The 144,179-nt window shown below is 39.6% G+C and overlaps 4 protein-coding genes across 12 annotated transcripts; 2 read left to right on the plus strand and 2 right to left on the minus strand.

Annotated features, from left to right (window-relative positions):
* Positions 1-7,823: 7,823 nt before the first annotated feature.
* eny2 (ENY2 transcription and export complex 2 subunit) lies at positions 7,824-11,240 on the minus strand. Of its 3 annotated transcripts, none has more exons than XM_008431938.3 (5): positions 10,988-11,240; positions 10,774-10,851; positions 10,583-10,653; positions 8,467-8,541; positions 7,824-8,141 (listed from the first exon to the last, which is right to left on the minus strand). In XM_008431938.3, the coding sequence occupies exons 2-5, from the start codon at positions 10,839-10,841 to the stop codon at positions 8,068-8,070; spliced, it is 288 nt and encodes a 95-aa protein (XP_008430160.1). In that variant the 5' UTR covers positions 10,842-10,851; positions 10,988-11,240; the 3' UTR covers positions 7,824-8,067. The 3 variants fall into 3 exon arrangements, with proteins under 3 accessions (XP_008430160.1, XP_081453468.1, XP_008430159.1); XM_081597342.1 differs by having other exon boundaries at positions 10,973-11,240; XM_008431937.3 differs by having other exon boundaries at positions 11,002-11,236.
* Positions 11,002-18,183, minus strand: ebag9 (estrogen receptor binding site associated antigen 9). Of its 2 annotated transcripts, none has more exons than XM_008431936.3 (7): positions 18,031-18,183; positions 17,450-17,544; positions 15,744-15,825; positions 15,469-15,624; positions 15,182-15,292; positions 14,112-14,203; positions 11,002-13,902 (listed from the first exon to the last, which is right to left on the minus strand). In XM_008431936.3, the coding sequence occupies exons 2-7, from the start codon at positions 17,530-17,532 to the stop codon at positions 13,785-13,787; spliced, it is 642 nt and encodes a 213-aa protein (XP_008430158.1). In that variant the 5' UTR covers positions 17,533-17,544; positions 18,031-18,183; the 3' UTR covers positions 11,002-13,784. The 2 variants fall into 2 exon arrangements, with proteins under 2 accessions (XP_008430158.1, XP_008430157.1); XM_008431935.3 differs by having other exon boundaries at positions 17,824-18,142.
* Positions 18,184-18,791: 608 nt separating this feature from the next.
* ttk (ttk protein kinase) lies at positions 18,792-27,523 on the plus strand. Of its 4 annotated transcripts, none has more exons than XM_008431934.2 (25): positions 18,792-18,944; positions 19,457-19,544; positions 19,638-19,860; positions 20,113-20,219; positions 20,296-20,436; positions 21,228-21,342; positions 21,421-21,502; positions 21,592-21,698; positions 21,801-21,888; positions 21,981-22,086; positions 22,200-22,422; positions 23,231-23,337; positions 23,448-23,591; positions 23,666-23,817; positions 23,965-24,110; positions 24,237-24,363; positions 24,494-24,586; positions 25,228-25,385; positions 25,516-25,667; positions 25,758-25,882; positions 25,981-26,055; positions 26,146-26,322; positions 26,919-27,015; positions 27,098-27,183; positions 27,260-27,523. In XM_008431934.2, exons 2-25 carry the CDS (start codon positions 19,457-19,459, stop codon positions 27,326-27,328), a joined length of 2,988 nt encoding a protein of 995 aa, XP_008430156.1. In that variant the 5' UTR covers positions 18,792-18,944; the 3' UTR covers positions 27,329-27,523. The 4 variants fall into 4 exon arrangements, with proteins under 4 accessions (XP_008430156.1, XP_008430153.1, XP_008430154.1 ...); XM_008431931.2 differs by having other exon boundaries at positions 18,793-18,944; positions 23,663-23,817; XM_008431932.2 differs by having other exon boundaries at positions 18,815-19,035; positions 23,663-23,817.
* Positions 27,524-28,356: 833 nt separating this feature from the next.
* On the plus strand, positions 28,357-114,471 carry bckdhb (branched chain keto acid dehydrogenase E1 subunit beta). Of its 3 annotated transcripts, none has more exons than XM_081616879.1 (11): positions 28,357-28,577; positions 29,436-29,513; positions 31,021-31,089; positions 35,413-35,546; positions 38,904-39,059; positions 41,324-41,432; positions 46,966-47,063; positions 48,104-48,214; positions 69,391-69,477; positions 78,281-78,432; positions 107,783-114,471. In XM_081616879.1, the coding sequence occupies exons 1-10, from the start codon at positions 28,397-28,399 to the stop codon at positions 78,419-78,421; spliced, it is 1,164 nt and encodes a 387-aa protein (XP_081473005.1). In that variant the 5' UTR covers positions 28,357-28,396; the 3' UTR covers positions 78,422-78,432; positions 107,783-114,471. The 3 variants fall into 3 exon arrangements, with proteins under 3 accessions (XP_081473005.1, XP_008430152.1, XP_008430151.1); XM_008431930.3 differs by lacking the exon at positions 107,783-114,471 and adding an exon at positions 79,504-80,315; XM_008431929.3 differs by lacking the exon at positions 107,783-114,471 and adding an exon at positions 81,380-81,833 and having other exon boundaries at positions 28,358-28,577.
* Positions 114,472-144,179: the final 29,708 nt, after the last annotated feature.

Below are 144,179 nucleotides of genomic sequence, written 5' to 3' on the forward strand. Positions count from 1 at the left end.
CGAGTATCAGCACACGACTCAGGGGAGACAAGAGAGAAGAAGCAGGCTGTAAATCCATTGGAGTCCACTGATAGCGCCTGTTTGCGCAGTCACCGCCGCTTCCTTTGATCAAATGGCTCGGGGAGCGGGGGGTCGTGTGGCGCTGCCGAAGGTCAGCTATATATTACACTCCTAAAAGTGATTACTGAAATTCTTAAGTGAAACCATTCTGCTGCCAGGGTGTGCTCTAATCCCCTGCAGCGTTGTCTGGGCCGGGGCTGGGGCCTCTCCGAGAATCTGTGCACCCGGCGCTGATCCGTCCCCCACCACCACCACCCCACTTTTTCCTCAACTTGTGTTTTTTATCATCAGGGCAGGCCTGAAAAGAGCCCCCACATGGAAACATGGCCTATCCAGTTGCAATATCAACTGCTGGGGCTCAGGGTGGAGGCAGACGGAGCAGAAGGTAGTGTGTCAGGAAACAGAAATGTGCACACACTTCAAAGGCAGGAGCAGCAAATTAAGGGTTAGGCATTGGACACGACAGTAAGTGGCCTTTACATCAGGAGCAGGGTAAACAATGTCTGGATTGTATTTCGTTTTTTTTTTTTTCCTCTGCGTTGTAGTGCAGAGACCCCCCGGCTCTCCCTCTGCACCCTGACTGTGCTGTAGGTAGAGCTGGAGGTTTCTTTCATTCTTTCTAATCAGGAAACAACTTTCATCAATTTGAGCCAAGCTGCATTGCATTTTGTGTGTGTGTGTCTGTGTGTGTGTGTGTGCGCAGTAGCGTTCTTGCATGAACGGTACGCTGCATGAGCCCCGCCCCCTTTTCTGCCCTTTTGGCTTCACAATTACAATAAAGCTTTCAAAAGTCTCAGGACAGATTTGTCAAGTTCAGCTCTAAACAGTCCAAGTATTTTTAGATTTTGAACAGGAAATAACCACATGTGCTCTCAACTCCTTAAAATATGTGAAATTGCCATTTTAATTTAGTGCTAAGTAGGAATCTTTAAATCAAATACAAACTTCACTTTTTATGGCAATGTAGGGTTCAATGTTTCAATGTACATAAGGTGTCTGCACGTTTAAACAACATAAATGTAAGACTTTTTAAAATAATTAACAATGAAATTTAAGCAAAATCTTGTACAGCAATAGTGTACAAAAAAAATCACAGATTTCATATAATATTGTCAAGCATTTTAGCTTTTTAGCACAGAATGAATGCAGCATCATTCAGAAGTGAGCCAGTACAAACGTCATCCAGCCAATAGACTGTAAAATTACACTTCATACATGATCGACGCAAAGAAGCTAGCCAAGTTAGCGACTGCTGCTGCGACTGATATTATGTTTGTGAATGACTCAAATGCTGACCGAAAAGTCCCATGGGAAAAAAGCTACCTGTATCATAAACTAGTCCTTCCACGACAAAATGTAAGTCCTGTGATTAAGACCAACTTACATTTATTAAATGAATTCAAGACATTTTAAGGACCCACGGCGCATTGGTATACGCTGTAATAAAACACCTTTTGGGCAGCAACCGACATATTTTGGAATTTTTAAAAAAAGTTAGTGCTGCCCTCTATTGGAACGACGCCCTGGTAGGTGAGCCACACAGCCCCTATCAAAACTAGTAGCTTGTTCGTGTACGGGGATGTGTGTGTGTGTGTGTGTGTAAATGAATGGAAAATCTGACACATATATTCAGAATAAACATTTATGAGCATGTCTTAAAGCCTCTGTAAAAATTCCGCTATTTATGACCAGTAGCTAATCCCAACCACAACATCACACCGTATCAAATAAGTTTCAGCAACGTATCAAACAGAAGTGCTGCTTTTAAGTGTCACGCAAACAAATGTGTGTGTGCGTGCACCGTTTTTTGCTGCAGCAGCACGGCAGCTGAGCCAGTCTGCCTGATCTAAACGATTATGTGAAGTCATGGTCTATGAAACTTTATACACATTTGCTGATGATTACCTAAGATTGCTTTGTGTTAACTTTGTCAGACTTGCTCTTAGGTCATGGATAAAAAAAAAAAACAAAGAAAAAAACCACAGAGATGATGTGTTTCTCCTTATTTATTATTTGCACTGGGCTACCGAGTGGGGAAAAAAACGAGGGTGGGAGGGTTGGTGCGAGAGTGGCACACTGGTGCGTCGATGCCAGGAATAACAGCGAGAAAGCTGCTCCTCCACCTCATTAGGGTGTAGAAAACTGTTCCCAGGAGACACAACAGAATGCAACTGCGCTAAAAACTTTTCGCACTGCAGGACGCTTGCAGCTCAATCTTTCTGTTTCCAGAATTTTTTCTTTTCCCCACTCCTTTGCATCAAAATGACAACGTAAAAAGGTCTAATGGCTGCTAGCATGCAGGTTTCAAAGGGGTTGTAGCTCTGAGGTAAAACTCTAATAAATCCAAGTGAGAGAATTTAAGAGAACTTTATTGAGCATGGTATTCACCCGTGTTCAGAGGAAAGAAACCAGGCAGTAACTGGAGAACGCGTACAAGCGGTCCTGCATGTGGCCATAATAAAATAGTACAGGACCTATTTCGCATTGCAGTGGAAATCTAGTTTTGCATTACTTTATTGATTCAGAGGTTATCAAAGAAGACTTGTAAATTCTCCTGCAAGTTGGTTTTATTTTTTTTCCCCTAACAATCCAAAGCACAAATTAGCAAATTATTGTTATGTCACATGTTGTCACCTGCCACCAATCAGAAGTGTTTTGCTGTCAACAAAAAACTAAAATTAACATGACTATCAAATCTCATTACAATCTATGTTTACTTAAGTTTTTATTAGAAAGAAGTTAGCACTGTTGTCTGACGGCATATTAGGGTCATTGTAGAAAGAGTTTCCAAAGTCGGAAGTCCAAATTTTCTTAGATTAATCTCAAACTTTTGGAGTTTTGTTTCTCTCAAGAATTGACTTGAAACCCAGAATTTTCCCATTTTCTTCTAGAAAATCTCTGAGATTAATCTCAAATTTTCTGAGATTTTTCTAGCAAATTTTCAACTTTTCAAGCTCAGAAATATTTTTTCTAAAAAAAATTTAAGATTAATTTCAAAATTCTGATTTTCTATTTTCAATCTGGACTCCTACAGGAAGTTTGCACGTTCGCCCTGGGTACTCCAGCTTCCTGCTACAGTCTAAAAGCACAGGCTTTAGGTTCCTTGGTTAAGTAATTATTCATTTCTGCCATTTGTTTGAGAACTGAAGGCGATGTCAGTAATTAATTTTCATCAGCTTTATTAATAAATTAATTTACTATGCAACAATAAAAAAACTACTCAAAACTTAATGGGTTTTCAGTTATACTCTTTTTCTTTTTACTTTATTCTGACTGGACCGAGGTGAAACACCATATGTATGTGATCAAAACTTTCTCAAGGGCACACTAAAAATAGCCAGTTTTCATTTATATAAAACAAGTATGAAAAACAAAGTTTTACATCACCTGCTGTTTAGTTTTGTATTTTTTTTGTTATTACCAGCAAATTCCTAATCAGTAATGAAACCTAATGTTGGCCATTATGTCTGAGCAAATCAGTTTTGGTGTTTTTGGTTTCATCATGCCTCAGGATACGTCTCCAAAAATTCAGGTCTTTCTCCCCCACTGCTTTTGAAAACTGCCTTTAAATTCCTTTTTATGTATTGATCATAAATTTTGCTGTCCAAAAATGATTGTGAGAAGTGAAAGTTCATTTATGACTACGCTGAGGTCATTTTTCATCAAATGTTTTAATCCAGTCCTGTTGGTTCCGAGTCGGATTGGTCCATATTTCATCCATAAGTCTTTTATGAAATAATTTCTAGCATCCATCTTACTCTATGTGCAGCAAATATGCTGTTGTGAACGTGATCTTTACTTGTTTTTCTTTATGTTAAGAACTGTTGATTCAGTGTTTCATTCCTACAAGTCTAACCCTGCAAGCAGGTGCACTGTTATTCTATTTGGGGCAATGAGAGGATAACCTCATCATTTCCCAAAATTTCCTCACAGTATGAGCGCGTTTCTACCATCTGTGTCCAACCGGCTCTGCCGTTTCTCCGCATTTGTACAGTACGGGAGGTGTTTATGATCTTTGGATGCCGGCGGTCTCACTAGAGACACGACCGTAGAGCTGCTTTAGGACTCGGCGCGCAAGGACCGCACATTTTGGCTTTTTCGCCTATTGACACAGCTGCTATCTCGCTGCACTTTCGAGGGTGGGGGAACCAATGTGTGCACACTTCCCTACATGCAGACAAGCACGCGTGGAAACATCTGTAGCATGGCCTTTTTTTTTTCCCTTTAAATGTCATCAAGTGCTCTGCAGACACAAGTTTACTTTTTTTTTTTAGCAAGTCTTGCAAAAGCTATGAAATTTTTCCGTATTATAGATTTCAATACAATGACAGAGCACATCTTCCCTTAAGGTTTTGACAGATTTTCGCCAGTCTTCACCCTTCTCCCGAAGTCCAGATGTATGGAGAATCCAGGAGATTGTCGTCACATTGGTAGAAAATAGTTCAGCTTCTTCAGCAACTTCCATGACCAGTTTCATTCTCATCTTTTCATCAGTTCTGGAGAAATGTGATATTCCCGTTGTTCCATACTTTCCCCCATTATTGGTAACTTGTGTACCCTTCTCGCAACTAATAAACCTTTGTAACCTGTCTGGAAACTACAACTTTAGCTACAGGATGCAGAAAAGCAAATGTCAATGAAAACTTACAGAGGAAGCAGACCTTTATCAAGTTATTTTGTTTTAGGACTGATGACAGGTGTGAAAACTCAAGAAATGTAAATATTGAAATTGATTCAAAAGGTGCTTCGACAAAGTATTAGTTTTTATGTCGTTTTCCTTTAAAAAAAGTTATACCTCTATAAAAATGTACTTATCACTATATACTGTATTTTACCTGTGTTCCATTTCACAGGTGAAATAGAACCTTTACCTGCTAACAAAAGTCACAAAATGCATCAAATAAAACTAAAATAAACCAATTAAGCATATATGACACTGCTGTAATAGCTACTGCACACCATAAATGGTTTATTTTAACTATGCCAAACAGACCAGGGATTATTTGATCATTTATTGCAAGAGGACGCAATATTCATTGCCAGGTAACGAAACCGAAACCTTACATTTGAACAGGGATGTGTGCAATTTTGAGAGCCACTCTACAGTTTTATACCATAAGGCAGAATTACATCTGCCTTATGGTGTGTCTGTTGTTTTTAGGAGTTTACTGTAATCAGGTTCATAATATATATATACTGTTGTTTTTACAGCAACTTGATGTCAAAATGTTTAGAGTACATATGTGATTTTTAAGGTAATTTTCCGTAAACGGTTAACGGTTCGGTACTGTTAAGTGACGGTTGCCAAAACCTTATACCGTTATGTCTCGTGTACTTTGGCCATATTTACTGCAGTAACATTCTAGCAACTACCTCTGCTGGTATTTTACCTTAAATTATACTTTTTTTCTTACATTGTAGTGTGGCTGGGTTTAGACATTAAATAGGTTTGGGGGTAAAGGTGAGAACTTGCTTAGATTTAAGAAAAGAAGACGGCTCGCCTTAAAATATATCGCAAATCAAATTTCACTTTCTTGAGACTCTGAAATGGAACGGACAAAAAACAACCTTTTTGCTAAAACACAAATTTACCTGAGTACTCTTGTGACATTTTGTTCCTAAATGTCAGCTCCTGCTTCTCTGAAACCTCTTCTTGCTTCCTGCAAGATGTACCACTACATCTTACCTCAAATATTTTCCTTTCGTTTGTTTTACTTTTTTTTTTTTCTTCTTTTAACTTGCCTGACTTTTTTATGATGTGGAGAGTAATCTGGTTATTGTACAGCTCCACAGCTGAGCCGAGCGGGTCCCGGATGATTGAGAAAAGCTGAGAACACAGAGTGAGAACGTAAATACAAATCTCTATAATAATATATTGCGTCACCCGTAACTCTATCCGGTGTTGGTATGCGGCGTAGTTCAGAGTGCAGAGCCCGCTTTATAAGGGGCGCCCAGGGGAGATCCGCTGATAACATGGGAATTGATGTAGGCCATTAAAGAAACGCGTGTGCAGGGGATGGAGGGGAATGTTACACTTGGCCTCCGCTACAGAACTGTACATCAGCATGTTGTCACCTAGGCTGATGTCACAGCAGGTCCTTCGGCTATGAAAACACTCCCTGAGCTTTGTGTGGGTGACCGACGCACAGCTTCTACTCGCTAATGTGAAAAATTATGCCAAGAGGTACACTTTTTTTTTTTTTTTCCTTGGGTTTGCAATGAAATGAAATTGACTTACAATTAGGTCATGCTTGTGCAACTACAGCGCCTAACAAAAAAGTATTGATGCCCCTTGAAAGTTACAGCCACAGACTTTATTGTATTTTGATGGGGATTTATGTGACGGACCCAAACAAAGATGTTTTTAAAGGGGTAACATCAACTTTTTTTTTTAGCTTTACAGCATGTTAAAATGTTATTGCCCTCATCAAAAACATACTTGGAGAGTTGTCTTGATTCTTTCATGCACGTTTGAGAAATCATGTAGTCTCCCGTGGCAACCATTCAGCTATGCGAAACGCCTGGGTGGATCTAGCTCCGCATTGAAGACGCAGTTTCCAAGCTTCTGCCTCACTCGGCTCCTTCAGACTAGCCAGCAGACAATTAGCACCTGGTGGAACCGCTCATCTGCTGAGCTCATTATAGAGGCTACTTCTCAGTGCAATGATGGCAAAAATGTTGTGTTAACAGAGTGATGTTGGGAAGACTTTCTGGAGGCGGAGTTTCAGAAACAGGAGTTTTTAAAGGGACAGAGGCCCAATTTCAATTCAATAAATTACAAAGTCAAATTACTTTTAAGTTATATTTTATATATACAGCATTTTTATAAGAACTGGTGGTAAAATAGTTACTTGACTGTGCTTTAAAATGGCAGTATATGACTGGAAAATACACACTACTGCCTCTTATTGTGAAATGCAGTCAATACTTTGTAAAACCGCCCGCAACTGCTGCGGGTCTTAGGTGGTATGTCAAAGTTTTATGGCTTTCTTTCAAAGCAAGAGTGTGAGACCCTTTTATATTTAAGAATTAACACCATCTACAGAACATTTCCAACTAAAATCTGACTACTTTGCTTCTTTCACTGAAGTATTTCATGTTTAGTTTAATATTGAGCATGTAAAACCGACTAAAATCACAACGCAAATCGGTTTTTGCTTTTCATTTCAAAATCTATATTTATGGCCAAGCCAGTATGTTCAACTTTTCAATTTTGGCCCACGTGGCAGACGGGGTTTGGACACCACAGGGTTCTACCCGAAGAGCGGAGACGATTCCAGTATCCAAGTTGCTTGAGGTCCTGTTTGGAGTTTCAAACTCATAGAGAATCAGAGATTATTTGTACTGCTGTGGTTTCTCTTCTCCAAAGTCACTACGGCTGACACCCAGAGGGTTGTGAAAGCTTGATGCTTCCCCTTGCTGACAACTGTTATGGAGATGCCGATTTTATCTTCCAGCACGACTTTGGCACCTGCTCACTGTCAAAAGCACTAAAACCGGATTTAATAAGCAGAGTGTCACCATCTTCAATTATCCAGCAAGCTGGCCTGCCCTAATCTTTAGCTATTTAATGTACATCTGAAAACATTTCTAATTTAGTTCCATCCCTAAATCTACAGAACTACAGCAAAGACCCTAATTAAATGTAGCAGAGTAGCTTCCTTAAGAGACTAATGGATGATGAGCATTAATCAATTTCTTCCCTGAAATTAATTTCTGTATTGTGCTTTGTTTTTTATACATATATGGGAAAAAAATGCATGTTTAATAAATTGACCCCTTTATTCAAGCAGCACATTTCATACACGAGTAGACACGACATCTGATTGGTATAAAACATGAATCAGTTGATCAGTGGATCAATACAAACACATTTATCAGAGCAGATGTCGGAGATGTTAAGAATTTATAAGCAATTCTGAAAAATATTTCAGAATTCCATTAAATCCTTAAAAAAAACAACACAAAAGCTAACATCTTTATGAGAATAATATTGGCAAATGTTGACTATGAGGCGTGCTGTGTCAAAAAGGCTCGGATTCTCTGTAGGAGCTCCTTCTTAACGCTGTCTGGCACCAAGGCTGCAATAAAGACACATTGATGAGTCGCTTTCCTGCAACATTTACTCTTTTTCACTGGGAAATATGATCACAAACTCTTTTATGAAGCCCTACAACATTATTATACATACACATACATCTGTTTTCTTTCTGGTATGCTTCTGTTCTGAAGGGTGCATGTGCATTGGGATCAAAGGTGTGGAATGTGCTGTATTCAACTGGATCTGAGTTTCTTTTTTTTTAATATTTAGCAACTGCCTTATTTTTTAAATTATCTTATTTATGATGACAAATTGTATAATCACTGTTTTCTGAGACTGTAGTGTCGATTTGTTATTTGAGTTACCTCTTCCTTTAGGGGTGACCTCTACAACAAGGTCCTCCACCGTCACGTGCTCCAGACCTTTTTGTTTGATGACGTCTGCAGGAGGAATACAACACGGTTAGACTGTCGTGTCAGAAGAAATTAAACGTAAGGATCAAGTTTAAAGCTAACTTTATTGACAAATCAAAACAAACAAAAAAAAACTAAACCCCAAACTGTTAACCTCTAAAGGAGGTCCCAAAGATATCAGCCACTACCTTAGAGTGTAAATGACCAAGTGTGTTTATTGAAAGCATTAAGACTGTCAAGTGTTCAATAACTAATGTCTTTTATTAATTGTCTTAATATAAAGTGGTACTAAAACCCAAGAAAGCCTCTCGGTTATTTTATGGGTCGCTGCAGAGGGCGCTGTGGCTTACGTCCACAACTTGCTCTCAAAGCACCACAGACTGGTGTGTAGTACAGACAGATATTCTAATAGTTCTTACCAGAAACTATCACTGCACTACAACTTAAAGGCTTTTAGCCTCAAACCAAACTCTGACCCATTGGTTGGACATGATCTTCAAATGTTAACTCTCCATTTTGTTAAATATTTTGTTGAACTGAACAGAATAAGTGACCGTCTGCATTTCAGGAGAGTTTCATTTGGCAGTGGTGCTCCGAGAGCAAAATAACATTTATAGAAGTAACGGCGCCCTCTGGATTCAAGATTTGACTCCTGCAGAATTCAGTGCAACATCTGTTGAGTCTATTCAACTGAGCGGGTTGGAGATGCAGAGTTCTCCGATCCTCTCAACCTATTCACCTTCATCCTCATCATCTCTGACCTTGTTTTACTCTCTTCTTACAGTCTGCCATTAAGCTGCACAACCTTTATTTCCATCTCTGCCCTCTTCACTGTCGGCCATATTGATAAACCCAAACTAAAACATTAAAAATAAAGTCAACATTTTTCCCCAGCTCTGCTTTAACTTCCCTTACAGGCTCTATCCTTATCTGACAAAATGATTCAGGTAAGCTTTAAGTAACGTGGGTTTGGGTGACAATCTGTGAATTGTTCTCATTTATGCCAACAGGTATTCAAAACATCTAGGCTTTACATAACCCCTTTAAAGTGAATTCTGCATGTACAGACTTTAGCTCAAATATAGGACTTTAATCCAACGGTTTCCTTAACCCTGCCTGTTTCAAGTCTGATAACTGGAAATATTCCAAATTTTGGGTAGTTCAAGTTAAAGAAAAGTATAAATATGCAGTGTTAGCTGTTCAAAAAAATATTCAAGCCTGCATGAGCTGTTATGACAGCAGTTTTAAGTTTTTACGTTTTCCAGTGACATTTGATGGATTTATTGTGTTAAAAAGATTTTCTGTTGACACAGTGACAGAAATTGTGTCAACAGAATCTATGAACTCTGATAATGACTTTAATAAAAGTGACAGTGCTGGGATTTCCAGAACTTAAACATCAAATATATTTGCACTCTTGAAAACAGTCACATTGCACAAAAAACATTTTGAAAAGCAACACAAGAACTGTAAAATGTAACAGTTTCTAGAATCCAACTTTGTTAGCTTTTAGGATTTTAGTGTGGACAGTTTTTTCTCTATTATTCATAGAATAAGAAACAAAACACAAGGAAAAAAGTTTTCTAACTGGCTATAAGCCACAGTTTGGTTTAAGAAAGTGTCATATTACATTATATCTAGTTTATTTTGGTTTCACTGTATGCATTTAGTGACATTTATTTAAAGGCAAAGGGGACCAGAATTTTGGATATCTGAACTACCTTATACAATCGTTTTAAAACAAGACCAAATAAACTGCACCTGCTGAACTGAAACAAGTCTGCAAAGACTTCAGCAGAGTAATGATTAGTTGAAATTAAAATCACTCAACGACACCGATGTGTCTACAACCTCGTAGATACATGAGTTGGTTCATATGTTAATGAACAAAATGAAAAATTAACTCAAGGTGAGTTTGAGTATTGTGTCATCTAAATTCTGCTGACCCTTTTTGCATCTCTAAGCAAGCAAAAAAAATTGAGAAACATTAAAGTATCTCTTCTTAGTAAACCTAACCTTGTTCCCTCATGTACCAGCTGCCATATTGTTTCTGGAAAAGTGTTTTTACCTTTGCATTGAGCCTTCATTTGGTCCTTCCACCCACACTCTGTGAGCTTAGCTCTCAGCAGCTCCTTCAGTCTGTCAGCCAGATAAACAGAGAGGAGAGGAGGTGAATTTTATACAGAAAAAAAGCCTTCAAGTTGACATTTTAGTTGAAACATATTCAATAATACCCCTACAGTATTAAATCCTACCCACCGATCTCTTTCTCCTGTCTCCGTTAGCTTCTGGTTTATTGATGCCTTCAGTCTGGCTTCTTTATTCATTGTGTTTGTTCTGGGAGGAGAAACAAAAGCAAGCACACGTTAGTTAACTCTTAAAGACTCAAAAATGAAAACAGCGAACAATATACACCACCGGCTGAAGCAACAGTAACATTACTATCAAGAAAACACACTGGGTTAAACTTAACCGAGCTTCACTCACGGTGAGATTCCACTTCTCGCGAGATTCGGCAGCCTGGCTGCATCAAAAAGTGAAAATACGACGACCTTTAACGGGGCTAAATAAAAAAAAAAAGAAAACAGAAGCAACGTAGCCCTAAAAATCCCAACCACCGAGACTCACGAAGCAAAGTGGCTATCTCATTAACAGCTTAGCACCAAGACATTAAAGCTTTCACAAAGGATCCCCTAGGACGGTGGAGCGCGGTCACAGCAGCTGAAATTCCGCAAACTTCCGGTGCAAGGCGGAAACACGTCATGTGTACGATGGGACTGGACTTAACCCTTTAATCCATGAATGGCTATTACCTTTCAGTAGTTAGCTGTACAGTATGTCTTTAGCCAGTGGGTCAATGAATATTTCTACAAAAATAAACAAAAAACATGACAATAAAGAAAAGTAAATAAAAGCTATAACTGAAGTTGATGGTGTAAAATAAGTAGTGAATACATTTCTTTCAGTAAATATATTTCTATTCCTGATGACATGACATTCACATCATATATCAGTAGCAATGCAAAAATTCAAGGCAAATTAATCCATACATTTGAAAAGTTTAATTACTTCCTTGGCACACTTAACAAAATAAAACAATTAATTACACAAACCAAAGTTTCAAAGCCTTTATTTCTGTTTATGGTCTTCCGCTTACGGCTAAAACATTACTTTTAAGATTTGATTACATTAGACTGATGAAAATAAACATACAGAAAATAAAATACAGAAATATGGGCTTAATAAAAAGTGTGCTACATCTGCTTAAGTCATTTAACTAATGCATATTCTAATTTAGTGAATAGAACTATTCTGATTACCTAAAAAAAATAATTTAGGATTATCATTAGCTGTAAGTCATTATCACACAGATAAACACTTCAAATGTGTGTTTGTGTAATGAACCAATATTCAAGTTTTGTTCATGTAATCTAGTTCAGTTGTTTGTGAAGCTGAACTTAGGCAATGTGCTGGTTTCAGGTGCTTATAAAACAATTTGTACATTTTGTATATGTTGATGACAGATATTTACAGGTGTTTTTTTTTCTTTAGTAGGAAAACAATAAGATTCGGTCTTTGAACAATTTAAATCTCATCCCAACCCCATTTTATTGGAGACAGTCTTATTAGTCTATTTTTGTTTTTTTATTTCAGTTGGGATCCTAATAAAAAGCATGAACCTTCACATTAAAGTAAATTCTAAACCATTTGGTGATGGCCCATTAATAGTTCAGAAAATGTTCCTCCAAAAACAATGCAAACATATGAATCAATGCTTTTATTAAAAAAAAAAAAAAAGGAAAACAAAATTTCGTACACCATATTTTCAACCTGTCAGATCTGAACAGGGTTTTTCGTCAACTCATTTTTTCAGAGCAAGACTTTGTTTATGCTCAACCACCAAATTTTTTAACATGAAGTCATACAGAGAAAAAGAGTGAAAGAAGAACAGAAACGGAAATAATTTTTTTTCTGGGGGAAAAAAAATATTTGCAAATCAAACAAAAAAAAAATCTAGATGCTATATCTCTTGATGAAACCCCATAGGGAAACAAATTAACTACGCAAACCTTTTCCAACCAATGAACACCAGTTTCACCATGTTAGTTCTTAAAACTGCCCACCATCGCTCATTCGTTAAGGTTAAAAAACAGTCACATTTTCACTCAATCACCTCATAAATAATAAAGTAGAACATCCTGCCATTTGCAAAGCTTTTGTAACATTGCCAATAAAAATTTGCCGTCTTTGACTTGCTTCTATGGAGGTTTTAAAACGCTCAACTTCATCGTCATGCATATATATATATTAGATTCTTCACCCGGTTAGGTTTTCATAACAGAAATTATATTCTAGGCGATGATCAGGAATTCTTTCTTATGGAAACACATTAAATCTGCACTTAAATCCTCTTTGTGGGTGAAACGATTGATTCTATCGCCTTGGTGATCCATATTTTATAAAAAGAATGTTTATCAATCATATCCAAAGCAATATTTCCTCCAACAACACACACACACAAAAATAGAAACAAAAGTCCACCAATCTCTAGATAATCACCTTTGACAAAATGTCTAGGAATGAATGGTAAACCAGCATCCATGAGGTTGCCATAGGAACCCACAGCCATCATTCATAGTTTGACTTGATCATTACATCGATCTTCATCCACAAGTGTAAAAGCTCCAGTTTTCATTTGAATGCAGATTTCCAGTGTAGTGATGGCTTCAGATCAGAGTGACAAAAATAAAGCCATGATCATTAGGAAATAAAATAAATGTACAGACTCTGAAAGACATAAATATTTAAAAAAAAACATTAGCAAAGCAAAGAATGCCACTGATTTACAGTGATGCAAGTTATAAATTACACTCTTTTTTCCCTGTGAGGCCATAACATTTTTATGAACTTTTTTTTTTTAAAGTTGCAGATAAGTTTCATTTACAAAATGCTTCTGGGACAGAACAATCAAATTAAGTACTACCAACCAGATTAAGTCACAATCTAATTATTTTTTATTTTAATACTTCATTGTGTAATCTCCTCTGGGGACCGATGGGTTTTTACAGTGCAGCCGCTGTAAAAACGATCCCAAACTGAAATGGCTGCTGGTAAAAACGGGTGGAGGAGGACAGTTTGTAAACAGATAAAGTAGTGACTGATGGTAATCCACGTGGAAGGAACTTTAAAGACTGTTTTAATGATAGATTTGAAGTCTGTGCCCGAACCCCGGCGCCCCCGTCGGCTCGAAACGGAGCATTTCCAAAATGTTACGAGAGCTTGACTGCGATCTTTTGCTCCTTCTTCAGCATTCTCTGAGCCTCTTTCTCCATTTTCTTCTTCTGCTGCTCCATGAAGCGCTTCTCCCTCTCAGCCATCTTTTGTTGCCTGGTGGAAAGAGACAGAAGCAAAATGAGAACCGTCTTGTTCCTTGAACCATTCAGATGGTGCCAACTATTTAAATGTGTACATATATAGAATATCTAGGATAACAAACTTGTGCTCCATTTTATGTTTTTCCTCAGCTTCCATGTAATTGAAAAAACTCAAATCGTTACGGCGGATGGAAGCGGCAGAGAGTCTAGCAGAACTTTTACCTGAGCACTTCCTCTGCCTCCCAGGCAGCGTCGGACTCGTCCTCCCAGGCGTTTGTGTCTTCATGCCAGTTTTCCATTTCGCCCAGTTCAGCCTGAGAAAACAAACGGATTCAAAATCAGTTTGCAGCTTTGCCTTTTTTTTAAAGAGCCAAAACTTATTATTTTGGCCACTGGGGAACTTTGGTTTAAACTCTTAGTGTTTGGTTAAAATGGTTTCTTAGCATGCCTGCGCCATCACTAAGGAGAGTTTACAGTTTTAATTCCGTCTCTCATTAAATCACTGATGTTTTCTCCATTACATGGACATTGAAAATGCAAATATAATATTGGATTATAAATTAATTTATTGATTAAATCACATTTTTTGTTTTCAAAGATTGAGTTTTTGGAGAAAAAAAAAATGGGTGTTTTTCTTTTTATTTCACCAGTGCACTCCATGGTTCAGAGTGATGTCATCACTCACAAAGCCGCCATCTTGTTTGACAAGTCTGGTTTCTATCTGCTTATTTGGACTTTAGAATTCAGCTCAACTCCACGAGGAAACATAAGGGTCAGGCTAAGATTTTTTTTTTTTAAGAGGATAAAGCTATGTTACAAGAATACAATCAAAATAGTAAAAGAATTAAGTCTTAATATTATCAGAATAAAGTCGTAATAATAGGAGAATGGAGTAATCATTTTATGAGAACTCAAAAACAAAAGGAAATTAATTAAAATGAATATTTTCTTGCAATTTTAAAATGCTCTAGTATTTATTCTGCTGATGTTATGATTATATTCTTTTAGTTAAAGAAATTATTCTTGCACCCAGCCTTTAATACAGCGAAGTACAACTCAGAAGGGATGACTGAAATAAAAGCCACTATTTAATTAATTTATTTTTTAATAAAATCAGAAATGGTATGAAAAAAAAGTAAAAAAAAATTTTTATTTTTAAGCTATATCGTCCAGGCCGAACACAGGATTTTAATTTTATTTTTACTGCTTAGCAACACATCAAACAAAAACTTGAACAAGTGAAAACGAAAGAGTCTACAGAACATCTTGAAGGAAGCCGAGGCGTTTCTCACAGAGGGCGGACTGAAGCTCATCATGTCCTGGGAGGCTGCCAGCCGGCTGGAGAATCCTGCTGACCCGTCAGGAACCAGGTAGTTCAACGGCTCGCGCTTTTTCAGCACGATCTGGACCAGAGATAAAAGAGCAGAGCAGCCAGACATATGATCACGGTTAAAGCTGTCTGTATTTTTCTTCAATGATACAAAGTTTCAGCCAAGTCTATTTTTCAACTCTTCGTTTGAATAAAAAAAAAAAAAAAGAAAGATAAACAAAGTTTGTCTGCTCTGAAGCCGCTCTGTACCTTCTGCGTCTTCCTGATGGTGGGAGCCATGTCTTTGAAATAATCCGGCTCTTCGTCGGCATCGTTGGGCGGAGGGGACACGTTTCCATTTCCACCTTCGATCTTAATACTCGTCGGAGCTTCTTCATCCCAGGAGCTCCACTCTTCGATTTCTGGCTGTTTTGACCACAAAGGGAAAATTTTTTTTGAGTACATTAAATCTTATTTTCTTTTTTACCCAAATTCTGAATTCCAGCCTTATACTTTTAGGGAACGTGAGTGACGCAGCTACTCGCCTGTTTTGGTAAAGAAGAAGAAAAGTCGACCGTCGTTGGGAGAGTTATCTGATCACCGCTGAGCTTGCGGCCCCTTCCGCTCCTGTGTCACAATCAAATGATTCAAATCAATTTTATGAAGCCACAAAGCAGACAAGACTAAACATAATTAGTTTACTGTAATGCACAAAGAAGATTCCACCAAACAGAACTTTAAGTTCTACTTTTATTTATTTATTTTTTAGAAATAAACTCAAGTCCGGTCAAATTGAACGGAGACGAGGTGTTTTCAACTTTGGCATATTGAAGCCTGGACTTTGACTGGGCAATTCTCAACTGGGACGAAGCTTTGAACTTGTAGTTGTAGTTTTATGTGTAAGGTTGATGTCTTCTGCAGTCTCTAGAAGTAAAGTGGCACAACAAGCTTTTGTCTCTGCAGCTCCTCCAGCGTTAGCGTAAGCAGCTTTCTTTGCGTTATACTTTTTCTTTTCCCCTTGTCCCTTTTTTTTTTTTTTCCTGATTTGGGTTGTAATGTAATTATATGTCATCAGTGAGATTATGTAGTATAAAGTCTAGAAGAAAAACATGTCTGGTTGAATCAAAGTAAGCAAGAAGCTACATCCACAGATTTAAATTAGCTGCAAACTATAAAGCACGTTTCTGCTGCACAGAACAAATATTTCTGGTTTGTACCGCTGGTTGAGAAGTTAAACTGAATCTAGAGGCGTTTGGACTTTAATCCTCCTTCACATGTTTGTTTCTTGCTCTACTTTTGCTTCACTGTGTTAAATGCTAAAACAGGTTTTGTTTTCCTAACTTCCACAGTGAAATCTGATCTATTCCACCCTTGGTCTTCACTGTAACCCGACCAACTCTTCCCAGCACTGCTGAACTTAAACTGGTACGACAAGTAAGCCAAGTTTACAGAGAGTCCTGGATTTATCCATGATATGTTAAACAGTAAAAGGCTTTAAACGTAGCATGTGATGTTTATGGGATAGATCATTAGATGTTGATAAACAGTCATAGAAAAGGCATAGAAATTCAACGGGGATATTTGAATTAAGTGAATACAGAAATTTATTATCCAAGATCACAATAAGCCAATTATTTTTAAAGCAGTAACTCAGAATCGGTCGCTCTGAGAGTTTGGCAATGCATCAATAAAATGTCCTACATTAAAATTTGTGAACATTGATTACTCTGAAGTGACGGGTCTGTATCCCATTAAACTACTGTGCAAAACGTGTGGAAGGAAACCCAAAGCATTTCACCCAAGTCAAACAGTTCAAAGTTAATAACAGCAAATACTGAGGGAATGCATGTAAACCTCTGATTTAGAAGACGTTAATACACCACTGATTTTTTTTTTTGTCTCCTGTTAGCAAATAAAAACTATTTTGGTGGTTGTAACTGACCTCAAACTAGAAATGTTTGGTCTGATTTAGCTTCAGATAGTGAGGGAAATATGTCTTTTCATTCTGGTTTAAGGTAGATGGACCTTGTTACGATGCAGTAGAAGCAGAGATAGGAATACAATTGAGAAACAGGGGCAAGACAAAAAAATTAAAATCGATAGAGATTGAGTTATTTTACAAAGAATTGGAACCGATATTAATTATTTTTTAAAATAATTTGTAAAAAATAAATAAATAATGATCACTAGAGCAACAATAACAGGTCAAAAGCCTTTTCAAATCACAGCATGGAGAACTACTGGTGCTTACCTGCATATCAGCCTTTTAAAAAAGGACAGCAAACTGGCTAAACATGTGCAAATCTTGAACATACGGAACTGAGTGATGGCCATGATGAATTTGAGCTGGAGGAAAAAAGAAAAGACAGCAATATTGAGTAATAATGCAATCGACCAGATCCGATAAAAAACAAACAAACAGGACGGGCAGGAATGAGAACCAAACCCCAACTTCATCAGCAGACATGAGAGAATCTATGACACTAGGATGCAGCTCCTCTGCGTTCATGTTTCTGAGTATTAGGCTAATGATGAGTTAAACACAGTCTTTCAGCGATCTTAATGCAAATGCCGTTTGTCCTCGGGTTATGGTCTGCCCGTCTTTCTATGCATATGTATACTCACCTAGAAGGACGTATGCGGGGTGAATGATTTCTTCTTGTGACTCGGAAGACACAAGTTCATTTATTTCCTAACCGTTGCTTGCTAGCTTAGCCCACTGAGAAACATTGTATTTTTGAAACCTTTAAAAGTTATTCTCAAACGAGACATTGGCACTGAGGAATAATATTGTTGTCACAACATAGACATATACGTGACAGTTTCCCATACCACTCATTTATCGTGAAAAAACTCCTAAATTCGTGGCGTCGCTTGTCTCCTTCCCATGGCTGCCATATTGGAAGTGGGAGGAGCTGAATCCATGTTGCGTTTAGGTGCTGTTGGGAAAACGAGAACGAGACTGATAATTCTACATATTGATTTACGATGCGACGTAGTAAGCCAAAATATCAGTATTTATTTTTATTTCACCCACCATTATTATACAAATTATAATATTTGCGACTCTAAATGGGTCTTCTTTACCTGGACTGAGAGCCAAGATTTCTATTATAAAGGTTGCAGATTCCTTTACACAAATTATAGATAAATATCCTAAAAAGATTGTTTCGTTCCTCAAATGCTTTTTTAAGAATTGACTTTCGCAAATGAGTCAGGTCCAGTTAAGTTGTTTCACTTTAACTTTCAGGAATAATGAAATATATATATATATATATATATATATATTTCGTCTTTTTTATTGGTTAGTTGTAACTTTTTACATCTTGCGATATAATTCCTACTACCAAAAACATGTTGGTTGACACTAATTTCAGTTTTTAACAGTATTTTTATATACTAAAATGGCTTGCCATACTTGATGACAGCGTTTGATGCTTCGAAAGAGAGCACACGAAAAAGGAAAAATATCTCCACTTGCTCTTAAAAAACAAAATAATATTCTAAGTCAAATTAACCATAGTTATTAATGTGGCGAAAACACTTAGCAAATATTTAATATCCACGTATTTGTACGTATCATCCGCAAACGAGTACGTCATTTAGGAATGAGCCAATCGGTACACATCTTAAACGGAAGTGGCATATTTGAAATTGTTAGTTGGGTGTTTTTCGTTTCGCTGTGCATCACATCTTGTGAAAAGTTGAGTGTTAGTGACTGCAATATTTAGGGAAACATAAACAAGGTGATGCTATTTTTCAGCTAGCTGCGTAATATTGTAAATTATACAAAATGCTTCTGTATTTCTTAATTTGAGATTACTCGGTGCATGCAGGGTAAGCAATGCTAAGCTATTCACCGCTAACAACATTGCCGTTTGTCAGCAAACATAGTCCGGCATATGCCGCCAACACGAAAGTCTGTATTTTTAAAGAACGAAATATGTTTAGAATAATTATGTAACGAGTGTTTCGATGTTTCTCGGTATTTGTTCATATCAGGAGTTTGGGGGGAAAATTGTGCATTTCTTTGTTGCTTAGCTTTGCTGTTGTTCCTGACGTTGGTCAGCCAAATTACTTAGTTGCTTAGGTGTTTATTTTTCAAACAGGCGTAACAAAAGTTTTTGTCACAGCAGTAAAGTCTTGAAGAGGGCAAATTTCTGTTGCATAAAATTCTAATTTTGTCACAGTTTGATTTCATTTGATTTGACTGAAAAAGCTTTTGTTCAGGATGTGCTTGTCGGTTTCTCACTTTCAGATGGAAGAAGAGGAACACACAGACAGAAAGCAGCAGCTCGCCAGGCTTTTTCAAAGGTTCAGCAACATAAAAAAGTATTTCAATGAAGGTAACGAATGTGCTGCTGCTTAACGAACAAGCCGGTTCATCCTTCCTGTGTTAAGTCTTTTTGACGTTGTAAATCCCCCTCCTCTCCTTCCAGATGACACAGACCACATCAACCAGGTCATCGACTCAAACTCGCCCGAATCTTGCCTGTCCTACCTGACGGACCTGGAGAAGAAAAGGGATCTCCTGCTGGACCAGAACCACCTCACCAGGCTCATAGATTTTTATACCAGAGTGTTTTCCAATATGCCACTGGGGAAGCACTGTCATAACGAAAGCTATGCCAGGATGTTGGTCCGATTTGCGGAGCTGAAAGCGTGAGTAGATGTCGAACTTCAAGCAGTTTGGAAAAAGCATTGTAATTTCTTCGAGTTTTTCATCTTTTACTTTGCAACCCCTAATGGGAATATTTTCTTTCACTTCACAATGTTGATCTTTCCAAATAAGTACATTGAAAATTGTGATTGTTGACAAGCTGATAAAAAGTTTAGGCACTGTGTCTGATGGTCTAAAATAATAAATTCTGGATAGAATTAACTTGCTTTTTTTCACTGTTTTCCTCCTGCTAGTCTTCAAGACGTCGACGAGGCAGAGGCCAACTTCAAAGTGGCGACAGCTCACAGCCAGAGCTTTGCGTTTGTCCACATTGCGCATGCACAGTTTGAGCACTCCCAAGGTACAGGACTGTTTTTAGCTCCTGATGGCATCTGGGTGAGTGTGTTAAGTGTTTACCGTGTGTGTGTTGTTGCCAGGAAACTTCAAAAGAGCCATTCAGATACTGCAGAACGCTCTGGAGGTGGACGCCAAACCAAAAGAACCTCTGGTGGCTGCGCTGCAGAGCATGCAGGCCGGGAGAACGATGATCTGCCTGGAGGACAAGGAGAACTTCCCATGTGAGCACTTGTTTTTTTTTATACTCAGCCGTTTACAAGTCACTAATACTGGGGGTGCAGCGATGAATCGGCCCAGATTTTAGTCACTTTGGGTGTTCTGTCCATCTTGTCTACCTTCATAGAGTCACATTTGCACATGCGCAGTCAACAATAAATGCCCCACATTTAGCAACTTTGTCGCTTTATTTAGCAGTTTTTCAAACAATAAACAAAAAAAACAAAAAAATCGGTATCAGCCAAAGACTGAAATGGAAAGGTCAGATTTTTATTTTTATTTTTTTAAAGATTGGCGATCGACCACAAAACTGCAATCGGTGCACTTTATAGCTGGAATAAAAAACAAAATCTCGGTTTTTTTGTTTTCCATACTTGTTCTAATCTCCACTTTATTTTTCATTTTGTTTTCTTAAAAAAACGAAATGTTGGATGACAAAACATTTTCAAAAATGGCGTTTATTTCCCTTCTGTGAGTTGGGGAGCTGAGTACAAGGGCCAGGCTGAGAATTTTTGCTTAATCACGAGAATAATTGTCGTAATATTGGTAGAATAAAGTCGCAATTTTACTAGAAAAACGTCACTATGGAAACCCGAGTGCACTGGTGAAAAAAATCCAGATTTTTTTATTATATTTTTTTTATTTATTTATCTCCCCCCCCCAAAAAAAAAAAAAATTTTAAATCTTCAAAAACCAAAAATGTGTGTCATCTACCAGCCCTGGTGCATCCCTCATTTCTTATCTTACTAAATTAGATTCAGCTTATGGTATCTACATGTTGTCTTTGTGATTTCAGCATTATCCAATAGAACTATACAGGATTCTGTCAAAAAAGACTCTGAATACCCGAAGCCCGGCAGAATGTCAGATGGAACCGGCGACTTGCAGCTCTCCAGTATTTTTGGCGTGGGGTAAGAACGAAGCAGATTCTTAAATTTGCACAGTTTTGTTGAGGAGGAACGCTTTATTTATTAATTTATTTTCTTCAGGACGGAGGCACCACCTGGGGTTTCGGACGACCCGTTTCCTGGCTGGAGGACGGGATCCCATCGGAAAAGAGCAGTTGGCTTGGTGGGCTTCAGCCTGTGGGATAAAACAAATAACTAAACAGTTCTTGGAATTTTCACTTTTTTTTTTGTTTTTGTTTTTTTTGTTAATAGCCAGGGAGAGTACCTGTAGTGCCATTTTCGATTCCAGAAAATGATGACGACATCCACAAGAAAGTCCCAAAATCGAGCAGTATGTCTGTTACTAGGGGTTTGTCCAGGTTTGTATTCTCCCTGCTTCACTCTGATGCCCCTAACTTAATTCAAATGCAAACTAATTGTGTATTTTATGTTTGTTTTTTTGTTTTTTTATTTGCTCTTAGACAAACATCTGGTTCAAACGGGACCTCGGGATTTGGAGTGTCCTCCTCGAGGAAAAGCGTAGAAGGCCGAGACGTCGTCAGGGATCAGGTGAGAACATAGAAACTTGCTGGCAACGCTCTTTTGTGCTTCGGTGCGAAGGTGATTTTTTTTTTTCCCCAATATCCAATTCAACGTGTTAGAAGCCATCAGTTCTCAGTCCGGATCACGGCCAGTGGGAGGAGCAGGTAGACTCCACCGCGACGCTCCTCCAAACAAACTGCGCCAAAGGATCATCCAAAATGGAGGGTAAAACCTGCTGAGTCACGTTCTGACCTGCAGCGTGCTGAACGGAGCGATCAGTGGAGATTAAAGTTCCGTTTGTTGTCTTTTTCTTCTTCTTATCATTATTTCCTCTGCAGATGTGACTTTTAATTTCGAACAAGTTGTCAATTCCAACTCTCCCGAGTCGTGTTGGACGTACCTGATGAACCTGGAGAAAAGAGGAAACCCTCACACAGACATCAGCCTGCTCAACAAGCTCAAAGACTGCTACTCCAAAGTCTTCAGCAGGCTGCCGATCAGACAGTACAGCAAAAACACCAGCTACGCCAGAATACTGGTCAGATACTCAGAACTGAAGGGGTGAGTCTTACTCGAGACATTCTGGGGGATCCTGTGAATGTATAAAGTGTCAAATTTTCATTGGCTCTCTAAATATCAAAGATACACCAATCAGATTTCTATTGATTCTGATTGTTGTGCACAATCTCTTTTCTATATGAACCGCAGAGTTCTCGATTTAAAGTTGCGCTTCTGAATCCATCAAATGGAGATGATCTAAAATGCACTGCATTCACAACCTTTTCACAGCATTGCTGGTTAAAGCCACAGTGTGTTTTATTAAGGCTGTATGGTCAATGAAATGACCTGTGGTTACCTTGATTCTATATTTTTGACTCAGTTAGAGTCTTCTGGTAAATTTAGATAAAGGAATTGATTGTTCTTGGATGTTAAATAATACAAACTCTCGTTTTTCTTTTTGTTAAATCCCTTTTCTGCCTTTTTTGTCTTTTTTTGTTTTTTCCTCCGTTTGGTTTTTCTTATTTTTTTCTGTTGCTGCTTTCTCTTTTTTGCTTTATTTTTATCTTTCTTGGTTTCTTCTTTTGGACCTTTGTTTTCTGCCTTTTTTTATTTTGCTTCTGTCTTTAATTTTTTCCTCTTGTTTCTGTTTTGATTTTTTTTCTTTCTTTTTTATTACTACTTTTTTGCATTGTCTTTTTCTTCTTTTGTTTGTCTCTTTTCCTTTTCCATTTTGTTTCTTTCTATTTCTTTCTTTCTGTCATTTCTTTAGAATTTTTTCTTTTTTCAACAGTGGATTCTGGTCTGTTTCTTTCGCCAGCTGTTATAACAGCTGTCTGCTGAATATCACCATTTGTTTTCCGCTCTGTAGGATTGAAGATCCAGATGAAGCTCAAGATCACTTCATAGTTGCGAGATCCAACTGCAAAGGCTTTGCGTTTGTCCACATTGCACATGCCCAGTTTGAGGTTTCTCAAGGTGATCTTTCATTTTGTGAAATGAGTTCTTCGTTCTCTTCATGTTTGACCAGGTTACCAAGGTAACTTTGTGGATTTTTTTAATTTATTTTTTTTTAACATTTTTTTTAGGTAACCTGGTCAAAGCAACTTCAATTCTGCACAAAGCTCTGGCGTTAAATGCCAAACCGGCAGAGCTTCTGGAGACGGCCATGCGGAACCTGAAATTGGGAGAGAAACAGCTGGTTCCCCCCATGGAGGACGACCCACCTACAGGTAAGGATCAGTCTCAAGCGGAGTGCTGCTGCTGATTTTTCTGTCTCCTGAATCTGTAAACGTCCGTGTAGCAGGAAGCGGGTCCCCCTGTGGAGGGAAGCAGAAACTGCAGCTTCCTGCTCGGATCCTTGCGAGCCAGTCGGTGGAACGGCCTAAACCTGCCAGCAAAGAACCGGATGCAGAGTGGAAGATTCCCAGTCTGCTCACCCGGCAAGTTTCTCCAGAGGTATTAGCTATTTTTTATGTTTTGTTTTTTTTTGCAAATACCTGATATAGAATTGTTTTCAATATCGGGGCCGATACAGATATCGATATCGGATCGATGCATCTCTACTATTAAGTCATTTTATGCTTCACTTCATTTATTCCTCAGAATAAACGGACCACGCCTCCGGACCCCAGACCCGTTCCCCGTCTGGTGGAGTCTTACCCCACTCCGTCCATCCAGCTGCCGTCCAAACTGAACCCACAAGCTGCCTACCAGACGCCCAACGGCTACAGGAACCCACATCCCAGCAGGTAGGTGCTTAATTCGCTCACATCCAGGATCTGAATCGTTTCAGCCTCGTAAACTTTTAAAGGAGTTGGTCTGGTTGTGTTTTCCCGCCCTCGAATGGACGATTTTCACAAGTCGTTTCTCCTCAGCTTCATCACCCCCGTCGTAAAGCGAGACCCCGAGGCGTCGTCCTCTGCAGCAGCGCCTCACAGAGCCGGAGTCGTGCAGCAGGCCCGCACGCCTCTGAGCCACGCAGCTGGTTTCCACACTCCACAGGTGCAGCACGGTTACCGCCGGTTACAGATCATTCAACCTGTTCACTGGATATGTTGTTTACCTCTCAGACGAGAAATCCCTTGGAAATAAAACAGGAATCCAATTGGAACTTATTTGTTTTTCATTGAAGGTCTCCTTCAGTTCTTTTTCAAACGAGTCCATCACAATAAAGGGGAAGCAGTTCTTCATCCTCAAGATGATTGGACGAGGCGGCTCCAGCAAGGTAAAGCATCACAGATGGCAACAAAAAACCACTTCAAACTAAAGTTGTTCTGCTCTGACTCAGGATGCGCCGATAAACCAGCCGACGGATAATTGGCTTGTAAAACCGATTAATTTGGGCATAAATACGTCAATTGTAACTTTTTAAAATTTATTCATGGATCTCTGATTTTCTATGTAGTTTCTTTTTTTCCCTCCTAAGATTTTTCAGACAAGCAAAAATTTGAGTTGCTCGCTGATATCTTTGTTGGAGGCGGTTACTCTAGCTCACTACCAATATACCTTTGCTAGCTAGCTAACTTGTTTTGCTAATTTATCATCAGCGGCTCACTTCTGTTCCAACACATACAATGCTATGTTCATTCTGGCACTATGCAGGATAAACCACTAAACGGGCCTCAAAAATGTTAGTTTTGATCTGCTGAGTGGCTGAAGCTCACCTGAAAACCAAGAGCTAATAGTAGCTCTGACCTGAGAGCAGCATTTAGTGAGACATAAACTCTGATGGACATTGACGATGGACTTGATAAGCCTCACATTTACACTGATGGAACCTTTTGTTTTAAAGATTGTTGATAGACCAGAAAACTGCGATTGGTGCACTCCTAACTCTTGTTTTTTTTTTTTTTTTTTTTTTTGCAGGTTTATCAGGTCCTCGATCACAAAAAGCAGCTGTTTGCAGTGAAATATGTGAACCTGGAGGAGGCCGACGCTCAAACGATAGAAAGTTACAAAAATGAAATTGAGCATCTGAACCACTTACAGCAGTACAGCGACCAAATCATAAAGCTGTACGACTAGTGAGTGTATGACTCGTCTAGAATCAGTGTGTCGATGAATCGTAGTGGAGTGTGTGGTCAAATCCAACCGCCTTTAGCTTGTTTGGCAGAGATTTTGATGATTCCACATGTTTATTTTTATTTTGTGCAGTGAAATAACCAACAGCTACATCTACATGCTGATGGAATGCGGCAACTTGGATCTGAACACCTGGTTGCGAAACCGCAAAACCGTCAACCCGCTTGAGAGGAAGTTCTACTGGAAGAACATGCTGGAGGCCGTCCATACCATCCACAAACATGGTTCTTGTCGTCTCCAGCTGCTTCCGTCATATTTTCTGCGTCCTTCTCTTAAAAATGCAAAATTGTGACATTTTTATGTTCACTCTGCAGGTATCATCCACAGCGACTTGAAGCCGGCAAATTTTGTCATAGTCAACGCGTCGCTGAAGCTGATCGACTTCGGCATCGCCAACAGAATCCAGCCCGACGTAACGAGCATCATGAAAGATTCCCAGGTAGGTTGTATTTATTTTAGGTTTGATTTTAATTGAGTTGTCTGATTATTTATGGTTTATATATATATATTTTTTTTTAATGTGTGTTTTAATTCCAGGTTGGAACGCTGAACTACATGCCTCCTGAGGCCATTAAGGATACGTCATCTCAGCCGGGAAAGGCGCGATCCAAGGTATTCATCTAAACCTGGCTGATGTAACCTGTGAAATAAGACTCGTATAAAGAATCTCAATATAATAATAATAATAATGGTGTTGTACAGATCAGCCCTAAAGGAGACGTTTGGTCCCTGGGATGCATCCTCTACTACATGACCTATGGAAAGACTCCTTTCCAGAGCATCACAAACCAGATCGCCAAGCTGCAGGCCATCATTGATCCGTCTCATAAGATTGAGTTTCCTGGCATCGCAGAGAAGGATTTGCTGGATGTTTTGAAAGTGAGGCTTTTTTTTTTTTTTTTAATGTAATGTATGCAAATAAATTTAGTTTACCTATTTGAATAATTGCACAGCTTGAAATCAAGTTAAGCTGCTTAGAAAACATCTGACTGAGGTTGGGATTGGTGGCATTTATGAGTTATTAGGTAAGTAAACTTTATGTACATATAGAGGTCAAACTAGAAAGTGCTTTAAAATGAATAACAAAGCTTGTCGCTCAGAGCACAAAGCATAGAATTAGACTGGATAGATCTGCCCTTTGGTTTGGGCACATTGTCACTGATATCTGATCCAAAAATTGCTTTCATATTAGGACCGATACACATATTGGATTGGTGCGTCTCTAATTTTTAATTAAGCTAAGATGGTAATTTATGGGAATTTATCACATTTTCACAAAATCTTAAATGAAAATATCTCCACGTGTGTCTTGTTGTTTCTTTCTTTAAATGGAGGAGGCACTGGATAATAATAATTCCCTTTATTATTCCCAAATAAAAGGGAATTGTAGTTCTATCTCTGCCACGTCTGTTCTCAAGTCCTAAGCTAGCAGGTTAAGTTTGTAATGGATGCCATGTTTTCTCTTGTTTCATCAGAGGTGCTTGGTGCGAAACCCAAGAGAGAGAATCTCCATTGCAGAGCTGCTGGAGCATCAGTACCTCCAACTGAAACCACAATCCTCTCCTGAACCAGGTACGCAAGAGCCAAGTAAGCCCTCACTGGTGCCCAGTGATCAACTTTTGAGGCTAAACTGTGATTCTTTTTGTTCCGTCAGAGCGTCCTTCAGACAATGACCTGAAGAGGATCCTAACTGACCTGGCAGCCCTCCAGTCTCCAAACAGTATCATCCGAGCAGCTAATGTAGGACTTTTATTGTGTGTGTAACATCTTCTAGATCCCGCCCAACATTAAACTCCAACTTTATTGTTTCTTACAGAATTTAGCAAAGATGTGCAGCAGCGGCAGGAAGCTGGATGTCACAGAATGCGCAAAGTCATCGTCCTAACAATCATGAAGCTTTTCTCCTGTCTTCATTTATTTTCTGTTTTTGTTGACTGATTTATTCAGACCCCTTTGTGGCCACTATAGATGTGTCTTACTGTAAGTCTAAACTAGCATACATGTATTTTTCTTTTCATTTTAACAGAACTAATTGCAATCTTATATAGCTTAGAAAAATAAACACACTTTGTTCCAATGAGTTGCTTGTTTTTTTTTTTTTGCAACGGCTGAAAGCAGAATCATGAAACACATTAAATAACTTTCTCCCTGAATTACAAACAGGACTAACCACATATGAAAGCATGCAGTGTAAAGATAGAGTGAAGGGTATTTACAACTGGATGCAGATGAAAATTAAACTGACTAGAATTGGTAATCTTTGTTTTATAGCAAATAAGACCTTCATTATTTGTATATATTGCATAAATAATGCCAGGGAAAAGTTTTCTTAACACTTAAGTTTTCATAACCACAAAGTACTGAAATGCATAATGGTGATGTGGAACTATGCCACAGGACTGGCAGCTGTAGGAAAAGATGAACAATTTAGACCCCATTGGTCTAGCAAATACAAAGACAATTTCTGAACCATTTTATTTGTTAAAAAAAAGGGAAATCCCAATGTCTGCAGAGCTAAGCTAATATAGTTTGACAGAAAAAAAAGTGAAAGTATTTTAAAATATGTTTATGATAATAAATCACGGCTTTTTTTCTCATGGATTCTTTATCTTTGTCCCCCAGTTTGTGGGGTTTTTTTTTTGCAAAATCTGACACCGCCTCCTTTTTAGACCAATCACGAGCAGCCTCCGCTCACAGAGAGAGAGTTCTCACTCTGCAGTGTTATCCAGAATTCCGCATTAAGTTTCTTTCTGATGGAATTAGTGCACTAGATTTTTTTTTAATAAAACATTTTTTTCCTTCTTCATAAGCTGACTGTTTGCTTACTAATATCCTTAGTGAGTTGATAGCATAACTCCTGATTCACCACACAAAGTGAAGGCGCCTTCTTTGCATTAGACGATCTTCGTACTTCGATTCATCTTGCCCTTCCTGTTATCTGATAATAACAGCGATGGCGGCTGCTGCAAGGCTATTTATCCGAGGTGCCCACTCACCACTTGCTATCTCTGGTGTTGGCATTGGGAGGCAGAACTCTTTATTGAAACTGTCGGCAGGTTGCAGCTCTCGTTTAAAAACGCAAAGACATGCCGCTCACTTCACCTTCCAGCCCGACCCCCCTACGACGGAATATGGTGAGTTTCTGGGCTAACTGGTTAGCATTAGCCTCGTTCAGTGTTTGTAATGAGTGAGAAAATAATTGGTTTCTTATGAAAGCTTCTATATGTAAACAATTTAACTGAGGAAAATGCTAGCAGGTGTTTAATGAATTCCAGCACAGCTAAAAGCTGGAAACTAATCAGACTTGTTTTGCCTACATCAGAACAGCCCAGTTTCAAAATAAAAGTACTCTGCTCAAAAAAATAAAGGGAACACTTAAACAACACAATATAACTCCAAGTAAATCAAACTTCTGTGAAATCAAACTGTCCACTTAGGAAGCAACACTGATTGACCCGACGAAGGTCCCCGTTGTCAATCAGTGTTGCTTCCTAAGTGGACAGTTTGATTTCACAGAAGTTTGATTTACTTGGAGTTATATTGTGTTGTTTAAGTGTTCCCTTTATTTTTTTTGAGCAGTGTATATTTCTGCTCTCAATGAGGGACATCTTCATCAGTTGCTTGCAGACTTGCGGAAGCATCGCTGGAAATTAATGTTTTACAACTTTAAGGTTCTTAGTTTTTGGTCATTAGTTAACATTCCCAACTTTCTCAGTAACCGATTTTTGTAGAGTAAAAGAGGTTCTTTTTTGGAGATTCAATTTAACGATCCATGTCAGGTTATGTTAACTTAAGAACTACTTTATAGTTTGCAACTTAATGGCTAAAACAAACAACAAACAAGACCCAATTCCTGTCGTGTTTCATGTCTATTTATGTTCAATGTAGTCAAATTCCTACTGTTTCTGTATTGAAGAATGTTGGTTGGAGTTGATTAGCATGTGGATGTTTTGAACACTAACTGCATGTTTAATTTCGCTTCCTGTGGTTAGGTGACACACAGAAGATGAACTTGTTCCAGTCCATTACAAGTGCCTTGGACAACACGCTTGCTAGTGATCCGACAGCAGGTGAGGAGACCCGCAGTTTACCTGTTGAAATCCTCCTTTTTGTAGGAGATGCTAATCAGACGATCTGCACAAAACGTTCACGTCAAAGTAGTGCTGAAGCCGTTTTTAGCAAACAAATGTTTCTGTTTTGGAAATTGTACGACTTTAGAGATCGTGCTGTTAAAGATTACTATGCATAGATCAGACACGTTTTACTTCTTAGTATGTAGCTTTATTACATTTATTTATTTATTTTTTTTTGCACTACAGTTTTGACAGTTTTATTTAACTGTATTTGCAATGGTTAGGTCCAAAGAATAGGGTTTTCATACTTTATCTCTTTGCATTAAAATCCAGGATGCACTGATTAACTTTTTTCACTACTGATACCGATACAGATATCTGAGGTGCACCGTCAGTCGATACCGATCCGATACAGAAGAGCAGTGCTGAATTGACTTGACAAAGTTTCTTTATTTAAAAAAGACATAAATGTACTGAATTACTAATGTAGGTGCTAACTCTGCACCAGTAAGGCACACTTAAATGCACCAATAGCTTCACAAGCTTGATCAATTGATCAAATGTGTGTAAACAACATAACTTTAATTTGTTCAGTCTGTGCAATTAGGAGTATAACGGCAAATGTAAAATAATGAACTGGAACTGACAAAAACTGCTACAAACCTTTTATGTGGTTCAAAAAGTGTAATAAGGAATTCTAAATATAATGTAAAATAAATAATAAAGTATGACATCGTTCAGCGTACAAAGCATGGAATAAGAATTCATAGCTCTGCCCCAATGCTTAATATTTTTCTAATATCGGGACTGATACAGATATTAATATCGGATCGATGCATCTGTAATCAAAATGGCCTCAGTTGTAGGGAAAATGCTGCTTTAAAAGCAGTTCTCTAAATGTAGAAATTCAAGTTGAGAAGTTTGGTTACAACATGGATGTCTTTGCAACATCCAGGAGTTTTCTCGCTTCTGAGGAACCACAGAATCATATTACTCATTGTTGCCGCTAGGTTGGTTTGTGTGGACATTGAAGGTGTTGATTTGTTTACCATCGATGGCATTGGACTTTCTCAGAGATTTAACTGAAAAAAAGAAATGCTTTTTAAATCATCCTTCAAAAAAAATCTATTACAGTTTGTTTGTGTAGATACAATCAAACATTTTTAAATATACCTTTAAACTATATATATATATATAAGAAATTCTGAATTTTACACATTTAAATGTTTTTTAAAATGTAAAATTCTATAAAAATCAAGAGATTTTGGTTCAAGAAGTGTTGTGTTTAAATACTTGATTAATTCTAATATAAATAAAGCTCTCACACTTCTGAAAATTAGAAAATGTTACTAGATTTGTTGATGTAGGAGGTTTTCCGACTGCTTTTTGAGGATTTCCTGTTGAGACATGAACTTTTCTATTTAATCTATGTTCTCTTTTGCTTATCAGCAAACATACTTTGAAATATCGAACCTCCTGACTCTTGCATGTTGTGTTTCTGCAGTCATCTTCGGGGAAGACGTTGCCTTTGGAGGAGTATTCCGATGCACAGTTGGCCTGAGAGACAAATACGGTAAGACGCTCAGCCTGCTGTCTGTGTCGTATATCTGTACCACTAGATGGCAGCAGAGCACAGAACAAAAATCTTAACCCCTCGCTTCATATGCTGGTCAGATTATCAGTGTGCACCTGAGGGACCAGAAGGATCCATCTGCACGTTCTGCACGTGTGTTGCAGCAGGGGAGCCTTTCACACTCGTTACAATAAACTGATGCAGCAGAACAAGTCGCCTTGCGTTTTAGACTTACAAATAGCCTCAATAGGATCTACCTGGAAATGTCTTATTTAGACATTCTAGTGACTGAAAATTAGGGATGAACTTGAAACTTTATTATGTTTTGCATGTTTTTTGATACAATAGTGATAATATGATGATGATTTATTTTGTAATTATTGAGAAAGGGGCAGGTTTTTATGAGGTTTTTCTTCCTCCTGCTTCTTTTCACTCATGTAGATGAATTGTTACAAGACGATGTTTTTGTACGTCTCGATGTGTTTTGTTGAGTGAATAAACCTACTGAATGACTGATGAAAATGTGTTTAAAGTGTCAGCCTTTTCGGCTTCCAGTCAGTCCATGTAAAACGCTGAATACAGTGGAAACCTGATGGAAATAAATGCTGCTGTGTGAATCAAACTAAGCTGTTTTCACAAAGGTTGTGTCAACGTTAGAAGTAGCAACTGTGCTACAAAAAAAGCATCAAATTATTTTATTCACACGTTTTGAAATGCAAATGCAGTATTTATCAAAGATCAAGAGAAACCCGCAGAGAATAAATGCAAAGAAAAACAGCAAATGCACTCGACAGAAATTCAAAAATAACCCCAACTTTCACGCAACCTGGATACAAACTTGGTTACTAGCAGTTACTATTTGTAGCTATAAGTGCAAAGTATTAATGAATCTGGCACTAACGGGGGCAAATGAGCATTTGTACGTTTTTGTATTGCACTTAATTACCACGGATTTGCGAGCAGATGGCGGCAACCTGTAATTACAGTCGAGGGCGGTTTGGGTCAGCAGGGATATCTTTGGCCTTTCTTGTGATTCTGGTTCTGTACAGCTGGGGCAGCTCTATAAGACTTATCCCTATAATTTTGCTGCACATCTTTGCAATGCTGTTTAAGTCTGTGTTTATGTTTTAGGCTGAGGGAGTCAAACCAACAAATAAGACTGATTCAATAAAAATGATGGAATCCAACCAACGACGGCCACAGAGCTCAAACAGCAGGAGTAATAATTCCAAATACAATCAGTCAGAATGTATTAATATGTAGACATAGTCACAATTTTAAAACAATCTATCTTTAATTATAATGGGCTGTAATTGACCTGTAACAGAATTTCCGTTTTCTTTTATAATATTTATTTTTTTGCAAACTTGTCATTGTGTAAAATTATTTCTTTATGGTAAACTCTAATAACCATAAACAAAACCGTCAGCAGTATCCACGTTAAGTTCTGATTCTCATTTACTTAAAACAAATGTCGCGTAGTAACAAGTAAGTCTCATAAGTTTCCTATAGTAAATACACATTGAAAAAAACTAACAAAAAACCTGTTAAATCAAATGAAGCATAATTTGAAGAATATAACGTAAGTAGTGTGATTATGTCATTGTTAGGGATGCTTCATACATCATTTATTGTTATAATAAATGACCAACATTTATTATGTTGGTCATAATAAAAAAAAACAGACTTTCGATAAAATGTTCTGGAGCTAGGATCAGGTGGTTTATTGGCCGTGAAATGTGTTTTTTTTTTTTTTTTCTTTCTCAAAACTGCAATAGAAACAACTTCTATCACATCACCCGAGTCACATGATCAACAACCGGATGTTGTCACTGGCACAAATCATGAAGAAGTCGACAGGAAGTAGATGGAGGATGATGGCGCGGCATGTTATTAATGTGAACAAGTTTATTCACGTGTGATTTTAATTCCAATTCTTATTTAATGGAAATACTGCAGTTGTGAACTTTTTTTATTTTTTTTTATTTTTTTTATGTTTAGCAGAATATTGACAAAGTTTTGAACACATTTGTAATGGAAACACATCTAGTGATGGTGATGCAGCGTAGGATCGTGAGGTATTAACCTGAAGCAGAATTGATGTCAGTGGTATTGTTGTTCACAGTAGTCGGTGTTAAAAAGGTGGTGAAATGTACATCATTTTGGTAAATATCGACTGTAAAGCAATATTAATATCGAACATCAATATTGGCCCAAATTTTCAAATCAGTGCATCGCGAGTTATTAGTTTTATTCTTTTGTTGTTTTTGTTTTTATAATTGATTTCTAGGCACCTTCTATTGAACAGTAGTTCCCTCCTGGATTTTGCACTTGTTTGACAGACTATAAGTTGACTTCAAGTTAGGCTGAGGCAACAGTGTAGTAGAAGTAAGAAATACTGCCACCTGCAGGTGGGAGTGTGCAGTCACTTAGACCCAATGTTTTGTAATAAACTCACAATTATGCATTATCATGAAAAAAAAATGCTATGATGCCAGAGCGTTATTTAACTCTGGCATTTAAATGATTTGCGCCACTTAAATGCAAGATGCGCCATAATTTTGATAAAGAATCACGTCACTAATCAGCAAATCTGCATTACTTAGACATTTTAGAGAAAAAAAATCCTTCAGATTCCTGGTTTTGTTAATTTATTAATGGTGTTTAAGTGGCAGGGTTTGTGGCATCATGTCTTAGACTGTTTTTAACTTCATCTCCACCAACAGATGTAAGGACTCTTTGATTAGTTTATGTTTTTTCCTTTGAAAACGTCTTAAAGGCATAGACGGAAACCCACTGGGCCCGAGTGTCTCAGTCCGGAACCTCAGTTGCCAACATTTCTATTGATGTAGTTTTCCTTATTTTTAAATAGATGCCATTTTGGTTTGAAAATCTGGTTGGTGTGGTCGCCTGTGGTTCTGTAATCTAAATAAATATTTCCACATTACACGACAAAGACAATCAAACTGGTCTGGGTTGAATTCAGGACTTAAAAAAAAAAAAACAGCTGAGTGAGTCAGGAAATGGTGCCACCGAAGTGGTTATTTGGGGGGAGGCAGCGCGGAGGGGGAAAAAAAAGTCACTACTATGGTTTTCCTGGTTTAAACCCTTTTTTTTTTTAATTTCATGAACGGCTTTAAAAGCCAGAAGTCTCGCATCCTGCCAAATGTAGCCGGCCTGCCTTTTGTTTTTATTGACGTCAGAAGTGCTGACCTTTCGGAGAGGGATCATTATTTTCCATCTCAACCTTGTGTACAGTGACGAGCACAAAGCTGTTTTTATCCCTCTCGCCACAGAAAGGGATGATGCGCACACACCTCGACCACCTGCAGCGATTACACAGAGCAGAGGTTAATACAGGCCGCGCGCGATATGAATGGCTTTTCACAAGAGCGGCGCGCTGGCCTCGTGATCCGGCTCTGCAGCAGCTGGCCGCTCGCCGGGGCCACCTCTGAGTACCGTCTCCCTGAGAACAACAACAACACGTCCACCGAGTCCTCTGTTGTTTGGACAGTTCAGCATGAATTCACCATGTCGTGGTTACGGCTAATTAAATAACTTTCGGTTCGCTAATGTGTTTAGCCGACCCTTCTCCCAAAATAAACCTTAAAAAAAAAAACGTGTAAGTTGCTTGAACTTTCACACGAAGCCGCTTGTTTGGGTCCGACTCGAGGCTGTAAGTTTTTTTGATAACTTTTGATTTACGGCTCATTCCTCTGAAGGATTTGTGGCGCTGCGGCTGCTCGCTGACTTTTATGAGCTCAGAGGGCACCTAAGGGCAGAATTTCTCTGCTCAGCAGCTCGCTTCCCAGCACAACAGAAAAAAGGCCTGGCAAATACACAAAGATGACAAAAATAACACTAGCAACCCAAATTTAGTTTCCCCACTCTTGTGGTTCTTTTTCAGATTATAGGGTGGAGAGTGGAAATATGTTTTTTTTTTTTTCTTTTTCTGTTTTTCCTCCATGGGGGTTGCGTGAGTATAATGCTGGATTGGATGAATGCAGTTAAGGGAGCCTCATCAGTGTGCTTCTTCATTGATGCTTTTCTTTTTTAGGACCACATAATATAATGGCAAAGGAGGTGGATTGTAAAAGCTAATCAGTATAAATCAATTATGTCTTCCTTGGGTTACTATTTGTTCCACATGTGCCTAATCGTGGTCGTTCCACATGAATAAATGCATCTATATACTCATTCAGCAGTCTAGACTCAACACAGCTTCAGCAAGGATGCTTTCTACAAAATATTAGCTCCTCTTCCTTACTGATTTGTCCCCATCAATGAAAATTTTTTCGTTTTCTCTCCTGGTTCTGCTCCCAGGTAAGGACAGAGTCTTCAACACTCCTCTTTGCGAGCAGGGGATTGTGGGATTTGGCATCGGTGCAGCTGCTGCCGGTGCCACAGCCATTGCTGAGATCCAGTTTGCCGACTACATCTTTCCAGCATTTGACCAGGTGAGACACTTTACCTGTGCACTGACAAGATCTGCAGACAGTGTTTATGATACTGTTGTTCTGAATAGTATGTTTCTGCACAGTGCAGGATGTGCCTGGACACAGTGGCTTTTGAAAGTATTGACAACGCCTTTGACTTTTTCACATCTTGTCACGTAATAAATGTAAACTTCAGTGTGAGGATTTACTATGACAGAACACAGGCAACAGTTTCAGTCTCTAGATAGGCAAAGCTGGTATAGATATACCTCAAATGGCATTCAGCTGTAATTACAGTGAGTGTTGACTCCTCCCACCTTGTTTAATATGCAAGCCCCCTGAGTATTGAGTTGGGAGTGGCGGGTAGACACATACTCATGGAATGTTTCAGATTATATTCACTAGAAATTGTGAAAACCTTGCACCATTTTCTATCTACTTAACTATTATGCACTGTCCATCACTGAAGTCTCACTGAATTATGTCAAAGGGGCAGTATTATGTGCTTTCTAGCCACATAGAATCATTTTATAGAACAATCAAGTAACTATGTTGCCTTCAGTTGTTACGAAAATCCTCTGTATATCTAATATGATTCACAGGAAATTTGACTTCGTAATTTAACGCCTTGAAATTGGGACTCTGTCTCTTTAAGAAACTCTTCCTCTCTCTGAAACTCTGCCTCCAAGAAGTCTTTACAGCCCTCCTCTATTAACCCTTAAACAACGTTTTTACCAGCGTTGAACCGAGTAGCTCCTAAAATGTGCTCAGCAGATACACAGTTCCACCAGGTGTTTGCTAATTACTGCTGGCTAGTCTGAAGGAGCTGAGTGGGGGCAGTTGTGGGGATGGGGTGCTCTGTGGGGTGGAAGCTCAGCTTGAAGACTGCAGCTCTGAGGAGCTTCGTCCTCGTAGGCGGGGCTAGGTCCACCCAGGCATTTTGCACAGCTGAATGGTTGCCATGGGAGATAAAAATATTTCCCAATCATGCATGAAAAAATCAAAGCAATACTCCAGTGTGTTTTTGATGAGGGAATAACGTTATAATAGGATGGAAAGCTCAAAATGGTCAATTTTACATAATTCTGCTCCTTTAAAGCCAATTTAACTCGAGGCATGTCCTGGAAAGTTGGGTTTATTTCCTGAATATTGTGCTGTGTGAATTAACATCTCACATACGCTCGTTCTACAGAGTATGTGAGATTATAATGTGTTCTATAATGACTCTATCTCTGAGTTTGCACTAAACTGGTACCACCACCAGCCAGTCGCAGACATTAATAAACAAATCAGTTGAATTTAGGAAAACACAAGAAAACTAATTGGATATCGAAATCAACCCAAATTTTCATGTCACTGCATCCCTAATTAGTCGTGAAATAGATTCTGGTCAGACTTCAGCATTTCATCCCCCGTGGCAGACTGCTGGAACAGAATAGATGTGCTTCAGTGTTTGTATGTCCAGAGCAACACTGCACCGTCTGAGAAGTCCAATCCAAGTAAAGGCAGAACTACAAGCAACCACCCATTGCTCAATTTCTGAAATTTGAGGGTTACTTTATCAGTTCAGCTTGTAATCTATGTTTGAACTAATATTTATGTTTTTTTTGTACTGCAGTAAGAAGCACAAAAAAATCATTTATAAAAGCAGTATTTTCTGCACATGGCCTCCTGTTTTTCTCATGAAGATTAATACGACATTGATGGCTAGCGCATGATGAGAGCAGGTTTTACCTCGCACGTACGTCATTCTGTCTAATCCTGTCCTTCACATGATGAATGTAATTCCTCTCCTTTGTCAAGGCAACATAAAGCAGAATATATGATAATGTAAGCTTTTTTACAGAATATGTCTCCTGTTTGGTGCATCAAGAAGATTGAGGAAGAAAAAAAACTAGCAACCGACAGCGAGTGGTTCTGTTTTCCTTCTGTGTTCCTCCTTAAAAAGATACAGGCAACTAGACCTTAGAGATGCATGAAACTCAAAGTAGTATCCCACCTGAGTTTCAAAGAGAAAAGCTCGAGCAACTGTTTGGAGGATGCCCAGCATGAGAAACTCTAGCCATAAGCGTTGGGCTCAAAGAGCTTGTAAAACGAATAAAGTGGTTTTTCAGTGCCTTTGATAGCAAAGAGAATGCCTCGGCTCATGAAATTAGACTCTCTGTCTTCTGGTGTGGTCTTTAGCCACCTCTCGCATACTGAGACTGTTAAAACCTAGCAGCCCAGTATCACAGATCCCTGGATGATTACCTGAAACTCCACGTTTAGTTTCTTTCAGGTATCCACTCCTCACAGATAATCTCACAGATGATCATTTTATCAATTTTTATATTTTTTTTGTTTACAGTTTGTCTTTTTGTCATTCCCAGAACAATACATATATATACAACATATCATCACCAAACAAAATAAATTATAGGTTACACTTTATTTGCATAAAGTGTGCATAAGACTGACATGACACTGTCATAAACATGACATAACAGCTGTTATGAAGATGATGGTGTTTTCATGAATGTTTGACTGTTGTCATGAAGTATCATTTGGTAGATAATGACACTTTTAATGCAAAGTTGCACTGAAAGTTGCATTAAAAGTGTCAGCTATGCATAGTTTGGTAAATAATAACAGTTTTAATGCAAAATTGTAAAATGCAAAATTGCATTAAAACTTGTGTTTTAAAATGGTCAACTTTGCATTACGTGTCATTATTTACCGAATGACATTTCATGACAACAGTTACAAACACTGATGGAGACTCCTTTATGACAGTGTCATGTTAGCCTTATGCAAAGTGTTACCAAATTGGTACTCTACCACAACTCAACATTTCAGTTGTCTAATAAGCTGAAAATGTCCGAACACTGAATACTTTTACGTCTTACTTGACAGACATGCTTGCAGATCTCTCTACACTAACTAAAGTTTAGGAAAGTTGAGCATTGCGTTTTGAGCTGTAAGAAACCTCAGCGTTTTTGGCATTGAACCTCGCCCAAAATGAACTTCTTGCATTCTATATATTTTGGTGAAGCTCACATAAAATTCCTCTGGTTTTCTTGCTGTCACACTTCCCAGCCCATGTGTGGCAACAACGACAGCTCTGCACATGTGCAAACACTTCACCTCGCAGCTCACGACAGTGGGTGAAATGCAGAGTCAAGAAGAAACATGAGACCATCCACGGAAAGAGTCGGCTTGTCTTAAAGTTGTAGATATTAATATGACACGTCCTGGGTATTGTTTTAGAGAACGGTGAAAATTCTGCCAATGTCTGAACGACAAAAAGGAACTTCTTTTACAGGTTTCCCTGTCGGGTCACATCACTGAAGATCAACAGTCACTGTGAATTGACATAAACTTGATTTATTGTCTTTGCAGATTGTGAATGAAGCTGCTAAGTACCGCTACCGTTCAGGGAACCTGTTTGACTGCGGGAACCTCACCATCCGGGCCCCATGGGGTTGTGTCGGCCACGGATCCTTGTACCACTCCCAAAGCCCCGAAGCCTTTTTTGCCCACTGCCCTGGTATTAAAGTGAGTCCTACACATTTTAAAAGTAAAATGAAAGGTGAAATATTTTTAGATATGTAGAGTGTAGCTATACACTCTACATATCTGTGAATTAGATGGAGTCCTCTTTAAACAATATCCTGGGTTTGAAATGGGTGCATTGGATCAGGAAAGAGGTTGCCTAAATGTTGTTAACTTTTCCCAGAAAGGAGATGATCAAGCAGGTTTAGGTCAAAATTGCATCACCCTTAAAGAAAATAAGTGAAAGTTATTTCTTCATTTGATTAGAGCTCCACAATCTGTTGAACCACAGTGGTCCTCACAATTTCAATGTGCACAAAATCACAATTGCAAATACTGCTTTGATACAATATTTCTTTGAAAGATGTATTTCATGCGCTCTGCAATTTGACTTGGTGTTTTAACCAGTTGGGTAGTTTCTCTGCCATTGATAAAGCTGCTAATGATTTTAGTGACTGAAATGTTCAGGGAGAACAAAATTTTGTTTTTCTTTTTCTATTGTCATGAAACAAGAGTGAGGAAAACATGGTTTAATCTCACTTGATATTGAATTGGAACGCATGTTTTCCTCATATCAAGAAATGTAATCATTCTGTTTTACCCAACATGTTTCCTCTTCCTAAAAAGAATATTAACATTTTGTTGCGACCCAGTGAAAGTCCTGACTTGTAAAGATTAGGATAACGGCAACCTCATCACCCAAGATAAATCACCATTGTATAAGTTATAAGTAATATTTTAGTGCTGTAACATTAATATAGAATTTTCCATTGAAGACTAAGGAGAATAGAAATATATATTTTGTCATAAAATGCAAGAAAAATCTGATTTATTTTCAGAGTTATCTAAATCACCAATTTTAAATGAATATTTGCAAGAGGTATACATAATTTTGCCCTTAGATGTCATTACAGTCCATTATGCCATGGTTTTATACTTTCACATGCAGTAGCGGTGAGAAAATCTCTGTGACATCCTGAAATTTGTAAGAAAAAACTCAAATGACTTGCCTTAATCTATCTATCCCACTTCCCTGCCTCAACTTATTAAAAGGATTTGAAGTGAACAAGGACTGATGGTGGAGAGCACAATGATTTCCATTCAGTTTCAACTGAGGAAAATCGGCAAAGAGAATGGATTATACAATTTAGCTGTTAACTGAGCGTGACAGACATGCTGTTTCTCTACAAAAAGGTCACACAGCCTGAATGCTGATCCTTGTGCACACTGTCATTACTGGTTCCGCCATTTGACACAAAGCCTCTCAAGAATAAATTAGTTTTCCCTTCTGTTTTCATTACGGGGCTCTCTATCTGAACCCGACCTCTTAATTGTTGGAGAGAAGAAACAAGGTGATAAACGTTTAACTTCAGGATAAGGCGACGGCTTATTTGGGAGTTTATGAATGTTTTACGATGCTATAGTTAAATAGAGAGTTAGGAGTTTTTGAATCGGGGTTTTTGAGAAACTTGTGTCTAATAACTAATTTGACTAATAACTTAAACATTGGAAACCCTCACTGAGACTGCAGTTTATGATCAGTTTATTGTTTGCCAACTGCGCTAATGATGCTAATATTAGAAGCTGATGGCAGTTTACGGTGTGAAACTGAATAATACTGTTCTTGTTGAGAACAATATTATTATTATAATTATAATTATTATTGTTGTTATTATATATAACATTTGTAAAAATCTTCTTGAGCTTTGCAATGGCAACATGTTTCTCTCACCCAGTGTGACGTTGCCTCTGGTCTCAATGTAACATATTGCAGATTATAGAAAGTCTTCAGTATAGCTAGTAGGATGAAAGTTTAACTCTCTAAGACCTGAGAGTTAATTTTAGTTTTTTTTCTCTCTTAAATAAGTTGAAAATAACTGAATTAGTTTGAATAGATGTTGTATAAAACTACACAACTACATTTCCAGGTGTGAAATTATTTTTTTTTAAACCTGCAGAGTTTTACTCGTAGATTTTCAGCATCAAAGAGAAAAACAACTCTCCAACTTTGAACTGTTTTTGAACAAATAATGTAGTTTGACGTAAAAAGATGTTATGGCTAAAACGATAAAAGTTTCAAGTTATGCAAAAAGTAGAAAAACAATGTTGTTGCTGTTGAGAGTTTTGAAAGAAATCAATATCAGGAGGTCAGAGCTCTGGTCGCTTCTTCAGTGATTTGTACATTAGTGGAGGTTTAAAATAAGTAATTGAACCAAAAAAAAAAAAAAAGTTTTAGGATTTAATTTGATTTGTCGTGTGTTCCTCAGGTTGTAATACCTCGCGGTCCACTTCAGGCCAAAGGGCTGCTGCTTTCATGCATTGCTGACAACAACCCATGTTTATTCTTTGAGCCCAAGATTCTGTACAGAGCAGCAGGTAAGCCTGTTTAAATGTCATTTACAGGAAATGCGTTTTGGTTGCTCTTTTATCACTTTGCTTTAAAGGTGGCTGCTCACAAAGTAGCCAAGATCCTATCACAGCAGAATAACAGAGACTTCCACTGCTTTGACATGATTTTCTTTTAATAACTTCTCATTGTCTTCTCATTTGTTGGGATCTCTGGGAATGTAAAAAGCTATCTCCGAGTCATATATTGCAACAATAAACCCTTGCTTGTTTTTAGCGGATGGAAAAACTGCTGCCATGGTTACATAATAATTGCCTGATATGCATAAATTAGGGGAGCAAAATGAGCTTCATTATTATAATTAAAGTCCCTCTTTGAAAGGTGTTATGTAAGATTGTGGAGTAAATATGCAAAGCACATCTGGTTGTTTGGGACAATGAGGTTGTGATGTTTAGTAAAAAGGAAAAAAATGAAAGATTTTGAAAATGGGGTTCAAACAAATAGAGACCACAACAAATTTATAGATTTATTTGGGCACATTTTTGCATTTATTTTTCAAACCAGACTGACAAGAACCCGGGCAGGCACGCAGGCGGATCGGGTTGCGTTATTGTCTGCCTATTCTTCTGACATTAGTCGGTGCTTGGTGTTCAGCCCAAAAGGCCAGCTGGTCACACTCGTCCTCGTCATTCGGATGTCTGTGTTTAGGCAGATGGAAACTAGAGGAAAAAACAAAATGACAAAACAGAACTGAAAATGTGTTGCCATTTCCTACAGTTTGTTTGTGGGATGATTAGAAGGGAGGCAGATAATTGTTATTGTACATGATGACAGGAGAGGGGACATATGAAGGTAATTTGTATGGAGGTGACAATGTCATACTCGGACGATTTAGCAGGCAGGAAATGTTTTCCCTCATTCCACTGGTGTGTAGTTCAGGCTGCTACAGGATATGTAACAGAACATCAATATTCACGCGCAGTTCTTACAGTTCTCATTGTTGATGCCCTTAATATTTTTGCAAGTGTGGATTTATCTTTGAATTTTGAAAGTGTTGTGGGATTTTGTAGAGCGCCAGTAAGCAGCCTCACCTCACCGACTGATGCGGGGAACCAGGGCAGCCGGGAGCAGGTGTCTTGAGTTATTGACAGTGGCTTTATTTGCATCATTTCTCATTTGAGTGCAATATCTGTTTTGGGAGTAGAAAACGTAGTACAGCAAGAATAATGTGTTGCCTTTCTTTTCCACAGAGTGCTGCAAATTTTATTGCATTTCTGTACATTTGTGACAAGATACCTGTCAAATAAGCTTCACGTTCTGGAATCGATGATTTCCAGACCTGAAATATTTGCATCGTGTTATCAAGAAACGTGTTAAATAGTGGCTCAGTTCTTTTGTGAATAGTCATGTAAATGTTAGTTGAAGAAGGTAAAATGTTTAGGAAGACATTTATTAGTTATTATTCCCGGCCATACACAGACAATAATATTCTGAAATTATATATCTCTGTTAAATTTTTCAGCTACAGAAAACATAACAAACTTCATTACCAGCATCTTTGAATAGAGGTTGTTGATTTCAAACTAAAAAAAATGTGACCTTATTCATAATCAGTCCAGTAACTACAGCTAAATCCTTCATAGAGATCTACTGCATCTTTGTCTGCTACAGCTTATAGATATTGTGATGTTTCTGAAGAAATTTAAAAAGAGCCTGCCAATGTGTTTGTATTGGTCAGACTCGTACACACACTCATGCTGAGTAAGGTTCCCAAGTTTAAGTGTCAAAAGCTTAAAACATCAAATAGTTTGTCTGTATTTGTTGCATGTCATGAAAATGTCCAGGATTAGCTAAAATGCTAGGGCTAGCTAAAATGCTGTCAGCAGCGTATGAGGGATCTTTACATTGAATTACTCAATTTGGTACACAAAAAAAACCCAACAGCGCATAAGCTAAATTCTGCTAAGATGCTAAGGTTAGCTAAAACGCTATCAGTAGCATGTGGGCTGGCATAAGCATATTGACTTACTCCACTCAGTATAAATTTCACATTTATATCAATATTAGCTAATTTGATCTTGAATGCTAACATTAACATGAGGGCTATCACTAGCATATTAACCTTCAGTGACTCACTCCATCTAGTATGTAAATGGTGTATAACGTAAAATTAGTTGAAGTTTAGGAAATCTTTGATGTATAATAATAATTTTTTATTGATTTGTCTCACCCACTGCTCTTCTGTTTTAAAAATTTCAATGCATTTCGTAATTAGTGTTGTTTTGTAGGAGTTGAGGGGAAGACATGACACCTCTGGCATCTGGTCAAAATGTGTAATAGACATTTTCACATTTTCCTCTAAATATATTTACTTTAGTTTAATATAGATTGCATATGGAACGGCAATGTTGTTTCTCCTTTAGTCGTGAGGACTCTGGATGTAGAAGAAAGCCTTATGTGTTCATCATAAATGGTCTAAACCAGTGTTTTTCAACCATTTTTGAGTCAAGGTACACTGTTTTAATTGAAAAAATCCCGAGGCACACCACCAACTAAAAATGGAAATAAAGATACTCTGTAGCCGCCTATATATAGTCATTCTTATCAAAGTCTGAATAGGAATCAAATAAACACTAAAATGTATTTTTATCACATTTTACATTTCTTATTTCAAATTGCACTTAACATGTCCACTTCAAAAATACACCTGAACAGCCACAACACTGTGGTGTTAAATTTAAAGAAGTTGTAGAAAACGTCAAACTGTTTTACAAACTAATCCACAAGCATCTTATAGCCAGAATACAGAAAATAATTCTTATTCTGAAAGAAGCAATAATATTTGGGAAACAATTCACTTCATATTCACTGTTACAATATGAAGAGTTGCATTTACAAAATGTCAATATCTGTATATTTTACCCACCTGGTGTGAAACCTGTGCATGTTTGGATGAAAACAGCTGATTTACTGGCAGAAATTGAAGAAAGACAAAGCTCTTCCTCAACAGCTCCCAGTCTATCTCTGGTTTTAGTTTTTATAGTAACCAGGCTTGAGAAGCTCACTTCACACAGACATGTTGTGGGAAATGGACTCATGTTCTTTCTAACTACTGCTGAGCTTCACTGTCTTTTCCATCACTGTCATCAGTCTTTCTAGATTCAGTGCTCTCACCGCTACCTGTAACATTCATGCATCACTAATTCTCTTGTTTTAATGTAAAATGCTCCGTACCTACTGCCATCTAGTGGTGAGAAAATTACATGATTACGCCGCTGCTACTACTACAGCAGATACTCGAAGATGGCATTATTTGCAGACAATTCATTTTCAAAAAATCTTTTAAAACCAATTACCGTATTTTTCGGACTATAGAGCGCACCATACTAGCACCCTCAATTAAAAAAAATAAAATAAAATAAAAACTGGAAGCTGCTCTCGGTTTTTTATTAGGACCCAGCAGAGGGCGGCGTTCTAATAAATCTGCTGGACGCAGCACTCCGTCTCCAAAGCCGAACCATGGTTTCGTTCACACCGAGCTTAAATGCAGCGGCTCTATTTCCCTCCTGTAGTGCCAGATCGACAGCCCTCGACTTAATAGCTGCATGATATGAGTTTGAAAACATTTCTCTGTCGTGCCTGCTGCTAGCATGTGCTTGTTCTAAATGAAAATTAGCCGTTCTTCTTTGATTTACAATTTTGACTTCTAATGATTCACTTCCTGCTAGAGAGCCCCCTGGTGGTTGAAGAAAAATCCACATAAAAGCCACAGCGGGCTACAATCCGCATGGTTCAAAGTTAAGGAAAAAAGTAGCAGCTGTTAGTCCGAAAAATACGGTACCGTAGTGAAATTGAATAATTTCCACGGCACACCTGACGATCACTCACGGCACACTAGTGTGCCGCGGAACAGTGGTTGAAAAACACTGGTCTAAACCTCACTCTTAGGCGCTTCTGAGTTCCCCAGAATGAGGGTGTAAGTTGTCATTAAGATAATAGAGTTATTACATTTAGTAATCCAGCTGGAAACATGAGCCAATGTATCTTGGTCAAGATGCATTGGAAAATAGACCTCTCCCGCCACATTTGATGCATATAAATACATCAAATGTGTCAGGGTTTTTTTGTTGTTTTTCTTTTTTCTTTTCATTTACGCAGAGCTTTTTATGTGTGTCAGACTGGCTTCATAGTTTCTCTGTTTTTCAAAGCAAATGCCAAACCAGATGTTTTTCTCTGGTTTTCTTAAACGGTGAACTTCCTTCTGTAGACCAATAGTGTCAAACTTATATTTTATTTCAGGCCAAATCAAGATCCTCAACGGGCCACTTGTGGCAGAATGTATTAAACTATTAAACTGCTATCTTTGCACTTCTTAACATTAAATAATGGTTAACATCTTTTCACATTGATGTAATGTGGCCCTACACAAATAAAATCTGATTTTGACTAGTAAAACTATATTTAAACACAGAACTGATGAATATCTTGACATTTTATTTGTGTGGCCCTCTTTTCTTTTTCTTTTTCTTTTTTGTCTAAAAGTCCTGTCTATTCATTCATCCACCCCTCCAAAAAATATGCTCCCTTCCATTGATCTGTTTTAATTTTTTTTCAAAACTCGATTGGGTTTTGCATATTTTACATCTGAATTCTTTATATTTTAACCCAGCAGGTCTTTGGGATTAGCCATTTCTTTTCTGTCACACCGCTTGGCAAATGATTTCAAAGCATAATGTAGCAAAGTTTCCACAAAGGTCACATATGCACTGCCTCTGTAGAGTATAATTAGTTTATTTGTCTCTTTGTGTTCCCTCTCCGTAACGTTTTTAAGTTTCAAATCATTAAAAATCCACCAAACACAGATTTTCTTTTATCACCAAGCTTTGGGGCCAGGATTATGATGTCAAATGGGCTTAATTTTAAGATTCATTAACGATGGTTTTTTTTAACAGCAAACCTTTAGGAAAGACATTTGTTCCCCCTTTTCTTTAAGGTCTCCAGGAGGTTTAGTTTGATTTAAACCATCCACTCACATGCACTCTGTGTTGGGTTTCGTTCAAAGACAGGCTGACCGCGAGGCTTTCCCTTTTGGACTGATACTTTGTTTTTCTGTGGCTCTCCTTTTCTTTACCTCATCCCATTAATGTGTTGCGGGAGGAAGATTAATCAGTTCTGGGCCCGGAGCTGGAAGCACATCTGATTGGATCATGTATTCGATTGTGCTCATAAAAGCTCACAGTCGTCTCTGGGAGAAGAGATTCTTGGAAAAAAAAAAAAATGGAAAAAAAATCTTCTGGATGCATTTGAAACCATCCACACAAAATGCAGAAGAGGAAGACTGTTTTTTTTTTTTTTTAATTGTGTTTGATGGTTTTATATTTCACCACTTTGTCAACTGGTCTATTATTTAGGGATACTGCTGGTTTAGGGTTCAAAGTATTTTGCATAAAAATCACAGGGTTACATAGTGGAATGATGAATGGGTGCTTTGAGCCACAGCCATATTGTCTTCTGCATGTGAGCTTGCATATAAAGTTTGTGTGTGTGTGTGTGTCTCCCCAGTGGAGCAGGTTCCAGTCGATTCCTACACCATCCCTCTCTCGCAAGCTGAGGTCCTACAGGAAGGAAGTGATCTCACGCTGGTTGCCTGGGGGACACAGGTACGTGGTGCGGCCAGCGACACCTCTCGAAGTGTGTCGCCTGAACATTTCAGGGTTTTAGTCTATTTTCGGTTATGTTTTCAAGTCCCATCTCCACTAAATGACATTTAATGCTTCAAAGAGAGGCTCGTAGTGGATTAACTTTAAGTCCATCACACATCCCCGTTGTCACAGCAAGGTTTCTCAGCCAGCAGCCTTAGATCGGGTTCACCACGGCATCCACAAAGCATCCAGGCTTTTCTTGGATCACGAGGTTTTAATGCTGTAGGTTCTGTCTTCTATTGTTGCCTTTCTTTTTACCTGAGAGATTTCATTTTTATAACAGGCCTGCAGCTCCCCAGGAATCATCTCCGTTTATATTTATTTATTTTTTTATTACGGCTAATCCCAAATGTAATGTCCCTGCACGGTGGCAGGAGGTCTCCATCGAAATCCGTATTTATTTTCAGGTGACTGCAGACAACAGGGTGAAGCAGAAGAAAGCAGGATTTAATTACTTTTTAAGACCATAAACAAAAACTAAGTCTGATTCGAGCCACAAATCTTTAAAAATGTGGGGAAAATAAGAAGAAAGCTTTTTAGGATTGTTTATACATCATACGGGTTCTTATCTTTTTAAACCATCTCTTATCTTGAGTTGAAGCTTATAACAAAACCACCAATTTTGAGTAAACTTGTGCAGGTCTGTGTCTTGGTTCTATGATATAATATTGATTTTCAAGTAATTCATTGATCTGAATGGGTAAGAGAACCGACCCATGAATTCACTGCCAGACGAGAGGCCGCTGTCTCCTTTTTCTGTGACATCAGAGAGGTCTGACTGGTCAGGTCTGCTTATACACAGTTAACAATAGTCACCAACTTTTCTTCTGTATTTAGCGACTTTTTTTTCTTCTGACAAATAAAAAAATCGAATCAGCAGATCACATTTCTTAGAGATTTTGAAAAAACTGCGATCGGTGCACCTCTACTTGTAGAGCTGTACTCTTGTATCTCTGGCCAAAGTGTAAACTGCAGTTAATGTTTTCCCTTTCATTCAGATCCACGTGATGAAGGAGGTTGCCAACATGGCTCAGGATAAACTGGGGGTTTCCTGTGAGGTCATCGATCTGAGGACCATCTTGCCCTGGGACACTGAAACCGTTTGCAAGGTAACTGCTGCTGCACCCGCTGTCACCAGCACAACAGTCGTGTGAGAAAACTAGGTTTCTTTTCGACAGCCTGTGTGTTTTTACCTGCCATATGTAGACACATTTATAATATGACATAAAAATGCAACGAACAATTAATAAGAGGTTTGTGCATTTTGATGGTTGTTCCAACTTGCATACCGAACCGTTTTGGAAATAATTGCCATAAAAAGAGATTCTTTCTCATTTTAATGGCTATTTGTGTACTAAATCATGGTGAGCCATACTGATGGTTTAAAGAGCGCTTTGGAAACATAAACTGCAAGACCTTCGATGTAGGAAATTGGTCATGAATATTCCCTCCTCTGTGCATTTGGACCACTGCTTTTAAACAACCATAGAATATATCACAGTTTGTCTAACCGCGTTGGCTTGTTTTACAGCTGAGTAACAACTTTTGATTAAATTTTGCCGTTTCTATTTTATTATCCAAGTTCAACACCCAGCTTAGTTTTTACAGTTACAGTGCAGGACGGAAGAGCGGGAGGAGGGAAGTGGCTGAAGGAGATGGTTAGTAGTGATGGTCGAGGGCAGGATTGAACCTGAATACTTAAAACCGAGCGTGATCATTGATCCACCGCTGATACTCTCCTTACAGTTGGTTTCAAAGTGAATATAGCCTCTTTTTTTTCTCCTATTTGAGTCCCATTAAAACAACTGCCATGAAATTGAATAGCTTGTTTATAAGCTTCGCAGCCCTAATGCCAGACTCGAAGCATATCAACGGTGTCATTCCTCCTCATTTCCTCGCACCAAAAGCCTGTTAAACATCTGCCAAACACAATACTCAAATTCACAAAGACGTGTCCTTCCGTTCATAAAGTCAGCACTGTTGCATTTAACTGCTGCGCTCATTCATTTGTGTTTCCTCCTTTTTTTGTTGGAGTGCCCCCATTAACGGCTGTTTCGCCTAGTTTTGTTTCCATCTGCCTCAAAATAAAAACAGCCTTTTGATTAGGCTTTTATGAAATTTCACTAAAAGGGCAGAAGCGTTTCTGGTTTAGTTAAAATTATCATGGGAGACTAATGTAAAGAGCCAGTTATTCTAAGCTTTTATCTCACTTAGTCAGAGGCTGAGCGCACAATATTCTGGATCAAAATAGATGGCGTAAGATTTGTCATCTGAGATATATCGGCTTTAATTCAAAACTAATTAAGTAACCAGATGTGTTTGATGCATGAGAGGAGATGAAGGAACAGTGTGTTACGGTGGACTTGTCCTCTTTGGTTACTTTCTTAACCCCTGCAGGAAATTTGTATCTCTTGGTGTTTCCTATAGCATGGAACATGCCAAGGTTTATGTATGATTTAGCACCGGGACTTAAATGCCTTAATTTTGATTAAATAATTCTATAAATATTTAACGTATTTAATAGCATTTTTCTTTTCACATACAAACATCCCGAGCCAGAACCTTTGTATTGTTTCTGATATCTGATCCAGATGCCGATCTGGTACACAATCGGCATCTGCAAACAACGATGGACGACAAAGCCTCTTCTCTCGGCCCTCTAAGGGTTAAATTTTTTGCTTCATAAAACCAATCTGATGAGATGCCTGGAAAGACTATTGTGCAAAAATGAGTTAGCCTATCAGCAAAACTATTCAAGGCTAAAGTAGCATCTCAATGCTAAGCGTAGTGCAGCAGCACAGACGTCCCCAATGCAAATGCTAGCGTCCACAGCTAAAAGAAAAAGAAGATATTTTGCTATTTTTAGTTGATTTAAGTTGTTCAACCATCAGATTGGTGCAAAGCACTATTGTATTCATTCAGCTTTTAAGTGTTTCAGTAATCGCTGATCATTCATGTAACTTTGAAAAAACTACTTCGGAAATGTAGACTGTGTACTCTAACATTTGCATTGGGTACGTCTGTATACACACACACACACACACACACACACACACAGTATTTTACACACAATTTTTAAGAAAAAAAAGTTGCTTCGCATCTTCAAATGTGAAAAATTCCATCTTTATTTTCTATCTCTTCAATCTTTGTAAAATGAATGACCTTTCCTTCTCGGTCTTCTGGTTGAGTCAGACAACTCGTATAACTCTTGACCTTTTTAGATTTTTTTTTTGTGTGGCTTTTTTTTTCTTTTCTTTTTTTTAGAATGCAACAACGAATAAGAATTGCCCAAAAAACTTCATTGCACCAAAATAGCAGTCTAAAACAAATCTCCCAGAAATTAAAACCCCCCTTTTAAATCCATAAAGCAAACCAAAAAAAAAAAAAAGGCTTAAGGTCCACTTCTCAGTAGCAATGAGACACAAATGGATGAAATGAGACGCAGGACCCTTCATGTCCTCAGTGACCCTGTGCAGTGCAGCCCTAACCACTGGGTGCTGCGGTGCCGCTCTGGGCTGGCAGGACTTCAGATGCCTGGGAAACGGCAGTAACTGCAGATGTTTTTTTTCTTCTTTGGAGTTTTTCCAGTGTATTACTGGTCTAGGTAGAAAGCAGTAGCACTTGATAATCCAGGTTGTTAGATTTGATGAGTGTGATGTGAATTCAAAGTGTAGAAGAATAAGAGCAGGTAACAGTAGGGAATGGAGAAGAATAGGAAGGTAAGGAAAAGGAAAGTTTTACTTATTTTTTCTGTTTCCTTACGGTCTTATTATTCTTCATCCTCTTCTCCTTCATTTTTCTATCTGCCACCAGATTTGAGATGAAAATCTGGCCAATCAGATCAGTTAGAAGAGTTACCGTCCCCAACTGACAAATACGCCCACTAAACACAAAGAGCGAGTGCAATTTTTCAGCAAGATGGTTGGACCGGGCGTGTTTTACCATTCACTGAGTTGTGTTCATGGGCATAAATGGGAATAAGATATGTGCTCTTTTGATAATTATGCAGTATTATGATTGCTTAAGACAAGTCTTAGGTTTTTCGGCAGGAATGTGATGCCATAGTACTACCACTACAAAAGAGTACCTTGCATTCTTTGAGACCCCCATGAGGCAAAGGCATTGTAGAGTAAATCCACCAAATTAACAAAATGGCTTTGCAAAGGCAAATTATCAATATGTCTCAACTTTCAAATCAAAGTGCAGATGTCGACCTGAACGAAATGCAGTGACAAAACCCTTACTTAAACTGTCTTAAAACTAGTTTACTCAAATATCAATTTATATAAAACAATATTGTAAGGAAGAGGAGGCCAAAATTCACCCACAAAGACGTTGGAGACAGAATGGTTCCTTTGAGTTAGAGCCGGATGACATGTTGATGATCTTCTAAAAGTAATATATCTTCTGTTTAAATCAATATGTTTGTTGTGGACGACAGTGTAAAAACTAGAGTTCAGATGAGACCGAAATTATGTTGGGTTTTTTTCAGTAACAACATGGAAGCTGGTCAGACTTGATGGGGAGATGGACCCAGGTAAATTTTGGAGGTTAGAAGGAGATTGACCCGTCAGAACCGTGACATTAAATATGCAGCCAGAGCTGCAGTGAAATGATTTAGATCCAATTCATCTGTTGGAACGTCCCAGTCAAAGTCTCAACCCAAATCCCGTTGAGAATCTGTTAAAATATTTATTTCCTTAAAATGCTGTCTCCATCCAACCTGATCGAGATTTAGCAATTGTGTGAAGACTTATGCAGTCATTTAATTTTCCTAGATGTGAAAGCCCGTCTCTGCTCCACACAAACGATTCAAATGACATCATTAGCTCCTGCATGCCATGAAATCCTGCAGAATCCTGTAAATCACCAATTTATTTATGTCAGGTAGAAGGGGAAAACATCTAAAACATACTTGACAATAGTCCCTGAAGACCAGGACCGAGAAACTCTTCGGTCCTGCAAAGCCTTGACTCAACGGACCGATTATAAATATTACTGTGTTGCAGTCCGTTCAAAGGAAGATTTAGTTCTGTTCTGCTGGGTAAATCCAAGGATATAAGAGATTCTGCTCTCTTTATTCCGTGACTGTAGGCCTGCCCTAAAGTAAACATGGCTCTTGATTGCACTGGGTTCCAGCTGCTGTGCACCAAATCATTATGTCGTCCATACTCACGAACAACGCACAGCACGTATAGTTGACAGTGGATCGCACTAAAGTGGGCTTCTCTTTGACAAACACTTTGTCGTCCAGGTGCTATTCTGGGGCTGGAAGCTGCAGTAACAAAACCAGTGTGTCAACTACTTAATTCAAAAGCTTGTGCACCTGGCGTTGAGCTCTTCCGGCATGCACACGTCTCTTTGAAGCTCACCTTCTTTTTCGCTCCTTATTAAACGGCTGTCAGATTCGGAGCGTGCAGAGACTGCGGGATGGTCTGCAGGCGCACATCTGGCTCCTGGCAGCCAATTAAAATTGTTCATGTCCTGTGAGTCACACTTACCTTGTGTATCTCTCAGACGAGGCTGTATGGTGAGTTGACTCGGATGGTAAACTGAGCGCTGTTTTTTTTTTTTTTTTTAATGTGCAGACGTATGAAGCAAATGGAGACTGATGTGTCTTGGAATAGGAGATCGTTAAGGATGCACTATGCAGGAACTCCCCTTTTTTTTTTTCCCTTCTCCCCCAGACCACCACCAGGTCCACATCCATCCAAGCATAATCAGCCGTCTGGTTGATAAAGTGCTTTATGGAGAGTATATGGTGTGAAAGTCCAGAAAACGATGTTTTATTTTCTCCCACTGTTTTGATTGTTCTAGTAAATGTAGTCAGTGAAGCCATTCTTAAAGTAGTAAAAGTGTCTGGTTTTGTTTTGCCAAACGCACCGCTGAGACGGAAAGGTCTAAAACGTCTTCCTGCCAGTCCAGGCGTTGCTGGACCACATGTGGAGCTGCGTAAAGACGCACTTCCTACATATGAGGTATTCCATTCCTCACCGAGCGGCTGGGCTGCTCTCCCCGGTTTAATGACTTTTATAGTTTTTCACGAGAGAACTTGAGTCATTATTTCCTCGCATTCTTACATGAACGCACATTTGCTTTACTTGTCTGGAGTAAGAAATATTTTCCGCAGCTAACCATTAATATGCTCATTTTTCAGAGTCCAGATCTGGTCGGCTAGGAAACTGAGTATCTTGCCGGAGCCAGTCATAATATAGTCATCAGTTCATTGCCTCTGATGGGAGGACGGTACTTCCCACAACTCTGCGCGCACACACACACACACAAACACATATATTCTGACGGGTACAAGCTCTTCCACCTGGGACTCCTTCAAAATTTCCACTAGTCTGAATATATCAAGCGTGTGCTCAGTCCATAAGAGGCTTCTCTGTTACGAAATTGCTATTGGTTCACTGATGTGGCCAAAATATAGTCCTGTGGTATTGTGGCAGAAATGTCTACAGAAGAACTTCAACATTCTCTGACACTTGATAACAAAGGGGAGAACAGATTCATGTGAAAGTTCTACACTTTGCTTCGTACAAAGAGTCTGCATCCTACGCTATTGAGAAACATGTGCTTTCTGAGGGCGTGGACTCTGTTAAAGTTCTAAACAACTGAATCAGATTTTAGCCAACCATTTCGATTTGGTTGTAGCGTGTGTAACTTTGTAGCTTAACGGAAATGATGTACACTGTAAACAACTCTGGGGGAAACTTGGCCACTACATCTTTGCCAGCAATAAAAAGTCTTAAACATTCCTCTTGCTCCAGCTTTTCATTTCTCTAATTGATAACTTTAATGTGGAAGCGTAGCCCACACGAACCGAACGGCTTCGTTCACTTCCTTTGCCATTGCCAAACTGCAGAAAATCAACATCATCATTCATATGTTCTTCTGTTCGCCCAGTTGAAATTCAACCGGACAAATCAAGCTCAATGGGAGAACTCCCAAACAGAGGACTGAAGGTAGATGAGAATTGAACAGAACTGCGTAGGAAGGCAGCTTCCAGGCTATATGAATGTTAAAGTGAACATTTTTGTTTCATTAATGAAGGCACAAATTAACTTTAGAAGACTTTTTTTTGGCAGTTGTTGGGTTTGTCCTGGATATACTTCAGAGTGGCTTTCCATTTCTTTTTTCTTTTCTTTTTTTTTTTGTTCTCCGTCAGTATTATTGGACTCGTCCAACTGTGATTCACTCTTAATAAAGTATAAAATTGAGGATGTGTTCCTTCCAAGCAAGTCTGCATTTGCCCACACGCTTGCAAGTCCAATCTCTTCGGATAAAACCTCTTCAGTCATTTTTGAGCCAAAGTCAGTTTCTGGCAGCACATAAGAAAATTCAATATATATTTTTAATTGAATATTGGTATTTTAAGCCTAAATTTCATGTAAACTATTTGTTTTCATCATTGCAATAACCATTAAAGATATCGCACCCAGTCTACCTCAAGCTGACTGGAGGGACTATTTAAGAGGCCAGAGGCTATGTCATACGCCACATTGCATGTTTGCATAAACAGCTTGAGTTCCCCGATCCATCAGAACTGTATTTGTCTGGCGTGGTCTATGAAAGCTTTCTCCAGCACGCTCTCTTTAAGAGACTGTGAAGTTCTGTCCCTCAGGAGAGGGATCTTGGCTTCCACCTCGGCTGGAGCCTCTGTGACAGCAGCACTGCTTGGATCTCGGCCCTCATTGTGATGCAACCTCTTTTGGATAAACCTGTTCAACCCGAGACGCACATGCAAAAGGGAGTCACTTAAGGACACAAGTGCTCCGACATCTTCAGTCTTCCCAAAAAAAAAAAAAAAAAAAAAAAAAAGCAATTATGGTTCTGCGTATTACCCAAAACAAAAGGCGTATTTTACTGGATGGTTAATGTAATTGGAGGAGATCCAGGGAGAGGCTAATGAGGAGGAATGCGGCTGAGCATCTGCTCTGGTTCTTGGAAGCGACGCAGGTTGTGATGTGTGCTCTGTGTACTCCCGAGGCTTTCGCCGATAAGACCGTCTTATCGTGGCCTCACTCCCCCACGGCTTTCTCTTCTAATGGTTTCAAGCTGTAATGTGCGTCCCGAGTCGGCCGGCGGCAGGTAAACATGGCGAACGGACGCAGCCGGGAGCCAGGCGGGGAGAAATACGGCACGGCTGTGTTTGTCAATCGCTCAGGTAGAAAGAAAACATGAACGCAAATGGACTCCAGCTCGGGGACGTGGGGGAGACGGGGGGGGGCGTGTTTTTGTTTGAGCGTCTAGTTCAGTGTGTTATCAGCTAGATGGCTCTGGTTGTTGTTGGCTTTTATGCCATCCACAATAATTACACAAAGGGAGTAATCTATCATTTGAGGTCGCCTTATACAGTGTGGAAATGTTATGAAGCTGCATTTTAAAGAGGTGTTATAATGAAAGTATATTGCTATGTACGCTGCAGCAAACCTGATTGTGGCTTTTTCACATGGAAATTGTTTTGTGATAATGGATGGAGAGGCTCTCAGATATAACATCAACATTTATTACCTGTAAATGGGGCTGGAGAAAAGAGGCTATCTTTAGAGAAAAAAAAACAATCAGCATGATTTTCAAACTTTTTTTTTTTCTTTTTTCCTTGTCTGAACATGTTTCAAAATGCATTCTACTATCTAAATGTTTGAGTGCTAGGATTAGTGTGGTTAAGTGGGTTCTTGGATTTGCTTAGATTTACTCGTATACATGAAAGGATAAGGCCACTTTCCGCAGAAAGTTATTCCACCTCATGCAGCAGCGACATTTTTATGGTTCACAATAAACATCAAGATGTTTGCTTCATTTAATGATGGAGCTTAACATTTTTTCCCCTTGTGTAAAACGTATCATTTTGAATATTAAAGTTGCAGATAGAAAGTAACAAACTCTGAGATAGACTGACTGGTATTAGAGGATCTATTTCCAGAATAAATTGTACAGCATAAAATGTCAGAGTTTTTTTCTTTATTTTGCCTATTCTTTTTTTTCTTTTTTTCTCACTACATCACAAATCTAAACGAATAGAGATGAAACAAAATGGGTGTGTTTTGACAAAAATATACAAGAAAGAAGTATTGCCTTGTGACCTGGAGGGCGAAAACGTTCATCCCCAATTCTTGCATGTGTGGAGGGTTTCCCAAACACTTATCATACATCATGTGTTTCATCTCACATAATTACCAAAATTACGACAAATGACACCACATACCAACATCTGTTGTCCAGACAAGCAGACACACAGACAGGCCATCTTCCTGATGCTGTGGCTCATACATTTATAGCTGACCCTTTTAAAATTTCTTGTAAAATCTCCATGTGAATCCATGTTTACCTTGCCGCACTGCCTGCTTTCAACAGCCTTTGAAACTTGCACATTTATTTGCTCCTCCTATTGACTTTGTTCCCTTGAACTGTAATTGCACTTCCGATGCTGATATCTGCTCTTGAAGCATGTCTGCTCCTGCTCTCCAGCATCAGATGCTGCTATCCCCCCGCAGTGAAGGTATGGAAACTGTTCACTTCTGTCAAATTGGAGAAAGTCGTGATCTCAACTCCAAGGCATCACTTTTCATTTGTAGTAATTTGACATGACCTTATTCTAACAGCACTTGGAGCCTCCTACGCTTGTTTCATTTCCATGAAACTTCCTGTAGAAATGATGACCTGTCCTTTTTCTTTTGCGTACTTTTTCCATTTAGAAATGTATGTCTAGGTCCTATTATGACAGAGCAGCTTATTAAGACTACCAACAGGTGACCTGCTAGCTCCACACTCTGGTTTGTTAGAGAACTAGTGAACACTTGTTTCCATTGTTTTGTGTTTCTCATAAGCAAAGTCAGTGAGAAATTAGATAAATTCTAGTATTATGATGTACATAAACACAGCTTTTATATCATGAAACCATTTTCCTAATGAGACAAAAACAAGATGAAGAGTCTTCAGTCATTTTAGAAATTAAGTTCGGAGTCAATAAGTTACTAAGTATGAAAAGTTTCCTGTGGTTTGCTCTTCCAAATGATTACACAAATTATTGAGATAATAATGTGAGCTTCAACTTTATCTCTTATTGGTGAATGCAATATTATACCACTGACTAATAATAATTTAAGTCACATTTATGGTAAAAGAAAAATTAAATGCATTGTTTGGTCTAAAAATACTGTAGAGGAAATATGTTTTCACATCTCATACAGAAAACTAAAAGAATCAGAAACTAAGAAGCTTACCTCTGGAAATAGAGCCATTTCAACCAAGTCATCTTAACTATGAATTTGTATTTCAGTTACCAATTTAAAACCCAGAATATTCTTTTAATTTCTGCTTTTATGTCCTGATGAGCAACAAAAGCAACTTAGACATTTTTTAGAACTCATCTTATTTACAGTGCAGCTATGTTTCAAAGATTCACTTCAGATCAACACACTGAAAATTTCATCTCATTTTCAGGACAGAAGCCAAGCAAGCCATACCAACCACATATGAATAATAATAATAATAATAACAACACTATGGAGTCCCGTAAATCAGACATCATCCAAATAACAGTTAAATCCCACATCTTATTTAAAAACACATGCTCTCACAACATTTCCCCCCACCAGCAGATTGAAAACCAATAATTGCGTGATTATGTTTACCCCGCTTGTTTTTTTTTTTGTGTTTTTCCAATCACTGCAATTTTCTAGTACTGTCTTTGAGAAAACACAAAACACTAATGTACGGTTTGCCTTCGCTGCTAGATTACTTGCATCGCCTCAATGCCCAGATCTGACACCCGGCTCCGCGGCAGGCAGATGCTAACCTTATGTGACTCTGCGGCCTGGAAGTGAGCTGCGGATTCAGGCTGCCAGCTGATGATTAGCACACAGACAGATCGTACTCATGCCTCCCCTTCAGCTGCTGGGCCTCGGGGGCCAATATCTGCTCCTTGGCTCACCGCAACACCCTCAGTATCTTTGGCCTGCCGTTACACATGCAAGCAGACTGGAAACAATCAAAGTAGAAAATAATGACACAGGCACAGCGGTCAGAGGTTTTGGGCACAAAAGTTCTTATTTATTCATCCCGAGTCTGTAATTTCAAAGTTAACACCGTGCCCCATGGACAAACCCAGCAGGACTTTTGTGGGGCTGGGGTGGGGGGCGGGAATGAGATGGGGGTTTCATATGGTATTTGTTAGCGTGTGTCATTATGCTGTCATGAGTACAGCGAGCTGTTAGGTAGTTAAATTGGTGGAAAATTACTCACTAGTTCAGAGATTTTGCTTCTAATTCTCTCCCTGGGCTTCCCTTGGAGTGCTGTAATACACACAGAAAAGAGACCTTCAGAAACAAAACCCATCAGCTCTGTTTATTCTAGTTCCATTGATTTTTAAAAAGACACAAGAAGCCCAACTGTGGCACATAAATAAAACAAACGTTGTATAGTAATCTTTCCACTTGTCATCTGCAGTCTCTCCACTTGTGTGTCTTTAGCTGATCGTCTTTCCATTCCTCATCTTGGCAGTGGCTTCGGCTCACATACCTCAGCTAGGCACTGGAGATTTCTTAAATTCTTCGCAGGTTCCCTCGTCTGTAAAATGTGGCCTTTAAATTTGGCGGCTCCACTGTAACAGAGTATTGAAAACTCATACACAATACAAGCTTGGATGAAAAATAGTGGATATTGGCCGTAGCTCAGGTGGTGACAGGCTTGCTATGCAGCCGACTATCAAACATTGGAGGTAATAATCCCTGGGTGGAGAGTAGGTGCAAAAACATAAACAAGGCAGGGGAAATAACACAATTTCTGCCCCTGTGTTCGCCTCTGCTCTTACATTCTGGCCTGTTGCAACATTGGAACCTGCTAATTACTGTAATAATTGTGATGGCAGTGAGAGCTTTAGATTTGCAGCCACCTTTCTAAAAGCAAGCCGCACTTTTAAATTGGACACTATCTCCTGATGGCTGGGTCGTATTTTATTTTTTTTCTTTTATTTTTTCCACTGTAGAAATAGTTTTGATGAGGAGCCTTGGCCTGAGGTATGGGCAGATTGAGATCATTGAGGTCAGCCTGTGCGCTGATAACACAACCCAATGGAAAACACTGACAGTCTGAAGTCACAAGGACAGACAGACAGACATTCTGGAGGTCTACTTGAATAGTACACTCCACCAGATGATGTGTTACTCAAGATTTTTTCCACATATTTTTTCCATAAAAAAGTGGGCCATAAATCATAGTCACTTCCACAAGTGGAAACCAAACTGAAAAATAATTCTTCTCGAGTCTCAAAGCATTTTATTTTATTTATTTATTTTTTCCCCATCATCTTTGGGAAAAACACGATGTATTTTGCAATGACAAAATATTTCCCCCCAAACATGTTTCCACATCTGTTGGTTTTTATGTTCCATCCTCTCATCTCCCTGTACTGTATCCTTCATGCTGGTTGTTACAGTGGAAGCCTGTATGGGAGCTGTTTGAGTGAAAAGCTGATACTAAAATTGCCACCGTGCTAATTTTTTTTCCCATTGTTCTGTAGCATTGCAGTGTTGTGATGAGGTTTTTATTCCATTGGCAAACGGGATATTTTGAATTGAAGGATTGACAGGGATGGCAGTAAAACAGACCAGATTTTTTCTATAAAGACTGCAGGGGTCAGCTTTTGGTCAGCCATGTTTCTGGCTCCTTTCCATAACTGGTGTGGTATTTATCTAAATATCTGTTGTACAGTCATAATTACCAATTGATTGAATAATTATGCATTATGGCAGCACCTTTAGATTGCTTTTTATTTCACAATTCATTTCTCAAATGTTTTGCATTGGTGTGCCTGTTAGGATCAGTTCCACAAAAGTTGAACTTCTTAATCAATGTGAGATCTTTAAATGTGCAGAATATGGTTAATATTCATTTCAACAGTTGAGCTGTAATGGTCTTGGGTTGTTTTTGCTTTAGTAATTTTTATTTACCTGAAAAACTGAATAGTAATCTCATGAAAGATATCTGTAATCACAAATATTGGGATGGATTTGTCCTTTATAAAAAACTAAAAGTGATGTACTGTTATAAGTGATTTCATTGCCATTTTATATTACAAAAGTCCCAATATTTAGACTTCATGGCAACTAGCTGCTGTTGTTGATTATTCTCAAGTAATTTTGAATGTAGGTTTCACAGCAGACCAGCAACGATGTCGATTCAGGGACCCTGATACTCTGACAGTCAAAAACAAAAACACAACAGTCACTGACTTCCACTTGCCTGTAACTGTGAGAACTCCATCCTGTTATCCATGGGGTTAACATCAGCAGGAAAAAGCAAGGATGTGGTTGTTTCCTGCACGTCTTTTTGCTTAATGACTAAAGTTTTCATTTGTGAGAACCGTGTGTTCTCTCTCAGTCCACATGGGCAGCCATGTTGCTTCCACAGTAGTTGGTCATACAGCTTCTCCTTATCAACTTATGACATATCCTTCATATGTCATATGTAATTTCCATCTAGAATTGTTAAAAAACATCTTCAAAGTTAATGGCAGCTTTAAAATTTTGACAATACAACAGTGACTTATAACCATGGAAGAGGGTAAAACCACAGAGACACGTTCATTTATCCGTTGCCTTCATCCAATTTTATCGCAGAAAGAGGTAAATGCTGACTCATTATTGGGTTTATCAACAATTACCAAGTAACAAATAACTGTTAGAAATCTTAAAAGTCAGTTTAGACATCAGCCTTCAGATCCATCGTCCTGAGCTAACACTATTTACGCACTGCAATAAAATGTTAGAAATTGTGCAACAGCAGGATAGAAAGTAGAGCTGGGGTGTGTTTATATGTGTATGCATGTGTGGGCGACGCACACCATCAAGGCTGCTTTTTATTGCACATATTTTCATCATCCAGTCATCTTGGTCAAATGAGTGACAGGTCATGAAATCCTTGACAACAGTAACAAGTAAGATTTGCTGCTGTCTAATTTTACTGCTGTTTACCTGGAATCTGCTGATGGGAATAAGCTGCCGCTCTGCAGAAAAGTTCCAGTCTGTTTCCTTCGAAGGCTGTGTAACATCTTTTCATGCAGGATAGCCTGATGAGTAAGAAAACCTCCTTACAAGACAGTTAAATCTGTAGAAACCGCCCCGCATTGTCTTGGATTACTTTGTAAAGCCTATAAAATTGCTTTATGATTTTTTTACTGCCATACAATTTGCTTGTGTAGCCTGTAAGATGCTCACCAGCTGTCATCACGTTGGCTACTCACTTTCCCATACATGTGTGCTCACTGATAGACTCTCAGTGATGCAGAAATGTGGTGAGTGTGGATCTTTTATTACCTCTCGTTCTGCAGTGAGACGGGAAGGGTTTTTTTTTTTTTTTTGCCAAGAGCGGACTCTGATTTCTCCCTCATTGCTGTCTGCTCCCTTTTCAAATTGGCCACACAGTCGCCGCTCTCTCACTACATGTAAAAGACCACTTTCAGGGGCCTCGCAAGTAGCTGAGCCTTGTCGTCTTCGGCTCTCATTTGTCACGGACGACGCACAGTGGCACATGAGTTAGGGCGCTGCTGTGGCCGTGCAATTACAGGGTCGGCGGAAGGCAAACAGAGCCAAGCGGATCCAGCGGCAAGGACGACTCCTCCATGGCGGCACTGAACTAAACATTCTGTTACTGTCATGTTTTGATGGACGGCCTGAGGGATGGAAGAGGAACATTATTATGGGAAGGCCGGGAGCCATTTGCTGTCTCTTCAGTTCTTATGTGTGGAAACATACAGTACAAGCACAGCACAGCAGACGGTGTTTTTTTTTTTTTTTTCTTTTCCGTTTTTCGTCACCGCTATTTCAGGGTTGTTCTGAATGAGTGTAGCATTGTACAAATACAGGCGCAACACGTAAGTGCCAGAAGCTTCTTCTGGAAAGATTTTTGTACATGTTCGGAAAGCATTTATGGCACATTATGCGTCTCTGCCGCTGTCGAACCACACCCCGGGTTTCTGTTCAATAGGAAGTGACTTTGTAAACCTTTTTTTTTTTTTTTTTTTTACTGTTTATCTTCAGTTGGTGTCACAAATCTGTGACAACACAAAGGTCAAGTATTGGACTGTTTTTATGTAGTGAATACAGCAGCTTGAAGAAGTCAACTTTTCCACATTGTCTCACTTTACAGCCATGGACTTTAATGGATTTACTGGGATTGGACAAAGTAAGACATTTGGGCAGAAAAACATATTTTTCTATATAAAACTTTGTTTGTATTTTAGTGCCTTTTATGTCAATACCACAAAATGAGATCCATTGCATCCAGTTGCCCCGGTCAACCGATTAATAAAAAGAGTCCAGCTGTTTGTATTTAATCTTCATATAAATACAGCTGTTCCGAGAAGACTTCAGATGTTTATTGGAGAGCATTAGACCGCGAAATTTACCACACAGGTCGGAGATAAAGATTTGAACATTTCATAGACCGATGTTCCGTCCATCATCTGAAAAAACCTTGAACCTCTCGAGAGCACAACTATTGGTGGTGGACTCGACAGATTTGGCCTTTTGGAAGGGAAGGCGAGAAGACGGCCACGAGAAAGTCCCATTTGCGGTTTACTACAATTAGCCCTGCCGGTGACACAGTAAACGTGTGGAAAATGGTGCTGTGGTCAGATGAGACCAGAATGAAACTTTTTGTCCCACACCGAAAACGCTATGTGTGGCATGACTAACATTACAGATCATCCTAAATGCATCATTACCACCATAAAGTATAGTACCAGAACCATTTTGGTGTTGACCTCCTTTCAGCAGGGACCATGAAGTTGGCTGGGTGCAGGGAAAAAAACACTTATTAGAGGCTCAGAACCACTTGAGTCTGGCTTGGAAGTTTACCTTCTGGTGTGACAGAAACCCACAACGTGCAGACGGAGGATCAGTGTGTCCAATTAAAGGTAATTTCAGAAACAGAGAGTCAGGGAGTATAATGAGGTCTCCGTAATAACTGAAAACGAAGACACGAATTGGGAAAATGGGGGTTAATTGTAATTTCTATAATTTATATCGCAGTATTGAACAATTTCATGTTTGCCATTATAATGCAGCCTTAGTTCAGATGTAAATATATCCATGTGTTACAGGGCCAGTAGTATGTTAAATCAACTTTTTTGAGCTTTATTATGTTATAATGTTATTCCCTTATCAAAAACATACCTGGGGTGTTGCTTTGACTTTTTTTTTCACTTTTTTTTTCACACGTTTGAGAAATCCTTTAATCTCCCAAAGCAACCATTCAGATGTGTAAATCACCTGCTTGTTATAGAGTGCTGCCTTCAAGGATGAAACTCCTGCTCAGAGCTGCAGTTTCCAAGTTTTCCCACTCAGATCCTTCAGACTAGCCATTAGCAATTAGCAAACACTAGGTGGAACTGCACAGCTGCTGAGCTCATTGTATGACCTGCTTCTCAGTGAAGTAGCAATGTTTTACCAGTAAAGCTGATAAAACTTTGCAAAAGGGTTAATAGAGGAACAATGTTGTGATGACTTCCCAAAGGCAGAGTGTTGTGGGGGGGAAAGTAGGAGTTTCTTAAGGACCCAATTTCTAGGCATTAGTCATATTTGATATATATACAGCATTTTTATAACTGAAGGTAACATAGTAACTGGGGCTATAAAATGATATTATGTGGTTGGAAAGCACATAATCCTGTCCCTTTAATATGGCTCAGTCAAAGTTCAGACCCGAATGTAATTGAGAATACAGGACACCCTTTTTACTACCCTTTCCCCTACACAATTAAGCTGTACTTTGTCTTGGTCTATTACATAAAATCCCTATTAAAAGTCATTGAAGTCTGGGTATGAAACATGGAGGAAAAAAAAAAAAGTTCAGGGAATTTGCGAAGTACTTACTCTTCATACTTCCACGTGTGTTGCGTGTGTTCTTATGTGGGGGCCACTCATCGGTCATGACGTTTCTGGAGAGACACTGAATTTAAGTGCAGAGGCAGAGCGATGGTGTTGGCCTTGTTCTGTGAGGCCATGCCAGGCCAACCTCCGAGCGGCGAGGCCGCATCGTGAGATGACTGTCGCGGCTGGGAAAACAGGCTCCATAAAAACCCAAACGGTTTAATTCGATGGAAGTCGGCGATTCACAGAGAGGCCAGGAGGAGGGAAAAAAAAAATGGGGTGATGGGGATGAGACGGGCTGCAGCGGGACGGAGACAGGCAGAAGAAGAGACGGATCCAGAGAGCGAGGGCAGAGCTCTACGCTGCTCATTAGGTTTGGGTGTGTATGGGAACGGCAGTAAACATGACATTTCTTCTGCAGCCAGCAGAAAGACTCCGGCATCAAATAACAGCCCTGCAGTACAATGAGTAGTAAAGCTGTGGCCACCAGAGCTGTCGCCCTGCCCGACTGCCATCAGCTGCCACCAACCAGGACTCCAGGATTTGACTCTGGTCCACTGCAGCACCAAAGAGCAGGAGGTTTCTACCAGACAACACAAGTTTGGTTTTGGACCGAGTAAACACTACAATATTTTTTCAATTTAACAAACAAACAAAAAAAAAATTGTCAGTTGACTCTTTTACTTTGTTATTATAAGTGAAGTCCTGTGTGAAACGTTGCTGATTCATTTACCCAGCCACAGTTTCCTTGCTGGCACTTAAATCAGGCAAGGCTCCGGGTGTGTATCCTTGTTTTTATCATATAATTATTGTCTGGGAAAACTCTTCTAGTAAAATGATAAGTTTACTCATTTATAGGCTGGCCGTTTTAGAGATACGGGTTTTCTCTGAAGCTTGACAGGGTTTGGAAAGAAAAAAATGTCTTTTTATACACTTCAAAAAGCTTTTTCCTCTAAAATGTGTAAAAGCATCCAGTTTCACACACAGACTCAGTTCATATGTACTTGTTGCACAGTTTGTTTGTTTTTTTTATATATATAAATCTGCTATCATTATCCACGGACTCTTGATCTTTACATTGCTGCACGCTTTGCTCTTTCACTGCTTTTATTTTGGTGAGAGATTTCCTTGGTTGGCTGGACGTGAGCCGCTTGGTAATAAACCGATCAGGCACATGTCCCTGGTTCAACCATAACGACAAGATACTCACTGCAAGCACATCTCCCTGAGGTCATATCGGAAGATTCATGACATGTTTGACTGTCCTTCTCTCACTAAAGACATATAATTTCTCCTCTTTGGATGCTTCTAACTTATCATCTCCTTACACTGTCCAGCTTCCTATGGCTCCAGAGCAGTCATAAAAGTCTTGGCGTTACCACTGCTTTGAGTTTTTGTCATGAAAGGTGCCTGTCATGGACAAATAAAAAGAGCGTACGATTTACGGGGAAAATAAGGATCACACTTTGGAACGTTTAAATGTTCCTGTCTCCTGAAAGTCCTTTCGGCAATCAAGTTGTAGTACAGAATTACTCTGCTGAAGTTCTGTCACAGTCTGATGTTAGATGTTAAAGCAAAAACATCCCTCTGTATGTCATTTGAAACTGAAATTGAATTTAGGAAAAAGACATTTAAATAAGATGAACTAAAGTGTTAAAATTTGACTGCTCTGGAAGAGTATTCATGTCCCTTTAAATTGACTTTTTTGCCGGGTTGCAACACAAATTGTACTCATGTGAAAGTCTAACATAAAGTATCTTGCTACAAGCCAACTCGATGTTCTTTGCTGTGCTATGTACAGATGGTCTGGACTCTGGGCTACTGAAAAACCATTGCTCGCCCGAGGCGTGGACTCTGTTCAAGTTTGAAACGATTGGATCCGATTTTACCTAATCGCTAACGTTTGTCATTTCGACCACGAAATAATCTACGCTATGAATCTTACTGAATATTGCATGCACTGTAAACAACCATCCCCAGCCATGATTTAACAGAATGATTGAAGCATTCGGCAGCAAAATGACAAGTGAAATACCGCAACATGCCTTTCATCCGTTACCTGTAATTAATTATTAATAAGCAGGAGTAACTGAGTGACATATGCAAAAATTTATAAGCAGTAACATTGAACAGCTGAATATGCTAAAAATGAATTTGTGCTAAATTGATGGTGACATTTTTCTAATAGCTTTTATTAGCGTTTATTACGCTTAGCCTCATTAGCATCACCTGAGTTAGCGAAGAAATGGTTGTAGTCATCAAAAACCAAGATAAAACAAGATGGTTACAAAAGTTTTCCCCATATTTAAATTCAAAAGCCAAAATTATGCCCACATTTGTCAGATTTAGGTTTTTAAAGATATTTTTAAATTATGGCAACATGTTTCTGCTGACTGAGAGTCCTGACTTGAATTCGATGGAGAATCTGTTGAGAGAGCTACAGATCAGGGTGATGGTAACGCCCTCAAGCCGAAAGACATGGAGTTCATCACCAAAGGTAGTCAACACACCTGTGGAAACATTCAGTGCTAACCAGCAATCATAAAAAAGGGTTAGATTGCTGTATTGTCAGTACAGACTTCTCTATTGATTGAGAGCATATAGTCATTTTCAACATGCTCTCTATCAATAAAATTTAAGTAAAATAGTTGTTTTTTTTATTTAAGTGACACTTCTTTTACATAGTTTATATTTTGAGGGATGCTGGTTTTATGGCCTATTAGAGAAATGCATTGCCTGGAATACGAATAGTTTTGAACCTAACTGTGGGTCACGGTGTTTAAACCCCACCCGGAATATAAAAAAGAGCCCGTCTATTGTGCTCAAAGCATGTGAAAAATGCTCTCCCGATGCAGCAGTAAGAGGTGTCCCCTCATGGAGCGGAGCAACAGGGAAAAATCTAGGCAAGTGATCGTGTCTCACTGCAAAACTGGATGTCAGCAGCCTTTTGTGTACAAGTGTGCCTAAGACGAGGATCGGGTTCAGCATTAGGGTGGAGCAGGGGATTGGACGGCGGCTCTGTTTATGCACCTGACCCATATGAGTCACTGAGCTGAGGCAAACTTTACAGCAACATGTCATATCAAGACATCGCCCAACTCTCAGCTCCCCGCTTGATTCCTCCTCTCTGCGCACATTGCCATTTGTTGTTATTGTCTTCCAATGTTATTAACTTTCACATTCCTGAAGATGGTGTCATATAATCAGAGTATTTGGCTGAACTCTTTCCCCTCATATGGGGATGAGTTGCTTAATATGCTGCCTTGGCAAGGTCTGGAGTTTGACTCTCGAGTTTACTATCAAGAATCTTTCTGCTCCTGTAAATACCCCAAATTAATGGTCCGATGTTGTGTGCTAGCTTGAGTAACCCAGCGCTGACTCCCTCAATCAAGTGAGTGACGATGGCAACATTACAGACAGTTGTTTTAATGATTAACAGCCAAACTGTTGACCTCAGCAGTGCAACCATGTGTCAGTTTAGCATCAGGAAGAAGCCTCAGCATGCCTGTGTGTGTGTGTGTGTGTGTGTGTGTGTGTGTGTGTGTGTGTGTGTGTGTGTGTGTGTGTGTGTGTGTGTGTGTGTGTGTGTGTGTGTGTGTGTGTGTGTGTGTGTGTGTGTGTGTGTGTGTGTGTGTGTGTGTGTGTGTGTGTGTGTGTGCGTGCGTGCGTGTGTGTGCGTGCGTGTAAAGGAGTCACTTAATTTCTATATGTGACGCCTGTTTTCAGCAGGTCATATAGTTGCAGTTTGGTTTGTGGCTCTGAGGGATGGAGAAGTATGCAGTGGTTGCCCATCTGACTTAAAATGGATCTGTATTGTTTAAGTTTTTATTTCAATATAAAAGGCACTTGGTTGGTCAAGTTGTTGCCCATCCACACTTTTCTGAAGTTTCCCATTAAACCTTACCAAATCTTGTGATTCTCTAAATAGTACACCATGTTACAATCAACTTGGTAATATTGTGTTGTTTTAAAGGTGTTTCCACAGTTTATTGCTGAAATAAAATGAGCTAGTCCAGCTGGGTAGAGGAGACGCAAAAGTTTGCTGAAGCTGCAGAGAACAGACATAGCTTTGGCTTGGTCAAGTGGCCACTGGATAAGATTATAGTATAGTATTGGTTTTATGCTGCGGTAGATAACGGGTGGGGCGGAGGCATCCCTCTGCAGTAATGTCAGGTTGCAGAAAACCCATATACAAATGCCTGGGAGGTGGAGACCTCTTATGTCCATGATTGTCCAGTTGGCCCTGTGTACCAGCCTAAATCAGCCGTTCAGATCATCAGGTTGTCATGTTCAGTTTCTGCATGCAGTCAAATACTCAGCACAATGCAAATGCCCCCTGAGGGAAGTGGACAGATGTAGAATCCCACTGAGAGAAGCGTGGGAACAACTTCCACATGTTAACATCCGAGTACTGGCAGAAGAGTGACACATCCAGCTATGAGCACTACTACAGAAAATCTCTAAAAGCCATAAGTAGACGTGCACCGATTGCAGTTTTCTGGCCATTCACCAATCTTTATAAACTTTTACCTGCCTATTCTGTTTTTGGCCAATACCATTTTTTTGTCTGAAAAGTATATAAATATAGCAATAAAGTCTTTACATTTGCAACAGTGGGGGTGACTATTATTAACCACGCACGTTCAGATATGAAGGTGGGCAGGTTTGATTTTCAGACCTTTTGCAGAGGTAAATAAAATCAGTTTCACATGCAAGTATGGGCCAGTCTTCCTAAATTAAGGTAATCTGTGCCGATTTGGCGGTTTCCACTCATAACTCAACAGAGTGGAAATATATTGGTCTACTAAAACTATTTAAAGCTAGTCTACTAATAGACTAGCTTTAAATAGTTTTGGTTTTAGTCTACTAATGGTTAGTTTTGGTCTACTAATAAAAATTTTGGGTGATTCCAATTTTTTGTAGATGAACCAGAACGTACAATGTTCTTACTTTCTTTTCCTTGAGTCTGGGATTTACAAATAATTGCCAACATGTTTTATGTTATGTTTTATTTTTTACATGCCAGCATGTTTTATGATTAAAGCTAAAACAGTAAAAAACTGAGCTGTACTCCATTTACCCTTCCTGTTATCTGTTGAAAGTCTTGCTTTTTCTTTATCACAGCATGAATGGACAGACATTTCTTGATATTCTGCAAAGAATACAGTTTGATACAGAAAACTTTTAGTCTCCTTAACTCAGTTAAGTGTTCACAGCAAAATGGACAGAAAGACCTGGTAGCTCTTTGATTGACTCAATCTGAATATCTGAATGTTTGATAAGCCAGCCAACAGTCTGGGCCAATCGAGCTAACATTCAGTGCTAAATAACACCCATAATCAGACAAAGTTTTTATTCCTTCTCGATAGAGTTCTGTGTTGAACTTCTCACTTGTCCATGTCTTTCAGTCGGTGGTGAAAACTGGACGTTTGCTCATCAGTCACGAGGCGCCAGTCACAGGAGGATTTGCTGCTGAAATCAGCTCTACTGTACAGGTGAGTGCCTGCTGTCTGTGTGTGACTTTATCTCTGGCAGAGTGTGCAAGCATGCTTGTGTTGAGAGGAGGAAATTTTATTGGCATCTTAAGCTCCCAGGGGTGAAAGATGGCCTTCAAAGGGGTACTGGTCTTGTTAATTGGCCATGGTTTTGCCCATAAAAGTCCAACTTCCAAATAAAACTCAAATAGCTTCTCAGTGTTTGCCTCAGAGCTTTGGTTTTCAGACTGTAAGAAGCACCCTCCTGGGGTTGGAGGTGGAGACCCGAAGCAAGACGACTACCAATAAGCCACGGCGAACTCTGTTGACGGACAGGCATCGGTGGAACAGAATGTAACACTGCTGTTTAACGGGGCATTTAATAAGCCACTTGTGAGGAAATCTTAAGACTGGAGAAAAAGTTCCAAGTATTTGCATTTCGAGGCGTTGGGTCATAATCAGCTTCTAAGTAGTAATTTGAACACAACGGAAAGTATCGAATAACTTCACTTCAAAAATTCATTAAAGCAAGCTAGAGGGAGAGTTTCCAGAAGGGAGAGTTCTCCATTTGGTGAAGATGCTTGGCTTCACGAAGGCAATCCACGATTTGAAACTGACTTCTGATTTTTGTAAACCGTCTTTGCCATCAATCCCCAAAAGGATTTAGGGGGATTTAGATCAAGGGAACATGTAGGATGGTCCAAAAGAGTACATTATTCCAGGAAGAGGTGTTGTGAACTACAGTGTTGTGCTCTTGAAAGATCTAATCATCGCCCTCTGACGATTAGAGGAATGCCACCTGCAACATCTCCAGTTGGACACCCCGGCACAACCAGATGCCCCGTCGTTCAACCAAAGGAAATTTGGTTGAATGACCGAATTTCCTTTGGAGCAGATGAAGTCTGCTCCTCTCTAGAAACTGATGCAGAAAACATCTGAAGTGGGATCTCTCTGGCATCCCTGAAAGCCATTAAAACTTGCCAGTTTTTTCTTCCACTTTGTAAGCTCCATTGTACCATTTAGTGCTCCCTAGCAACCCCTAAAAAGGTTATTTAATGATGTTATTATTCTTTAAGCCAGTGGTCTCAAACTGCCTTGAGGGCCAGAGTCCTTCAACTTTTAGATGTCTCTGCTTCCGCACACCTGGCTCCAATATTAGCTCATCAGCAGAGCTCCGAAGAATTTGACTGTATGCTGGGGAGACAGTTTCACCATTTAATTCAAGTGTGTTGGACTAGGAACAAATGCCAAGAAAAAAGAAAAAAAATGGCTGCAAAGGAGATGCTTTTGATTCCCATCACAAAAGTCACTTCATCAGCAACCAAACATTACTACTGGTGCAAAAGACTAAGAAGACGACAGGAAGTGGTAGGAGGATGACGGCTCTGTACGTTTTTTTACTGATTTGTTGCATCGACAATCTTATTCACATGTGATTTTAATTGCATTTCTTATTTAATGGAAACACCGCAATTGTGGAATTCTCTTTTTCCACAATATTTCGACATTAGAGGAATATTGGAATCTGCGCACAGGTGTAAAAGAAACGCAGCTACAGTGACAAAGCAGTTATTTCAATCACATATGGCAGCTCATAATGGTCAACGGTGATATCATCAGTTGTCTCAGTTGAGTGGATAAATGTCTTGGATCTCTTGGGTTAAAAACAAGAAAGAGAGACTGAGAAAAACAGTTGGAACATTAATATAGGAAGGTTGGGATATTGTCTGCTAGAAATGTTTTTATGGTGACATTTCTATCAAAAAATGTTAGATTACTTTGTTTAAAATGGCCAGAAACACTTATTTGTGTCCAATATTCGTAATACTTAACATTTGTACTGTTTTAAACTACATTTGATTTACAGTCTTCTGCTTGTATTTATCCACAGTCTACTGATAGTTGACACACTCAGACAGGAAGGAATTATGGGATATATTTGGCCACAATAGATGCACCAGGTGCTTCCATCTTTTGCCTAAAATGAAGGACTGATTTGAAGGCTGCATTTGGAGGAGTTTTCAAATTGGGTCAGCATTTGTCATGCGGCTGAGACATGATCAACTTTTGAAGAATGCAGCCGCTGAATGGAAATTCACATATTTACCATAGTGGTGAACTTTCACCATATTTAAGCTGAAACATTGTTGCTGCTGGTGGTGTGTCCTCTCAACTGTAGACCTCACAGCACATGCATTTCCTGTGAACTGAATGACACACACACACCCGCACACACACGCATATCCCAAATTGAAACAAAAAAATTTTTATATGTATTTTTCGGTATTAAATTAGAGTATAGGGTTTTTGCTCTTTCCCAAAAGAGCGAAATCTTCTTAAAGAGACTGAGAGCCAAATTCAAGACGTTAAATTGAGAAGTCAAATTTCTTTTAAGTCATGTTTGATATATATATATATATATATATATATATATATATATATATATACATATAGCATTTTTTATTACAGCTAAGAGTAGCATAGTGACTTGACTGTGCTTTGTGTCTGGAATATACTTAATACTGCCCCTCTACAAGAGATATTCCAATAGTGTCATTTCGACATAATGACACTATCAGAAGATAGTAATTGGTGCAACAATGGCGTGACGTTTTTCTTGTTGTATGTTGTTGCTGCAGCTGCACATATGTGTCATTTTAACTGTTTTACCAGCTAATTTCTTTTAATTGGTTAGGTTTGTTGTTTTTATGGGGGACAAATCCTCTTTATTTATTGAGTAATGATTGAACTCCTCAAAGCAAAAGTGATGTGCCAGCATATCACCCACAATGAGCTGGTGGTGTTTTTTTTGTTTGTTTTGTTTTCCTTTTCCCTGAAATGGAAACTTACAACTATCCCCAGCAGCCTGGAACATCAACTTAGTACCAGTAATTGTTTTATATTTATGATGCCAAACTATATCAACAAATAACCCAACTCCACACAATGCTGTTTCCTTTCTAGTTTTAATTTGCTGTGAATGCCATTTTTGTTTTGTTTTTTAGAATTATATAGAAAAAATAATCATAGTGTTACATGTTTTTTACCTGATAAATGTAATGTTGCATCACAATTGATCAAGCAGCATTGTCTTAATAGGGGGCGGGGTCTTGGAGTACTTTGTAGACTCATTGGTTTGGCTCCCCATTGCGCCAATGTTATTGAAGCTAACTAAATCCAACATTCATCCTGTCACTCAGGAGTTTCTGTAACGCTCTGTGTTCAAAGACTACGATCTACATTTTACCACAGCATGTGGTGAGAATGAAGACCCCCCAACATTATCTTCCATATATTCTGAATCAGAGTCTTTTGCCTCGCTGTAAATGTCACTGTTGCTCCTCAACCTGTTGTTCTCTTCACAAAATGTTTGAGTGTTTTCACAGCTGATAGCCTGGAAGACTCCAATTGGGGACCAAAAATTGCAACATTTGTTACATTTTCAACTGGTGCGGTTCGCTTTCACACTACACCGAGTAAAAGAACCAAACGCTTTGGAAAAACCGGTTCACCTCCTCGCCTGTGGTGGCGCTGCATCAAGAACCACTGAAGGAAAAGACACGAAAACCTCTAGAGACGACACTGAGCGCATCTTACTTCTTCACAAAATGTAAAACAGAGACGTAGCTGTAGGTTTTGTCTTTTGTCGTTGGTAAAACACCATGAATCATTTCTCCCTCTAGTGCTAGATTCTCACATTTGGTTTTTTTGTATTTACCCAGAATGCCTTGTGCTGCAGTCCACTTCCTGCTTTTAGAGCAGTCTCTGGTCCGCTTGTATCAAGCAAACTGAGACCAAGGTTTTTAGGCGGACCAGAGTTTGCTTTTTTGCTCTGAATCAGAGTTTGATTGCTCATATACACCTCCCCAAACAATTTCTAGACAAACGGATTAAACTGTGTGAATGCACCCCAAAGTCCCTCGAAAAACTAATTTGTATACAGTGTATTAGTGTGATGCTGCAGGTAAGACGGTATGGGGGATGTATCACTGCTACCTTGAAAGACTAAAGCCTACACTCACAATAACAACACAAGTCCATGCTTTTCTGTCTGATCAAAATACAATTTCAGATATACCAAAAGCAGTTATTGCCATTTTTCCACAGCAATTGCCTTGAGGTACATTTTCAGCTGAAACACTGAGAGACTAACTGCACTAACAGCCCCATTAAGGCTCTGACCCAACCAGGAAAACATACTTTAAAGCTGCATTCTTGACACAGTGGAAAATCTGAATTCTTCATGCTTTTCAAGCTTATTTCACAGGAATGGGATTTCTGAGCAGAAAACTAGACTTTCAATTAATACCCTCCCACAAGTTTGCACCTAGAGCTAATTAGAATATGGACAGCTTAAACGACATGTGACCTGCTACCAGTTTGTGTGAGCCCCGGTCAACCCACATGAACTCGTATAGAAGTGGCTGTAGGAACTTTGCCGTCTCTGTGGGTGTTTCTGACAATCAGACACAATGTGATCAGTGCAAAGCTCCGGCCGCGCTGGAAAGTATTTTTAAAAATCCTTTGCCGCTGGAGGACACAATTTTTTTTATTTATTTTTTTTGCTGCTCCCATGTTAACATATTTTTATTCTGACATTTAACTATATTACATATAATGATGCACTTCCTCAAAGCTAAACAATGATTTGAATGAAATCTGAGTTGTGTGGCCGTTCCCTGTCCAGTTTTGGTGGCAGACAGTCAGACTACTGTATTTTCCTCCCACTTCCAGTAAATTTATTTAAAGGAGATTACAGATCTCATCCAGACTAAAGAGCAGAGTCTACAGTACAGTCTGACTGTTTGTCTGCATGCAGAGAATTGGTTGTTGACTCGTCATAGGCTAGCTTTCACAGCAACATCTTCACCAATAAAATAATATTCAACTTTTTTTTTTTTTTCAGTTTTACTTCCATCTGTTAAAATCCTCCAAACAAACCCAACACAAAAGCTCTTTCATGCTCTTAAATTGATAATTAGATGTATATTCTAAGAAAAAGCAAGACCCAGCATGACAAAATGTTACGGTAGCAGCAGGTTTGCATGAACAAAAAGCTTTTCGAGTGCATGCCTGTTCACTTCTGAGAAAGTTTGCTAGGTTCACAGATATTACATTGAGGTTCGTCCATTGAACACTTGCTGTAGCACTCTTATTAAATGCTGCTTAATAGAGGATTATTACATCAGATTCATAAGCTTCAAAGCCTCTTCTCTTTAGTTTTATCTGTTCAAAATCTGGACAATTGACAGCACTTCTAAATAGCATACCAGAAAAAACAGTGGCACAAAAAGTAGGTACCGTATTTGCCCTGGACCGTATTTTCCAGACTAAAAGGCGCACTTGAATTTGACCAAAAAATGACAGTGACTTTATACATTGTTCTGGAGTAAAACAGCCCCCTCTAGAGAATTGATATGGATTAATTCTGGTTTTGCTTATTGTGATCTATTGATTTTGTGTGGTAACAGGCTCTCACGGCGCTTTGTCAAAATGTTTTAGTTACATTACGGCTACCAGGAGTGTTGCGGAGTAATACGTCTACTGTGTTTTGACTGTCTTGACTTATTTGACAGTTTTGTTTTGCTTAATGCGCCTTACAGTCCGGATGATAAAAGATCGAACATAGACCATTCATTGACAGTGCGCCTTATAATCCAGAAAACACATTATTCACTATAGTCGACTTACAGGGGTTAGAAGGGGCGCCTGAATTATTTCTAGTCTGGATTTTCTGTATTTAACAACTGTATTTTTTTTTCCCATAATACAAAAATCACTCAAACTGACTCACTGAATAAAGAGCGGTCTTTAAACACCAATCACAAACCCTCAAGGACGTGGACATTTGTCAGCACATGAAAACGCTCTGCAGTCTAAGAGGAAGGCAAAAGTAGCAGCGGAGAACATGAGGGGTGAGGGGGGGGGAGGGAGGATTTGTTGGACTAGTATCGTCATGTTCATTAAAGCTGATGAGATTAAATTAGCTGGGTGGAGCGTGCTGCGTGTCCTGAGGTCCAGCCCTACAAGCCAAACCGAACCAGATGAAATGAGTCCGATAGAGGCATTCAGGAGGATCGGTGGCAATTCTTCATTCTCTCTACACCAGCTCAGTAATTATCCTGACAAATTAGTCAGCTGCAGAATTAGAATCAGCTTTATTGGCCGAGACGCTGCGCAGAAACAAGGAATTTGGTTTGGAGTGCTCACATGCGATAAGTATATAGATCAATCAACTTTAGAGGGTTTAAAATAAATGATGAAGAGCAACGGTATGTGCTGTGGGTTGTCACTGTTTATTTCTATAAGTTTTGAAAACAGAATATTTTATAGGTAGATCCGGTCCAGTGTTTGTGTCCTGAGTAATTGTAGGTTCTTCTGGCCATTTAAGACAACTTCCATAAAAATGTTGCTCCCCTATTTAGTCAAATAAGCATATGAATATCATAAATTGTATGTAAATGTTTCAGATATATCAATCTTGTATTTGATAGATTTACAGACTGTTTACCATGTAAGAACACTGCTAGTGCACAGCCTTTCTGCTGTTAATGGTTTCTTTTGGAGATAATTTGGTTCTGGGAAGACATCTGTTTTATTTTATTTATTTATTGCTGATTATTTTCGTTGCAAACATGTTTAGAGTTGACGGTTTCGTCAGATTGTTTCAGTGAGACAAAGAGGGAATCAAACGGTCGACAGTCAAATAAAAGTGGGAATCTTCATGCACTTAGCAACTGGATTCGATTACGATTTAGAGCCGTGATTCAAGCACACTGCAATTATCGACGTGTCAATTATCGTTTCTACACATCTTGAACTATCAAACGGCTGGCCTTGGAGAACACTTGGAAAAGATGAAATGGAAAGTCCAAGATCTTTGACTTCATCAGTAACTAAAATCAAATCCTTATTAGCAAAGCCACAGTTTCCATCCTACATCTTATACAGCGAAGATATGTTTGCATAAATGTGATTCTTACTCAAAGCATACATGCTAATAGCTTGTACATATTGGTGATAAAATGAGCAAATATGATTGAAAACTGTTTTTTGCAATGCATGTCCATGCATCACATCTCAGAGCTACTTTTCTTGCTTTCTTCAGTGACTTGGTGACTTTTTAAATGTATTTCATAGAGGCATATTGAACCTTGGCTCCGAGGAGAACAATATAGCATGAAAATTCAAGTTTACAGCAAATCCTTTACTTAAAAGTTGGAATTAGCTTTGTAATTAGCTCGACCTTTTCCTAGAAGAAAAGTTGGATGATGTGCAAACATGTAATATGGTTTCGCATGTTTGTCTGTTCACAGAATAAATTTTTTAATGGAAAAAAGACGAGGCAAACGAAACAAAAGGAAAAACACCCACGGTTGTTTCTCCCAATTTTTTTTTCCTTTCTTTTTTTGTGACTTGCAAAAATTGAAAACACAGACATTCCCCTCATTAAATGTGACATTACTCAGGATTCTGTCAGATGTTTTATTGGAAATGAAAAGCTTTGGATGCAGTGAACATGTCCTGCCTTGTCAAATATCTACAAGCGTGACTGTCGGCGTGCGGATTCGTCGCTTGTGACGCAGTCGGTCAATCAGTCATGAGCTTTCATCGCGGGTCATTTGCTCGGTTTGATCTAAACGGCCTCTATCTAATTGCCCTCTGGAGGGGGTGTTGTCCAATTTACAACATTTTTGTTGGAAAGAGAAGAATAGTTGGTAACACTTTATTTGAAGGGGTGTGCATAAGACTGACATGACACTGTCATAAACATGACATAACATCTGTCATGAACATGAAGAAGTCTTTATGAAGTGTCATTCGGTAAATAATGACACTTTTAATGCAAAGTTGCTCAAAAAGTTGCATTGAAAGTCCATTAAAAATGCCAACTTTGCATTAAATTATAATTTACAAAATAATGCATAGACATCCTGAGTATTGTCCCACTTTGAGGAACCCTCCATTTGATCCTAAGTATTTCTGAACAATAAAACAGACATTCTGCTACTTTGCCCAGATTCTAAGTGCTTTATGCTTCATGTTGATGGTGTATATCGGCATAAGAAAGTGTCTTTAATTAGCTAAATTGACAGTTGGGAAAGGTTACTTCCCACAAATCAAAGATTGATGGTAATTTTTTTTTGAGAGAGAGAGACGGAGAGAGAGAGAGAGAGAGAGAGAGAGAGAGAGAGAGACTGTCCAAATAACTTAATCAAGCCAGATTGGTTAACACCGTTTTTCTCTACTCCACTCCCAGCTGTTTTAAAATCCACCAACCAATTTTATTAAAACACAAAAATCATCAGATTTAGGCTAAAAATGGTTTAAAAGGAGCAAAGTTCCTCGCCACATTTTGTTTTGTTTTCGCCTTCTGCACCCAAGCTGCTTCTCCTCCTCCTCCTCCTCCTCCTCCTCCTCCTCCTCCTCCTTCTTCTCCTCCTCCTCCTCCTCCTCCTCCTCCTCCTCCTCCTCCTCCTCCTCCTTCTCCTTCTTCTTCTTCTAAGCCAAAGCTTCCAGCGCAACCATCACATCTGTTCCAGACTACCGCATTAGGATTTTATTGTTGTTAAGCTTTCACTTGCACTATTTGAACCTCTTGTGCAGGCATGTGTCTGCTTGTAATTACCGACAGTGTCAAAGCCATCTTGGTATGCGTCGCATAAATCAAAGTTATGGATTTGTCCTTTTTTAATTTGCTCTGACAAACCAGTTCTAACAGTTTGTGCCATGTATTTATGTAATGAGCCAAAACTGTGGGATTAGATGGGTTGTTTTGAACCAACAGCAACTGTTTTTTTTTGTTTTGTTTTTTCCTTTGCAGGAGGAGTGCTTCCTTAACCTGGAGGCTCCTATAGCCAGGGTCTGCGGGTACGACACCCCCTTCCCGCACATCTTTGAGCCCTTCTACATCCCAGACAAGTGGAAGTGCTTCGATGCAATCAAGAGGATGATCAACTACTAAAGCCCTGTCAGGTACAAACATCCAATGGCTCCTTTTGAACTAAATTGATAGAAGAGAGACATTTTTTATATGTTTAAAGTCTTTTTGCAATTAACGTGTGTTAGCTTGTTTTGTTTTGTTTTTTCTTTGCAAAAATATAATTACTAAGAACTCAAAACTAGGCAATCTTTAGTATATTGGTACTGGTCCAGTAAATAAATCATTATTACTATTACTATTATTTTATTTATTTTTTTTTACATCATTCAGATTCCAATCTTTCCAATGGACAAATTATTTTACAATAAGTTGCAATAAAAACAGCAACACTTCTAAAGACCTTGCACTAACTCAGAGAATAGACTTTCAAAAAAACTTGTGTTTGTTTATAAATCACTGAACAGATTGGCACCAAAATACTTTAAGGACCTGCTGTTGCTGATCTTTAACCAGAAGACCTCTGAGGTCCTCTGGTTCTGGTTCTGGTTCTGCTCTGCATCCCCAGCGCCAGGACCAAACGTGGAGAAGCAGCATTCAGCTTATGCACCACAAATCTGGAACAAACTTCCAGAAAACTGCAAAACAGCCAAAACACTGAGTTCCTTTAAATCTAGACTAAAAGCCCACCTGTTTAGAGTTGCTTTCGAGCCGTAAACGATGCAACATTGACCCATATATTTAATGATTTTGATTATGGTACTCGATAAAATGTTACGTTTCACTGGTTTCTCAATTAGTGACTGCATGATGTTTTCATGACTTTTTATCTTTGTTTTTTGTGATGTAAAGCACTTTGAAGTGCCTTGTTGCTGAAATGTGCTACATAAATAAACTTGACTAATTGAGTGAATTAATACTCAGCCAGGGGGTGTGGCACTGAACTCCACTGCTGCAACCAGTGGAGGTTAGAAACTCAAAACGTATCGATCAAAGCCATATAGGTGCCAGCATGACTACAAAAGGCAAACAATAAATAAACCAACCAATGAATACAAACAAATATTTAACTCAGTGGTTAAAAATGCTAATTGTCCCGAGAGAGATCGACGGCGCTAAGACCTTCCTCCTGGTTCTGATTGGTTGTTTTTTCATGATGTCAACAGGTTTACAGTATCGATGAGCATCAGAGACACGATCGGCCCAGATTTCCATATTGGTGCATCCCAACCTGAAACAGAACCATCATCAGAACATTTACCTTCCTCCTACAGGCTCTTATTCACTTTAATACAAGTGAAAAAGAGCTTTTTACATTCAAAAAAGCTCTTTTTTGAATGTAAAAAACATTTTACATTCAAAAATGTGATGAGACATTTTTGAATGTAAAATGTCTCATCACATTTTACATTCAAATGTGATGAGAAGGACGTATGTTGCCTTTCGATTTCAGTTTTACACATCGCATGATAGAACAGCTGAAATCTAACCTCAGTTGTGCTAAAGCTCACTTCAGATTCCACTATGTCATAATTTATATCAAAAGCGAACAAAAATGGGGGGACTTGAGTACGCTCGTACAATTTTAGAGGGAAAATAAATTTTTGAATTGTAATCACCAGCAAGTGGAGCTGCCTCCTGAAAAGTTGACTTTGTTGCTATGGAGCACGAAGATGTGTTTTAACTCAATACCAAGAGGGAACAACATCAACAATGACCTCAGAGGAGTAATTGCTTTTCTCCATGAATCTTACAAAAGTTGTAAAACCCTTTCCAACCAATTTGAAGTCCATAATTTCAAGCAGAGGTGATTCACCAGCAGAAGACATTAAAGAAACTTGTCAGATTTTCCAGGTGTTGACATCACAGCGAATGGCTGAAAAAAACATGACAAAGACATGGCACAGGTACACGTCGGGCTCTGCTGGTTTCAGTTAGCATGGTGGATATTAAAGTCCACGGCAAAAACAAAAAAAAACTTGAGCAAGGTTTGCCAGGAGGAAATAGTTGTATTATTTTTTTTCCTGGAAAGAAGGAAGAGCAACTTAGATTTGCAATGTTGCGTCTAAAACGAAGCAGAGATGTTTGGATGTAATGCTCACATAAATGCCTCGTACCGCCTGTTAAACATGCTGCTGGAAAAAAAATAGTCAATAATTCGACCGGGGCTGATTCGAGGTGCTGCAGTAATGATGATATGGAATCAGCTGGGCTCAGACTTGAGTACTAGTAGAACCTGATACAGATGGGATGTTTTTATTATGCCCTGAGATGCAAAACCCAAGGATTTAAAGCTAAAGTATGTAACTTTAGTAAAAAACTAATCAGTTTCTTGCATATTTGTTAGAACTATCATTATGTCATGAGAGTCTAATATGAGATGGTTTGTGAAGAAATCAAGCACCGCTCCCGGTCAACAACCACCAATCAGAGCCAGGAGGAGGGTCTTACTGCTGTCAATCATCATTGTCAGCACTATCATTGCTAATAGTGGAAACACTATTTACGGTTCCAGGAAAACCGTTTATCTGCCGTCATCGGTGTAAACGCTAACTAGCTTTAGCATTCAGGACTCTCTCTACATTTCGAGAAGGTGCTGCAGCATAGCAGAGCGAGCGTGATTTGCAGCGCTAAGACCATCTTGGCTCTGATTGGTTGTTTCTGACCGAGCTCTGTAGTTCTGTAGTTTTTTTTTATTAATGCTATCTGTTTTGTGTTATACTGTCATGACAGAGTAACAGTTTTAGCAAACATGTGTAGCTGCCACCAATTATTATATTTTATTTACTCGTTTCACTGGGGAGTGATGTCAGAAATGCATGTGTTGGAATCCTCCGCATCCTTTCTGATGAGAAACTTTTCTGGGTTTCATAGGAACTCATCCTGAGTTACAGCTTTTCAACTCTTGGCTAATGAGAAAGAATGACACTTTTATTAAACCTTTAATCGAATCCCACATGTCGCCTCTCTTCCTCACTTCTCTGCTCAATCCAGTCCGACGTTTTTGGGGTTTTATTTTTCTTCCATCCTCTCCATCTCCAGGGCCAGCTTCTGGTGGACGTGAACTCCACACTCTCTCCCTGCCTTTTACTCTTCATTCTTCCAGCCAGGACAGTGCGGTGGAAAAACAAAAAGAAAAAAGAAACACTTTGTCGACCATCCAATAAGAAGCGCACAGTCTGGATGGCCTTCATGCCGCACTCTGTTCCTCATTTTAAAAACCTGTTACCTTACCTCCACACTGCAGAGAAGAGACTTGATCAACCGAATCAACAGTGGAGACATGTAGGTTTTAGCTGTTGCATAGAATAACACATTTATTAATAGACAGGGAAATACCTGGTTGAATATGTAACTGCCTTGTTTGTGTGCTGTTACTCTGTAACGTGTCCAGATCTTTTTCCTGATCCGTTTAGTTTCACATGAAATGAAGTGTATCAACATAAACAGTCTGTTCTTTTCGATCAAAATAAAACGAATAGATTTGTTCACAACATTTGGGCTTCGTTGTTTGTGTTTGAATTTATTACTCCGTGGCATTTTTAAACCCGGGCAAAAAAAAATACAAGTTGACTTTTATAATCTGGTCCCAAGATCACATTAATCACACAGATTTTCACACAGAAATAGTCCTATTTTGTTTAGTTTTTTTCTTTTTAATCCAGTACAAATACCTGCGATAACAGCAGATGCACCCATCTTTGTATCAGCCATGAATAATTACCAACAACTTCTAGCAAATGTTATTTTTTCACTTAATGAAACACAAGTAACTCTTGACTTTGCTCTGACTGTGGTTCATTTAAATATGGATGAATATCTATGTTCTGTTTTTAAAAGAATGCTTCGGTATTGGTTTGGTTTGAATGAACATCAAAATGCAGACATTAATAATGATGTGGAACAGGATCATTTTATAGAAGGCAATTATTCATCTGCTTTCACTAATAAATACATATTGTTTAATAAATATTTCATTTTCATTTATTTGACCAGTCTCTGACTGAATCAAAATTTTACCTAGAGACGCACCGATCCGATATTATCGGCATTGGTCACGATATTGAAACAAAATTCTAGATCGGGTATCGGTGACATTCTGCCCGATCCATGAGGACAGATCTATTCATTGTGATTCTATGCTTCGTCATGCTCTATACTCTCAGCAAAGTCATACTTTATTTATTTCTACATTATATTTAGAATCTCTAATTTTACTTTCTGAACCATTTGAAAGTTGTTCACTTTGTTTCTTATTTATTTCACATTGGCTGTTCTACTCCTAATTTCATGGGCTGATCAAATTAAAGTTGTTTTTACATGTTTGACCAAACTTGTGAAGCTATTGGTTTATTTAATTATGCTGTACTGGTGCAGATTTATCAAATAAATTGATAATTCAGTACAGTATCAGTATCAGGATGATAAAAAGTGGACCGGTGCATCCCTGATGTTACTGGATTTGGTTTGGTAGGGATCTTTTCTGTACCTTTATGTCCATTAAAGTCAGTTTATGCTTTAATGTTGCTTTTGGATTCTGACACATTTGATATCATATTGACTTACTGCTAAAACTGCATCCTGCACTTTTACAAATCCTAAATTATGTGTAAACTATTACAAAGAAGGCACATAAATGGTCAGTCAGATGATGGGCCTAAAGAAAAAAAATCCGGCATCAAAGAAAATTCTATTTTTAGAAGACGTTAAGTTATTATTTTCTATGTCCACTTGTTAGCGTTTGGTCTCTGGGATAACTATGGTCTACATGTGTTTGCTATAATGTGGGAGGATGTCAGAACACCTGGAAAAAACAGGCAAAAAAAAACAAGAACGGGTTGTATTTTTCTTGAGAGGCAGAGGTATTTACTGTTAAGAAGAACTGTCGGTTTAATTGAACACGTTTGTTTGCAGGATGAAGACGTAGTCGAAGGATGACGCAATCGTAACCTTTTTGGATTATGATCTGATCTGATTTGAGTCCTGACCTTTATGCTGCTGTCAGTCAGTCATACATTCACAATGTTGGTTGGTTTTAAACTAATGACTTGAAGTTGAATGAAAACTGTAGGAAAACTTCAAAAGTGCGATCCAGTAGCCCCTGGCAACCTATACAGGAAATAAACGGGACATAAATAATGCACAAGCTACGGTAAGACCCACTGGTCAAAAGTTTACATAAACATTAATGTAATTATGACTATGGGGGTTTAATGTCTTATTTACACCAGTATATCTCTAAACTGTTAATTTAGTATGACTCAGATCTGTTCTAAACCATTTTTTGATGGTCAGGATCAGGAAAATCACTCTTGGCCTAAAAACCACCGAGACTCAAATTTATCTTGAACTTGAAACTGGTGGGACACCAACATGACAACATGGAGAGTAAGTTTAACAGCAACATGAACTTAGACGTTACCCACAAAGAAAGAGGGCGGGGGGAAAATCACAAGCAAACAAAGAACCCAGTACAACACTGAAACGTTCACGACTCAAACTGCAGGCGGAAAAGGAAAAACCTTCTGGATGAAAACGTTTCTGGTCAGAGGAGACTGATGGATCCAGTTGACTTCACGGTGAATCAACTGTCCAGCATGGTGGTGGCAGCATCATGCTGAGGATGTCTCGCTTCCATTGGTTCTGTTGATGTAGTTCCCACAAAACGACGATCCGAAACGCATTAAAAGGAATTCTGAGTTAGTTAAAGTCAGCTAACATTGAGCTACTTGAATAGCTTTGACTAAATTCCTGAACTACGCTTAAAATCACTGTAAATACCAGGAAACAAACAAGTTTAAATGAGCTTTGCCATTTTTGATTGGAAGGTTGGTGGAATATTAAGCCAGAAGTAGAAGTATGTCGGGATTGTGTTTATGGCAACAAAAAGTTATGTCTGGGCACCTTGTGAAGAAGCATTCCTTTTCATAGACTAGAGTAGAAAAATCCTTCACAGTGGGAAAATTCAGGTGTAATAGCATCAAGATATGTAGGTACACACAAAAATAAGTGTTAAACAGGTATTTTAAAAAAGTTAGATTGATAAATACTGTAGGGTAAAGAAAATATATTACAATATTGTGCAGTTTTTTTACATGCATAATGTGCAGGATTATTTGTGCATTAATAAAACGGTAAACTTTTTACAATATTCATAAACAAAAACGGCAGAAAACAAGATGCCCAATACCAGTTCAAATGTTATTTAAAATGAGTAAAACTGAAAAGGAAGGATGTCCTGATACACAGCTTTCTGCACAGAGGCTCCATCAGTCTGTCATTGGAGAAGCTCTATGTATAACCATGTGTGTATACTGTATATATGAACCTGAATTTAAAATGTTGAGGAAAAGAATAGAGAGAAAACATGCTCACCTAACTCTTGTTTCTAAAATGTTTTCAAGAAAGAATACTCTTTGGGGAAAAAGTTTAAATGTTGCAAGATTGACAAGTACACTGCAAAAACACAAAGTCTGACTAAGTAAATTTGCTTCTTATCTCTGGAAACTGGACCACTTGAAATGGCACATAACTAACTTTATAAATAACTTTTCAGCCAGATATAAGAGCTTGTTTTAAGTCAATAATTCCTTGATATTGATGAAAAATTACTAGTTCCTATTGGCAGATTATTTCACTTGTACCAAGATATTTTTTCCATCTTGAAAGTGGAACCATTTGTCAATAGAACAAGTATTTTTTTGTTTGTGAATATTAAGGAATTATTGAGTTAAAATAAGCTCCTCTGTCTTCCTAAAAAGTTACTTGTAAGTTAGCCTTGTCTCATTTCAAGTATACTAAAATTTTTACACTATAAACTAGACCAAAAATACTTTGTAAGATTGCTTTTTTTTTGCTTTCACAGTGTGGACTCAGTCTGTCCGACCTCGCTATTATTCATTCAAGTTTCAAATGAAGAGCGACGCAGAAACAGACGCCGGTCAAAAACAGCAAAGACACGAAAAGGCCGAGCTTATGTTTTTGGTAGATTTGTTGGTAATGTTGCGCTCCGTTTTCTTCCAAAGCGCTCATTTGAAACATTGCGTCGTTTGTTTGATCTGAAGAAATGTCCTCAGGTGCAGCTTTAATACGATCTGAAGGACTTTTGAATTGGCATCAAAGGCCACAATAACACGCTTCGTTCTCCTATATGAATACCAGTTGTTACTGCTGCGTCTCAGATTACTCTCATTGGAGCGAATGCATTACATCAGATCTTCATGAAGTTATGAGAAGAGTCGTAGCAAATTTTTTTGTTCTTTTCTTGACATTTTATTGGAAGTTGTTGTGTTTTGTTTTGTTCTCCCCCCCCTCCCCCCCCGCTTTGTGTTTTCTAAATTAGCTCGACAAGAACAGCCTAATTTCATACCTGGCTCTTGTCAGGCCTCAAAAGACTTTTCATGATTCCTAACAGTCATTTTTCTGGGACACATTAAGTTAGTGGATTCTGAGCCAGACAACCGTGCTGCTTTACAACACCTCAGGGCTTCTTCGAGGCCCGCTTGTTAGGAAGCAGAAAAACGTCGAAGTGAATACGAAACAGTAAAACAAATTTGGATTCGATATTCATTGTGTTTTTCCAATGTACATCCCCTCACCCCCACACCTCCACCTTGCACTCGCTCCAACTTCATCAAATCTAACATGTTCAGCAGCCGACGGAGAGAAAATGGACCTGATGACCCTCGATGTCTCACTGAAAAGCGAGGCCTACCTCGAAGTTTGACTAAAAGTGAACAAAACCCACAAGACCCATGTCTTCCACTTGGCACTTTTAACATCAGGAGACTTGGATGCAAATCTTGGGACGGGTTGAGTTCAAGTTTAAATCTGCAAACCAGAGAAGAAATCTCATGGTTTTAATACAAAACAGCCATCTGGAATTTCTTTCGGTGTAAAGGCTTGGCTACATCTTTGTGTGATTTGGAAACCTTTTTTTTTTTTTTTTTTTTGTAGACATAAAAATGTGTGCGAGAGCCCCTCTTCTTCACTTGAGCGTGCGTGTGTGAGGGAAAGCTTCTGAATGTCATGGCGATCTGCTCTGAAAGGTGCACAAATGGCTGCCGCGTTGCACAAAACGGCATCGCTGATGTCATTTTCAAAAAGAAAAAAATTGCCCCGTCCTTGTGATGGAAATGCGTATTTTAGATAATGGCTTTCTAAAAAAAAAATATATATATATATATATATACATATATCCATTTGCAATTATTGTAATCTAACCTGACTTTTATTTTGAGATAGGAATAACCAGATTCCATCTACGAGCCATAAACTCTGTTCTACCCCGTCTGAACTCTGAGGCAGACATTTATGAATGTGTTTCAGAGTTGTCTCACAGCGTGATAACTCTCTGCTTCTCATAATCCTTGCAATATCCTCCATTTTCTCCTCCCTGACACACATGCAAGACGTTTGCAGAGGCACATTAATACCTCTGGAACCTTTCGCACATTTTGTCACGTCGAAAACGACACACTTCACTAGGAAACGAGCCGTAATGTCAAACATTAAAAAAATAAACAAATAAAAATCTGGAAAGTATTTCCTGCGTTTGAGTTCAGCACCCATTTGGCAGTAGCACCTTTCAGTCAGAGCTCAAAATCTTTCCAAATGTTTTCACATCCAACAACTGAAGATGGTTTTTGCACAGCTGAATGGTTGCCACAGGAGATCAAAGGGATTTCTCAAACATGCATGAAAGAATCACGAATATGTTTTTGATAAGTTAATGTCATCTTAACATGATGCAAAGCTAAAAAAAAAAAAAAGTAAATTTTACAAAATTCTGCCCCTTTTCATTGGAATCCGATTGGAAAAAGTCTTGGACCGTTTTTTTATTCTTCATTTGCTGCACTTTTACAATAACGCATCAAACTTTTCAAGGTGTTTGAATAGTTTGTCAAGGTTGTGTATCTTTTATTGTTTTGTTTTTTTCGTCTAAAAGTAAGCCACTGGTAAGCGGAACAAACCCCGGGAGAAAATTTCAGGCCAGATATTTCACACTTTGCACCGCAAACTGCGGCGCGAAACGCGCAGATAAACTGCATATCATTGTGGGTCTCGATGGGGGGGAGAAAAAAAAAAAAAAAAAAAAGGTCCTTTTAACCATTTTGGTGTGGCAGCCCCTCCTTTTGGGTGGGGTGGCAAAGATGACCTCTACTCGGCAGGAAGGCCATAATAGCATCCGTGCTCTCGCAGTGTGTCATTACACGCTATATTTACATGAAACGCAGAAACCAGGGGTGGTAGGTCACGACGCGAAGCCGCGGGGGGTGAAGATGCTGCGGTGCGCGTCGACTCGCACAACCAGACATTACTGAAGATTATAGGACCGTCGGGCCTGTAATGTGGTCTATTGTGCCATTTAATGGCCGTGGCTGCATGATTTACAGCACCATTACATTCATGGGATTGTTATGATCGTGTTTGTGTTTACATGCGCCGGCGCTCACTTTCATCACTGACCGTAAGACGCAAAGCGCATCAAGTTGAGAGAGGATTAGCGGATTAGCCGTGACGGTGCAGCGGTTTGGGTCGCTGGAGCCGCTGAAAGTTCACGTCGTCGTTTCGTTTCGGGTTTTTCTCCGTTTTCTCTCACGGCACAAAAGTGACGGTTTATGAAGAGTGTCACCAGCCAGCCGGGCCACGGCGCTGGAAGCCGTTTTAGGTGATTTGCATCAAAGTTGCTAACGAAGCATGTTATGGGTCTATGATTTGATTTGATTAGATTTTTCTTTAACTGAACCACTTGTAAACAAAGCAGCCACATCCTGAGTTGACATTTTAAACAACCAAACCCTTTTTGCACTTGTACAGCTCACAAAGTAATATTGTAAGCTTTTCATATTGCTTTATTAATCTAAAAAAAATAATTGAATGTTCTTTGCTATAGGTCAAACTATCAGAATACTTTACACCATGTACAGTAACATATACAGCTCTGGAGAAAATGAAGAGCCCTCTGCACTGAACCCCATTGAAAACCTGCTTATTCCACCAAATATTGATTTGGTGGAATATTGATTTGAACTCTTCCTGAGTTGAAACATTAGTTGATTAGAAGTTGCGCTCCGTGTCTTTTTCAGAGGCTTTTGTGTCGTTTTCTTGAGTGGTTCTTGATGCAGCGCCACCACAGGCGAGGAGGGTTTTTTTCCAAAGGTTCGTTTGACACACTGCAGTATGAAAGTGAACCGCAGCAGCTGAAAATGTTTGAGACCAGTTTTTGTCCCAATTTTTAGCTTCCTGCCTAAATATCTGACATGTTACTTAATTATTCCCACGTTTTTTTCTCCACATGATGCCGTCAGCTTTGTGAAGTGCACCAGTCCCCCCCCGCAGTTCTCTTCCTGAAATGTTGACTGATTTCTTAGGATTTTCACCAAAGACGTCTGTGTGTCTGTCACCTGAGCATCTATCAGATTGTTTAAAGGTACAAGGATCTCAGTGTATGTAAATGTATTACTTTGAAGAATGTTTAAAACAGTTGCATCTCTCTCTAAAGGGTCGATTATGAAGAACGACTGCTGTTGTCTTTCTCCCACAGTGATGTGTGGCCACCAGATCTCTGTCTGTTTCTCATCTCCCAGTTCAGATTGGAATAGATCACAGAGTTCAGATGTTCATGCCTCAGTCAGGGGGCAGGGTAATGCAAAACAGTGTGTAGCTTCTATTTTATGGCTTTTTGTTTGTTTGTTTTTTGGTAAGGAGGAGGTATGCCGTTGAGCCTCTGCTGGACTTTGATGCTGAGCCATTTTGAGTTATTTTTCATTGTTTCTGGCCAAATCTCAGTTCTTGCAGGAAGTGGCAGCATGTTGGAGTGTCTCTGTCACTTCATCGTTCTGATTTATTTTATTTTTGAAACGTTAATTCTTCTGTTTCTGGCAGAAAACGAAAATGTTTCAGATGGTTATCCCCTCTAGTTTTTGATGCCGTGGAGCTGGAAGGATTTCTGCTGATACCGTTTTTACTTTTTGGTCATTTCTTACAATGTGTAGCTATAACACATTGTACACAGCTGACTGTTTTAGCTATGATTAGCATCATAAAAGAGTGCACCAAATACATCTGAAATCTGATTGGCCACGTCCACCAGAGCTGTCAGTCAATTACTTACATAAATTAGCATTTTGTCCGAACTCCATGTCAGGAGGCGACAGAAATGCTCTTTTGTTGTTTTACAACTGCCATTAAGATTTCTTTTCGCTGATTGTTTTAAGTTTATGTTTTAAAAATGACAAATAACATTTACATGTAAATTCATGACGTTATACCAAAGTGACTAATTTCCACCTCGAGTTTCACTGGCAGTTTGATGACATTTAATAATGAGACGAAAAAGCATCCTCAGACTACTACACACAAAACCTCCTCATAAAGGAGAAAAGGGAACAATGAAACAATTGTTTGCAATTTGTAGTCTATAACTGCTCAATAATTCTCACTTTAAGTTGCTGAATATAGTTAGCATAACAGTGCTAAAATTAAGTTGCATAAAGTTAAGCTACGCTAAACTAAACATGCTAATCGTGTGACTAGGAAGACTACGCCGTACTTTTTGTATGCTAAACAGATCCAGGTGTTTTGTTTGGTTAAATAAATAGTTTTGTCAATAAAGTTTTGGCACTCAGTTCTTTGTAATCTAAGACTGCAGTTCATTTAGATTAAATAATAGATATATATAGATAGATACCATAACTGCCATCTTTAATTTACTACAGTAACTCTTGCTATTTACTTTTATGTTTACCTGCTTCCAGCCCAGGGAGACTGTGAGCCGTTTCTGTTCCATTTATTCAAAGCTTCATTACCCAATCAAACATTTACATGCAACTGGTGTGCAAGCAGCCCACGCGTAAACACACACACACACACACACACACACACACACACACACACACACGCACACACAGAGCCGTGCTGCACTGTACATTAGTCTGCTGATACAATTCAATGTCGTGGTTAGACTGCACGGCTAATACTGTTTGTGTTTCCAAGCTGCGGTTCACTGCCTTCTTTGAACCTCACAGAGCACTAAAAACAGCCCTGAAACACAAAACACATGTACATCTGGGTGTCTGCAGACCAGTCCTCTCTCTCCTCCACTGAGGTGGATACTATCCACTAACATTACTTTGTCGTTAATACCTTTGTAGTTTTCTTTAATTTACAGATTAAGGATTACGCAGATCTTCTGTTTACCACTGATATACTTTTAGAGATGAAGTCTTAATCGAACATACAGTACCAAATCATAACCTTCATGCTGTCAAAGTTTTTTTTACATCATAACTGAAAACTTCAATACATCGCATAGGAATCTGTATATTTTGGTATCAATCCGTTGCCTAGTAAATACAGGGCAATATATTGTCGATACTGATACCAATACCAATACTGATACTTCTAATTTAAGTATGATATATCATCAAACCTCTGACTTTTAAGAGTTAATGTGAGTTTTTCTTTGGATTATTTTCATAATACCTGGGATGGAATTTAGATAAAGTGTAAATGTGTCTACAAAATACTCTAAAAACGTGATAAACAGAAACAATATAAAAGCAAAACAAATTTGGTCTGAGAGCACATCACAGCAAGCTAGTTTTTATGGTAGAGTTGAGAAACAACAATAAAAAAATTACATTTCAGGCTAGAAACTGAGCTAGCGTGTTGATCCCATCACAACAGAATCAATCTGATACTAATATCGACTGGGTGTCGATATTATTGATACCATGGTTCAGTCACAAACCATACGGCAATCCCTCCACCCACAAAGCCCGCTTCCCCAATACAAATCAGAACGAGTGACTAATAGAGGGAGACTGACTTCTACTTATGTCCTTTTGCCCCATCGATTATTTTTCCAAATAAACAAAAATAACATAGAGATGACTAAAACGTGTCTGAATCCTTGAGTTTTTTTGAAAGAGACTATTTAAGTCGGCTGTAATGACGGAAGAAACAACTTCAGGTTTTATCAAAACTTTTGCAAAGACACTTTATTGGATTTGGACACTTTTGAGGCAGCTGGCTAATTTGGTTGTTGCCTCATTACCCAAAGCCACAGAGTTCAGTAGAACAAAACCAAACTGACGGTCAAACATAGCAGCAGTAGTGTGATGGTCCGGAGCTGCTTCGGTTCCTGGACGACTCGATGCGGCATCTCGCCGTGCTCCAGCTGAAAAATTAAACAGGCTCTAAAACGCTCCACGAACCAATCCTGTTGAAAATACTCCACTGTGTAAAACTCACTGCCAGTTACTGAAAATGCTTGACAGTAATGGTCAGCGCCAAGGGTGGAACTGCCAGTTATTAGGGCTTCGGGGTAATTAGTTTTCCACTTAGGGCCAGGCTGGCTTGGATGGTTTTTCCCCTACTAAATGAAATCATAATTTTAAAAACAGATTTTTTGTGTTTACTCAAGTGTCCTTGCATGATGAAACATTTAAATGCAACAAAAAGAAGAAGAAGAAATAAAAGCTCTAAGGACGTAAACACCTTTTTACAGCTTTAGTTTTTTTTGGGGGGGGGGGTTCTTTTGTGCTAAATAAAAACTTAGCACACAGCTTACAACCTTTACGTAATCATGGAAGAATCTATCTATGTACTTAAATATCTAAAATCTGTCAACAGCTTTAGTCAAACAGGCCTTTTCAAATACATACACTTCTTGGAATGCTCAGATTCCTTTAAGAAATGACTAAAGCGTTGAGCGAACTCAGACTCTCAGTAATATTTTACAGTCTACGCAGAATATGCAGCATGACCGGCACATTTAGAAAGGCAGCAGCTGCAGTGCTGTGAATGCCATGTGGAGAACCCCCCCCCCCCCCTCCCAAAAAAAAAAACAGTACCAACGTCCATTAAAGCTTTAAAAATGTCCTATTGTCAAATTGTTGAGCTTAGCAGGCGTTAATGTGCATTTCTTACTGTTGGTGTTATGTCATGTCACTGCGCCCATTTACAGAGCTCCCTGTGAAACCTGCCAATGTTTCACTGGTACACTGCTTTTCTTGCCACACACACGCAAACGCACAACCAAAACGCATTAGTTCTCCTGAAATTTTAGACAATTATGAGTTGGGGAGACAGAGTTGAGTCTGTTCGGAAATGATAAGATAAAATACTGTAATAAAGTTGTACTTTATTGTCATCTAAGTGAAATTGGTTGCGGGCAGAAGTACAGCGACGGCAGGACAAACACATTATACAGGAAGACAAGAGACGACACAGTGCAGCCAAATCTCAAAGATTGAGACAGCTGCACTGAAAAATGACGGACAAAATAACTGCACCAAGACGAGAACAATCGCACGTCCCGAGCCAACGTAGTTTCATTGTCGTAATATAAAACAAGCAGCTAAATTATTAACCCGCATGTATGAATTATGATCCTTTGTGTCAGAATTTTTTTTCAAAAAAAATTTTTTTAAACATTTTTTTGGATTTTTATCACTGTTGACTTACATTCTGACGGTCTTGGGTTGAATCCTGGTCTGGGGTTTTCCTCCATGGTTCCCTCTGCTTGGTCCTGTGTGTCTTTACGAAGCCCTACGATGAACTGGTGACCTGTCCAGGGTGAACCTCACATTTTGCCCAATGAGAACTGGAAACTGGCACCCGTGACCCTGCAATGAACATAGATGGATGAATATATATTTTATTTTTTTTTTTTTTTGGAGTGGCAGGTTTTGGTCTGTAAAATGACTTTGCCATTTGAAACATCTATTTCTGATTTCTACAGTTTATGGATCTGGCCAAAGTAGACGTTGCAAAAGTCTGAATAAGAACTGGTTCTAAAACATTAGTATGGTGAAATAAATGACTGTGGAAGCACACGTCGTCCATCTGTCCAGGTAAACATAATTTAACTTTTAATGTGTAATGGCTGCTGCTAGCAGGAAAACCATTCTGGTGGAGGTAAGATATTTACTGGCAATGACCTTTTAGCTGATCCTCACTTTGATTCAGCTGGAGTCAGACACGTCATAACGGAGCTGTTTAAATTAAAAACAGAGTTGGGTCCCATTATCTACATTAGCATAAAAACACTGCGGTGTGGTTTTATGCTGGTTGGCTCTGTTGTGCAGAATCAGGCCCACATTCCTCGCCTCCTCAGTGGGTCTGTTTAACTTCTCCTACTGCTGCTCTTTCTCAGCCATGAAGGCTACTTGCATTCGCACACACTGATGCACCACTGCACAGATCAGTAGGCAAGTCGGGCTTTTACGGTCTTACCCAGTGTGGTTAAGCGAATCTGCAAAACTCTCAATCTTCTGATTGCAGGATAACTGCTCTTCCCAGTGATTATGAAGATAATGGAGGGCCATTACAAGCCATCCATAATCTTCCATACACTCAGAGAGACCTTAAAGACAGAGTGTGACTCAGAGAAACCCACCCTGACGACTGTTTCTATGCGTTGGACGTACCAGGCTTGGGGCACCCATCGCCCTTCAGCACTGCCTTAGTTTTCTGTAGGATAGACTCAAGTTGTTTCTTTTCACGACAGCCTGAACAACATTGACTGGATTTTTACAAAAGCGACCCCGGCTGCTTGGTTATGTGGTCCTAAACCTGATATTTTCAAATGCGACCCCTTTTTTTTTTGCATTCATCCGACCTGCACACCGCTGCCACTCGAGAATCGTCGCTGTTCTGCATCCTGGTATGCGCAAGTGGGAAGAAAAACAACAACCCTGGCGAACGATAATGCGGATTAAGTTGTAAATGAACTTTAAATTGAACTGCAAAAGTGTCCAGTAGAGGGCGCAGTAACGTCACGTGCTCAGTGTTTGCTGAAGTAAACATGGATGGTAATGGTGGAGCATATCTTACGATTTTAAAGTTGTTGACCAACCAGAGTCAGCACATTAACTGCTTTAAACAAAACTTAAACCTCAATGGGTTTGTATCTGGTTAAATAAAGGTTTAAAAATAACACTAATAAAGTTCACTTTACATCGCAAAACACTCTTAACCATTACCATCAATGTTTCTTATGTAAACACGCTCGCTACGCTACATGTGACATTACTGCGCATGCGGGACATTTTAAGAGTGTTTGCAGGTCACATAGGATATCACACACAAGTCCAATGAATTCGGAAATGTGAACGAACGCGCAAAAAGAAAAAAAAATTGATTTTGCAAAGAATTGTAATTGAGCGTTGAGGCCTGCAGTGTGAACGTAGCCTAGCATCCAGTCAAGCGCTGCAGAGCTCTGCTAGCTAGCTGAGACTTGGAGCCTGGTGTGCTGAAGCAAAGAGACATCAGAAAGTTGCAGCAGGGCTCTGGCCCTTGCGAAATGCAGTTTGAGACCACTGCATCAGAGGACTTGTGCGCCGTTCATAAACGGACGGACAATGTCAGCAATAGTTTGAATGACGCCCAGCTGCTGCAACGAGGGGGGAAATTAGCCTAGACAATGTCTCCTTTAGTCATTACATTACAGCAGCAGCAGATGATGATTCATGCTTTTATGTTGGTTGTGGCAAATTATCTCCGTGCCATCTGGATGTTGCAGCTAAAATTGAGACCGGGTAAAAAAAATTTATTTTTTTTTCACCATGTTTTTGGTGAACTTGTGCAAATTGTTGTCTTGCTTTGCTATTCTAAGGCAACAGCAGTGACACATTGTGTGTCTTTATTGCTTAAGGCTCAAAACGACGTGTGAATTCAGAGATTCCACACGCTTTGGCTCTAACGACCGGTTATCATTGCAAACCTGTTTGTCAATTTTCCTCTGACCTTTGATATCAACAAGGCGTTTTCGTCCACACAGCTGCCACTCAACACGTTTTTGTGCTGTCCAGAACCCTAAAAGGTGTGAAAGTGCTACAAGAAACTGTTTTAGCAGGCTGAATAAAAAAATTTTATTAATAAAAAATGACAAACCTCAAGTATTTTACGGTACTTTTAAGTCTTTGCTACATAAAAAAGGAGTAAAAAAGATGTTGGGATATCCCATTTCCACAGCATTCAGTTTTATTTACCACTATGCTACATTTGGTCAGCGGTTTCAGACTCTGCTCTGCAGCTGCTCCAAAGAGAAAAGTTCAAGATAGGTGAATGGCTGTAGAAATGCACAATCAGCTGGATTTATTGCGCTTTATCTCCACCCAACACTTTGCTGTCCATCTGGAGTAAAGTCTCCACCGAGAAGGAAAAATGTAAACTGCTCTTCTTTTTTTTTTTTTTTGTTGCTCATAACAGAAACGATAAAGCGTTTTCCCTCCCTGCTTGGCTCGAGCTTTAATCGGTTCAGACTTTATGTGCAAAAAGGACAACATGTGAGAAAGACGGTGCGGCCGGTCTGTATTAACATTTAAGGCATCCATTTTATTTCCCATTATCTGCTGGAATGCACGTGCAGCTGCTGCCGCCACAGACGCTCGATTTCCTATGACAATTTTTTTCACTGTGAGGAGAATTTTATCATAGCAAGAGATCTTTCTTTTGTTTTGTAACGTCGCCAAGTCCGTAGCTTTACAGACTTCAAATTAATAAAGCAGCTTGGACGTGAGCGCATGGTTTGCCTTTGAGCTAATAAAAACTCTAACCTTCTTCCACTGACATATTTCATTCGTTAGAGACTTTGGAGCAACGCGTGCAATCCTCAGCGCCTCACGCAGTCCAACCCTTACAAAAAATGTAAAAAAAAAAAAAAACTCTCACACACACTCGGTTTCCAGGTGTGTCAGGTGAGCCAGAGGATCTTGAATCCCGAAGGAAGGATATTTTGCAGGAAGGGAAGACTGGAGTCAACTAAGGTCGGCGAGGGTAAATGTGTTCGCAGTAAAACCCTTTTCCTTCCTGAAGGATTTCATTTGGGTCCAGAAGTCTGAAGGCCGGGTTCTGCTGTGAAGTGACAGTTTAAGTGATAGCTATTGATTCACCCTCCTGGCATTAGAGAAGCCCCCTTCATTTACTGCCGCTAGGTTATCTCTCATACACTGAAATATATGAAAAGCATTTTTGTGCGGTTATTGCTGAGGACATTGTTGAAATCTAAATCATTCAGAAAAAAGAAGGAAGAAGAAGAAGTTTGGAGCCTTACTTGAATTCCGAGCTCAATGAAAGAAGAGGTTGGACCCTGACAGATGCTCTCGCCGAGAACGCACGGCCAACTTTCCTCAAACGTTTGCTTTGAACTCGGACTTGGCACTGGCTTTCAGGGGCAGATCCAGAATAAAGAAACGTGACATTTTTTACGAACATTTATTTACGAACAATGCTAGAAAAGATATGGCTGTGGAGAGCTGACACGACTTTCTAGGTTAAAAACAAAACTCCTATAAACCGTCTTTGCTGTAAATATTTATCATCCAAAGTCTGGTTCAGTAAGTTGTACTTATCACTCCAATAAAACAGTATCGTCCTGCAGTGGTTGGTGTGAACACACAGGCTTCTAGATGTTTCTGCATGTGTGTCTTCTAGTTTCAGAAGACAAGCTAAGCACAAACCATGCTAACTGGCTGCAGCATGGAGGCAAGGGTTGTCATGAAGTGATGCTTGGTAAATAATGACAATAAATTACACCATTAAAAGTGTCAACTTTGCTCTAAAAGTGTCATTGTTTACCCAACGACACTTTCATAACCATTCATGAAGACTTCTTAATGTTCATTTTTCTATTTTTATTATTCTGGATTCCGTTGTATTATTCTGGATTCCGTTGTAAGGGCTGCACAGGGCCGTTGTAAGAGCTGTTGCCTTGCAGCAAGAAGGTTCTGGGTTCGATTCCCGGCCCCGGTCTTTCTGCATGGAGTTTGCATGTTCTCCCTGTGCATGCGTGGGTTTTCTCCGGGTACTCCGGTTTCCTCCCACAGTCCAAAAACATGACTGTCAGGTTAATTGGTCTGTCTAAATTGTCCGTAGGTGTGAGTGTGTGTGTGCATGGTTGTGTGTCTCTGTGTTGCCCTGCGACAGACTGGCGACCTGTCCAGGGTCAACATTCCCTCTCGCCCAGAACGTTAGCTGGAGATGGGCACCAGCAACCCTCCCGACCCCACCAATGGACAAGGGTGTAAAGAAAATGGATGGATGGATCAATTCCGTTGTGATTGTATTTCTTAACCCATAAGTGTGTAAGTGTGTAATTCTGGAGTGACGGGAAACCAATGAACCAAAAGCCAAGAAATCCACATTTGCTGTTATTAAACTTTATTCTACAGCTGGAGGGTTTTTTTTTCAGCAGAATGTGAATGTAGCTGTGTCACTTTCCTCAAGAACAGAAAAACATCATGTGAAAAACAAAGAATCTGATGTATTTCACGCGTTAAAAATTTCCTCTGTAAATGCTTTGTAGTTGATGTCAACACTAAAATAGTGTGTTGTATAAGAAACCTTCAGCCAGTAGAGCCATGTGTAGCTGATTCCCTGTCATGTTCCTACACTTTATTTTGAAATCCCTCCTTACAAATTTGAAGCAGAACAATGTGCCTTTACAGCTGCACTCACAGCTGATGATTTTTTCCCATAATCCATTAAAGTAATTTACGAACCAGTTTATATTTTAATATCTCCAGGTGGTTTCAACAACTCTTCCCCTAATAGCTGTGTTTACCTCCTGTTCTCTGGTACTGCTGGGGCAGATATCAACAGATCGGGATTACATTGTTAATGATTTAAGGTGACGATATTAGAACATCCATTTACACGGATACTGGTATGGATGTCTCCATAACCATGTGATCCTTCACTAAAGCACAGAGTGAACCAGGTGAGGGATCGCATCAGAGGCGTTTCGAAGGGGACTGGTGAATGTCCCAAATGAAATCAATACTTATCAACCTGGCAACCTTTTTAATCTTTTATTGTCCAACTTTGGTAAGCTTGTTTGTTTTTTTTAAATATATATATATATATATATATATATATATATATATATCAATCCAGTCACAACTGGAGATTGACGAGGTACGACACAAGTGCTATGGGAAGGAGCCAGGATGCCAGGTCAGAAGGGAGTCAACTACGACTCCCCGCCCAGAGACTGGGTATGTAGCCCCAGTAATGAACGAACCATCTGAGCTGATGGTTCGTTCACCCCTAGCGAGTTGCCACTCGCTAGGGGTGCACCAGTTTATTGGTGCCGATTTCCTTCATTTTGGGAGATCAGTGATCGGCCGACTTTGCAAATGTGTAACAATCAAACACTGTTCTCTTTTGCTCTCCGGTGAGAAAGGTTTGACTGACAGATCGGCCCACCAAGTTATGTCTGCACGTTTACAGTTAACAATAGTGACCCCACTGATGACAACTCAACAACTGACTTGCTATATTGAGCAACATTTCAGACAAAAAAAATGGGTATCGGAATCGACAGGTTAAGCTTTTTAAAAACTCGGCGATCGGCCGGAAAACTGCAATTGGTGCACCCCTACTAGCCGCCATGTGATTGGCTGATTTACTATTTGTGCAGTCAGTTTGAACAGTAGAAGCTAATAAAGTGGCCATTAGGGAGAAACGTTGGGTTTCTGTTTTTATTACATAAGAAAAACTGACAATGTTTTATTGACTGCTCACTGCTTCTGTCAACGACTGAAAGCACATAAATTGGATCAAGGTTCACATCAAACCAGATGAACCCATTTTGGAATGAGGATCCTCTGCTGAAGTTTTCTTTTTTTGCTTTTCTCCCCGACAACTTGGTGCTCCACACTCGCCGTTCTCAAAGTGTGCAGCCGCACCACAGCCTCCTGTCTCTGCCCTGCTTCTCCTCAAGTAAAACAAACACACACACACACAAAAGTCACCTTACCAGCTATATTTTCAATTTTTGTCCACAGCTCTGTCTAAATGTTTATAATTTTCCATTTGGAAGCTTTGTTTTTGTTTTGGTATATTTAGCCGTCCCTCATCCTGGGCTCGGTGCCCGCTCCAGAGACACTCTCTAATTAGAACAGTAGAAATACATATTTAGAGCCGTGTGGCTTTGGAGACTCTCTTTATTTAAATCACCAAGCAAGAACAATTGAGGCAGCAATCTCTGCCTGCAGGAGACAAGCTCTTCAAAGCGCCATGCGAGGGTAGATTTGATCAAAGTGCCTGTTGTGGAATCTACTCAGAGCAGAAAAAGGAAAAGATTGCGCTTCTTTTTTGAATGAGAGTGCCCAAACTCTAGCAAAGCAAGTTATTAAGTCTGGCATGAAGCTCAATAAGGATTTACTTTATGTTTTTTTGTTGTTGTTCTTGCCACATTTAATGCATCAATAACAACAAATCATGCCAGAAGTGATGAATGGTCTCGCTGCTTGTCATTAACACGAGGTGTTTGTTCCCCCCTAATCATACGGGGACACGGGTGATTTAAGGCTTAATAGTAGGCAGTCTGAAAACAAACGGTGTAAATCTCCCTGCGCCGGTGTTGATAAGAACAAGCTGTGTCTTCGCACTGATGGCTGGTTTTGGGTTGCCGCCTTCACAGAGGCAGGATTGAACAGGAAGTTGTGGGCAAAGCCGACAGACGCTTAACCCGACTCCCCCGCGGAGACTTTAAAAAAAAAAAATCCTCCCAGAGAAAACAAACTTGGATCCAAGCCTCTAAACTTGCAGTTGTCTGCGGTCCCCAAATGAATGAGCTGTCGCAGGCTGCATTTATAGCATATTATAATTTAGAGGAATTATTTTGTATCTGTTAGAATTTGCCAAAACGGGACGGGAGTCTTGGAGAAAAGGCCATCCAACATATGAGAGGTTAGATTTTACTGTTAGATTGAAAAATGTATATATATCAAAAAACACTGTGCAGTGTAGGATGATGGATGCCAACACATATTTTCGATGAGCCCTAATTTCCTTTTGCTTATTGTTGCCGTGTCTCTGTTCATGACTCATTTGACATGTACGGTTTCGTACATGTCAAATGAGTCGGATGAAAGTGACCTGAGATACTGAACATTCTGGACAATGTAGCGTTTACTTGGCTGACATAACTTTTAAAGTTAAAAAAGGGCAGTATTATGTTGTCCCTTTTCTAAAATAATAGTCTAAGCCAAACAAATCACCCTCTTTTTTTTTTTTTATTAAAATATGATTTAGGCAAAAAAAAAAATAAGTTTGGCGGAAAAAAAAAAGACTTAGGCCACCTTATTGTCACATTATTTTAGGAAGGTGACGATGTATTTTCCAGACACATTTCCCAGTCCCATTTTGTAACACAATCAAGTAGCTATGTTAGCTTCAGTTGTTATAAAAAGTCCTGCATATGTCAAATATGACATGAAAGTAATTTGACTTCATAATTGAACGCCTTCAAATTGGGCTTCCGTCTCTTTAAAAACCCCTGCTCTTTCTGAAAGGTCTGTTTTCAAGAAGTCGTCACAACATGGCTCCTCTGCTAACCCTTTAACAATGGTTTTAGCAGCTTTGCACTGAGGAGTAGCTCATATGATGAGCTCAGCAAATGCGCAGTTCTACCAAGTGTTTGCTAATTGCTGCTGGCTAGTCTGAAGGAGCTCAATGGGGGAGTCGTAAGGAAGGGCCGCTCTGTGAGGTGGAGGCTCAGAAACTGCAACTCAGAGGAGGAGCTTCGTCCTCGAAGGCGGTGCTCAGTCTCTTCAGGTGTTTTGTACAATTAAATGGTTGCCATGGGAGATTAGGAAATGAAGAAATAACATTGTAACATGGCGTAAAGCTCAAAAAAGTCGATTTTTACTTATTACTACCCTTCTAATGTCTTGTGAAAAACAGGAACGGCTGTGGAGTGCCAAACCAAAGTGGTGCTACCATTTTCTAAGAAGGTTCACCAGAACATTTGTTCTAATTATCAATCAAAACTTGCTCTAGGGTCTTGGAAAGGAGAGTCTGAACAAATCTTGATCTTCAACAGTGGTCCAGATCTTTACCCATGCAGACTTGCCTGGGGGTCCCGGGAGTTTTGGTGTTTTATTGAAGGTGCTGCGAGAGTTTACGGGTTTCTGGTTTACTTTCAAGGACTTCCCAATCCTTGTATGCTCAAAGAACGAGCTGTGTCAGCATTCTTGTCGTAAAGTTTGACTCGTTCCCCGAGTGGGTTGGACTGGTGTTTTTTTGTCCGTGATGTTTACAGACAGGATGTCAGTGCAGCCGTATAACTGTATGCTAATTATTTATGCTGAATTTGAACAAATGTGACATTTCCAGCGGAAAGTTTCATTTTTATCGTGTGCATGTGGTTGGGAAGAAAGGAGCACGGTTTCAGACGTTCGCTGATCACATTATTCCCTGACATAATTATACATTTAGCTTTTAGCTATATATTTTTTTTCAGTCGCTTATTCATGATCAATTCATCTTCATTCGGCCCAAGTTGTGGCATTTACTAAATAAATGACTCCACAAGTGTAACGCTTGAAGGATTGTTTCATACCAAACTGTGTCTTATTGTCTTCCACTCCCTTGGCAAAGGAAAGTGTGTCCCAGATGTGTTGGAGTAAACATACTGGGTAATTTGAACAAAACTCACTTTGGTTTTTTTATTTTTCTTTTTTTTCTAAATCCACTCACTCTCTAATGACAAACTCACTTTTCGTCCGCTGACTCAGATGCCGACTTTTGTTTATGCAGCAAATCCCCTTAAATATTGAACCACAATATGCCGTTGATAGATATATACACAGTCCTGTTGTGGTTGTGACCACAGAACCGGGGAGAGACTCAACGACTGCACAGCTTTCTCTAGGTAAGAAAAGCAGAGGTTAAATACTCAAAGTTTATACTATCACATCCCAGCCAATTAGACTGCTGTGACCCCTGGCTCGGGGTGTGTTCGGCAGTATGAATGAAGCAGGACTCCTGCTCTGTTTCTTTAATCCAGTTTAACAACCGGCAGATGTGACTAAAAAAAAAAAAAACTAGCAATCTAGAGAAAAGTGAAGTTAGCAGATTTAAGGCCTGAAATGCAGCATGAATGGAAGAAAAAGGACAAATTGCAAATGTGAATTTATAAATCTGGTTGCAGATCGGGCTTGTCTATTAAACCATTCATTTTTTTAATAAAATGTAACCTTGTTCAAGGTTGTGGTTTCTCTCTTTAGTGGTCAGCAGTTGCGGGGTAGAGTACACCCATACTGATCGGCAGTCTGTTACAGTGTAGCACAACATTATATGTCCACACTAAAGCTTTAGGACATCCAGGTGAGTTAGCATGCATGTTTTTGGACTGTTTGAGGAAACTAAGTCACACATGTGCAGCAAGAAACTTGAAAAAAATCCACATTGGGAGGCAACAGCCGGGTCACGTATCTTGGAGATGTCTAAGATCTTTTTGGTAAAACATAAACAATGAATTAGGAAATAATCTTGGTATAATAGGCTTTTGAATACCTCCTTTATGTATCTTGGTAATTTTTCAGATGAATATGTATTCATCTGAAAAATAAATAGTGTGAACCTTTCCTATTGCCCAATGACTAGTGGAGACAGGCAGCAACTCAACCGTGACTTTAAATGGTCAAGCAAGTGCAGAAAATGGATATGTACAAGGAAGAGATGAATATCTTGCTACATTTCAAGCAGTGAACTGAAAAAAAAAAAAGAATAAATAAGGAAATGGGACCAATCAGATCTACCAGCTCTAACCAATGGACACAAATTGTTGAAAAAATCTCTTGTATGGAAAAATTGAAGAAAATCTGAAAGAAAAAACTACAAAAATAAAGTTGACGACATACAGGACTGAAAGCACCTTCAACAATATTCATTGCTCTATCGTGTTTGTTTACAGAGGACCTCCAGTATCCATGTGGGTTAGAGTTTACTCCCCATAAGTAGTACTTGAGACCTCCTCTAAAAACAATACCTGTTTTTAGAGTTGAATATAGTAGTTATAGTAATAGTTGAATATAGTAATATCTACAGTGGAAACCACCTTAGCAGTAGCGCAGAAGCTGACTTTCTCCAGTCTTTGGGGTACAGCTAATAAGAACAATGAAAGGTGCTCCTGGATTGGCTGCTTTGTAAACACCAGCCAATAGCATGCCAAGCAGCATTGTGCCAAAAGTATCTCAACTTCACAAGTTGCATTTCATTTTGAATGTTTTACACATGCTCTCCAAACAAACAAAAATCTGTGACTTATTACATGTTTTGGTACGTTCCACAGAAATATCCACGAATAGCTGAATGTGGGAACATTGAACCGGGGTCCACTGTAGTTTGAAATCGATAACGTTAACGTGAGAGTAAAGCAGAAAGGCACTAGCCAGAATTTACAACTGACAAATGTATTTGCCCTCATTCTGCTAAATAAAGACTCTCAAGAAAATACAGCTGTTGAAGAAGAGGAAGCCACTAATCCGAACCTTATCTTCAGGTCTTCGTGGAACGTCTCAGAGAAACACAATCCCAATATGACCTGACAGGGACACACAACTCTGTGAAACACTCCTCGTTTGTGTCAAACAGAGCTGCCATATCTCCAAAATAAAGCAGCTTTGTTTAGGCTCTTGTAACGGATCTCATGTCCTCTCGGTTTCCAGCTCCGAGGGAGAGCAAGTTGTGTTTATGAACGTAGTTCAGATTTAAAAAGCCTGATGTTATTCCTCGTCGGGTTAGACAGTTAAATCAATCTTTATGCATTTGTTAACACCGAGTTCATGGAAGGCTGTACTTCAGGTTCAGCACACTAGATTCACTACACTAGAGTCCAGGCAGGAAACTCTTAAGCACTTCATTAAATAGTCCAATATTTATGTCATCTGGCTCACTGTATTATAGCAAAGACACTGAGAGCAAGATTAAAGGATTGTGTCTTGATATAGTTAATCTGAACCTTATCTTCACGTCTTCATTTCCACGTTTTCATTATTTCTATACTTTGTTCTGTATAGAAATACCTTTATAGTGGGAAATGTTTGCTCTGTGCAAAATGTGAAAAATACCTTCCAAGTGAGAGTAAGTGGATGGATGATGAGGTGCTATAAAGTGAGACATTACAAGTGTTTGCTGGTCCAAATCCACAACCAGTGGGACTTTCGTATAACTGGGTTTACTAAAGATTTGAAGGGGCAGTGTGTTTCCCAGGCACATATTGGCATTTTATAGTACAATCAAATGACTTTGTTAACTTCAGTTGTTATATAAATGTTATATATATCAAATATGACTGAGAAGAAATTTAACTTTCTAATTTAACACTTTGAAATTGGGCCTCTGTGTCTTTAAAAACTCCTGCTCTTTCTGAAACTCTAAGTTCAGGAAGTCATCACATCGTTCCTCTTTGACCCTTTAATAACTTTTTTTTTTTTTTACCAGCGTTGTACTGTGAAGTAGCTCCTATGATGGACTCAGCAGATGGAAAGATGTTCACTAATTGCTGCTGACTAGTCTGAAGGAACTGACTGAGTGTCAGGAGGAGCTGCTCTATGAGGCGGAGCTTTGCCTTAAAGGCGGAGCTAGGTCCAACCAGGCGTTTTGCACGGCTGAATGGTTGCCATAAAGATTAAAGGATTTTATTCTCATTGAATTGCGACCAGTAATTTAAAGAGAAGATATTTATTTAACATAGAATCACTATTCCTATTTTTTTTATACACTCAGGCTTCTCAAAGCCCAGCTTGTCGTTGTAGACGGACGCTCACACAGAGTCGGGTTCTTTGTGGACTTTTCTTCCTGTTAAAGGGGAAGTTTACATTTCCGCTGTCACTACGAAGGATTGCTGCAAAGTCAACAGCTTAACACAGCTGACTCTCCACCATCAGTCAGCCGCTCAGTGTGGTCTACTGGGCGTCTTTAGAAGAAATGCTTTAACCAATTAGGACAACAAATTGAACCTGACTGTATTGTTTGGTATCTGGAATACATACAATTGACTTTGACTCTGTGTTCATGATTGAATTGACTTGACCTTTATGTAAATTGTCTCAAGATGACATTTGTTGTGAACTGAATTGAACTGGATTAAATATATTAGCTGTCCAGTAATAAAAAAATTAATTCAAGGCTTCGTTTTTGATTCGTCTCTCTGTCTGGGTTCATTCTTTTTAGAGCAGTTATCTACATAACATAGCCGTTTCAATCACATCAACAATAAAATAGCAATTTTTTTCTGATTTATAGTTGCAATAAAATGTCAGGAATTTTTTGTGTGTGTTTGTTTTACCATAAATTTGCATGAGCCTGCAGGATCCTGGTCTTTGTTTTTGACAAGCAATCAAGCTAATATTGGTCTACATATCAGATCTCTCTGTTGCACCACTTTTTTTTTTGACATTTTTTTCCGTAGACATACAATACCTTCACATAGCCTGATACTCATTGTTTTTACTCACTGATGGCCGCCAAAACGCGTCGCCGCTTCCTGCTTCTGTACCTTGAAGGAGAATTTCTGCCCGCTGATCAATTCCTGAAAGATATGAGGACAGTGTTTTATTCTCCATTGATTTTCCTGGACTTCCTCTGGCTATTAATCCTCACAGAAATCAACTGAAGTCGTCACCTGTACACGTCTTTTGTTATTTTATTTATATTTTTCATATGTAATCAGGACCGCAGCACCACGCTCCACCAGAACCGTCCGCGTCCTCATGTGACTTCAGCGCTTACAAGACGCTACGGCCTAAAAAAGCCGCGGCACTCATCTAATTACACGTCTGTTGGCTTCGCGTTTTATCCTCCTCACATCCTTAATTTCCATTTCTGCCATGTCAAATATTCACTCGGGTCGGCCGTAATCACAGTCCTGCCGGCGCGGACGCTGACCCGCACAAATCCCACCATGTTTAAAAGATTTACTCTGAGGCATTTACCTCCGCGAGGGGAGGGGGGAACAGGGATGCACTCGGATATCGTCGTCGGCTCCATGTTGTTAATGTTTGGGTTGGCCAAGCAGAAATATTTTCAGCATTTTATTATAGCGGGACGTTTCGGTCTCATCACACCGCCCTATCATTTAACCCTAATTCCGTGACCTTCCTTCAGGAATACATCACATAAAACATACCTGCCTCTTTTAATGAACTATATGAAACGACTATGTGCTCCTTCCTCTGTATATGTGCTTGTGACATGAAGCATTCAGGACCAACAAGTGCAAACACCCTGTTTTCCGTGTAATAGCCCCTGCCTATACTGACCGGAACGCTGCCTACCGTGGCTTTTCCCACACCCAGACTTCAAAGTGGACCTCAAACTACGCAGCCCTCTGAACAACATCCAGGATACTGACGGCAGCCCATCTCAAAGCTGCAACCAAACCACAAGAGCATTACCACCCAGGATGTGCCTTTTTTCCCTTCAGGTCTAATCCACAGTGGCAGCTGCACTTTAGCTTCGTCTGTGACTGAAGCCTCAGGATTTGACCATGCACCGCCGGGTTCCCATGTGAGGAAGAAAACATACAACCCCATGCTGATGTAGCCCCTAATTACAACTGATGGGTTTTTTTTCTCTCTCTTTCTTTTCTTTCCATGGATTCTGACCAAAACTGTTGCTCTGCTGACTTTGCTGATGGATAGCGAGCGCGGGGTAACGATCATTTTCATCGCCGCAAGCGAATTCCGATTCGCTGATGGGATCGGCACGACAAGAGGAACTTTGATGAACCAGGAGCCACAAAACTCCAGGAGCATCGTGAATAATTCGACCGAAACCAGAATGCGGTAGTTCGAATCCCACTTACAGATTTCAAATGTAATTGTAAGAGATGAAAATGTTACGTCAGATGTTTGAAACGCTTCAAAATGTATACAAGAGGCAAGAATCGGGGAAAAAAGACAACATATTCATACTGGACTGTGACATTACAAAACGATCTGAAAATCAATGGGAAGAAGACCAACTCAAGCAGATGTTCATCTGGGAGTAAAATTGCGCGAATTGGAATTACAAAAATAAATTCAATTATTGGAAACGTGTCAATTCTGAAATAAAAATAACACGTTTTTCAATAAGACGCTTTTTTTTAGATGGATGAGCTGATTTTTCAGTTGCATCGAATTTAGTGTTTTTCGCAGAACTGCAATTGAAAAACGAGTCACGTGATGAACAACCGGATGTTACAACCGATGTAAAAGACGAAGAAGACAGGATGTAGAAGGAGGAGCATGTTTTTTCATGGCTTATTCTTGTGTGATTTTAATTGCGTTTCTCATGGAAAGGAAACAATGCAGTTACGATTTATTTATTTTTTTCGACATTAGGGGAGTATCAACAAAATTTTACACACATTTGTCCTGGAAACGCAGCTAATGATCCAAGTAAAACACACAAAGAACAGCACACAGTAACTAAACCAAACACAAAGAAATGAACTCATTTGGCAAAAACCTATTAACAATAATCAAAACAGAAAATGAAACTGAACACGTAGATGGTCACAAAAAAAAAAACAGCCATGAATCATGACAAACGGGGCTGATTTATTCCCCTCACATCCTCGGAGCCCATAAACTGTCGTCACTGTCACGTCTCTGGAGCTGACGGTCCTGACCCTCGATCTGTTTGTTTCTGATACAGGACGGTACTCACTGATTCTTCCCTGCTGACCTCTGACACCCAGAGTGACGTGCGACGTTTCTGACGGCACTCAGATCCTGATTGATGTCATCAGTGAGTCAAAGGTTCCTGTAACATGCAGAAAGAAGGAAGCTGGACTTCAGAGATAGCCTGATGAACCCTTGTTGTTGGAAAAAGGTTTTAGCAGCCACTTTCCTAGCAGTAGCTGAATAATAATTTTATGTGGAAATTTGGGAAATCTCACCTGTTAGCTTTCGTCAATTGATTCTGAAGAGAAAACTTAGCATTTTTCTTTCCTTTATCCTTGTAAGATTGTGTGAGGATACCCCAAACCGTTTGAATTCAAGTCAGTGATAGCAAACATTGAGAAAATGCATGTAGACGTCTGACTTTGAAGACACTAAAAAATAAATCTCTCACATATTCTTTCTCTTATTATTATTATTTAGCATATAGGAATCATTTGGGTAATTCTAACTGGCCTAAAGCAATACAAAATTGGTCTTATTTAGTTTCAGACAGTGAGAAAATAAAAGGTTTTTTTCTTTTTATTTGATGTCTGTAAAGTAGTTGTGGGTGGCTCAATCCAAAATATCGGATAAATACTAGCACAATAAAATCAATACTTTAGTTTCAGATTCCCTCTTGAAATTTGCCGTTAATTTACTCCAAAATAATATTTTTTGTGCTTTATTTTGAAAACGGTGCACACAAATTTGTTTTGCTTTCCTATTGTTTCAGTTTATCATGTTATTAAATAACTTTGTAGAATTTATATAAAGTTCATGTAAACTTTATATAAATTCTGTCCCAGGTTTTAACTAAATAATTCAAAGGAATTTAGTCAGAAAAACAACTAATGGTGAGATGTTTGAAGATATGTCACACTTAAATTATAAATATCGGTATTAGTATCAGCGATACAGGTATCGGATTGACATCAAAATATTCAGTATCACACACCTTAAATGTAAACTCCTGCATTTAACTTTATACCTCTGAGCGTTTAGTGAATATGAGAGATTACACACCAAAAACAATGAAAAAATATTTATTTTATTGTCAAGTAGTCACATTTTCCTACTCTACATTTCAGCTACACACAATCAGTGTTGATTTTCAGGCACAACCTCATTGAGAATCATGTGTTGAAATTCCCCAACCAGATTGGTAAAATATGAAGCTGCAGACAGAAACAATAAAGCAAAAATATAGCAAAACAAAAATTTGTTTTCTGACCTTGTCGGGTTTGCTGGAGCCTCTAAATGCACCTGAGAGTCTGAATTCTCCCCAACACAAATGGTGCATAAATTTTCCGAGCGTAAACTGCCCTCTGTGGACGGACGCGCAGGTTGGGGGTAACCGTCGAGCAAACCAGCTCATCGTGCAACACCTCCAACCCTGACTTTGTCTTTTCATCGCCCATCGATGCGACGTTTCCTGTGATGAGTACCTCTGCTTCTCCTCTGGTCTGATGTCAGCAAAGAAGCCAACAGCAGTTAAGAGGCTCACCCTTACAGAGCCATGAGAAAAAGTTTGTACAATGTGGACTAAAGTGCAAAGCTTAAGTGCACAGCTTCACCAGAACATAAATAGAGCATAACTGTGTGCAGTCTTAATGCTACTGCACTTTTAGAAGTGCAGGCAGAAGCAAGTGTCCATGGACGCAGAGACGGTGACATGAGTGCTGCCAGCACTTCTAAAAACATGTTGTACTCTTTTTCTTTTTTTGGCCTGCTTTCCTGCCTGAGAAAAAAATCCAAGAAGGCTGAAATGTTGTCAGCGCTGTTGAAATTAGTTAGATGACAGAAGGTGGCTTCTCTTTCAGACTAAACTCTTTTGTCTCCAGCTTGTCAAACAAGTGGGTGTCCCACAAAACACTGCTTTTGGATTCTTATGTGTTGCTCTGAATTCTGTACGGGGTGGTAGTTTATGATTAATTTGGTTAATTTAGTTCCTTCAGTCATGGCAAGTCAGTAAATGTCTTGTTTTCCTATTTCTGCGTTAGCTTTGGTTTAGAATTTCAAATCATTCTCATGCTTAATTTTTATTGCCGTTATTTTCACTCACCCCTCTTTATACATTGTGTGCTTGTTTGCTGTTGTAACAATAATTTTCCCCACTCAGCCACAGAACAATATTTTATTACACCTGATTTTCATGGCACTAATCACCTCCCGAGAATATAAGCTTCCTATTCTGTCACTTCTTGTCAGATCCTGCTGCTTCTGTTGTTTTCTGAAAAGTTTCTTATTCAGATGTTATAGGCTGTTATGAGAACTTTTGTTCTCATAAACAAATTCCCAAACATTAGTTGGATTTATTTAAAAAAAAAAAAAAGTCAACATATGTGCATCATTTATACACTCAGGGAAAAAAAACGTTCACAACTTCATCCTTATCTTTAACGTTCATCCCAACTTTAATGAAAATATTACTGCTGTAAAAGCTCCCGGATGATATTACTGTAAACAATGTCTGCTTGAGCCCTGAAGGTTTCACGCCGCCTTTTTTAAGTGCGCTGTGAAGAAGAAGTCAGCGGCTGCTTGACGTGTTCCTGATGAGGCCAAATCTAACAAACCTATCCACCGTAATGCATCACTTACAGAGCAGATCACACCTGAGGGATGCGATTACAGGAAAGAGACTGCGCTCTTTTGGTATTTCGTTTGTTTCTGTGTTATAACGGCACTTAATCACACCGCCTGGGCTCAGCCACGGCAGGGATGAAACAGCCACACTGAGACTGGGACACATGTGACAAAAGCAGCATCCAAACAAAATAGTGATGAGATGGCCCGGGCAGAGGTGATGGAAAACAGCCGGACCGGTGATGTGTGTGTGTGTGTGTGTCACCTCGGTGAAATCAGAGCTATGAAGACTGTCAGCAATACTGCAATAACATTACTCGCCAATCTGTCTTGCCATTTGACTCCATTAATCAGATTTAAAAGACCAACAATAAAAACAGCAGTCAGAATGAGCAGAATATTAGACCTTAGACTGGTAAAGAAGCCAGTTGTCATTTTTACAGATGAGTCTTCAGCAGCAGCAGCAGCAGCAGGTCTGGCTCCTCTTTCTCACAGCGCCTTGATCGCTTCACACACATCATTTGAACGGAAACAAACCACACTCCTTACCATGTGGACCACATGCTATTTGGCTCCACATCCTTAATGCCAAAAAGTCAAATCCGAGATGTAGATTTTGTTTATTTTTTTGTCATACCCAGCATACTCGAAGTATAAAAACCATATAATTTCTCTCAGATCTCACAAAAACCAATGTCAAGTCTCTCTAAAGAGTCCCAGACCATGTTGTCGTTATGCTTTAGTTTTACAACCACACATAAGTCAATTGAAGATTTTTACATTTGCTTTGAATTTTATTTCCATGCAGATAGAACAGATATGAACCCGACATATTTTTCTGTCTGGTGTCGTCGGCTTAATTTACATCCCTGTGCCATTTTCCAGCCACGAAAGCATGCAAAAATAATGATAAAAAAAAAAAAAAAACTGAAGCGGGACAAATCAGATGCAATTAATCATTGAAAAATAGAAGGAAAAAAAAGACTCAGCTGAAATCAAGTTATATCTACAACATCAAATTATTTATAGCAAACAAAAACTTAACTAAATAAACTAAGATGACATGAAAGCTTAAATCGTAAAGAAAATCTTAACTCAAAAAAATAAAAGTAAAATCAAGACTTATTCCAACCCTTAGAACTATAATCTAAATCTGAATAAGAAACTCTAAATACAAACTAGAAACTAAAACTAAACAATAAATTTAAAAAAGTATTTAAACTCTAAGCTGAACCCCGCTAAACAACAACAAAAAAAAGCTAGGTTTTCTAAACTGAGGACTCTAACTTAGCTAGCTATTAGCTAAGTTAGCCTAAATTAAACTGAGAACTATCAACCAAAATTAAATTAACCTAATCTAAAATCTAAAACTGTTGTCATATTTTGTTCACTAAACAATCAGTCAAAGTCTGTTGATGTGTCTCCCTTGGGAAACATTTGCCTTGGACAGAGAGGTAGCACTGCACAGACACATAGCACTCGTCCATAACACCAAAAGGATAATACATGCATATAAATTACTAAAATCACATATAAAAGAAAATTAATTAAAAGCTCTTTGGAACAACTGCAACACATGCTCCTCCAACCTCTAAAAACATTGAATAAATATGAGGAACTAGCTCTCTATGTAGCTTCGTATTGTTCTGGATTTGTTCATTGATCACTTTGATGAAAAAAGAAATACTCTTACCGTTATGTAACTTCATCCTGAGTCAAAAATAAAAAATAAAAACAAACCATCTGCAAGTACAGTTAGGGCAAAACTAAACATACTAAAAACAAACCAAACAGAGAAAACCCCTCAGCAGCAGCAAGATAACAGAAAACAGGCGCAACAAAATGAGATCAGGAAGAAGTACAAACTCTATCAGTCAGCAACATTGGGTTCATTTAACCCAGCTTGACTGTAAAGAATCACCCAGATTGTTTTCGACAATACGTACCTAAGCTCAGTCATGTCACTGTGTTACAGCGATGCAACAAAAGCCAAAACAAACCTAAGAGTCCCATCAACCGAGCTCTTCTCAATGAGGTTTGAACTATTTTAACACAGTTAAAAATAGTTAACAGAATCTATGTCACTGTGCATCAATATGTTTAATGTACTCATAACAGCAATGTGTAAAACCTGTTCATTGTACTGCCACAAAAGACTATAAACAAATCTTTTGATTTAAAAAACTTGTTAAAAAAAACCATTCCAGGAAACAGAATTCATTGACATGTGCCTTGCAGGAACAGTCACATTATTTTTAGCATTTTGTCATATAACTACTACATACTTTTATAAACAGTGGAATACTTATTACTTTAGGCCAACATTTAGCTTTATACTTCTAATATCTTAGCAAAACCTAAAGAAACTCCTCTTAGTTTACAAATCCAGAACCAACTTAGCAAGTACCAGAACAAGAATCAAACATGGAGAACCAACATTTAGTTTTATATTGTACAAATATATAAGTCAACCTAGAATAAGTGGAACCAACATTTGCTTTTATCCTTATTAATAGAATCACACATGGAGAACCAACATTTAGTTTTATCAGAACAAGAATCCAGAGAAACCCGTACTGGTTTATAAATTATGGATTACTTATTGTTATTCGTATGAAACATGGGGAACCAATATGTAGTTTTATTATTTTACCTTTTTGTCTTTTTTTTTTGGTTTGTTATTCCTGATGTAATTCATGTAAAGAACTTTGAATTTCCTTGTTGCTGAAAATGTGCTATATAAATAAAATTACCTTCCCTTCCCTTAGAGAGTGTTATTTAGTTATCAACATAATTTGATTGCTTTAATTACTGGCTTATTTTAAATAAGTCATCAAAAACATTGCCTTTGGGAGGAGGGCAACATGAACATTGCATAGTTTGTAACCATTAACACAAAAAGTGTTAATAACCTCTTCAGACAGACAGGCAATGTGAATAAAGGGTTAAATCCACATTCGGTGCTCTTCTCTCTGTATTCTGGCGAGAGCGCCGGCCATAAATACAGTTAACAATCCATCCTTTGTTCAAAACTCGCACCTTTTCCAAGTTCAGTCTAGCTGAACTCTGTTGTTATTCAGTCTAAAAACTGTATTTTTTTTTTCCCTCTCCAACTCGTTCACCTCTGATTTTTTTATATTTTTTTTTTGAACACGGTAAATGGGGCAGGAACATCCTCCATGATGTTGGATGGATGACGATCTGCAGGCCACACACAAGTTAGAAAAGGTTGTATGGAATAATACAAAGCGGGGCGACGCGTCTACTGAACTCTGTCTGTTCTGTGCAGTGAATCACAATCTGCACTATAGCAGATTCTGAAACTCAAAAAGCGGATTGTGTCATAATTACATTTTATCAGTGACATCTGTGCTTTTATCCCGTTGACTGGTAGAAATGTCTCCTATTAAAAGGCCGATGGAACAGATTAGACAGGGATCTGCGTCTTGTTTTCTTAGATGAGTTAAGAGGTTGAACAAACACGCGTGTTCTTCATCTGCAGCCTTGGAGCCGCTGCTTTTACGCCACTCAGAATCCTTGTATAAAATTTCAGATTAGATAACTTTTCTTTCAGCTTGTGCCAAGTGCTGTTGAGCTGGATGTAATGTACCTTCTTTGCCCAAGGCAGAGAAGATAACCACACCCAAGCAGGATTTCAGATGTGAGATGGAAGGAGACGTTGAACAAGTAGAGAAATGCTGTAGTTTTTTTTTTCCTTCCCCGCTGTTTCCTCAAAACAAAAATGTCAAAATACGGAGGGTCGAAAACACTTATCAAGGCAGTTATTATCACTTTAGGATGAAATGGTTCTCGTGTAGTTTTGGAGTAAACTGTTGCTAATCTGCTGCATTTTCTTCTTCTTTTGTTTCAACTTGATCCCAAAGCACAGCAGAGGCCGTGACTCTTCCAGAGAACGTGTCATGTCAGCTCCTTCAGAGGAACTTCATGTTGAGGATGAATTCTTCCAGTTTCATCTTTACAGTAAACCTCCAGCGTCGTACTTCCAAACCCTGTCAGTTCAAGAGCCCAGACCTGCCTATAAAATCTCTCAGCTGACATTTCATTAAATGTTTGCCTCTGGGGCAAAAAACACACAAAGAGACTGTTGCTGAACCTCTCGGCAGAGGATATGAGTCTGAAATTGATTTGTTTCTCTCTTCCAAGTCAGGGCAGCCTGAGTGCAGGTGTTTAGCGAGAGCTAATGCTTGAGTTTTTAAAAGGTGCTCAAAAGAAAAAGGAAATGACTGAAACTGAGGGAGCATTCAAACCAGCCCTGTTTAGTCTTAATCCAACTTGAGTTCATTTGCCTAAAAAGCTTGGTTTGTTTGGGGAGGTGTGAATGCGCAATCGAACTCTGGTCCAGGCCTCAGTGAACTGTGGCATGGTTCGAATAGATATGTGAACGCCAAGCAGACTGGAGACCGCTCCAAAAGCAGGAAGCGGACTATAGAGCAAGGCATTCTGGTTAAATCCAACTAAACTAAAAGAATGAAAAATGACTCGTGCTCTTTTAGCAACGACAAAAACGAAGTCCTGTAACTGCTAGAATCTGATGCCTCTATGTTTTTGATTACATTTTGTGGAGAATGAAGTTAAGGTCAGAGTCTTCTTCGGATGTTTTCGTGCTGTTTTCCCTCCAGGGTTTCGTGTGCAGCGCCACCACAGGTGAAAGGGGGGAACATTTTTTTCAAAGGGTTTGGTCGGTGTGACAGTGCAGTGTGAACGTGAACCACATCAGCTGAAAATGTAACAAATGTCGCATTTTTGGTTCTCAATCCAACTGAATCCACCGGACTGTCAGTGATTGTTATTTTTAAATGTTATTTTTGCTTCACACCTGCCTCACAAAAAAAAAATGAATGAAAAAATAAAAATAAATGAAAGCATAAAAAACAATGACATTTAAAATGACTGACAAATTGTTAAATTTCTATGATGAATTTAAAGTGGTAAAGCAGCAACAAATAATTACAAACTCTTTTAATATTTACAGGCTCATTGAGAGATGCTTGACTAGCGCAACAACTCTTACTTTGATAATATTCTACTCCCTAAAATGTGTTGGAAAAATTACTAAAAGTGAAATGTTTCTTCTTGCCAGACACAAGATTTATGCTGCTACAACAACAAAATCATTTGACTGAGTCACGGATGTGGACTGTAGACATGCCTGTTCAGCACCCAGGTTGTTGGAACATGAGGCTATGATGCTTTTAGAAAATCAAACTTTTTTTTTGTTGTTTGTAAGAATTGTCGTACTGTATGTTTGAACATACTTTGTATCAAAACGTATGTGTACGCTTCAGGCACCACAGAGTTAGGATTATTTGTCTAATGTAGATGTAACCTCTGAAACTTTGAAAGTGCTATGTAAGTGATTTATAGTGGAAGCAGCTGACAGGTTTAGAACCGGTCCCAGAGGGCTTGCATGGCAGCATCATAACCGGAGCGACCGCTACAGACAGCTGCTGGATCGTCTGAGCACTAAGAGGCTTCACAAAGGTGTCAAGACATCATTACTTATCTCTAACAGGGATGACATTTTCGCTGAAAAAGTATTTCAATCTGGAGAGACTCAGACGGAGAAAGAAAGCGATTAAAAGAGTTCAATGACAAAATGAACATAAAAATAAACAGAAAGTCCTTTGGCGTTCAGGCCCCGGCCGGGTACGTTGAGCTGGACTTCGAAAAGCTCGATGAACATTCCTGATGCAGCATAGGAATGTAGACCCCCCGGGGCATGTGGTGGCGGCAGTCGGAAGAGGATGAGGCCTGAGAGCCGGGAGCAGAAGGTGGAGATGGTGCTGAGGTGGGTTGATCGCAGCTGGTGAGCAGAGGAGGCCATGGGTGAAGGTCCTTTTGAACTGGAGCCCAAACGATGATTGGCTGGAGCGAGGCTTGGACCGGCGCTGATAGGTCCAGGTTGCAGAGAGGGAGGCGCTGATATATGAGAGTCTTCCAGACTGAACTTTTGTCAAGACTCCATTTGTGTTGTGTTGTGGCCTTATAGGATCTTCCAGAAATATCCATAATCGATTAACTTTTCTTAGTCACAAAATATAATAAATTTTTTTCTGGAATGTTGACTTTGATCCCCTTCATGCGGATGATCAATTTTCTCACCCTTTTTCTAATGGAATCCAAACACTTAGCACAGAAAAATAATTTAAGCCACTTGCATTCACAGAGCAGAGCTCTTGTTCCCAGATGAGGTAGGAATGAATGAATCGAGAGTTTATTGCTCCGAATTGAGCTCTTAATTCATCACAACAAGTCAACAGGCCCAAATCATCTGCAAAAAGCAGAGACCCGATCCGAGAGCACCGAATGGATCTCCTCAACACCTTGGCTGCGTCTAGAGATTCTGTCCGTAAAGGTTATGATCAGAATTGGTGACAAAGAGCAACCATAGCGGAAAGGAAAAAAAAGGCAACCAACACAATCCAACAACATCCAGAGCCTTAAGGAACTTGAGTCTCATCTACCTGGGAGCCTGATCCAAAGTCCACAGACTTTGCTTCCTGACTGTAAAACATTCATAGTTGATGTTTCAGTGTATTGTTTCTGGTCATTTTGGTTACTATGTGAGAAGACATGACAAATGAGAAGTTTGGCTGTGAGAATTCATTTGTGACAGGTGGTTATATTCACACTGCCCTTTAACAGCATGTGAAATCAAAATACCGCTCATGTGGATGCCACTGACAAAAAATAAAAAAATCACAACCTGCAGTATGATTGCTCTGAAAAAGTTATCTTAAATTCATTCTCTAAAGTCCCAGTAACACAGACTCTAAATGAACTATCTTATGTTTGTGACTTTCATGGCTCAAGTGTTTTACTTAAACTTTTTCATTCCTATGTGTTTTTTCATCGGCATTCAAATCAATTTATCAATTTTCAGCCCCTCGTTGAGATTGAGAATGCGGTATGCCAGCACCCTGACGTTTCGTCAGCAACCTCAATGACTTCCTCTTCTAGCTGCCTGATTACATTTCACGGTAACCTACAAATCCTCAACTTGAAGGGAAAACTCTGAAGCTTTTAAACACCGCAATTATGTTGACAATCCTTTCAGCTTGTTTCACACAATCCTTCAAAAACAATCCATAGTAAAATGTACTAAAGTACTAAATGTACTAAGGTACATTTTGTACTCCCAAACCCTGCAACAATATTAAACCCACATGCACACACGTAGTTATGCTCTCACATAAAGTTCGCAGTAAACTTAAGTCCTGGGCCAACCCTCCTAAACTTGCATCCTGTCATCCTCATGTCACCGCAGGCAGCCTGGAACATATGGGCAGGGTTGCGATTGATGTTCCAGGGAGCATTCCCCAAATTCTACCTCCATGGGAATGTTTGATGTGGAGCGATCTGTCAACTTCACACCTAAATGCAGACACCTAACTTTTCCTAGCGGTCCATGTCTATGTGCACGCGAGAGTGTGCGTCTGAAAGACTACACGCATCTGTTCCTTGGTCTTGATGTGTACGATGTAAGAGGAATTTTCTATATATCCACTAAAATAGGATGACATGCGGCAGGTCGTTGAGCCGCCTTAAGGTAAACATACTGTGGACGTTTCCGGCACAGTAAATGGGGAACCTGTGGAAGTTCCTCGTGGCTCAAGGCGAGAACCCCTACAGATGTCGTTAAAGACACTTGGTTCATAGACGAGCTTCAAAGGCAAACCGGGCCTGGTAAAAAATAAGTAGAAAATGCTGTCACTTCTCCCAGAGTTTCACCTTTGAACTGAATCTAATGTTTTCACACACGAAAAAAAACTCTTCAAAAGCATTGAAGTGATTCCATTCGTTCAAAGACTTTGAAAAACGTTCTATTCAGCTCCTTTAGGCAGCTGTGTGAGCATCTTCAGGTACCTGCTCTACTCACAACAACATGTCAAATAAGAGCCTTCATTTTAAGGGGGGACGTCCCAAATAGCTTGATAACCTGTTAGCATATATAAGTCTAAGCAAGACTCTGAACTATTTTTTAAAAAATTTAATTGAAGGCTCTGTCTAAAAGAACAAAAGCTTGCTCCTATTTTTGGGGGGGGTTGATTCTACAAAAATTAACCCTGATGCAACTTTAGGACGCCACAGAGTACTTTTGTTCATAGATGGCTAAAAAAGAAGTGCTCTACAACATAAGTTAAAGGTAAGTTAAACAAAGTCTGAAAAACAAGCATAAGACGCACAATAAAATAATAACATAAAAGCCTAGGAAAACAAGAGCTTTCAGCTGGTTTTTAAAAACCAATAAGCTACATGGATTAGCTATCAGCCTTGGATTCACTGACTAACAGAATCTGTCCTCCTTAGTATTTAACCATGTATGTGGAACAACCAGAAGATTCTAGATTTAGAATCAGAGGCCATGAGCAGCAGAGTATTTTGTTAAAAGCTGACTAGGATAATCAGGAGCCTGGCCAGAACAGTCATGTGGGTGAGTACAAGAACTTGGAATCAAATTCTAAGATCCACTGAGAGACAGTGAAGTGAGCGCAGGCCTGGGGTCACGTGTGTATTTGCTAGATTTGGTGAGAAGTCTGGCTTGGAGATGTGAGATTGATCTCTTCAGACTGGTAAAGAGAGCATTACAGTAGAAATACGAGAAAAAGACTGAATAATGCTAGCAAGAATAATAATGGGCTCAGAGTTGAGATTTGTGGAGTTCAAAGTCTGAGGAGAATGTCCTATCAGAGTTCAATGCTTAGCCAGGTGTACAGCCAGAACCTTCAGCATATTTAACAAAATTATATGGTTTGCAGTATCAAAAGCGGTGCTAAGATCTAACAAGAACAAGACAGAACATTTTCTTTCATCAGCAGCCGTTGTGAATCTTCACTAAAGCTGTCTCAGTGAAGTGTTGTTTTAAAAAGCCAGACTGAAACGGATCGGAGATCTGGAACTGACACAAACAGGGTCTGAGCTCAGTTTCTACAGCTTTTTCAAGTAATTTACTGAGAAAAGGCAGCTTGGACATGAAAGGAAGTTGCTAATAGAGTCAGCGTCAAGTTAGGTTTCTTTAAAACGGGGGGCTGGTTCAGACCGATGGGGCCTGAATCTGACTATTCATCTCAAATTGTCCCCAGTGCCATGAACGAAAACCCAAGATACTGGAACTCCTCTGCATGACACCAACACTCACCCCCAAATGAAGAACCGTCCATATTTTTCCAGACCCAGAAGAACTGTTTCTCATCCCAGTTGCTTCCGACGCAGTAATGAACCGAGGCACGGTGAAGGTTCTGGTTTGAAGATTCCAGAAGAGCCACATCGACAGCAAAAAGCCAAGATGAGGCTGACATTTTCAAGGCAGACATCCTGCAAAACCTGTAGGGTTGCAGGCCTTTTCCAAATCCACAAAACACATGTGGATGGAACAACCATTCTCCCATGAGTCCCTAAGCAACTGTGCAGGTGTAAATATCACTGTTACCTGGTCGGGACAAAAGCCAGACTGCTACTCCTGAATCGAATGTTCAACAAACACTCCTCTTGCGAGTAACTTTTCAAGCGAGGCTAAGACTTTTGATGTCTTCATACTCAACAGAAAATCTTTTTCCATTGCCACATCCTAAAGGTCAACTTCAAAACTTCAGCTTTAATTATCATTGGTAACCACCAACAGGCACCGATGTCCATTCAGGCCACAGCTCTGGGACCCTGCATGCACAATGATAGATCTAAGAGGGGTTTATTTAAATTCCCTGAGCTGAACCCAGCATGAAGTATAAGGGATTCTCACCTAAGGTTGAGACCTGAAGATATCTGGGGTGCCCTGAGATATTTGGGGTAAGGAAAACTAAAGGTTCACTTGATCCTTTGGTCACTGAATCAAAGTCACTACCCTACGGTCACTTTACAGCTCCCCCCTAACCTTAACTATGGACATAACCCTGGAGACCAGATGATACAATTGATAAATTTTTGACCTTTGGTAGCATGTAGCATGTACAATATTGGACCGCCTTGTACTGAAACATTTCAAATAAAGAAAAACAGAACAAATTCAGACATCTTTCAGAGACTTTAAGAAGCCAGGATCATCTGAATTGCTGCTCATTGCACTGGTACACATACAGACTGGAACAGTATGAATCTTCCCCCTTGGAACAAGAGGGTGTATAAAAGCTTCCCTCTCACTCACTGGGGAGATCTGCCTCCCGGGCAACACCTGCTTTGAGAGTCAACCCCCTTTCCAGGAGCTGTGTTGGAGGTACGCCCAACTAGAGCTAGTTCAAGTCCAGCAATTCAAGGTCATATTCCATGTCTCCAGACACCAGAAACATGGAATACTGCACTTACCTGCTCCCAGCTCACTGGGAGGGTGTTTCCAGGCACCAAGGGTCAAAGACTCAACCTTCTCCCAAAACATTAAGGTAGTGATTATCCAGAATATAAATTTTTTAAAGAATGAAAAAGACTAATTATTCGAAAATCAACTATGCTTGACAGTTTCTGTTGCCCTTATTCACTTGGCACAATAGAAAATGAAACTTTGGTCAGCTGATCATTTCTCATACGGGCTTCATCAACAACATCTGATTCTGTTTCTAGCACATGGGACACTGTTGTGTGTTGCTTTGTTTTTCTTGGCAGCTCTCAGAGTCAAAGCGGCTTTTCAGCAGCTGTCCTCACATCCTCGCTTCTAAATTTTAATTTCTCCCATAGGATTTAGCTTCTTTCCTGCACAGCCCTGCGTACAGCAGAGAGACGTTGTTAAAACTTTGCAGACCTCTTGTGACCTGCAAAAGCCCTCTGGGGTTAAAAAAAATAAATAAAAAAATGCCCGTGATTCTGAACGTCACATGATGTCCAGTACATCAAGCCATTTTCTCCACCTTAAAGAGAGGATGAGGGGCACTTGAAGGGATTCATGACAGGAAACCAGTGGGACTCCCTGTTTTCCCACAACATCCAAGATGTCACGTTCCAGGTCAGGAAGAAATATGGAGTTGCGCTCACTTTTCTCTCGCTGCCTTGGTGAATTCAAACAAGCAGCCGAGGACTCAGGCTTTATCACTTCCAAAACTATACAAACACAGAACCCTAAAAAAAAGAAAAAAAGGAAAAAGGAGAACATGCTGCCAGATGAAAACTACATGTCCTGAATAGTTACGTAGCTCATTGTCAGGACGCTGTATGCCACTGACAACATGGAATCCACACCTTAATAAGCATGTCGTTATTTTGTTTGCACAGCTGACATCTGTATCGGAGTCCAGCGAGGATGACAGAAAACCTTTATCATCCTTGGCCTAAACATGAGCACCAAAATAGTCACATGATACAGTCAATCTTTTACACTTCATGAAAAACATCTGGGAACGTTTTTTTTTTTTCCCTCCCTGCATCCTCTAGCATCTTGTTTTGCTTTTGAATAGAGGGGTGGGAAGAACATTAACATGTTCTTTACAGCATTTCATTTGGCATAGGTCAATTGCAACAAAATGTTTCTGGCTTGTCGGACGCTACCTGTTCCTGTTTTATTCCCTTTGCATTTTTTATTTTTTTTTTAATTTTTTTTTTATACAAAAGTAACATCAATGGGCCTTTGGAGTCGTGGTTTTATCGACCAAAGTTTTGTTGATGAGAAGAGCTGTGGATCGTGTGCACTTCTTTTCATGGTATCTGATATACAGGCTAATCAGAGGAAGAAATTCCAGGTTCACGGAAAGAGCGAGACATGCTGCCCGTCCGTCATCATGCACGGAAACAAATGGCAGCCGCGCAGACCGCTCATCTGGTTGCCATGCTTCTCGGTGAGCCAGTAAAGAAACAGGGGCTTGTTTCTCAGCGAGTGAGACTTGACCGATGGTGTGTGCAATTACAAAGGCTAGCTTTGAGTTTCGCTGTTTTGCTTTCAAAACCTACCAGCTATATTGTAAAAACAACTAAAACCCAGGAGGAGGAGGATTGCCTGAAAGTAACCAAGTGATTCTGGTGGGGGGGAAAAAAAAGAAAAAAAAAAACATAGTCCGACATCTAACGAAGTCTCAAAATGATTAGAGTTCCACGTGAGCCTGGAAGCTGTTGTGTTTATTTACACGACATATGGCACTAGACGCTTTGACTCGTGGCAACAGCTTCAAAGCATTTCGCAATTGAACGCCAATGAACAAAGGTTATGCAGGCGTATTTAACGGCTTGTGGTGTGATGCTGAAAAGGGGGAAACCGGTTATTAGAGTTACGGCGTTTCTTGAAATGGAGCTTCGTAAACACTGCTTGCAGACACAGCGGAACGGCCTAGACTCGTGCAAAAATAAAAAATCAGCTGGCTATGTCCTGCTACAGTAAAACGTATTCTCAAACCATAACACTCCCATCTGCACGCTGGACAGCTGACGGCCTTCATCTGGAATGCTGTATTGGGTTTGTACCAAGACGTTGTCTGTTCTAGTAGAAATGATAACATTTTATTACTGATATGTGCAAAGTAAATGATCAGAGTCTCTGTTATACTAATATTCTGAGAATATTGTGTATGCTGAAATCAATGGAGTTTGAATTCACAGTGTTCTGCTGCTTCATCATCAGGTCTGGTACTTTTTTATGTCACGATCTTGTCTCATCGCTCATCGTGTGATACTTTGACCTGTCCTGTTGATCTCTTTGTGAAAGATCAGCAGTCCGGCCAATTCAGTCTATCGTAAACTGTTTGCAAAATATGAGGCAAAAAAATGTGCTGATTAAAAATAACCAATTTCTCCAGCTTATAAATGTTCCTAATCAGTGGCGCAAAAAGTGGGTATGCAGGGTATGCAACGCATAGGGGCGCAGCACCAGAGGGGGCGCCAAAACCCCGTCTGGAGGGGGCGGCGCGCCGATGACGTTTTCCCGTACACTTTTGGCGCGCCTTACCCTCCTTCACCTCGCGCACGTAGCGAGTTTTACCCTTCACGTATCGTCGCCTCGGGGGGGGGGGTCTGAGTGAGCGTCGCTCCTTCACCCTGACGTTCCTTCCCTCGGTCGGGGGTGAGCGCCGATCTATGTCTTCGCATCCACCTGAATAATGTGTAGTTGCGCCACTGTTCCTAATGGTTACAGGTGATATTTTTCCTATTTCCTTCACTTCCAGTGTCTTTTCAGGAAAAAAAATTACAGTTTTCTTTTATGCTGGAGGCATGAGACATAACAGTGCCTGTCTGTCAAACCTGATTACATAATTTCTTCCTCTTTTCTTTTTTTTGGCTGAAGAAGAAATTAAGACCAGAAAATGTCATATTTTTGCAACACAACACTAAAAATACATACTTGTTGGTGCCTGCCTTTTTTACACCAAAATTCTCATTTGCTCTGTCTATTCTTTAGATTTTTGTCCCTAGCTTCTGAATAATTTACACACACAAAAATTCCATTCACAAACTTTCACCCCATGTAGAAATATTAATTGTTGATTTTCTAGTGATTCTCCACACCTTACAGATATACGCAGTTTGTTCAGTCCCAAACTCTGAACTCTGTCTCAGAAAATGATATTCCTCATTTTAATGATCCAAATTATGGCTGTTCTTTTTTCTTAATTGTTTCAAATATGATAATAAAATTATTATTATTATTATTATTATTATTATTATTATTACTAATAGTAGTAGTAGTATAGTGATTGTAGTAATAGTATCAGTAGATTTATTTGTGATGGTGTAAATCTTGGATTTATTAGTCTTTTTGATCATTTTTATTGCTGTTTTGTTACTTATCAAAGCCGGTATACCAGCTCAAGTACTTAGTGAAACATTGATCAGCATATTTGATGCATACTTGCTGGATGTTTTTGATGATATTTGACAAGATGTAATTTTTTTTCGCTTGTCTCAGAATCGATGACTGTATGGTTTTTCTTTTTTTTTTTTTTTTTTTTTGAAGACTTTTACTGCCTTGTTGCTGAAATGTGCTCTATAAATAAACTTGACTTTAAGCAAAAATCCAGTTTGGAAGCTTTAACTAATACTGAATGTCATCATATTTACCTCATGTCAATTAATAAACTCTTTAATAAGTATGGCTTTATTAAATTCGGCGGTCTGCTTATTTCTATAGCAACAAGCTCCATCCCATTATCAAAGAGAAGAGCTATGTTGTCATGCAAAAGAAAAGGCTGGAGAGTGTTTCTACATTGTATGCATACATTCTTTAGCGTCAGTGTTTGCGCACGTGCGAGCGGGTTCACGTGACCATGTCTCCAAGCAGCAGAGAGAGGAAGCAGTGACTGACGTCAAGCGGCCAGCCTTGGGCCCTTGTCGTGTTTGCGGCTGTGTGCGGCGTCTGTTCAGGCCGGCAGTGAAGCAGCCGACAAGTCTGGAGAGCGACGATGCCCGCGCGCGAGGCCGCACGGCATACCGAGCGAGTTCCACGCGCTGACGCCGGCCTTGTATGGCCGAACGGTGATGCCTAATTAACGAGGGGATATAATTAGAAACACGCGCTATGACATTTCACACGTTCAAGTGGAGAGTCCGATCATTCCAGTTCAGTAACCGGCTTGAGTTTTCTTTACATGTTGGTAGTTTGTCGTCGACGATGTTTGAGTTCCTGCTGAAGGTTTCTGTTTTGTACTGATGATGAGCTGGTGAGGCAGAGGGAGCTTTGAAGGACTGCTTTGTTTACTCGTGTTGTGGAAAACCTTTTTGTTTTATCCGTTCTTTGTTATTCAGACATAAATCTATCAATTTCTAGCTACTGAAAGTGACATGTCCTTTGTGTATGAACCCTAATGGGGATAAAAAGTAGCTAGGCAAAATGTTTACAATGTGCTGACACATGCATTTCTGGTTTTTTCGGTTTCTTCCAAAACGACGCATGACCCCTTGAAACTTATCAGGTTTTGTCATTCTACAATGATCAAACTTGAATTATTTTGCAAAGAGAAATGTGCATGTTGCAGGTCTTGATCCTCAATTCTGGTATTTTACTGGAATCATATTTTTTGTTGTTGTTTTTGTCATCGTCATTTATGCTACTTATTAAATGCGTCCCGTAATCAGACTTAAATGGTTTACGACTCTAAAGCGACCCACGTGCCCAGATGAAGAATGTTGATGTTACTGCTTACGAAAGCCTCTTCCCTATGGATCAGCTTTAAAGTTACGAGTCGGCAGTATTGTAAAAAAAAAAAAAAAACAACAACAAAACAAACAGAAGCCACTAAAGAGAAAGCACCGCTAACAGCAGTGGCCCTTTAAGAGATGTATGGGATGTGCAGTCGGAGCTAAGATTGGTGGGATTGTGATGTGATTCGCTCCACTGACACAGACTTCTTTCAGATGTTCAGAATTGTAATTTTAAGCCATTGTTTACATTTGGATTTACGCGACTTACTCCTTTTGGGTCAGGATTTAGATTCACACGACTTTTATGGGTAAAGCTCTGGAAGCCTTTTTAAGGTTTATCCGTGGATGATGGTGAAAACCGTTTTAAGAAAGAGATAAGAAGCAGTTTTGAAAGCTTATGAACTAGTTTCCAAGGGTTACAGACAAAAGTTTAGAGTTTCCTGGAAACTCCCCGAGGTTTGTTTGGGTACTATCTACTTTGTTCAGTTGTTGCCAAGCTGCCTCAAAAGCAGAGACAGACAGAAATGGAGACCTGGGACACAGTGTAGGAGCTACCTTTATGGCTGTCACGCCCACCTGTCAGGTGCAACTGGACCTGACCAAATCACTACAGTACAAGTTGTCACACAAAGACGTAAAAGTCGGATGAAATCTGACATGACCTTTCAGACCGCGGATGCATTGAAAACAGCCACATACGTACTGGATTTAGTATATGGAAGTGGCACGAATCAGATTTTTTATCTTTTATTTTTTTTGTGGAGAACAGATTGGCATTGGGCCACTCAGACTGCAGTGAAAAAGTCAGACGTGGGTCACATATGGGCAAAAAAAAAGAAGAAAGAAAAAAACAGTTCAGGTTTCGATCTCATTTTCTGGGTGTGTGAATGTAGCCACAGACTACGTTAACGCATAGAATCTCCCGGGTTTGCAAATATTTTCGCTGCGGCTGATTTTGACCAGTGCGAACGAGTCTATCCATGTCACACGTCGTAATTCAGATTCACTTTCATAGTTTTTCCAGAAGCCATTCCTCTCTCCCTACATCTCCTTCAGAGCGCCGTGTGCTCCCGTCCCTTTTCCTGTGCAGGATAGCATGTGTTCATTCAAACATAAGTTGTTTTTTTCTGCTCCTTCAATTACAGCCACCAATGAATCAGAATGTCAAAAGTGGTTCAAATGTTCCAAATTACATGTAGGTCATTAAAGTTCAGCATTGACTCATCACTGATCCCTTTTCCACACTTCATGCGTTAACCAGACCAGACAAACATAAACAATGCATTTTCTTGTGAGTTTGGGGAATTCTGGAAAAAAAAAAAAGCTTGTCTTCCTGTTGACTTGTTCCATTTCTTGAAGGGTTTTCAGATGTTCTGGGATGGCTCGATGGAAGAAATGTGCCATAAATTATTGTATAACTCAGGCACGACTTGAGATAGTGTGGAATTGAACGCTCCCTATTTCTGCTAGAAGATAAAACGGCTCTGAGGTTGGTCAAGCTCTCATTGTGTCTTTTTTGTTTAAGTTTATTCATTAGCTGATGCTTAAAATGTCATTTCCCCCTCTATTATACTGTGACATTTGATGGGGTAAAAAACACATTGCTCCTTACAAATTTATTCTGTTTCAGAACTCTACTGAAAATTTTAATTAAAACATTTTAATGTCAGACAAACATAATCCGATAACATACAAAATCAGCTTCAAAATTATGTTTGACTTGTTAAGGAAGCCAAACCAATAATTTAAAACAGAGTCACAATTTAAACCTGTTAACTGGTTTAAATGGCCATTCATTTTCCCTTTGGGAATAAAATGTATTTTTAAATTTTAAATTTAACTGAATCTAAAAGTGCAACATCTTAATTTTTATTTAAAAAAAAATTATGTAATGTAAAACTGTGAAAGTAAAAAACAGAACTGGTCCTGGGGACCAATCAGCTTTGGTTTCTGTGCCGGCTCATGTCATTCAGTTTAATTTTACACTGCAAAAACACACATTTTTGCCAAGTAATTTTGCTCGAATTTCTAGAGAAAATATCTTATACTTGAAATGAGACGAAACTAACTTAAAAGTAACATATAGAAGCTTGCTTAGTCAATAATTCCTTAATATTGATGGAAAAAGTATTCCACCAGCAGATTATTTCCCTTATAACTGAAATGATCTCCCATGTTATAAGTGGAAACATCTGCCAATGGAGCAAGCATTTTTTCATTAATATTAATTATTTACCTAAAATAAACTCTTATTTCTGACTTAAAATTTACTTATTAGTTGGTTTTGTGTCATTTCTAGAGTGCTAAGATATTTACAATATGAACTAGACCAAAAATTTGGTAATTTTTTGTTTTTGTTTTTGCAGTCTATTTCTTCAGTCCAGGGGCCACAACAGAGGCGAGGACCAGTTCTAGACTGGGGCCCCAGTTGACCCCTGTCTAGAGCCGCCTCTATTCCCCCTCTATTATACCGTGATGCCATTTCACTTCCAGAATTGTAAACTTTTTACTTGTCAGTCTCAAGCGTTTTTACAAATAAGTCTTAGAGGTCAATAAAACGTGAGACAAGTCTTTGTGTTATTTTTAGTCATCAGTGGTGTTGGCCTTGAAAAACTCTCACAGGTTCCATGTCGGTCCAGATTCTTAATTATTTTTGTGTTATGATGATATTTTAGCTTATTTCATGGTTCCAGACAGATTTAATGAAAGTTATGTCTTGATTCTACATTCCTTAAAATATTGACAGCTCCATCTGGTTAGTGCGAGTGAACAAAAAGGTGTAGTTGATGGCGGTCGTTTTATGCTTTAACCGAAGGGACTTTCAAATTTTCATACATGACTGGGTTTGTTTTTTTTCCCCTTAATAATAATTTTGTATTTCCCCTTTTTATCTGTGACTTTTATTTAAAATAGTTTGATGATTTGAAACATCTGTGATGGACTGGCGACCTGTCCAGGGTGTACCCCGCTTCTCGCCCGAAATGTTTGCTGGAGATAGGCACTGGCGTCCCTCCTGACCCCGCTATGGACAAAGAGGTAAGAAAATGGAGGGATGGATGGATTTGAAACATTTCAGTTTCAAAAAAGCAACAAAAAAAATACTATAAATCTGCTAGAAGTCAAATACTATTTCACTGCGCTGTTTATCATTACAGACATTTACAATAATTCTTTTTTTATTAGCAAGATTACTCAAGCCAGATTATATCAAACTCTTCGGAAAGATGATTTCTCAAAAAGGGAACAAAACGTGTCATGCTCACTGACTCTTCTGTCATGACAATGAAAAACGGTGTTGGCCTTGACAGAGAATGTGCTCTCTTTTGAAAATTATTCGTCTGGCAGCATTTTGTACGCTTGGTACACCAGAGTCTATTAGGCACAGTCCACAGCCAGACTCTTAATATCGTCTCCTTAGAGCCCAGACAGGCAGTCTGCTAAGCTGTTAATGGATTCACACTTCACCCATCAAATCCTCAGGCAGCTTATGGAAAAGAAGCTGACTGATACTGACCCGTCTCAATAAACAAGAAAACCCACTGCTGCGTTTACTCTGTTGCCTTTTCTACCTCGGTTCAAGCCGTACTGTGAAGGTTCAGTTGTAGGATTAGTTTTTAGGGGTGTTGCTCCGCAGTTCCGTCACATGATTTTGGCTGGTCAGTGAAGAAGCCTTTGATGGGGTTTGCTCAGAGATCTGACGTAGGACACAGCGACCAAAAGATTAGCCGTGCTTACGGCTTGTGTTTGGGCCAATGCGAGAAGGCCATGGAGAAGGATTTGTTTTTGGTTGGCCTCGAGAAAGCTCTGTCAAACCATTTGACAGCTGTAGACAGGGGTTAGCAAGGCCTTTCCGACGCTGTGCATGGTTTTGACGGAGGAATGCAGACCCGCAACTGAGGACGTTAATGAGAGGTGAAAGGAGTTCTCTGGGATCTTCCATAATGCGGACAATATGTCCATCATTGAAGGAGACAAAATCTGATGACTCAGAGGAATCTACTACCTTGGGAAAAATTGTGAAAGTAGCAAAAACGTGTCTTTTGGTGTGGAAGAGATTCAACTGAAATGCTGAAGGCTGTTGAGATTATCAGACTCATGGGAGGCTGATAATATGAGGTGCTTCTCCTCACCACAGGTGAGGCGAAGCAACACTATCATCCTCATCGTTAAGATTATGGAAACGTTTACTGTAGTCCTTCATGATTGCTGAATCTTTGATACAAATCGGGTCACGTTTCTTCTGTCCAAGGAATAAAACGGTAAATAAGACCTGATCCTTACAGGGTTGTAGACAATTTATTTTTTTTTTTTACATGTCAAGTGGAAAACAGACTCCAGTGAAAGTGGAGAACCCCATCACCATTCCAACTTAAGGATAACCTGGGATCCCTTCATAGAAACTCTTCAAGTTTCCCTTCTTGACCAGTACTCCTGACGTCAGATGAACAATTAAAATTATACATGTAGACCAAGGGCGGGCAACTCCAGGCCTCAAGGGCAGGTGTCCTGCAACTTTTGAGTCATTGCTTCAACACACCTGAGAAAAACAAAGAGGTAATTCAACCATTTGAGGTGTGTTGGACCAGGGACACTTCTAGAAGTTGTAGGACTCTGGACCTGGAGGACTGGAGTTACCCACCTCCTCATATGCTATCAGTTATCCATATAAAGACGTAACAACCATTAAAAATGTGCAGTTTATTTATGCAATGAAATGGATTAATAGGATAAAGCAGCACATTTAACTACTCCTTGTTTTTTCTCACTAATTGAATGCTGAGTCCCTGTTTTTTGTCCTAAGTCTGGACCAACAGAGAAAGACTCATCAGACAATTAGAGACACAACGAGAAACGCTGCAGATATTCAAGAGATTGACATCTGTAGGCAGTTTCTTTTTCTCCATAAAACACGTCAGGACATGTTGCTTTATCATGTCATATGCATTTTTATCCTAGTAGTGTGTACATTCTGAGAGCCAAATGAGTCCATCTGCATATCTAACCAGATCACAAATGATGGGAATGTAAACCTTTCAACAAGACAGAACACGCACCAACGCACATCTGCACAGCCACCCCTCTGCTTCATCTGCACTAATTTATCTATCAAACCTCATCTATCTTAACAAGTCACTTTTAAAGTAGAGTAGCTAATAGTGAGAAATTGTCTCACTATTAGCTTGATCAGCTTTGCCCGGATCTGTTTAAGACTGATAAAAGTTACAGGTTTATGTGATGATAAAGTTTTGGTTTCTGGAGTTTATAAGTGTGATGAAACATCTCTATTTAAGTTTTTTTTTTGTACCAATGTGAAGTGATTAAGAAGCCACTTAAAAGGAAACTATTTTCTGGCTGCGAAAGGGTGAGAGAAAGCAAGACTTTCTGAAGAGCCAAGTAATGGTGAACAGCTTTTGTAAAAAAAGAAAAGAAAAGAAAAGAAAAGGTGGGCTTACCTTAAGGTTTCACTCCTAATTTACATACAGTTATTTTTGTTATCCAAACAGTGTTAACCGTTCTCATTAAGTGCCAGTAGATACCAGTTTAAAACATAAACTGTGTTATGATTTTGTCTTTACTTAAAAAAGTAACAAACTTGTTTGACAGGGATTGCCGTCTCTGTCAAACATTGTGATGTTACTTTTATGTCAATCACAAATTATGACCCCTGCATCTCTCCTGTCAAGATATCATCCATTGTTCTGGTTTTTGGATGGACTTTTAAGGTTTAATCATCTTATTTTCAAAGTGAAGTGTTGTGTAGACAGATAGTCCAGATTGCCAGTCAATGCCCTTGACATCCATTCTGTCCTTTATTCCCACAGTTCTCTGTTTACTGGCCTGCTTTCACAAACAGTTGTGTTCCAGTTTTTCTTCCAATAGAAAGTAGTTTGTCTTGTGAGAACCATCGATAGTGTTAATATGAATATTAATGCTTTTGTAATGATTTTTGGAGCATTGTAAATTCAGAGGTCAGTATGCCCTATGAACAGATGAACACACTTATGATAGCCTCTGGAATATTATATTCTACCCAGTTTTTTATTTCTTGCACAACTCTGGGCTTGTTTCATTCATTCCTCATTTCATTATCCGAGGAAAGAAACTGTACGATTTGCTATAGTTTGTCTGAGAACAATCAGGTCAATCTGGAATGAATTTACCTTTTGCAAATTTATTCCAAGGGGAATGAATTTGCATTACAAAACAATACATCAGGACATGTTGCTTTGTCATGCGAACAAAGGGAAATATTACATGATACCATGTAATTGTTAATGCATTGATCTTTAATGACAACAGTGCAAATGGCACGCTGGGGACAGGCGGCTTAACGAGTACAGAAAGAATGATTAGGCCAACGGGGGAAAGAGAATGACTCAAATCATAGACATTTGTTTGACTCTCTTTTTTTTTAGTTATTTAATCAATTTCATGTTAATGTTGAGCTGCTGTTACACTGTTTCCAATTTTGTTATTATGTTAGTTAGTCTTGTCTTTTTTTTTAAAGAATAGAATGTTATTTTTCTATATTTAGTGCGTACTGAAATGAAAACGAGTGACCTGTAGTGGTTTTTTTGTTTGTTTGTGTGCTTTTTGTAATTTAAGGATCATCTGGGGGTTAGAATTCAATGCACTATGAGTGTTTAAAAGAGGCCAAGAAATTAGTTGCTGTCATTAGAAGGTAGATCATCTTGCCTCAGTGGAGGTTGGCAAATCTTCCTCAGAGCAGACAGAGTCTGCATGGTGTAGCATAAAATTAAACGATATAACTAGCCGGACATTACTGAAAGTTTTACGTAACTTTAATGGTAGCAGTGGTGCATACATGCCGTGCTCATTTTTAAATCTTGAAGTGGCAACGTGGGACCTATTAGCCATAGATCACTGATCAATCCATCTATTAGTGATCCAAGAATGTACTTTCACGGTGACTTCTCTGAAACTGTGTACGGTCATCTCGTACATTTGATATTTTAAAGACTCATTAAAAAAACTATTATCACTCCCTGGCTTTTGAAACTATCCAAATATTTTTTTTGTGATGTCGTTCTTATGCTTTAATTGATATTCTACGAGACTTACAGCACTCCCCCAGCCAGATCTTGTTGTTTTTAAACGGGCTTTATAGCTAAATGGACTTGGGTGTATGACCTGTCAACATTGTGACTGCTACTATGGAACACTTTCAAAGAAAAAAAATAATTTAATAAGCATTGGCCTGGATTGGTAGAGCTGTTGCCTTGCAGCAAGAAGGTTCTCGGCTTGATTCCCGGCCCGGCGTCTTTCTGCATGTAGTTTGCATGTTCTCCTTGTGCATCTGTGGGTTTTCTCCGGGTACTCCGGTTTCCTCCCACAGTCCAAAAACATGACTGTCAGGTTAATTGGCCTCTCCAAAATTGCCCCTACGTGTGTGTGTGTGTGTGTGTGTGTGTGTGTGTGTGTGTGTGTGTGTGTGTGTGTGTGTGTGTGTGTGTGTGTGTGTGTGTGCGCGCGCGTGTGTGTGTATGTGGTTGTTTGTCCTGTGTGTCTCTGTATTGCCCTGTGACAGACTGGCGACCTGTCCAGGGTGACCCCGCCTCTCGCCCGGAACGTTAGCTGGAGATGGGCACCAGCAACCCTCCCGACCCCACTAAGGGACAAGGGTGCAAGAAAATGGATGGATGGATGGATGGATGGATGGATGGATGGATGGATGGATGGATGGATGGATGGATGGATGGATGGATGGATGGATGGATGGATGGATGGATTCCTTGCTGATCAAACTGTGTATGCCACAACGCCAAATGTGAAGGAATGCAAAGAACATCTTTTTTGTAAAAAAAACAAACAAACAAAAACCTGTTTGTCTTATTAAGTCAGTTTAATCTAAGGCATCCATACCACAGTCTGAGATATTTATTAGTCCGGTTTTTTTTTTGGAGATTTAATAATTGTCATTTCTTTTAAACTATAGTCATTTTGGCTCAAATGTGAATTTTCAACCATCTATCTGCCTCCTGGCATTAGAGTTGATACCACTGTCTTCATCTCTTGGTAAGAACAGCCTGCAGAAAGGGGGGCCAGCTCCCCTTTTTCATTCAAGGTCATACTTTAGTTATGGTGTCACAACTTCCAAATTAGTTCCTCAGAAGCCTTGGATGATTTATTCAAACTCTTCAAAAAAATAAAAAAGATCAAAGTTTGATGCTTTGGAATCAAAGTATCTAAAAAGGGGGAGGGAGTTTTAAAGACACATGGTTTCAAGATGTACCAAGAGTGTAGCAAAAGCGTATCAAAAGATTTCCATCAGATGTCCAGTCATTTTCATCTGCTGAAGCGCCACCGGCGTAGAGCGACCAACGTCGTCCGTCCTGGTTTTTGGCAGCGGCCGCTTGAAAAGCCTGTGTTTCTGTCCTCTCCTGTCGCTTGACTGTGAGCAGGAGAGGTTTTAGAACGTGAGCATTTGCGGTGCCGCGTTTTCCACATGTTCACAGGCGGCTGACTTAATGTGTGGAAATGTTCTCCACTTTCTGTCTCACCGATGGAGTAGTGCAAAGATTAAATGCGATTACGCTATGGAAGAAATGAGTGTTTGTTTTAATCGGGCGCAAATTTACCGAGTTTAGCAAGAGGTGCAGGGGTACGAGAGGTAATGGCTGAACGAGTTCTAGTATGAATAGGGAGCATGGGAGAATTGTAGCACCAATCTGTCTATTTTAGCAAAACCAGCATTCAAACAAGGCCGTATGATTCAGTGTGTAAAAGGTTTACATTCAAAATAAGTGAGAGGGAGTTTATTACCAACTCAAACTTCTGAAACAACACATTTTGAGGGATCCTGACCTTTGACCTTCTGCCTTGTTTTCATTCGTCACTGAAACAAATGCCTGAAATAAGGAAGAGTCGGTGCAAGTCCACCTAAGTTCGTTCAAGCATATCTGGGCATGTTCACACCAGCAGCATCACATTCATCTGCACTGACGGCACGGGCGGACGAGGACCCAGTGACATCCAACCTCATTAGGATGTAATCTAGATTAGAATAATTCTTTGCTAGCATCAAATGTTTTTCTTTGTTTGTTGTTGTTTGCTCATAGTTCACATTAGCAGCAAATGTTCTGGTTCTATAAAAATCCCACCTGACGCCCAGAAGCTTTCTGGAACTTGCAGCTTTCAGAGAAGCCTCTGTGGTCTTGTCTCTGCTGGTTAAATATGCTACACTGTGCTTTGATTTTATTTTCAAGAACCTGAAGGAAAACAGGTTTTTTTTTTTGACAACACACCTTCAGCACACACACTGTATAAAAAACAACAAACAAACAAACAAAAGAAACATTTACGGTAAAATACGGGCAGCTGCGGTTGCCAGAAAGGTATTGTATTCGTACAATCACAGAACTTTAATGTATGAATATGGATTTTACCATATTTCTAACCATATTTATGCAATAAAATAAAAGCTGCTGGTATTTTACCGTAAATTACAGATGTTTATGTTTGCAGTGCAGATTTATAAAAGACTATATTATCACATCATTATAAATGATGATGATGGATGCTATTTAGCAAAACTGTCAGGAACTGCTCAACTGACTCTACTTGGGGTCTGTTCTGGGGTTTTTTTATTTTTTATTTTTTAACATTTTTTATTATTGTTTTTTCTCATCATTCTCAGCATCAAATCCACAAAACAGGCTAAGTGTAGCAGGTATAAGCAATCAGGTCACAGCTGCTGCCCAATCGGTAGACAGACTGCATCGACTCGGCGTACAAGTCGAAGCGCTTTCACCCGATGAGTCGCACTCACCACTTCTCACAGCAGTTTGCACATGACGTGGGATTCGCTTCGCTGCCGATAGAAACTTGATGACTATAGAGGGGGAAGCCGCATCCCAAATGTCAAGGGGGTGGAAGGAACTCTTCCATGCTGAGTCACACCTGACCTTCAGCCCTGACAACAACAGGCGAGCCAGAGACAGAAAAGGAAAAAAGAAACTCTGTAAAGTGAAGATGCTGGCGGAGAAAGCCATCTTGGAAATCACCAATTTTATTAAAATCAATAAGACGTTAATGTATTTATTTTTTAATATGTACATGTCACATGTTGACATAAACAAAAGTTTTAAATGAAATATAGTAGTTTGAAGAAAAAAAACCTCTTTCATAATCTACTTCTCTCAAAAGTCAACTCACTGCAGCATAAGCAGCTAAACAGTCATTCATACAAACATACTTGAATATATTTTTACATATGAAGATAATAATAAAGAAAATATATCTTTGTAACATAACAGCCCTCTTCTGAATCAATATGCTTTATTACATCTTGATAGAATATTATATTTTATTTTCTTAAAAGTAAAAATGGAAGAAATGTGATCATGCTGAATACGTTTATTTCTAAATGCTTTTTTTTTTATCTCTGATCCTCTCAAATTATAAATGTTTCTTTTAATAAACCTTTTTTTGTAAATGTGCTGGTAATGTACTGTTATGTATATTAAACATAACATAGCAGAATATAATAGTCTGCCAAGTCGTGAAATTTCATTAATTATTTAAATTCATTAATTTTAATTTTAATCTCCTTCTAGCGCTATGCTGTACTTAATTTATAAATACATGTCCACAGTGTGGATCTGTGAAACACCGCGGACATGTAAATATGCACGTCATTCAAGTAAAGGTTTTATTGGCTCATAAACAAAATGTCTTAAAATCCCTGGTTTTTCAGGTTTTCATATTCAGGAAGGTAATTTGGTTTCAAACATTCATTTAAATATAACTGAACTGTTTGTGCTTCAGTTGAAGAATAGCTCATCATTGCAATAACTACAAGTTACGTTGGTTTTATTCAAAGTCCATTGTTGTGTTTTTTAAAGTGAAATTTGCTGCTGAGCACACCAGACTGACTCTCTGCTCATCTTTTCTATCGCGTTTGAGACTCTACATCGCTGACCGCAGTACAAGACCGTAGGACACGCTGCTGTGAAGTAAGTGACCCTCTGCAGGAGAGAGACTGATAGGTCAAAACAGGTAATGCGATTAATGTTATGTGATGGATGGACGGACGGATGGATATTTTCACCCTTTACCTGATTCACTCAACTATATAAAACATCAGTTCACGTTCCAGACAGGATAATCCCCATGTTTGAATTTTGATGAATGAAAAAGAAAACTAGAAAATGATCAGCTATGTCTTTGACTTTCCAGCTCACCTTTCTCTACCTGACAGAAGCGACACAGATAACGCTGTTTTTCTTATCATTTCCTCCACATCTCCAGGGAAGGTAAACATTTGTGCTCCCACTGTCTCTCACCGCGGAGATCTTCGAGAAGAGCCGGGTTGATCTGGGCTGACATCAGAGCCGTATAGAATCACATCAGTATGGTCGGTTTCTCCTGCATGCAGTAAAAAAAAAATTCGTAAAAAAACAGGAAAATGTACTGGTAATTTTCTGCCAGTACATTTTCTGTTTTTTTACGGAATTTCCAGCAGATTTTTCCCCGTAATTTAACAGCTTTTATATGTTAAATTTTTAACATAGAAAACAACCAGGTCATGTAGAGGTTCCATTGACACTTTGCCCTGCGCTTGTTAGGAGATGGAACACAAATAACAAATAAAAATGGGCAGGGCGGTAAAGTGGAGGGGCCAATGGTTCCCTGGCCGTCCTGTTACGCTGCACAAATCACTGCCAGTTCAGACTTGAGAGAATAATGCTTTTAGTGCCCACAGATTCAATTTTTTTTCATAGCGCATGCTCACTGCGTGCTATTATTAGCCCTAGCAACAGTTGCAACAGTTGACAATGATGTCATCAGCATGACTTCATATGATGTCTGTGTCATGAGGCCCTTCTAAAGTTGACTTTGTGATGTCATAGAGGCCATGACATCACCAACTGATCAGTTAATTCTCTGATCAGTTAACACAAATCAGTTAAGTAAGTCGGCACAAGATTCATTTGGACGTTTTAGCTCAGCTCAATAAAGATGAACGACGAAAGCCCACAGAGAGAAATGGATGTAAAGCCTACGGTCTCTTTTTGGACAAAAGTGAAAAAAACATTGTTCAACAAAGTTCACCCTGGTCAAAGAAGCCCAGATTACAAGAAGAGAAACTTTCTCAGTGAACTTCTGTGGGAAGTGATTGAAAAGGCTGCAGATGGACCAACTCTGCATCTTGTCAGACACACCTTTCAGGAACAACACAGCAAAATTTTGATCTTGCTTTTGAGAAAAACTGGAGAATTAAACGTGGACGTACTCTCCGAGGTGTCAGAAGAGCTAGGAGAAAGGATTTTCCAGAGTATTGCGAGAGATGCATTCCACTTTGCCAGTGGACTGCATTTAATCGCACTCCTTGATTACCCAGAAGGACACCAAGTAATTGTGGAGAAATTCAAAAAGCACCTGGAGAATCCTATTCCTAAAGAGAAAATGTTAGCGTCCACAAAAAGAAAGTTCAGAAAGACATTTTTTCCTACAGAAGACTTGTACGCAGATGAAAACTGCCTGAGTGAGGATTATACTCAGGCAGCGATGGACCATGAACAGTTTTTGAGAGACGCAAACAGGATGGGTTTCAGACGAGGAACTGAAGACGAAAGGAGAGTTATGGTAGAAAATATTCTTTGGAGAATGATTTATAAGTCTAGTAACCGATCTAGCTATGGGCATTACAAAATGAAGCACACCGAACCAGTCCAGAGAAAGCTTGCTCCAAAAATCTGGAAAGAAGTAAAGGACATAGATTTTGTCTTTTTTGAGAAGATGGAAAAAAAAATCTGCAGAGACATCTTACAACTTCTCTGGGGCAATGAAGATGCAGTTAGAGAACTGCTCTTCAAGCTGATCAAAAGCGACAACCCAATCGTTATTTACAAGGTTGTCCAAAGCTTCAGAAGAACCCTGGCAAGACCGCGGAAAATCATTCTCCGAGACACAGTTCTTCAAAAGGCATGGGGGCACATCAAAAAGGCTGCTTGTTGTGGAGACGCTTCAGAGGAAGAAGAAAGGCAAGAACCCACCAAGAGTGGACCGAACGCTGTGTTTAGTCCACGCTTAGTTGGGACTCAAAGTTTGGTCTGCTCAGAGGTCGGTACTGACTCGGAGAAGTCAGGGCCGGTCTCCGAGTCAGAACCCGCCTCCGAGTGTGGACCCGCCTCCAAGAAAGGACCCGCCTTCGCGACAGGACCCGCCTCCGAGACAGGACCCGCCTCCGAGACAGGAACCGCCTCCGACACAGGAACCGCCTCCGAGAAAGGCCCCTCCTCCGAGTGTGGACATGCCTCCGAGTGTGGTCCCGCCTCCGAGACAGGACCCGCCTCCGATCCAGGACCTGCCTCCAAGACAAGACCCGGATCTGAGTCTGGACCCGCCTCCGAGACAAGACCCGCCTCCGAGTGTGGACCCGCCTCCAAGAAAGGACCCGCATCCGAGACAGGAAGCGCCTCCGAGACAGGATCCGCCTCCGAGAATGGACCCGCCTCCGAGACGGGACCCGCCTCCGAGACAGGACCCGCCTCAGAGTCTGGACCCGCCTCTGAGAAGGGACCCGCCTCCGAGACAGGACCCTCCTTCGAGTGTGGACCCTCCTCCGAGTGTGGACACGCCTCCGAGTGTGGACCCGCCTCCGAGACAGGATCCGCCTCCGAGACAGGATCCGCCTCCGAGACAGGATCCGCCTCCGAGACAGGACCCGCCTCAGAGTCTGGAACCGCCTCTGAGCAGGGACCCGCCTCCGAGACAGGACCCTCCTCCGAGTGTGGACACGCCTCCAAGTGTTGGTGTGGACCCGCCTCCAAGAAAGGACCCGCATCCGAGACAGGAAGCGCCTCCGAGACAGGATCCGCCTCCGAGAATGGACCCGCCTCCGAGACGGGACCCGCCTCCGAGACAGGACCCGCCTCCGAGACAGGACCCGCCTCAGAGTCTGGACCCGCCTCCGAGTCCGGACCTGCCTCCGGGACAGGACCCGCCTCTAAGTCTTGACCTGCCTCTGAGTCTGGACAGACCTCTGAGACAGGACCTGCCTCCGAGTCTGGACAGACCTCTGAGACGGGACCTGTCTCGGAGGACCTGCCTCCGAGTCAGGGCCTGCCTCTCAGTCCTCATGCCTAATGGTGTTTTGAGGATTTTTTCTCACCAACGGAGTGACACATTGTCAGAAGTGTCAAAACTGGATGCGTTTCTTCAGCAGAACTTCATAACTTGCGGGTGTGGATGATTATGGCCTTAAGAGTGCTTACAAGTTTTCAATCTGAGAATGCCGGAAACCTTTGGTCATCCGCTGTTACAGTCAGATCAAGGTGGGAAGAGCGTACCGAAGAGTCAGAATGGGGGGCCGAGGGAACGGTGGCGGACTGGGGGGCTAGACTACCTTCGAAGGGGTTCGAAGAAGGAGAGAAGGTGGGGGGCTGACGTATCGTTAAAGGGGTAGGGGGGTGGGGGAAGCGAAGGAGAGATATTGAGGGGGGGCTAGTGTATCATTAGAAGTGTGAGGGGTCGAAGAGGGTGGGGCCGGTCTAGCGTACCGTTGAGTGCTGGGGGGGCTGGATGGACGGCATATTGCAAGAAGGGGGAGGAGGTCTGGCTGTAGAAGGAGGGGGGCGAAGGAGAGATGTTAATCTGCGGACTGGGGGGCTAGAGTATAATTAGAAGGGGTTCGACATATCGTTAGTGGGGTGGGGGAAGCGAAGGAAGAGGGAGCGAAGGAGAAACATTAATCCTCCCGATCTCCTTATAATACATCACCATTCTCATCAGCGTCTCACCAATTGCTAATACCTCTTTCCCAAACAACAACATTGAGTAATTTTGATTAAAAAAAATCTACACTAGGAGTGTGTCAATTGCAGATTTCTGGCCAATCTTTAAAAATCTGACTTGTCAATTCTGATTTTGGCCGATACTGATCGTCTTGTCTGAATATTGCTAAATGCAGAAAACGTCAGTGGGTTGGCAACAGTGGGGTGACTATTGATAACTGCAAACATGGAGAAATGACCTGGTGGGCCGGTCTATCAGTCAAACGTCTCTAACAGGAGAGGAAAGCGGTTGATTTTTATCTTTGATTTAATCTTCAAAATGAAGGATTTGGGGAAGATTTATTGGTGCACCCCTAACATACATAATACACAAATATTTTCTTTTGAAAATAAAAACACACTGATTTTTGCATATTTGTTCAAATAAAGTCACCATGTCATGATTTTATGTCACGAGACGTATAATTTGTGAAAATAAAAACTCCTCCATTTCCCCTGAGCTATTTCCATCTGAAGAAATCCATCACTCCCAACCAAAACCAACCAGTCAGACAGGAGGATAGTCTTAGCACTGTCAATCAACCTCTTCATGCTGTCAATCAACTTAACATTACAGGAAAACTGTTTATCCACTGTCATCAGTGTCCATGCTAACTAGCCTTAACATTCATGAGAGGTTCCGTTAGCTGCAGCGTAGCCAAATGCAAGAGATCAGGGAGAAGTGGGATGAGCAGCACCACAGTGACAGTTTCAACATATATGTAAAAAAATGTATCATAAGTTACATAGTGCTGCATTAGATATTATTAGAAAGACACATAACAAAACATTATGCCTATGTTATTGTAGAAAACACCACATATTTCTTAATTTAAACTAAAGGTTTAACACAGGGGTCCTCAAACTATGGCCCGCGGGCCGGATCCGGCCCGCCTCCACATTTGGTCCGGCCCGCTGAACAATACCAGAGAGCGTTCAGATTTTTTTTCATTTACCGTATTTTCTGGACTATAAGCCGTTTATATGGGGATTTTTCTTCAACCACCAGGGGGCCCTTTAGCAGGAAGTGAATCATTGGAAGTCTGGTTACGTGCGCCAACATTGAGCCTACAAGCAGCAAAAAGAGTAAGAAACAGATCAGATGTCTTTGGAAAGTTTCTTTGCAAAGGGGAAAAGGCCCAGAGAAGAGACAAGAGAATGGATTTATCCCGGACCGGTAGGTGAGTCCCACATTACAAGCCCGCATTGCGTAACATGCGGTGACCGGCTGCTAATGAGGCAATGAAACTTCAAGCTGCATAGCCACGTAGAGACCAAGCAGGCTGTGGATATAAGCAACACAGCTCGGGTGACATTGTCTCTCATCACTCCCAGATGGGACTGCCTCGTTGCAAAGAAACAAGCTCAGGGCTCCCGTTAGTCATTATTGTGAGTTAAAATTTTCACGAAAGTAAAATGTTCGTTTTTGTGGCGCTTCTGTTATTTTGAAGGGATATATAAACGTTACCATCGCGACCAGAGTCAGAGCATTTGGGCAGTGGTCGAGAGGAGATGAGTAGAGCTTGTGGGTCTTAAGTCTGGTTTAGACTGAAAGATATAAGAATTGTCGGCCGATTCTCCAAACCTCTGTGACCACAGAGCTGATAAAAGTCCAACAGGTTTGATCGGTTCGTGTGTCCAAGGCAGGAGCAACACAAACCGATTCCAGTCAAGAACATCCCGATTCCAGAGGATAATCCAGTAACCCCCCCCCCAACATAGCATACGGGAATTTAGAATAACCAAACACGGATGACGATGTAGAAGCAATAGTGATAGTTTGTGGAATCATTTTAAGAGATAAAAGACAAAAAGAAAAGGCGGTGGATGAAAGACGACGGTAGCAGCCGCTCTATTTGCTGCACTATGATTTGGAGGTGAATATGTTTTTTCATAGTTAACATTTTTAACAGAATAAACATAACAATGACCTTTAAATTTAATAATAAACATTTCCACTATCATCTCCGATATCCACCGGACTCTCAGTTGCGCGATATGTCAGCTGTTTGGGATTCCCCTCTGTTCTGACGTTTCTGATTGGCTACCTGTCACATTCAACAAGTCGCATTCTCGTAACAGTTGAGTGGACCAGGACGTTCGTGTGGATCTGCGAAACGCCGCGGACAATGAACCTACAGTGAAATCTCAATTGTTCCAATTTTCCTACGTTTTTTTTTTTCTGCTTTCTTAATTTTTCGTGTCTTGCTTTCAGTTTTCATATGCCATTCGACTCGCACGTCAATCGAGATGTTACATTTTCCACTGCGTTCATCGATTCCTGCCGCGTTCCGCCTCTCCGGGTCGAGCGTTGAAGCGGCTGCCATGTTCAGCTGAACTTGATCGGCGTGGACGGCTTTTAATCGTCCCGGCCAAAGTCTCTGTGTTGGTTGGCAGAGTAGTGACTGATGGTGTTTCCTATTGTAGCAAGGGACATGCTGGATCATTCACAGTTTCGGGGTTATTGTTTTTGAGCCTAATAAGAAGCAGAATTCAATTTCTGCAAGTCTGGCACACAAACGAGTTATAAAAGGAGCAAAGAAAGAAGACGGATTTGGAGAAGGCCAGAATAATGGACAAAGAGAGAGAGGGGGGGGGGGGGGGAATAAAGAAAAAAGAAAAAGAAAGGCTTGATCCCATTATTGTTTCAGCTGAGGAGAAGCTGCAGCTAGCGGGCTTTCAGACAAAAGCTCTGCGGTGCGGCAAAATGTCTACAATTATAGCTCTATATCATGAGGAGGTGAGCGGCACGTGTGGTCGCACATGTCAGGGGAAGATGGATATATTACCGCAGCAACTCCTCTGTCAGTTTTATGAGTCCCCTGGTTGTGGCAAGCGTTATCTTTGCACAATCTTGCAGTCAGCTGACGCCTGTTCGCTCTCCAGTGTGGTTGGAGCGGAACCGGAGGCCAAAGCAGCCGCTTTGTCAGGTTATAGTCTCTGGGTTTTAGAACATGAAGGCCGAGTTTTACTGTAGAGGTAAGGTGCAGCTAAAGCCCTCGACAGGTTAACTAGCAAACCTTGCGAAACCTCGAATCTTTTTCACATTTTGTCAAGTTGCCACTACAAACCTCAGTGTATTTTATCGGGATTTAATGTGACAGAGCAAAACAATAGAGTGTGTATTTGGGAGGTTAAAGGGAAAGTGTTATTAATTTATGACACACGGTGCCATTTTATTGCACAATCATGCAGCTGTTACCTTCAGTTGTCATAAAAACGCTAAATATGTCAGAAATTACTTCAAAGAAATTTGACATTGTAATTTAATGCCTTGAAATTGGGTCTCTGTCTCTTTAAAATCTGCTCTTTCTGAAATTCCGCCTTCAGGAAGTCATCACTACATGGCTCCTCTATTGACCCTTCAACAACGTTTTTACCAGCGTTGCTCTGAGAAGTAGCTCATATAAATAAGCTACTATTATATATAGTGGATGGTCAATTACACCAAGTGTTTGCTAATCGCTGCTGGCTAGTCTGGAGGGGCTCAGTTGGGGAGGAAGCTTGGAAACTGTATCTCTGAGGATGAGCCACTTTGTCAAAGGCGGCTCTCCGGCCCTCCGAGTGTTTTGCACAGCTGGATGGTTGCCATGGGAGGTTACATTATTTCTCAAACGTATATAAAAGATCAAAGTAAGTTTTTGATGAGGGAATAACATGATGTAAAGCTCAAAACAGCCAACTCTGCACAATACGGCCTCTTTAAAAGAAATAACTGTCGGTTTCAAAGTTTTCCTCAACAAATGATCTGAAAAGTGTGTCGTGCCAATGTATGCAGCCCAAATTGACGCTTGTTTATCACTGCCACCTTTTCCCACAGCTGCAAGTCATTTGCGGTACGTCTCTGGCAGATACATAATTTTCACCCACCCCAATGTTCTCTGCAAAAGCTCCAGACTCGGTCAAAGATCGACTGCAAAAACCCAACTGTAGCGTCTTGCC

The sequence above is a fragment of the Poecilia reticulata genome, chromosome 16 (genome assembly GCF_904066995.2).
Source record: "Poecilia reticulata chromosome 16, P_reticulata-male-v2, whole genome shotgun sequence".
NCBI classification, from domain to species: domain Eukaryota; kingdom Metazoa; phylum Chordata; class Actinopteri; order Cyprinodontiformes; family Poeciliidae; genus Poecilia; species Poecilia reticulata.

Bases quoted from the DNA above. Each gene is read 5' to 3' on its own strand.
- ttk (XM_008431931.2), top strand. From the start codon at position 19,457: ATGGAAGAAGAGGAACACACAGACAGAAAGCAGCAGCTCGCCAGGCTT. The intron at 23,818-23,964 runs GTATTAGCTATT...TTTATTCCTCAG, and splicing joins CCCGGCAAGTTTCTCCAGAG to AATAAACGGACCACGCCTCC. The intron at 25,883-25,980 runs GTAGGTTGTATT...TTTTAATTCCAG, and splicing joins GCATCATGAAAGATTCCCAG to GTTGGAACGCTGAACTACAT.
- ebag9 (XM_008431936.3), bottom strand. From the start codon at position 17,532: ATGGCCATCACTCAGTTCCGTATGTTCAAGATTTGCACATGTTTAGCC. The intron at 15,826-17,449 runs GTAAGCACCAGT...ATTGTGACACAG, and splicing joins TTTAAAAGGCTGATATGCAG to GAGCGGAAGGGGCCGCAAGC. The intron at 13,903-14,111 runs GTAAAAGTTCTG...TCTTTCCACCAG, and splicing joins GAGGCAGAGGAAGTGCTCAG to GCAACAAAAGATGGCTGAGA.
- bckdhb (XM_081616879.1), top strand. From the start codon at position 28,397: ATGGCGGCTGCTGCAAGGCTATTTATCCGAGGTGCCCACTCACCACTT. The intron at 41,433-46,965 runs GTAAGCCTGTTT...GTGTCTCCCCAG, and splicing joins GATTCTGTACAGAGCAGCAG to TGGAGCAGGTTCCAGTCGAT. The intron at 48,215-69,390 runs GTAACTGCTGCT...CATGTCTTTCAG, and splicing joins ACACTGAAACCGTTTGCAAG to TCGGTGGTGAAAACTGGACG.
- eny2 (XM_008431938.3), bottom strand. From the start codon at position 10,841: ATGAATAAAGAAGCCAGACTGAAGGCATCAATAAACCAGAAGCTAACG. The intron at 10,654-10,773 runs GTGGGTAGGATT...TCTGGCTGACAG, and splicing joins GAGACAGGAGAAAGAGATCG to ACTGAAGGAGCTGCTGAGAG. The intron at 8,142-8,466 runs GTAACTCAAATA...TCTTTATTGCAG, and splicing joins GGTCACCCCTAAAGGAAGAG to CCTTGGTGCCAGACAGCGTT.